We start from the raw sequence: 109,616 nt of genomic DNA, 5'->3' as shown, positions 1-109,616 counted from the left end.
GGTGGAGTCCCGGAGACCCAGGCGCCAATAGGAGCACAGTCTGACAGAGGGCACCCGAGCAAGAGCAGGCCGAAGCCTGAATAAACCATGTCCAGGACAAAGGCTGAAGAGGTACCTTTAAGCAAGCTGGGATCAGGGCTGGAGGCAATCTGGGAGCAGTGGCAAGCAAGGCTGAGGTCTAGCAAGGAGAGAGTCAAAGGATGGTCAGATAAAACAGAAGTCAAGGGCTGGAGAGAAGCAACGGCATAGTCAAGCAATGCAGAAGCCCGGGGCTGGAGAGAGGCAACGGAGTAGTCAGGCAATGCAGAGGTCTGGGGCTGGAGAGAGGCAACGGAGTAGTCAGGCAATGCAGAGGTCCGGGGCTGGAGAAAGGCAATGGAGTAGTCAGGCAATGCAGAGGTCTGGGGCTGGATAGAGGCAACAGAGTAGACAGGCAATGCAGAGGTCCGGGGCTGGAGAAAGGCAATGGAGTAGTCAGGCGATGCAGAGGTCTGGGGCTGGAGAGAGGCAAAGGAGTATTCAGGTGAAGCAGAGATCAAACAAGGTCAGCAATCCAAAGGAGAGATGAAGGAACAGCAACACAGGAACAAGGAAACAGGAATGACGGCAATCAGGATCGGGAACAAGGAACTGAAGAGGCAACGAGTACTCGCCTAGTGAGGGGATCCACCTGTTGCAAAGGCAATTTGAGACAACGGAGCACGGGCTTATATACTGGAGGTCCACCGACGTCATCATCCGGGGCCACGGCCAGGTTCCATCCCCTTTATCATTTTGGTTGCCCTTCTCTTTACCTTCTCCATCACAACTATATCTTTTTTGAGATGCGGCGACCAGAATTGTACACAGTATTCAAGGTGTGGTCTAACCATGGAGCGATATAGGGGCATTATGACATTTTCTGTTTTATTAACATGTCATAGTAGATTTCTTTAGGGTCCTCCCTCCAGTTATTAAATCATCTGTTCAGTGTGCTGCAGCAGTCAAAAAAGCAAACAGAATGTTAGGAATTATTAGGAAGGGAATGGTTTTAAATGCTTTTTTAACAACCCGCTGAGGGTATCCTCTGTCTAAAAATCTCTGAGACATAATCTGTGATTGGTGTATAAAATCAACGCGGGATGAACATAGACGGCGCAGTCTGAGAAACTGGCCCGTTGAAATATTATCCCTCAGGGGTTTAGGATGACAACTAGAATAAGATAGTAACGTGTTCCGGTCAGTAGGTTTTCGAAATAATGTGGTAACAAATTGATTGTTCTCAACACTGATTAACTAAATTGGACGTTATCAAAAATTCTTCACCTGTGGATACTTTCCAACAGCACCTTGAAGAATTTCAAGATAACTTGACTCGGTTTCACAACGATTTAAAAGCTGTCAAATACAGTAAATTCCAGCGCGACGAAACTGATTACAGCTCTGGATACGTTTATAAATGGATGATAAAGAAACCCCAGAAGAAGGTGTCCTTTGCTCAAGGATCTTCCACTTCTTCTTCAGAGGATTCCTCAGGCGAGGATCTCCCACGTGGCCGTGGACAAGGACGTCGGACACGCGGAGGTCCCTCATCTACTCAAGGACCATCATTACCGGTTGTACCCCCTTCATCGGGCCCTGCATCATTGCGCTACTCATCTATAGCAGCCTCTTTTTTAGACTCGGGTCATGTACCCCAGGCACCACGGGAAACACGCAGCACGCGATCCCGTTTAGCCACAGTGACTCAACCGGTGTACAAATCCTCTCAAGCAACACGAGCACCTCCCGATCCCTGGCAGTAGCAGAGGATACTATTTTCAATTTATCTTCACGGACTTTGACTGACATTGAAAGGAGAGTTCTCCAGAAGGGCTTATCATTTGTGCCTACCTTGAAATGTGATATGTTTAATTTGCAGGTACATCTACACCGATTTTTTCGGTTGTTAAAATTGAAATTATTTTTCATTGACTCTCCACCCTCAATAGATATTTCAGTCATTTCGAAGAAGTCTCGGTGGACCCCTCCTGGCCCGGTTAATCCTCTGCTGGGAGCCTTTGAGCGTTTAGTGTGTGAGGAGGCCCATACGATTGTATCCCGTAAACAGTTTGTACAATATAATCTTACAAATCAGGAGGTAGCTGCAGTGAGAGCTTTATCACGTGATGATACTATAGTAATTAAACCTGCTGATAAGGGAGGGGGCATTGTGGTACTTGAAAAATCTGATTATGAGGCAGAAGTCCTATGACAGTTAGGTGATACCTCCTTTTATACCCCCCTTTCCGGGGACCCCTCTGATTCGTTGCTTAAGACAATTAAATCATTGGTACAGTCGGCTCTTGACAGTCACATGATCACGAACCGGGAGGCTAAATTTTTGATCAATACGGCCCCAGTTACACCATTGTTCTATATCCTTCCTAAGATACACAAGACGTTGATACACCCCCCTGGGCGTCCCATAGTATCTGGTATTAACTCTCTGCTTGAACCCTTGTCTAAGTTTGTGGATATATTTCTTAAGCCTTTTGTATCACAGATTCAATCGTATGTCAGGGACTCGTCCCATCTTATTTCCATTTTACAGAATTTTCCAGTTCCTCCAGGTGATTTCTCTTTTGTGACTCTTGATGTGATTTCTCTTTATTCTAATATTCCGCAATCTGAGGCTTTACAAGTAATTGAGGATATTTTGGAAACTAGACCCGCTCCGCACCGAGTTTCCACCTCATTCCTGACTAAACTTTCTGAATTAGCCTTGACAAAAAATTTCTTTGTATTTGATCAGACCTTTTATCAACAAATTAAAGGTACTGCCATGGGGGCCACTATGGCCCCCAGTCTGGCGTGTCTTTATATGGACCGATTTGAGACCTCCTTTATATACTCTTCAGAATGGTTTTCAAGGGTATCACTATGGCTACGGTATATAGATGATATTCTGATTATCTGGACAGGATCTGATATACATTTCTTTTTATTTTTTGATTGGCTTAATTCTTTAAATCCCCATATCCAGTTTAATTTTTGCATTCACTCACTGCAAATTTCTTTTCTCGATATTTTAATCAGTGTTGAGAACAATCAATTTGTTACCACATTATTTCGAAAACATACTGACCGGAACACGTTACTATCTTATTCTAGTTGTCATCCTAAACCCCTGAGGGATAATATTCCAACGGGCCAGTTTCTCAGACTGCGCCGTCTATGTTCATCCCGCGTTGATTTTATACACCAATCACAGATTATGTCTCAGAGATTTTTAGACAGAGGATACCCTCAGCGGGTTGTTAAAAAAGCATTTAAAAGGGCACTGTATATTAACCGGGAGTGGCTTTTCCTTCCTTCTTCTGAAGATGATGATATATCTTTTAATTGTGTATTGCCCTTCTCAGTTATAAGCAAGCCTATATCTTCAATGATCCGCAGACACTGGCATAATCTAGCCTTATCTTCTTTGCTTCAGGGTTCTTTACGTTTTTCTTTCCGACGTGGCAGTAACCTCCACGATCAACTAGTACATACGATGTTTAGCAGGAATGTGGTGGTCACTCGGGGGACGGGGTGTCACAGCCCCTGTGGTCGCTGCACAATGTGCAGCCACACTTCTGTTATTTCTGCCTTTAAACATCCTGACTCTGGACAGATTTTTCAACTTCGTGGGGTGTCTGATTGTACAACAAAAGGGGTTGTCTATGTGATACAGTGCCCGTGTCCTCGTTTGTACGTGGGCAAAACTAAGAGAATGGTGAAAACTCGTATCATTGAACACTGTTCTAACATTAGACTTCTTAGAATCGATGAACCCCTCGTGTCTCATTGGATCCATTCGAGCCATTCTATCTCTGATCTGTCATTTTTAGTTTTGGAGATTGTTCCCCCCTCTGTGAGGGGTGGAGATTATGCTGAGATGTTAGGGAAGAGAGAACAAGGATGGATTTTTACTCTTAACACCATTCACCCTCATGGGCTTAACAAAGATATTGAGTGGCACTTATTCGGTTAAATAAGGGGGCGGGACTATTTTTTATGTTCTCGCAATGGCATCTGTTTTGGCGCCAAGGCTTCTTCTTTAAATGAGTTGACAGGGTGAGGGCGCTCGCGCTCCATGGTCCAATTTAAAGGTATGAATTCACATTCCAACTTTGATGTTATAGTAGCCTCTTATGTTCTGTTCCATTTTGATTTTATATGTTTGTATTACAGATTTGATAATCACTGTGGTCCCTTCCGATGCAGCCACCAGCGAAACACGGGACCATGTCGGAGGACTGATACTAGCTTGTTTATTTATACAAAAGTGGAGTTGCCTTCTTCTACTGACTGTAAGAATAAAATTGCATTACTATACTTTATACATTAGTGGAACTGTAAATCTTTTCCTTGCACGTTGTGTTGTGGGGTAATTGAAATCTCCCATTATTATTGCACTGCCAAATTGGTTTGCTTCCCTGATTTCTCTTAGCATTTCATCATCTGTCTGACCATTTTGTCCAGGTGGATGGTAGTATACTCCTATCACTATACTCTTACCCAACACACATGGGATTTCTACCCATATAGATTCTACTGAGCATCTAGTCGCTTGTATGATCTTTATCCTGTTGGACTCTATACCCTCCCGGACATAAAGTGCCACACCCCCACCAAGTTGATCGTCCCTATCATTGCGATATAATTTGTACCCTGATATAGCACTGTCCCATTGGTTATCCTCCTTCCACCAAGTCTCTGTGATGCCAATTATGTCAATCTCATCATTTGCTGCTATACACTCTAACTCTCCCATCTTACTACTTAGACTTCTGGCATTGGCATACAGACATTTCAAAGTGTGGTTTTGCTTGTTTTAACAACCTGCTTTTCAGTTGTTTGGGATAATTCGGTAATCATTAGCTTTGGTGATTTTTTACATATAGGCATATGAACTATGTTTGCTTTTGATGGAACCTCTCTGTTGGGATGCCCTAACTCTCCTGTTTCATTAGTATCCTTCAAGGATACATTTCTCCGAACCATGCACTGCTGAGTGACTGTCGGCTTTCCCCCTTGTTCTAGTTTAAAAGCTGCTCTATCTCCTTTTTGAAAGTTAGTGCCAGCAGCTTGGTTCCACTCTGGTTAAGGTGGAGCCCGTCCTTTCGGAAAAGTCTCCCCTTTCCCCAAAAGTTTCCCCAGTTCCTTACAAAGCTGAATCCCTCTTCCCTGCACCATCGTCTCATCCACGCATTGAAACTCTGGAGCTCTGCCTGCCTTTGGGGACCTGCACGTGGAACAGGAAGCATTTCAGAGAATGCCACCCTGGAGGTTCTGGATTTCAGCTTCCTACCTAAAATCCTAAATTTGGCTTCCAGAACCTTTCTCCCACATTTTCCTATGTCTTTCTATATGCTCTATGATTTTGATCTTGAGAATAGTTTCCACCATTTTTCCCAGCACTGAAGTCAAGCTCACTGGTCTATAGTTACCCGGATTGCCCCTGGAGTCTTTTTTAAATATTGGGGTTACATTGGCCACCCTCCAGTCTTCAGGTACAATGGATGATTTTAATGATAGGTTACACATTTTAACTAATAGATCCGAAATTTCATTTTTGAGTTCCTTCAGTACCCTAGGATGCATACCATCTGGTCCAGGTGATTTGTTACTCTTTAGTTTGTCAATCTGGCCTACTACGTCTTCCAGGTTCACAGTGATTTCTTTCAGTTCGTCTGACTCATTACCCTTGAAAACCATCTTCAGAACTGTTATCTCCCAAACATCCTCTTTAGTAAACACGGAAGCAAATAATTCATTTAGTCTTTCTGCAATGGCCTTATCTTCCCTTAGAGCCCCTTTAACCCTTCGGTCATCTAATGGTCCAATCGACTCCCTCAAAGGTTTCTTGCTTCGGATATATTTTTAAAAAGTTTTTATTATGAGTTTTTTCCTCTATGGCCAACTTCATTTCAAATTCTCTCTTAGCTTGGCCTATCAATGTTTTACACTTAACTTGACAATGGTTGTTTTATCCTATTTTCTTCTGAAGGATCCTTCTTCCAATTTTTGAAGGCTGTTTTTTTGGCTAAAATAGCCTCTTTCATCTCACCTTTTAACCATGACGGTAATCATTTTGCCTTCCTTCCACCTTTCTTAATGTATGGAATACATATAGACTACGACTCTAGGATTGTATTTTTAAACAATGTCCATGCCTGTTGAACACTTTTAACCTTTGCAGCTGCATCTTTCAGTTTTTTATAACTATTTTCCTCATTTTATCAAAGTTTCCCTTTTGAAAGTTTAGTGTTAGAGATGCAGATTTACTTATTGTCCCCCTTCCAGTTATTAGTTTAAATTTGATCATGTTATGATCACTGTTGCCAAGTGGCCCCACAACCGTTACCTCTCCCACCAAATTCTGTGTTCCACTAAGAATTAAATCTAAAATAGCTCTCTCTCTTGTTGGTTCCTGAACCAATTGCTCCAGCAAGTCTCTAGCAAGTCCTGTTGTTACATTTACCCAGTCATTATTGGGGTAATTGAAATCTCCCATTATTATTGCACTGCCAAATTGGTTAGCTTCCCTGATTTCTCTTAGCATTTCATCATCTGTCTGGCCATTTTGTCCAGGTGGACGGTAGTATACTCCTATCACTATACTCTTACCCAACACACATGGGATTTCTACCCATATAGATTCTACTGAGCATCTAGTCGCTTGTATGATCTTTATCCTGTTAGACTCTATACCCTCCCGGACATAAAGTGCCCCCCCCCCCACCCAGTTGATCGTCCCTATCATTGCAATATAATTTGTACCCTGATATAGCACTGTCCCATTGGTTATCCTCCTTCCACCAAGTCTCTGTGATGCCAATTATGTCAATCTCATCATTTGCTGCTATACACGCTAACTCTCCTATCTTACTTCTTAGACTTCTGGCATTGGCATACAGACATTTCAAAGTGTGTTTTTTGTTTGTATTAACAACCTGCTTTTCAGTTATTAGGGATAATTCGGAAACCATTAGCTTCAGTGATTTTTTACATATAGGCACATGGAGTATTGGGCCAATTCAGTACAGTGCGCTCCGAGGGAGCGCACTGTTAACCCTCCATTGGACGCGTGTTTTTGATGCGCTAGCATTACCCCTTATTCAGTAAGGGGCCGAAAACGCGTCCAACCCCCCGAACCTAATAGTGCCCGCAACATGCAAATTCATATTGATGGCCTTATTAGGTATTCCCGTGTGATTCAGAAAACAAAATGTGCATCTAAGCCGCACATTTTGCTTTCAGAAATTAGCGCCTACCCAAAGGTAGGCGCTAATTTCTTCGGGCACCGGGAAAGTGCACAGAAAAGCAGTAAAAACTGCTTTTCTGGCACCTTCCAACTTAATATCATGGCGATATTAAGTTGGAGGGTGCCAACTTAATATCGCCATCTGTTTATGGGAAACATTATGTTTCCCATAAACAGAGCATTCAAGGGCAACATAGCTGCCCTCAGAATCTACTAATATGGACCTCACGTCTAAAGGAAATGCCTTGTGTACCAAAATACAGACTCCACTGCTCTTTGAGTTGTAGGATGAATACAAGACCCACCCACCCACGCTGTAACTTGTATGTTCAGCATTAGAAAGGAGTGTTTTCTGTTGTAATGCTACCATGTTCTCTGTAGATTTTTAAAAAATTAACTATTATTTTTCTTTTGGCCGGTGACTCAATCCTTCTTACACTGAGAGACAAAATTAGCAAAGAAACCAGCGGCACTCATATATACATCCTGTGTATGCTGCCATCCCACTGTGCTACGCAGCCTTCATTTTAAATGCCTAACCCCCTCATCAAAAATCTCATCCTCTCTAACTGCAACCAACACAACACATCTACAGTCACACAGTGAAGATGGGCTTTACCGTCTTCCAACCATTCACTATCCCCTCACCACCTAGAACGCTGAAACAAAACACTACTTCTTCCCCTTCCGGCACAGGATATCCAGGCAAAGGAAACTCTGAGGCCCAGAAGTCCATGTGACAATCACAACCTCCAACCAACCCAGGCTCCAATAATCATCCCTCTCCCCTCCCCTTGTCCTCCATTAAATCCCTCACTCCTCTCCATCTCTCCCTCCATACCAACCAGTCACTACTACGATATCTCCAGCCCACTGCCTCCCTCATCATCATCAATGCAGCTCTGCTTCCTGCGATTCAGGAGAGGGGAAAAAGCACACATTCCTGCCAATTTGAAAGTCATATGCAGTAAGCCGACTATCATTGTGGAAGTTCCTACCATTTTGCACCTTGCAGCAGACTGCTTGATCACATCTTTGGACAGTATCAGGCCAGAACACAAAGGTGACAAGGAAAAAAACAACAAAGAAGAAATCCCCAGGGACCCACCCCAACCCCCACCCCCTGTATCACTAGTAGTTAACTCCCTCCAATGAATTCCCAGTCCTCCCACTCCCTAAACAAATCACCGTGCACCATTTCACTCACCCCCCTCTTGTGTACTGCAGTACTCATAAAAATCATAATGAGAAACAAAGGATGTATACAGTAAATTGGAGCCAGAGGAAAACTCATCAGCAGTCCGCAACTTCTGGACAAATGCACCGGCTTCCTTAGCAGCATCAAAAAACAGTAGCTTGCCTACTTGGCACAGTCTAAGCCATGCGGGGTACATCAAAAAATACTCTAACTCCTACTGCTGGAGTACTTTTTTAATATCTACAAACCCCTGGTGCTTTTTCTGTAATTCAGAAAAAGTTGATTATCTTACCTGATAGCAGATTTATTTCAGGTTCCTGCCTCCATAACAGTGTAACTTAAAATCATTGCTCAGGGGCCACCGTTATCTGTGGGAGCCGGAGCCAGCACCCAATGTGTTCAATCAAGTCGGAGCAGGCCATTTTTACACTCAAGCTCTAAAACCTCTGGAATCCAGTTTGGCAAGAATCCCACCATATCCCATCCCTCTGCCTTCCCGGGGGAGCCTGTAATGTGCAAATTGCTTTGTCTGCATCTATTCTCTAGTTCATCCTGTTTCTTTGCTGCCTGCTTCTTCGAATGTTCTAGCACATGTAACCACTGTCTCAGGGCTGTTGATGACATATCCATTTCTTGTATTCCCTTGGTAATATCCAGATTTGCATTTGCTTCACCAATGCAGAAGATTAGCTGAACTGCATGGTCCACCATGTTTTTCAGCTTCGCATCGAAACTGGTATGAATTCTGTTCCCAAGCTGCCTCATGACGGACTTTATGGCCTCCACCTTGTCCTCTGGCAGCATAGTATCTATGAAGGTCTTATCTTTTGATGCCATTTCTTCTGAGCCATGTTTTTCTTATTGTGCATTCTTCTGCTAGATCTTTTTGGCCAGATCGATTGCTCACCCCACATCATTGGAAAAGACTTCTTGACTTCCTTATCAGTCATCTCCTGACCAGAGGAGATAAGTAAAATCTTTTTTTAATCTCCAGGAAGTGGGAGCAAGCCAAAAGTACAGCTGCCTGTTACAAGCACATCAAGTAACCCCCCCCAATATGTCGGGTCTGCAGTGTATTTTCATAACAGCGAAACTACAAGATTTATGAAGTTTCTGGTTCATATGAAAAACTGTATTATATTCTCTCTTATCTAAAAACTGGTTTTGGATCCAGCCCTTAAAACACAACTATAGTATTTCAGTAGATCACCCTGGTCCAGACAAATGCAAGCTGCTACTGCCCTATGATTGTCCAAAATTGCATTATTTATAGTGCTGTTGCCCTGACACATTGACCTAAAAATCTTTAGAATCACATTGCTAATTTGCATAGTTTTATTGTGCGCGCAGTGGGAAAGTGATAAGGAAAATTTCATCTTCAAATTTGCCCTTGCCGAGGCTGAGAAATCTAAATTAATTTAGAGTGTTAAGACCAAAAAATAACAAAAAAAAGATTAAATATATTCCTACAAGGAGGTGACTTTACTGCGATTCCTTGGTATGAAATCAAGAAACTGACATTATTATTAACTGGGGTAACTATGATTCACCTAGGCCCTCCCATACAATTTAGACATTTGATAAATAAGCCTAATATTATAACAGCAGATTTCAGCCTTAATTTTCAAAGTGAAAGTATGAGCATAAATCCTATCTATAATATATACATCATACATAGGCATAGATGTATAACCTTCCTCATGGTTTAAGAGTCCTTAATACAGGGGTCACAGCAAGTCCCATGCCCACACTCACTATCCCGGACCTCTCACTCTTCTCACTAATCAGGCTTCTGACCCCGAGTACAGGGGTTCCATCGGTAGGGAGACCAAGCCTCCAGGCCCTGGATGGTATGGGTAATCTTTTTCCATAGTCTCTTAAACTCCCCACTCCTCACTTTCACAGACCCAGCTGGTACTCACTTAGGTCGCTTTCTTCAAACAGTTTCAAAAAGAGGTAACAAAACCATGTAATACAGAGAGGGAGTGGAGTTCAAACAAAAAATGTTTACTGCAACTTAAAAAAAAATAAAATTCATGCAAAAATCATCATCATGAATAAAAAGAATGATAACTCCCAATCTCTTTATCCATCTCCAGACTTGAATCACTGATCTTTTCTAGTAATGGGGAAAAAGAAGACTAGTGTTTTCCAAGATAGGGTAGGAAGGTGAAGGCCAAAACAATTCCTCCTCTCACACAATCAATTATCTTCTGCCTAATAAATCTTCTGAGCACTGCAAGCCCACTTCTCTTGTAGACAAAAATGCTGCTTCTTCTTGAAAGGGAGGGCTTCCCTTCCAGGCTGACCAGGATACAAAATAATAGGCCCCAGCCCGTAACAGGAATAAAATATCCTAACTTGTAGGCCATGGGGCCCACTGGGATCACAAGCAAAAACTCCAGTCCTCTCACAATCAAAACTATAGCCTTGAGCATGCTCTACCCACATTATAAAGGGGAGCTCAGCCAATCACTGCACAAGGATAGAGACAAACTCTTAGAGATGGTCTAAAAAGAGCAGACGTGCTCCTTACAGATGAAAGCGTGCATAGAGCAGAATCTCCATTCCTGGAGCTATACATACACAATAAAGAACAGAGCTTGATGAACAGCTAGTAGATTTGACATGAAATAAGGATGATATGAACTCTTCAATATCTGTCCTTTATTTCTGCCTGGTATTCAAAAAACCTAACATCAAGAGTTTTTTTTTCCATCTTTCCTTTTACCTTGCTTTAAAATCATTTCAGATTCTTGGCATGGATAATGGATATAAAATGTTTCTGAATTCAAAATAGACTTCTGCCTTTCCCTTGACTAGAAGGGATTAGCTTAATAAATATTTAATATATTCTGAAAGGTAATTAGCATCAATTTTTCCCTAATGATCCACAATGCAGTTTGCCATCTTTACTTTTGTCTGATTGTTGAGAGCTGTTGATACAAAGTTTGCTGAAGAGATTAACCAATGTAACACAGAAGCAACTGCGGAAACTGGATCAAGCAAAGGTTATTTCTGTTCTTGTGACACCACTTACGTAGTTTGCAAACTATTACAAGCTGTACATTCCAACAGACAATTTGTGGAAAAGTTCAAGGTGCTTACAACAACTCAGGTCAATGCCTTTCTTTTACATGCAGCTGCCAAATAGGTGCACATAGAGTACCCTTGCCATAGAAATTGCAAGTTGTCAGAAGAATATGCCATATTAGAGTTGCCACCTGGCTTCATGTCATAAAGAACAGATCAACCTAGTCCTGGTTTTACTCTACTACATGCAGGAACTTGTTCTTCTGATTGTCCCATTGATTTAACTGGGACAATCAGAAGCACAAGTCCCTGCATGCAACAGGGAAAACCAGCACTGGGTTATTCCAATTAGTTAGATCACAAGTGGATAATGATAAATTTTAGGAGGACCTTGCGAGCCTGGAAGATTGGGTGTTTAAATGGCAGTTGAAATTTAATGTGGACAAGTGCAAGGTGATGCATATTGGAAAAAAAAAAGCCATGCTGTACTTACATGAAGTTAGATTTCATGTTAAGAGTTACTAACCAGGAAAAAAGATCTAGGCATCATAGTGGATAATACATTGAAATCGTCAGCTCAGTGTACTGTGGCAGTCAAAAAAGCAAACAGAATGTTAGGAATTATTAGAAAGGGAATGGTAAATAAAATGGAAAATGTATTAATGCCTCCATGGTGGGACCACACCTTGAATACTGTGTACAATTTGGATCGCTGCATCTCAAAAAAGATATAGTTGCGATGGAGAAGGTACAGAGAAGGGCGACTAAATGATAAAAGGGATGGAGCAGCTCCCCTATGTGGATAGACTAAAGAGTTAGGACTGTTCAGCTTGGAGAAGAGAAGGTTGAGGGAGATATGATGAAGGTCTACAAAAAAATGAGAAATCTAGAATGGGTAAATGTGAATCGGTTGTTTACTCTTTCAGATAACAGAAGGACTAAGGGGCACTCCATGAAGTTAGCAAGTAGCACATTTAAAATAAACAGAAGACAATTTTTTTTCACTCAATGCAAAATTAAGCTCTGGAATTCATTGCCAGAGGACATGGTTAAGGCCGTTAGCTTAGCTGGGTTTAAAAAAGGTTTCAATAAGTCCCTGGAAAAGTCCATACATTGCTGTTAGTTAAGTTGACAGGGATGGTAACCGTCAAAGCTGGGCGTGGGCGCACATGTGCATGCAATTCTCAGCCTGCACCCAGGGACAGGTCTATTTTATAACATACGTACATCTATGCGTATATATTATACAATAACCTGGCCGCGCACCCGTATGCCTAATTGTATGTGGACACATGCCTATGTCCTCAAAAGCTGCATGTAATGCGTAAGTGGGAAAATTTTAAAAGGGATGCACGCTGATACAATTGCCTGTTTTACCAGTTCCTCCCCAGTTTGCTCAGTTAACAGACAGGTCCTTCAAACCCCCCCCCCCGGTTTGATAGCCTGTACAACCCCCAGTTACCACAGACTGGGGGTTTCTTTTTAAACTTAAATGCCATCCATATCAGAAATAAGGTTATGTGGCAGAGGACCTTGACACGTCTTGGATTGCATAAATATTTATGGGCAAATTTCTGGTTCAAGTATCAAAGCGTCCATGTATTGTCCATGCCCTGCCAAGACCACACTCATGCCCTGCCTCTTTTTCAGATGTTCCGAGATGTGCACACAGCGACATCTAGGTGCGTAACCGAGCAGCTTTTAAAATACACTTAGCATGTACTAGCCCAACATATGCGTGCATCCCCTAATTAATGTGTGCGTTAGGCTTTTAAAATGTACCTTTTAGGGAATAGCCACTGCTTACCAGCATTAGTTACATGGGATCTACTTAATGTTTGAGTACTTTTCAGGTACTTGTATCTTGGATTGGCCACAGTTGAAAACAGGATTCTGGGTTTGATGGACTCTGTCTGACCCTGTATGGCAATTTCTTATGTTCTTAGCCTATTTTATATAACATGGAACAAGATGTCAACCTTAAATCATACTTGTATGCTTTATATGTTTTTCTTCTTCGTGACATTCTTGGTCTTTTGCCTCATTGGATGCAATGTGGGGTAAATTTTAAGTAGTGCACAAAAGTTTCAAAAGCACTTGTACCCACAATCCTGTTGTTTGAAATACAAGGCATCTCCATAATTTTTGATATTGGGTTCTTATGTGACTAAATATATATATATATATATATATATATATATTTATATATATATATATATATACTTCAATGTAAAAACTTGTTTACTTAGTTTTTGTTCAATGTAAAACTTCTTTTATTCTGTTCTATGTAAACCGCTATTTGTAGCGATAGTTACTGTTCTTTGTGAACCGGGGTGATATGTATATTATACAGGAACCTCCGGTATATAAATTATTTTAAATAAATATATATATATATATATATATATATATATATATATATATATATATATATGGGTGGGCTAACCCATTCAAAATGCAGGGGTAACACTCTGAGTCTTATCAGCATGCTGGTTACATGTAGCTTTCTAAACAATCAAAGTTAACATAACATAATGTAAGATTACCATACAGGATCAGACCAAAGGTCCATCAAATCCAGTATCCTGTTTCCAAGTATCTGGCAGGATCCCAACGGGTAGATAGATTCCATGCTGTTTATCCCACAGATAAGCAGTGGATTTCTGCAACTATACTTTAATAATGTTTTTTGGACTTTTCCTCCAGGAACTTGTCCAAACCTTTTTTAACACAGCTACACTAAAAGCTTTCACTACATCCTCTGGCAACGAACTCCAGAGCTTAATTATGTGTTCAGTAAAAAAATATTTTCTCTTATTATCTTTAAATGTATAACAATGAAGTTATGTGTCTCCTATTCTTTTTATTTTTGAAAGAGTCAACAATTGATTCATGTTTACTTGTTCCTCTCCACTCATTTTATTTTATATCATATCACCCCTCAGCCATCTCTTCTCCAAGCTGAAGAGCCCTAACCTCTTTAGTCTTTCCTCATAGGGGAATTCCATCCCCCTTTAGCATTTTGGTCACTTTTTTCCGTTCATTTTCTAATTCTGCTCTACACTTTTAGAGATACGATGACCAGAACTGCACACAGTACTGAAGATGAGGTCACACCGTGGGGCAATACAGAGGCATTATGATATTCTCTATTTTATTCTCCATTCCTTTCCTAATAATTCCTAGCATTCTATTTGCTTTCTTGGCTGCTGCTGCACATTGAGCAGAAGATTTCAATGTATTTTCAATGATGATGCCTAGATCCTTTTCCTGAGTGGTGACTCCTAATGTGGACCCTTGCATTTTGTACCTATAATTTGGGTTACTCTTTCCTAAGTGCATTACTTTGCACCTGTCCACATTAAAATTTCATTTGCAATTTGCATGCCCAGTCTCCCAGTTTTGCAAGGTCCCTTGCAATTTCTCATAATCCTTTTATGATTTAACAACTATGATTAATTTTGTCATTGGCAAATTTGATCATCTCACTTGATGTTCCCATTTCCAGGTCATTTATAATATTAAAAAGCAGTGGTCCTAGAACAGATCCCTGGGACACTCCACTATTCACTTTTCTCCATTGAGAAAATTTACAATTTAGACATACTTTCTGTTTTCTATCTTTTAACCAGTTTCCATTTCACAATAGGAAACTGCCCCCTATCCCATGACTTTTTAATTTCCTAAGAACTCTTTCATGCGGAAATTTGTCAAATCCTTTCTGCAAATCCAGATACAATATATCAACATGTTCACCTTTATCCACATGTTTATTTATGCTTCAAAAAATTGTAGCAGATTGATGAAGCAAGACTTCCCTTAGCTAAATCCATGTTGGCTTTGTACATTAAACTATGCCTATCTATAATTCAGTAATTTTGTTCTTTATGATAGTTTTGCCTAGCGTAGACATCAGAATCACTGGTCTGTAGTTTCCTGGATCAACCCCATATCCCTTTTTAAAAATTGGTGTTGCATTAGCAACTAGGGATGTGAATCGTTTTTTGACGATTTAAAATATCGTCCGATATATTTTAAATCGTCAAAAATCGTTAGAGCCGCGATACAATAACAATTCCCCCGATTTATCGTCAAAAAATCGTATATCGGGGGAAGGGGGAGGGGAAGGGGGAGGGCGGGAAAACCGGCATAAAAAAACAACCCTAAAACACATCCCGACCCTTTAAAATAAATCCCTCACCCTCCCTCACCCCCCCAAAATGCCTTAAATTACCTGGGGTCCAGAGGAAAGGTCCCGGTGTGATCTTTTACTCTCGGACCTCCGGTGCGTTGTAGAAATGGCGCCGGCGCTACCTTTGCCTTGTCATATGACAGGTCAAAGGTAGCGCCGGCGCCATTTTGTTTTTTATTCCCGACGTCAGGAGCGTAGGAGATCACTCCCGGACCCCCGCTGGACCCCCAGGGACTTTTGGCCAGCTTGGGGGGCCTCCTGACCCCCACAAGACTTGCCAAAAGTCCAGCGGAGGTCCGGGAACGACTTCCTGCACGCGAATCGTTTTTCCGTACGGAAAAACGATTTGCGGTAGGAGATCGCTCCCGGACCCCCGCTGGACCCCCAGGGACTTTTGACCAGCTTGGGGGGGCCTCCTGACCCCCGCAAGACTTGCCAAAAGTCCAGCGGGGGTCCGGGAACGACTTCCTACACGCGAATCATTTTTCCGTACGGAAAAACGATTTGCGGCAGGAGATCGATCCCGGACCCCCGCTGGACCCCCAGGGACTTTTGGCCAGCTTGGGGGGGGCCTCCTGACCCCCACAAGACTTGCCAAAAGTCCAGCGGGGGTCCAGAACGACCTCCTGCAGTCGAATCGTGTTGCCGTACGGCCGGCGCCATTTTCGGCGCCATTTTGTGCAAAATGGCGCCGGCTGTACGGCAACACGATTCGACTGCAGGAGGTCGTTCTGGACCCCCGCTGGACTTTTGGCAAGTCTTGTGGGGGTCAGGAGGCCCCCCAAGCTAGCCAAAAGTACCTGGGGGTCCAGCGGATGTCCGGGAGCGATCTACGCTCCTGCCGTCGGGGGACAAAAAAACAAAATGGCGCCGGCGCTACCTTTGCCCTGTCATATGACAGGTCAAAGGTAGCGCCGGCGCCATTTCTACAACGCATCGGAGGTCCGAGAGTAAAAGATCACACCGGGACCCTTCCTCTGGACCCCAGGTAATTTAAGGCATTTTGGGGGGGTTCGGGAGGGTGGGGGATTTATTTTAAAGGGTCGGGGTGGGTTTTAGGGTTGTTTTAGTGTGCCGGTTTTCCCGCCCTCCCCCCCCCTGGACCCCAGGTAATTTAAGGCATTTTGAGGGGGTTCGGGAGGGTGGGGGATTTATTTTAAAGGGTCGGGGTGGGTTTTAGGGATGTTTTAGTGTGCCGGTTTTCGATTTACACGATATTTAAAAAACCCAAACTGCGACGATCCAATTCCCTCCCCCTCCCAGCCGAAATCGATCGTTAAGACGATCGATCACACGATTCATATCTCTATTAGCAACCCTCCAATCTTCAGGTACCATAGATGATTTTAATGACAGTTTAGAAATCACAAAAAGCAAATCTGCAATTTCATTTTTCAGTTCTTCTTTCATCACTTTGTGAATTTTACCATTTGGTCCAGGTGATCTGCTACTCTTTAGTTTGTCAATTTGTTCTATTATATCTTCCAGGTACACTGAGATTTGCTTTAGTTCCTCTAAATCATCGCCTTTGAATATCACTTCTGGCATGGGTATCGGCCTTTCATCTCTCTCAGTGAAGACTGAAGCAAAGAATTCATTTTTGTCTCTCTGTGCTCTGGCTTTGACATCCCTAAGTGCCCCCTTTATGCCTTGATCATCTCATGGCACATTTTTATTATGAGTTTTTGATTTCACATCGGATTTATTTTCACATTTTCTCTTTGCCTTCCCTTATCAATGCTTTGCATCTAACTTGCCAGTGCTTAAGCTGTTTCCTGTTTTCTTCATTTTGTTCCCTTTTCCATTTAATGAAAACTGTTCTTTAGCCTCTCACTTCTCATGTTTTATCCATGCCGGTAGTTCTTTAGCCTTCCTTCCGCATTTTCTAATGCATGGAATACATCTGATCCGGTCTTGCAAGATGGTATTTTTAAACAAGGGCTATGCCTGATGTAAACTTTTAAACTTTGCAGCTGCTCCTTTCAGTTACCCTTTTGAAAGCTAAATGATGTCATAGTAGATTTCTTTAGGGTCCTCCCTCCAATTATTAAATCAAATTTGATCATGTTGTGATCACTATTGCCAAGTGACTCCAACACTCTCACACCAAATCCGGTGTTCCACTAGTATGGACTATGTCTAAAATAGCTTCCCTTCTTGTTAGTTCTTGTACCAGTTGCTCCATGAAGCCGTTATTTATTTCATCTAGAAACGTTTAGGGATGTGCAGCAGGGACGGATTCGTCCCATTTGGGATTCGGATTCATAGGGGCCCAAATCCATTGCATCCATTCTCGGGGGCCCCTGATCCATTCATATGTCAAAAATACATTTGTTCCCCCCAAAAAAAACCCATCCCAACCCTTTAAAGTTATTTATCTACAACCCCCCACCCTCCTGACCCCCCCCCAAGACTTGCCAAAAGTACCTGGTGGTCCAGCGGGGTTCCTGGAGTGATCTCCTGCACTGGGGCTGTCGGCTGCCGGTATTCAAAATGGTGCCGATAGCCTTTGCCCTTACTATGTCACAGGGGCTATCGGCGCCATTTTGAATACCGGCAGCCGACAGCCTGAGTGCAGGAGATCGCTCCAGGAACCCCGCTGGACCACCAGGGACTTTTGGCAAGTCTTGGGGGGGTCAGGAGGGTGGAGGGCCTATTCGTTGATGATCCGTTGTATTTGTGGGGGTTCGCCATACGTTTCGGAACCCCCACAAATACAACAAATATGGCATATACGTTGCAGATTCACAATACGTCGAAAATGAATGCACACCCCTAGAAACTTTACCTCTCTAACATGTCCTGATGTGACATTCACCCAGTCAATACTGGGGTAATTGAAATCACCAGTTATGACTATGTTGCTGATTTTCTTAGCTTCCTTATTTCTGTTAGCATTTCATTGTCTGTTTGTTCATTCTGGCCCATTGCTATTTTATTCCCCTTTTTACCTAGAATTTCTGACCATAAAGATTCTACATTTCATTTTGTTTTCTGCAGACCATTTATCCTGTTTGACTGAGAACCCTCTTTGATATATAATGCCACCCCTCCATCAATTTGATCCACCCTATCATTTTGATATAATTTGTACCTTGGTATCACAGTGTCCCATTGGTTATTCTCCTTCCACTAGGTCTCTGAGATGCCAATTATGTCTAACTCTTCATTCAGTGCTATACACACTAACTCTCCTATCTTACTTTTTATATTTCTAACATTTATATACAGACATTTCAAAGTATGTTTTTTGTTTGTATTAACAACCTGCTTATCAGTTGACAGATAATTTGAAATTTTTCTGCTCTGTCTGCTCTTTATTTAAAAGCACCTGGTCAACTTTAGCATTTACTGCAACCTCTCTACTGGGATGCCCTAATTTCCCTGTTCTGTTAGTATCCTTCAAAGATCATTACAAACCATGTACTCCTGAGCAACTGTTGGCTTACCCCTATCATCTAGTTTAAAAGCTGCACTATCTTCTTTTTAAAGGTTAGTGCCAGCAGCCTGGTTTCACTCTGGTTACGGTAGAGCTCATCCTTTCATAAAAGGCTCCCCTTCCCAAAAATGCCCATTTCTTAATAAACCTAAAATCCTCTTCTCTGGTCCATTGTCTCATCCGTGCATTGAGACTCTGGAGATTTGCCTGCCTTGGGGTCTGCACATCAAATGGGGAGTATTTCTGAGAATCTAAAAAATCATAAAAAAATCTAAAAAATCATAAATTTGGCTTCCACAACCTCTTTCATGCACTTTCCTATGTCATTGGTATCCACATGTACCATGACAGCCAGCTCCTCCCCAGCTTTATTTAAAATCATATATATGTGATACATAAGGTCCACCACCTTCGAGCCAGGCAGGCAAGTTACCAAGCGATCCTCACGTCCTCTTGCACCCAGCTATCTCTAATCTGAAAAATCTAATCACCAACTACACTGACCATTCTAGCCCTTCCTCCTTGAGACATATCCTTAGTGGAAGAGGATATTGCATCACCTTGAGAGCAGGTCCATGGTGATGCTCTCCTTCCAGGTGACCTTTCTCCTCCAAGGAAGCACAGAGGCTGCCAGATTGGAAGTGGTACTGCTTTACTAAATCCCTGAAGGTTTCAGCTGTATATATCTCTCTGTCTCCCTTAGCTCCTCCACGTCTGCCACTCTAGCCTCAGAGATCATAGAAGAGTGGCCAGTTAGAAGAACTTTGGATTTAGATACTATACATTCATTCAGCCAATTTTTTACATCCTCTAGGCAACTAGATAACCTCAACAATGAGGACCAGGGGCAAAGGGTGACTGTTGAAGTTGGTGGTGCACCAGAAAATTTGCTTTAGCCATGTGACTAAATAAAAAACTATACACACACACAATTACAATAGCTATTTAGCACATTAAACCCAACATTAAAAAAAAAATCAAATTCTGGTGTCACCTCAATAAAAATACTCCCTCCACTGCTAAACATTTTGTGAAGTAATACAAACCCCTGCAAAAAAAAAAAGAAAAAGAAAAATATGCCTAGAACCTTGCCATACCATACAAGCACAGCACTGACTTTCAAGACTCAAATAACAGCAACATCTTGAAAAAGCAGCAATTCAAACACCACAGAATATTAATGCACCACCTACTGGGGTAAGAGCACATGCTGTACTTCTACAGAGAAACTACACGCTAGCAGAAATACTGCATTTCAGTCACACACAGACAGAACAAAGAGTGACCCTTACTTAATACAGAAATAAGGGACTACAAATTAGAAATAGAAACTTGCAAACAAAACCAAAATAGCCTGAGAAATCAGTCTCTGAACAATGGGACTTTAAAGAGCAAAATACAAAAATATAAGGAATGCAATTATCCAAAGATAGCATATTCCAGTTGCTAAAAATTCAAAATAAATATATTTTTTTTACCTTTGTTGTCTGATCTTTTTATTTTTCTAATCAGTTTGTCCTGGTCTCTTTTTTCCACTTTCCCCTTGTCAGTCCTTTCCTAGTGTTGCGTCGGAGGTCGACCCTTGGGCCAAGGTGGGGTTGATGCAACCCATAGGTGAGGACTTACACGTTCCCACTGGCAGGTGGAGTGGGTTGAAGATAGAGGCCACTGGAGCTTCACCTATACTAGCCCTTGTTCCCTGCGGATTGAGCCTTTGGGTGCCGGGGCCAGCAGGACTTAGGTGGGCATCGAGGTTGGTTTGTGAGAGAAGTTGGTTCAGCCCAGAGACAGCAGTCGATAGATGGCATAGCCCTACCCTGGACTGGGTACGGTACTGGAACTCAGGCACCAATAGAATGGAGAGTAGCTGGAGGCGATCGAGCAAAGATAGGCTGAAGCCTAATAAGTCCACGTCCAGGGAATAGGCTAGGAGAGGCGTCAACGACAGGCTTGGATCAATGCCGGCGGCAAGCAGAGGTCGTGGCAAGCAATGTAGAATTCTGAACACGGAAAAGTCTATAGCATAGTCAATCAAGACAATAGTCTGATCACTGAGAAGTCCGGCGTAGTCAGGTGTAGCAGAGGTCTTGGTCTGGAGATAGGCAGTAGAGTAGTCAGGTGTAGAGAAGGTCTGGGTCTGGAGATAGGCAGTAGAGTAGTCAGGCGTAGTGAAGGTCTGAGTCTCGAGCTAAGCTGAAGAGTAGTTAGGCATTGCAGAGGCCTGGGTCTGGAGATAAGCTGTAGCATAGTCAATCAAGGCAAAATCGATATCCATAGAGTCAGTTGAAAACATAGACAAGACAGGAACGATGAAGACAGGAACAACGAAGGTCAGGAACAAGGAATAGAGAGAATTCTCTAGCAACAACGAGTATGAGGCATATGAGGAGACCTGTTGCAAAGGCAACACTATGGAGCGAGGCCTGAGTTTAAATGCACTGAAGAGTATGACATCATCATCCAGGCCACAGAAAGGTTCCCGCCATGGGCCCTTTAAAAGGATTAGCAATGCGCGCATGCCTAGGGAGGGGCGTGGCGCAGGTGGTAGCTCCTCTCCGCGGACCAGGTGGAGAGGCCCGTTGAGCAATGGCATCCTGACTGGCAACACTGGGAACCATGGCAGAGCCGGAGGCATTAGGGGAGGTCCAAGGTCAAAGTCGGTGGCCCACTGCCGCTAGCGAGCAGGAACCAGGAGCTGGAGTCCATGTAAGAAGGTGAGAGGGCATGCCACAGGTCTGCCACGGGCGGCACACGCAACACCTAGTTCCTTTTCCAGGTCACTCTTCTCTTTCTGTTTCTTCTCTCTCCTTCTCTGTTTCTCTTCCTCCCTCACACACACATACAGGGCTCATGCTTTGTCTCACAGTTCCTCTTATGCGCAAAGCTCTCCCTGTCACATACACACACAAGTTCTCTCTCTCACATGCTCTACCACACACACAAGCTCATTTTCTCACTCACACACCCAGGCTTCCACTCTCATAAACACCCACACTCAAGCTCCAATTCTCACAAATCCCCCCTGCCCCACAGGCTTCCATTCTCATACACTAAAGCTGCCATTCTTACACACAGACACACACGCACAAAACACCCAGACTCCCATTCTCACACCCATACTCAAGCTCCCATTCTCACACACAAACACACACAAACTCAGTCTCCCATTCTTACACACAAACAACCAAACTCAGGCACCCATTCTCATTCATGCACACACCCAAACGCAGGCTCCCACTCTCACATACACACATGCATTGGACTTCAGCCCCAGACTCCTTTGCCACCACAGGGATGGGCTCCCATGGCAGTCTTGCACTGTGGCCTTCTTTGCTGCCACAGGGATGGGCTCCCATGGTGGCTTTGCATTGTGGGCCTTCTTCGCCACCACAGTGTTGGTGTTTCTAGTTTGTGGTGCATGATATACTCCTTTTGTAAAGTTTGTGGTACCTGTGCACCATTGTGTACTATGGATGCTATGCCCATGACAAGGATAAATCATTTTTTCCTATTGGACAAAGGATCTGAATATCATCAACATATAATTTAAATTCAACTTTCCACTTAAAAGAGACATCACACAGGGGTTGCACATAACTATTAAATAATGTAGGAGAAGGGGGATCATGTGATGTGGTGAGCTTGAGAGGTCAGGGATCTCAGTGTTCCGGGTACTTCACTCCTCAATCTGCCTCAATTGGATCCCTGAAAGGAGGCCATGACCAGTAAAAAACATATGAATAACGTGCATTAATGTAATTTGACTGTTTTAATCACAAATCACCCCATAAGCATGCCCATTAAGGGGTCAAAAAAGTAAAAGAAAAATCAGAGCAGGGGAAGATATGATGGCCACTGCACAGACAAGCTCTTCCGGGCCCATCCTTTTGAGAGAAATGATCACTCAGTTAACTCAGTGATCTCTTGTCTGTGCAGTGAAAGGGCGGATAGGGAAAACATTTATTGAGAAGCTTAAATCTAAGCAGAGCTCAGTAGTTATTAAGCAGGATGAAATTTGTGAGGTTCTAAAACAGTTCTATGAGATGCTTTATTCTGAAGACAGAAAAGGTGGGCAAACGGAGCAGGACAAATTTTTTAAATGCCTTCCCATTCCAAAAATCATGGAGCACAATTAAACTTTCTAAATAGATCAATTCAGTCCTATGTACTAAATGCAAGTAAAGCAGGGAAAGCTCCAGGTCCAGATGGGTTCTCTTACGACTATTATAAATTGTTACAGACACAGGTAGTTGGGCCTCTGAGTATTTTATGGAAATGCATTGGTTCATGGAGACTTCCTGAAAGATTTTAACAAGGCCTACATTACTGTTTTAGCCAATCCAGGGAAAGACCCAGTTCTCCCTTCCAGGAGATATGCACATATCTCAGCAGCTTTTAAAATCTGCTCAGCACGTGCGAGCCCAACATATTCACACATCCCCTAATTAATGCGCATATCAGACTTTTAAAATTCATCTTTATGGGTTTTTAAAAGAATGACATCTGCTCAGTTTTGGTGGAAGCAACATAATCAAACACTCCATGGCTTACATTGCTCATTCTCGACTACCAATGTTTTGTATCTTTATTACTTTTATTTTTAAAATTGTAAATTTTATGAATGTACCATTATGTAATCCGCACTAAGGGGTAGATTTTCAAAAACGGCGCGTTGGCGTACTTTTGTTGGCGCTCCAGGCGCCAACAAAAGTACGCGGGATTTTAGTAGATACGCGCGTAGCCGCTAAAATCCTGGATCAGCGCGCGCAAGGCTACCGATTCCATGTAGCTGGTGCGTGCCGAGCCGCGCAGCCTACCTCCGTTCCCTCCGAGGCCACTCCGAAATCGGAGCGGCCTCGGAGGGAATTCGCTAATGCCCTCCCCTCACCTTCCCCTCCCTTCCTCTACCTAACCCACCCCCCCGGCCCTGTCTAAACCCCCCCTACCTTTGTTGGGGGATTTACGCCTCCCAGAGGGAGAAGTAAATCCCCGCGCGCCAGCGGGCCGCTGGTGTGCCTAGACACATCCCGGGGGCGGTTCCGGAGGGCGCGGCCACGCCCCCGAAACGCCCCCGAAACGCCGCGTCCCGCCCCGAAAATGGCACGCCGCTCGGCCCCGCCCCCGACACGCCCCCCTCGGAAAACCCCAGGACTTACGCGAGTCCCGGGGCTCTGCGCACGCCGGTAGGCCTATTGAACATAGGCGCACCGGCGTGCAGGGCTCTTAAAATCCGCCCCTAAATGTATTGTTTGAAGTTGTGGATAATAAGTCTGTTTAAATAAAATAATTAAAAAAACAACAACTCCACAACTAAATCTAGGTTACATAGGCCTAAGGCAACCTGTAAATCTTTCACTTTATTTTCAGAATCATCAGCAAAAAAATCACTGTTTAAAGATTCTTTCTCAGTGGAACAGTCTGTTGCCATTACCATCTTATTGTTGGGCTGATTCAGTATGGTGTGCTCGGCCGAGCACACCTTTAGCCCCCATTTGGCCGCGCGTTTTCGACACGCTATTTTTACCCCTTATACAGTAAGTGGTAATAGCACGTGGAAAACGTACGGCCAACACCCCCCCCCCCCCCCCCCCCCGGTGCAGCCAACCCCCCGAAACAATGCATATTGATGAGCCTATTAGTTAGTCCCGCGCGATACAGAAAGTAAAATGTGCAGCAAAGCCGCACATTTTACTTTCAGAAATTAACACCTGTCCAAAGGCACAGGAAAAGTGTACAGAAAAGCAGAAAAAACTGCTTTTCTGTAAACCCTCCGATTTAATATCATAGCGATATTAAGTCGGAGATTTAATATCTTTTTTAAAAGATTAAAAATCTTTTAAAAGTCGGAGATTTAATATCTTTTTTAAAAGATTAAAAAAAAAAAAAAATCTGCCCACGGCCCGCAGGTTGCAAGACGGACGCTCAATTTTGCCGGTGTCTGTTTTCTGAACCCGTGGCTGTCAGCGGGTTCAACAACCGACGCCAGTAACATTAAGTGTCGGACCTCAAACACGCTGACAGCCACCGCTTCTGTCAAAAAGGAAGCGCTAGGGACGCACTAGAGTCCCTAGTGCCTCCTATTTACTGCGGGTCCTAATTTGCATACCTTGGCTTCCTGAATTGCGCGCCCAGGAGAGTGGCCTGGTGCGCGTCGGGAGAACGGGTGCTCGCCGGTTCTCCCACGAGGTTTTCTGTATCGGCCCGTATGTTAGACCATTAGGCGGGACAAGTAAGCTTAGAAACTATGGCAAAAAGTTCTAGTGGTCGTTTTAAGGAGCCCTGCAACTGGAAATCCCATACGTAACCAATTAACCTTGATTCTTTTTATGCAATTGTAACATAGTTCTCTGCTTCAACAGTGGGGTGGGGGGAGGGGTGGAGAAGGAAAAAAAGGAAAAAGGGGAATTGGGTTCAGACGATAGCCAATGCTGGGTCCTGACTTTTCTCGGTCCGGGGTATTGATAAGCAAATATTAGGGAAAAAGCGCAGGACTGCTTCTATGGCCAAGCAGCAGCATTGTATGAATTATCAAGAAGGCTACTCATCCCATAAAAATGTTGCTGGCAATAATTTTGTTATGTGTTTGGCAGTCCTTGGTTTTTATTGTGTATAAATATTATTAACCTTAACATGAAGCATTGGGTAACCTGCACAGAGCATCAGTTACTATCTTTAACAGACACATGGGGGTAACCTGCATGGAGTGGCAGTTACTACCATAAGAAGCTTGCTGGGCAGACTAGATGGACCATTTAGTCTTTTTCTTCCGTCATTACTATGTTACTCTGGTAGACCTTTGGGTGGGGTAAGTAAGCTTAGAAACTGTCGCAAAAAGTTCTAGTGGTTGAATTAAGGAGCCCTGCAACTGGGCGAAATAATTAGCCTTATGGGCAGCTTCAAAACTTTTATACACACTTATCGCAATATTTAATCAATCTTTTGAGATGTTAGTTTTCAACTTTCGCCAGTGCCTTTCAGCCCAATGTAACTTTCTCTTGTCATCAAGCAATTCTAAAGAAAACCAGGAGACACTTTTTAACTTACCCAGTTAAGAGCTTTAAGCCTGTTAATGCCCCAGACATCAGATATGTAAAGCTTTTCATTGATGATAATGTCTTTGACTATGACAGTCCTGTAAGATTATCCATTAGGGCCATTGCTATTATTGCCTTTCTCTCTGTTGTGAATATTATGTTCATCAGAAATTCCAGGGAATGCTGTCTGACATCATCCTGCAGCTAAAGTATCAGCCCGAAAATACACTGAAGTGATGCAGGTTAGCATGGCCCAATTAATTTGGTAGCATGTTTCCTAATGGAAGAGAGTAAAAGAAGAAACAGAGAAAAGACAAGAAGATGGAAGCAAAGAGTAAAAAGATGGAAGAAAGAGAAAAACATGATGAAGGAGAAGAGAATTTGAAGACATTAAGGAACTGGGGTAGATTATCCATTTCTTATCAAGGGGCTCTCACCAACTCTGCTGCACACCATGAAACACTCTTTGGTGTCACAAAATAATTTCACAAGGAGCTCCCAAGAGCCCCATCCAGCATATCATCCATCATCCCCCTCTAGCATGTGGGGGGGATAATGGATGATGGAAAGCAGAAAGGAACTTACTGGAGGAGGACAATAAGGAAGGGAGTGGTTTCAAAGGTCCATTGAGCTCAGCGTCCTGTCTCCAACAGTGGTCATTCTGGGTCAGTTGGACGTACCTGGCAGATCATGAAGGACAGATTAATTCCCTGTTTCTAGAAGTAAAGGGTGGTGATCTTCAAGTCTACTGGGCTAATAATTGATAATGGCTCTGCCTTCTAGAAACTTGTCCAAAGCTTTTTTGAATACATGTATACTGCTATAAAGTTGACTCTTCTCTAAGCTATTTTGCCATTCTTCACAAGGGAGCTGTCACATACATTTTATCATTTTTGCTGGCCTTCTCTAGTTCTCCAGTTATCTTTCTAGAGATTGGGGGGGGTGCAATATTCAAGTTGTTGTCTCACCTTGGATGTGTATGAAAAAAGGTGGAGAAAGAAAAAAGCAAGGAGGGGAGATGTCATCAATAGGCAAGGCAAATGAAAGAGATTATCTGAGAGCTATGAGAGGAGCAATCTAAAGATTTCCACCAGAAAATGAGTGACTTAGCTGCTTACTGCAGTCACAAGCTTACTAGGAACTTAATTCTGAAAGTACACGGCACTTTTCCCTGCAGACTTAGCACCAGCTTTCAAAGGGAAAGTATGCATGTACTTTCCCCTTTGAAAACTTCCTAGGGAAAAACTACTCCCAGAGATTGCATCTCCTTTTTCTGCGGAAACTTTTTAACTGAAAAGCAATGCACCTAGGGGCCGATGTAATAAGATCTGAAGTGAAATCAGCACTAGTTGTCTGCGGGTATTTTCTTTTTTAGCACGCATAGCTAAAGCCTCGTCGGGATGCAACAAAGGACAGGTATGCAAATGAGATGCACGCAGAAAATGTGCGCAAAAGTAAAACACACACGAAAACGCACGCAAATGCGCGGGGGTCAAGGCCCTATGTAACAAACCCTGCAGAAACCCACGCTGAAACCCACATTAATGTGGTGACCCGCGAGTGATTCTCGGGGCGAAAGCCTTTCCCATTTAGAAAAAGTAAAGAAGTTAGTGGTCTGGGAGTGGGACTCAAGGTGGGTAGATGTTTAACCTCTTCATGTTCCCTCTCTGATCACGTGGCAGCTGTACTGGCGCGGATGCTGGTAATTGTGGGAAATGTAACAGAGATTTCTTCAGCCCACCCACAAAATGTGCCCTAGAATCCAAAAAAAGTGAAGTTAATCTATGATTACTCCAGAGCTGCACGAACACACCACCACACTAATGCCAGCAATGGAGTAAACCGGCCTCCAGACACCTGCTTTAACTTAACTCCTGCCCTGACCCAGGTGCTAAAAAACCTGTGTATAAAAATCCGCACTAACTGATGCGTGGCTCCCTGCATAGCCTGTGAATAGTTAATTGCCTCCTTTGCATGCCATTTGCATGTTTCGCGCAAAACCAGCTGCAGGTTTTTAGGTGGATTTATGCATGTGTTTTTCCCGCGCTGATCACGTTATTACACACATGCATAAGACTAGCACACAAAAACACATGCAAGCATGCACAAAAACACTCGCAGCGGCTTTAGTGCAGCTTATTATTACATCGGCCCCATAGTTTGGAAAATCCCAAACTATGCATGTTGCTGCCCCCCTCTGATCTAAACCTCCCCCACTATCTCACCTACTTTTTCCCTGCATATTATTGATCCCCCACAAATATGTTTACCTGCCTACAGGACAGGCACCTTACAGACAATTCTTTTACCCATGTAAATAGCTTTGTAAAATTGTCCTCCCCCTGTTTGCAACTTAAATCGGGCTCAGCCACTTAATAACAAGAACAGCGCAGAGATGCAGAAACAGACGGGATTAATATTGTCAAAAAATGCACAAAAAAGATGTGTTTTCTGTAGGCTTTAATCCAAGGTGTAGTAGTCTGACAAGCAATATTTTGCCATCACAATTTAGTAAACAAAACATCAAAGGATACATTTCATTTTAGATAAAAATGCAACCAGACTTTCAAATTCTTTTTCTCTTTTTCTAAATAGCTACTAAATTCTGCCTTCTTTATCACAAATTGTATAATAAACTAAAGCCTAATTGAAGATGTTTTCCATTTTTAAAACAATGTGTTTTCAATTATGTGTTCTATGATTGTTGCATGTTCAGATAAGGAGAATGAAACAAAAAACACGATGAAACACCTTGTATTCTAGTTTGTTATATTTAAAAATACTAAGACCCTACCGTTCTGGTTTAAAAGAAGGTGCTGCCTGGCCTTAAAGCTGGTGACATTGGGGAAGATTTTAAAAGGCCTGTGCATGTAAATCCAGCTGGATTTACGCGCGCAGGGGGGTTAAGCGCGCCGAGCCTATTTTGCATAGGCTCGGCGACGTGCGCAAGCCCTGGGACGCGCGTATGTCCCGGGGCTTTGAAAAAGGAGAAGGGGGCGGGGGCGGGGCGCCGGTCCGGGGGCGGGACCCGAGGCAGGCGTAAATAAGAAAACAAAGGTAGGTGGGGGGATTTAGGTAGGGCTGGGGGGGCGGGTTAGACGGGGAAGGGAGGGGAAGGTGGAGGGAGAGGAAGGAAAGTTCCCTCTGAGGCTGCACCGATTTCGGAGCGGCCTCGGAGGGAACGGGGAAAGCCATCAGGGCTCCCCTACGGCTCGGCGCGTGCAAGGTGCACAAGTGTGCACCCCCTTGCGCGAGCCGACCCCAGATATAATATGCGCTCGGCTGCGCGCGCAAGTTATAAAATCGGGCGCAGATACTAAAATCTGGCCCATTTTGCTGTATGGCCATACAGCATACAACAATAACACAAAATGGCACCTGCCCTTAAAATACTACTCGCCAGACCACTACACCTTGGATAAAATCCTAAAGAAAACAGATTTTTGAACCAGAGCCAATGGAGCAGGATTGACTGGGGATCGGACCTTCCTTCTTCTTCTTCTTCAGAGACGCCAGAGGAAGGGCTAAGTGTTTTTCCAGGAAGCTGGGGGAATTTTTTTTCTTTTGGGGGATGTTGAAATGTAATGTTTATTTTGGTTCAGTGAATGAAGCAAACCTAAATAAACATTAAATAATCAAAACTGAAATATCAACTCCCTGCCCCCTGAAACAAAATGAAAACTGATTCCCTGTACATCCATCATTCAGGTTTCCAGGAGGGCTATTTCCATTTACCATGAAAGAACCCCCTGAATTCCTGTTATAAGAGAAGGTGGAGCTGACCCAGTGATTCCAAAGCATATGCTTCACACTGCCATGTGGAGGACTGAGTTTGATTCCCAGGCCAGCCAGAGCTGGAAACGCTGCAGAGAGAGCATTCACAACTCCTCGGGGGAATGACACCCTGTTTGTCACTCCCCCGCAATGCCTTGGGAGAGGACTCCGAGTGCACGTGATCCAGGCTCTGAAATGATTTGCTCTTTGCGGCCCTATCCAGGGCCTGCTCTAGGATGGCAGGACATAGTTGGAAGAGGAATATAAAAATAAGGGGGAAAAGCTCCGGGTAGTCAAAAATGAAGGCCCATGGCTCTGCAGCCCAATAGAGGAGAGTTTAAATTGAGATGGAAAGCCCAAAAGGAGAAGATGGAAGCTATCAGAGCAAAAAGATGGAAAGTTGCACACAGCTTAACACTACATCCAGCAGGCGAGGTATTCGGAGAATGCTGGCCTTGTTCCGACTGTGATGATCCACAGTGACCTTGACTGCTCCCTCTCTCCCTGACAAAACAGAAAGCACAGTGCCTTTGGCATACATTTGAACAATATCCATAGTACCCTAGTAGAGGCTGGCAGGAAAATGACCTTTGTCTCACTCAGTATGACCAGTTGGCCCTGTCCCTCTACCTGAATCTCGGATGATTTCCTTTTTATGTCCTTATCACCACCTCTTTGCATATTTTCCTAAGAATACTTAAATTATGTCACTGTTTTTATCACTCTCTCCACTGCTGGTAGCAATGTTGAATTTAAAAATGTTATCCCAGAGACAAAGGGAATGGACAAATAGAATAGTTGGAGGAATGAAAATTTGATTATCAATGAAAATTTGATTATCAAACTATTAATCCATTGAAAATAATATTAAATAGTAGATACAGTATCTTTTTTGAAGAAAGGGGCACATATTTAGAGGTAAGAGGCAGTGAGGCAGGATATCCTTTGGAATATGCTAGAATTCAACACTGTCTAGTAGCTTATTGAAGGCATCTATCACTCTTTCGGTAAAGAAGTATTTCCTCTGAGCCTTCCTCCCTCCAGCCTCAGATAATGCACTCTACTTGCAAATTCAAGCTACTACACATAGCTGAATGATAATTTAACTGCTGGTTTAATTGAATTCTTTTCTAGTTTTGTCAAATACCTATTAACATTCTTCCAATGCTTAACCAATTTTCTTTTGGGTTTCCAGGGGCTGCTTATGGCATGACTTTTGCAAAGGAATATCCACAGCTAAGCATCTGAAAGTTACTAGCATTGCATAAGTAAAACAATAGTAGCAGCATGGGGTCTAATTAAAGTTTGGGTATTTGCCAGGTCCTTGTGTCTTGGATTGGCCACTGTTGGAAACAGGATACTGGGCTTAATGGACCCTTGGTCTGAACCAGTATGGCATATCTTACGTTCTTATGTTTTTATAACGCACGGTGTCTGCAATATATACTTTTATTGAGCCAGGGGTTGCATGGTTTTATGTGAAAGAGTCCTTCTTTCCTCACCACATTCAATTTCTCATAATTATGTTGTTGTAAACATAAGAACTAGAATTTTGCAGGCGTAATATTGCTATTGCTCAATTAAGTGTTGGCTTTGACTGCAGCTGAGTGCCTATTGTGCTGTCTTTTGTTGTTGGCGAGTGTCTCCTTACCTATGTTGCTTTGAAAAAAAAAAAAAAAGCTTTTGCTGTTGAGCAGAGATTGTTAAGCACAGCAAACTGGGCAGCCCGAGGTTTCTTGCATTGCCAAGCCTCCTTTGGGGTAGTTAGCATTGTTTTTATGGCATGTCCCATTGGTCAAATCACTCAGCTGGGGCTCGTCGTGCCCCAGCACTATGTGCGACTGGATGATCAGTGGACCCGATCCCAGCTGAGCTGGCTGGTAGAGGGCAGGACTGTCCTTGACCCTGTGGCTCACTTGCAAGCTGGCACTGCGGACCCACGGATTGCCAGAAGCCAGTGCAGTCAAGGTGGGGCCTCTGTGCAGCCACCAGAGCCCGGTGCGACCCACAGTACAGCAAGGAATGATCAGTCCATGGCAGAAGAGACAATGATGATACCAGCTCCTGTGACAGATGCCCAAATATCCCAGGGTAGTGGGAGAAAAGGACAGGGAGAATGCTGGGCACCTGGGACTGTGGAAAGGGGCTCACTGCCAACGTGGCTGTAGTGCATCCTGCTGCTTCCCATGAGGTGCCTTAACATACTAGCAGTAGGGCTTCAGTGAAATATGATCCATTAGAAGCCCTGATTTACTGTTTTCCCCCATAGTCACAGAACGAGAGAAATGCTTCAGCAAGTCAAGCACATGGTGATGTATATAAAACCTGACACAGACTTAATTCAGCAATAGCAATATTATGCCTGCAAGATTCTAGCTTCTTATGTTTAGAGCAAAATAATTATGGGAAATCTGATTCGGTGGGGAGGGAAGAACTTATTCACGTAAAACCATATAACCCTTCCTTTGCTGTTACAGATAGTTATTTATTTCAAATAGACTGTAAGAACATGTATTAACTTGTTTATGCAAAATTATAATAGGGCTTCGCTAGTTGTTGCTCCCTTTAATGTGTTTTCTTGGATGCCTTTCATTTAGTTAGAACTATTTTAGGTCATATTGGGTTCGGCAAAGTTAACGAGTCATGGTTACACAGAGCTAAATGTTTATCGTAGCTGGAGATGTACGTTTTCCGAATAGACTATGAGTCATCCATACTTTAGCCTTTTCATCTTGCTCAGTGCCATCTTATCCAGTCACATTCGTGGTCTACGGCCCCACTGGGTTCCCTACAGTAAGGTGTATGGCCCAGTGGTTTAGGTCAGGGCAGTGTAGAGCAGAAGACTATTATCTTTGCCACAGCGCCCATGCTAGAGTTTGTAATGGAAAGGCCCAAAAACTTGGCTGAGGAGTCTAAGAGTCAAGAGACTAATTCCCAACTCATGGCGATGCCTCTCTGGTGGTTTTACACCCTTCCTACCCAGAAAGAGGAGCAAGAAAAATAAGTTTCTTTTGTCATCTTAGTGTCCCTTAGCCCGAGATATCCCTTCCCAATCCCGCACATTGGAGAAGAAAGAACGGATATTCATTTGATATCATCACCAGGAGGAGAGAGGGAAATAAATGAAAGCATAAAGGAGTCACCCTAAGGGAGAGATTACAAGACCACAGATTCTCAGATTTCCTATTTTCAATTGCTGTATGGTTATTATCTAAGAGAGACTTGTATCAAATGCCATATTTTCATGTTTGAACTATTTCGTCAGTAAAGTTTATGCTGGAACAATCTCTCAGTGATCAGCTTCTTTATTGGCACTCTGATGCAGTTAACATCAAAGGCTAGGAGGTTTATCCTTCCCCCTACAGAGATCTGTTTAACCAGTGAAAAAAAGAAAAAGGAGAAAGACACAATATTATCATCGACTTAGCCCCAGTACTGAGTGTGCCCCATGACTTCCTGAAGATTACCCAAGACAGTAGGACAATTTACAAAAGCTACAGCCATTGCAGCAAGGTAAAAATCCCATCTTGATTCCTGCTGCCAACGCATGCCTGCACTTTCTCCTGCTTTTTGCTATGCCAGGTGGTGTTGGGGACCCTTATTGCCACCCCTTCCTGCTGATGCCATCACAGGTCAGCTTTAAATACAAGCCTGGAGCCGAGAGGGGAGAAAAGAACCTGAAGCAAGCCGCCACTATTGCTCTGTAAGGAGCATTCCTTCTTGCTGTTCCCGTGAATTTTGCTATGCCAGGTGACGTTAGGGACACCTGACTCTGTTGTGTCCATGGACCCTTGGGCTGGGGCGCGTTTGGTTCCACTACCAGCAGGCAGACCCAGACGAAGCAGAGACCAGTCTAGCATTCATCTGTACCAGCCCTCTTTCTTCTCAGGTTGAGCCTTTGGGTGCTGGGGCCAGCAGGTCTCTGGAAATGGCTACGGTCATGGTCCAAGGACAGGCTATCATCAGAGGCAGACAGGCATGGTGAGAGTCCAGGCAAGGGTTGAAACCAGGGGAGGAAGAGGGATGGATAAGGCTGAGGCAGGCTGGGCAGATGAAGGTAGGAAGCAACATGCATCACAGGATGTAGCTAGACCTATTGCTGAGGCATAGTGCATGGGGGGGGGCCTATCCTTCTGTAGGGCAAAGACGGTGATGCCATCAGTAGGGGCCAGGAGGACTTTCCCACTATGGGCCTTTTAATAGGTTTGATGTCAGGCATGCCTAAGAGAATCAGTAATGAGCAGGAACTGGCCGCACAGTGCCCAGCAGTCTCCCTCCGGGAGGAGAGTCAGCAGCATCCTGCCACACCGGAGAGAGCAGCAGCTGGTCACAGAGGTGAGACAGTGGTTTGTTGGGGCAGCTGAATCCAACAGTCTTGATCTTCTCCTACTGATATCATTACAGGCCAGCTTCAAATGCTACCCTGCAACAGGGGCAAACCCAAAGGGAGTCACCTCTTGAGAACATTCTTAGGGAGTGGTTTGGGAGAACTGGGTCTTTGTAATGTGGCACTGTGAAGATTATGTGCCCTTTTTTTTTTTTTGCTAAGGATTTATATGACAGAAGGAGAGATAACATTGGGTGATCTCTAGGGAATATTTAAGATGGTGAGCTTTTAGTTTTTTGTAATCATTTCTGTTATGTTATGAGAGTTAGGTATTAGGGTTTCTTTATTTTTATCAATGAATTTTTTGATATGATTTTTAATGAGAGAGAGAGAGAGAGAGAGAGAGAGAGAGAGAGAGAGAGAGAGAGAGAGAGAGAGAGAGAGACTAGCCATGATGCCCTCATACTAGGTAGGTATTTATACCTCTATATGAGGCCCACCTACTCACTCGAGGTGAGGTTTAGGAAGGAGTGTAGGGGTTAGGGGCCACTTTGACTTTCAAAGTGAGACGTAAGAACAGAACAGTGCTGTCTTGTGAAGATTTGATGACCCTCGGAGTGAGGAAACTCACCTAAAGATGAGATTTGTGCAATGTTCTCTCAACCTAGCTTGATGTTACCCAGGTAGAGAGTCCATATGCAGATATCGTAAAGGAACTGGTGGAAGAGGTGAAATTGTTGTTTCTAGTACTAGGCTAGGCACATTTTATAACTTTTTGGTGAGTACACTAGGACATTATTGGTGTTTCTGGTAATTACAGACATTATACAACCATTTTTTATTATAGAAATGGTTAGGTAAGGGGTGCTTTTGGGAGGTTTGGAATGCATTATGGGTATTTCCATTATTTCCTATGGAAAAAATAGTCTTGACTTACAACCAACTTGAGTTACAACCAGCCCTCTGGAACCAATTGAGTTCGTAAGTCAAGGGACCACTGTATATTTATGAGCTGCATTGTAATATGCTTGTATTTTTGAAATTGTGTATTTTTGTTTGTTGTAAGCCACTCCATGTGGTCTTTTGGGACTATATCATATATAGTCCTAAAAGACCACATATTTATCATGAACTAGATTAGAAATTTAGAATACAAGGAATTTTCAACATGTATGCTATGAAATCCCTAAACTCACTTTTAGTAAGAAAATAATATGTTCAGAGTTATTTGATAAATGGCTTATAAAAAAACAGTCTGAGGAGGTGAAGGTGATTCTGTAGATTCAAAAGTGTAGAATTTTTTTTCTCACACTGCTATTGCACCATCTTGTGGAGAAATATTTCAACTAGTGTTTTGAAGACTTTTGTCTGAATTTTCATAAAAGCCAAATTGAACTTAAAAATATATATATCAGAATTATCCTATTAAACTAATCTCCCTGCCCAGGTATATTTATAACTGAAGAAACTCAAAGTATGAAATACGAAACAAGTTAATTCTGGGTTATTTTTCTTTGGTGCACACTTTAATTTTTGAAAATATCTGTAATATCGGGACTTAGTTGTTTGATCTTTGTGCCAATTAGCCTCTGGTGCAAAAACTGCACCAATTTTTCTGTGAAAAAAAACAAAACATGGTTTTCTCTTATTTCAATGGGGGAAAACTCTGGTGCAAAACTGATCACAAGCAGGAAGGATGCCGCCCCTTCTGTGTGCTTGAAATCTCTTTGGCAGTCAAAAAAAAAATTCTGTCAATTAGAAATGCAATCTACTAGCTAGATGTAAAACCTTTTCAGAGCTGTAGAGAGAATAGCACACAGAAAATGATGAGACAATCCCTTTTGTGAGATACAATCAATGAATTCTTAATTGTTACATGATAGGACACTAATAAAAATGCATGGTACATATGTCTTGAGAGAATTACTAAGTCCTCAGCAGTAGCACTCATTAAACCACGGTGGTGTATGATTCTTAGTATGTGTAGCCTACAATAGCTTTTTTTATCAAGCTCATTTCTGGAATGTAATTTTTTTTTATGATGGGTAAATTTTGTACACTGAAAGGGAGAAATGAAAGCTAAGGCCAGCTCTTTCATTTGCACATCACAAGCGTCTGCCAGAAAAGTGCTCTTGGAAAAATTGGAAACTTCTAAAGTTACGTCTTACCCACTTCCCTGGAAACACGGGGCAGAGTGATGCACTTATTGACTGACATCATTATTCCTCCGGAATGGATGAGGAAGAAGAGGGGTGGGGGGAGTTTACCGAGAGATAAATGCTATACTCTTGTGACATCATCTAAGGGCTTATATAGTTAGGGAATGGTGCCGAGCTTCCTTTATGGTTCAGGCAGGCAGAACGAGTAGGAGAGAGGTGGGAAGGAAAAGCTGCAGCTCACACACACATCTCTTCCTTCTTTTCATGGACTTTACTTTCTAGAAGACGGGAGACAGCAAAGATGAGGATCCAGCTGGTATGTGTGATGCTGCTGGCTTTCGCCTCCTGTGGTCTGTGTTCAGGTAGGTCCTATTCCTAAGGGGTGCTCTTCCGTGAGACTATGTGTGTAGAGTATGACAATAGAAGAGAAATGGACTGGGTTATGTTTAACACTCTTCTGAGTTTAGAAAGGGACAGCATGAGTGCATGCATATAGAAATATAGTGGTTTTTACATGTGTATTGGGTTGAATTTCTTGGCACTTATTCTGAACTTTCCACATGTATGTTAAATATTCGGCAGATCACACATACTAAACTCATGTATGTATCTATTGGAATACCTTTCTACTAAATATTTTCCTGCAGTATATCAAGAGTAGCCTGTTCTCACTTTTCAATAGCAAAAGGACTGTGAGCTACTAATTCAGGTGTTCATTTTAGCAGTTTGTAATACGTAACAAGAATATTTGTAGATGTTAGATAATATGAATATACGTGTATCATAGAAAATATTATAAGCAGCTGCTTCAAATGATAGGAAAACAATTTCCATTGTGACAAGAATCTCCTTTTAAATCATATTTGTACTGTTTAAAGAACTGGGAAGTCAACACATCCTATAGAGATTCTGAGGGTATGTAAAAAAGGTGCAAAAACACAGGTAGGTTAATACAGGAACTTTGCAATTGAATAATTATAAATAATTGTCCCCCAAAAATACATAATTTGTATGCATTCAATTTGTCTGCATTTCAGAGTGCTGAAATTAGAAAGTCATTAGCATGCAAAGCTCACAATGTAAGAAAAAAATGAATACATGGGCAAAACATTTCATTAAATATTATATTATGCTAAAATAGTCCTCAAAGTCTCTAGTTTTGAGGAAAATGATTCTGACAAGCTACAAATTGATCTTATTGTAAAAACTGCATTAACAAAAAGTCACAATGACGGTGCAGTCATCTCCAAAGTCACTGCCGTTCCCTGGCAGAGACAGGTATTTTCACACAAGCTTCACTTTTTAAAGGTGCAAAACAAGAAGTTCCACTCAGAACAAATCTAGCCTCCCTTACAGGGTGCACATCCTTGTCTGCAACCCATGCATTTGTGCAGATCTGGGGGGAAAAAAAATCCACCCCAGTCATTCTTGTGTCCCCCCCTGTCATGTCCTCCAAATTTCATGTCAATTGGATACCAAACAGACAGATATTAGGGACACACATACACATATGCACACACGGCATCTCATAAGCCTTCTTTCCCTTCACAAATGGCCTGGTTTAACCAATTATCTAGCATTACAAGACTTTATGGAAGAAGGAATGGGTGAAATTGTTTACTGAGGCAGCAAATTGAGACATATTTTATTTGGGTGGCTTCGATGAAGTTTTTGAGGATTTTTTCTGCATTTTTTGGGGTGGGCTGGGAAGGGAGTAAACTAAAATCCAACACAGTTACCAGTCAAATCAAAATGGTTGCTGAGACATGGACAGATATTGGTGGCAACAATGGATGGCAATTTTTGCTGGCTAGGAAGTTCTTCAGTTGCATAGATTTTGCAGGAATATTTTACAAGTCTCTTTTCAGACAGAACTAAGAATAATGTAACAGTTTTGCACAAACTTATTGTTTGGATTCCAAAACAACCATAACACAGGCACTTGTGCCCTCCCTCTCAGCTCACCCACCCCCAACAATCACCTGACTATAGGCAAAATAGGTCTGCAGCTTTATGAATGAAATACTGTATTACTTCGAGTTAAGGATTAATACAAACTACATACATAGAAGAAACATCTCAGAAGATTCCTCTCCAACTCCCCAGAACAGCCCAAATATCTTAGGATGCTTTAATACATTGAAGGCTACTAGCCAAACTATAACCTTCCATCTACTAGCCCAAATTTAGGGTCTGCTGCTAAACTCAGCCACCCAACCAGTTGGTACCAACCTGGTCCTAATGAGGTCAAGGTTCTCTGTGGATCCCTTCCAGCTGTGCCCACAACCTTTGGGCTGTAAGGTGCCCAAGCCCCTGATGAGCAATGCCAAGCTCTAGAAGTCCCAAAACTCCACAACGGTATTGCTGATAAAGCCCTGATTCCTCCAGAATCCCTCTCTGGAACAATGAGGGACTTGCCTTTAGGCCAATACCTGGAAGGCAGTGGAGTCATAAATCCTGCTAACCAATGCTGCAAGAAGCAAAACCTAACTCTTTCCTCTTAATAACCCTCAGCAGAGAATTTAACCCAAAATCCCCTTAAAAAGGGGTGGAAGTTGGGACTGCCAAAAACAACCAATTTTGAGCAGGCTCTGCAGACAACTGACATCAGCGAAGCCCACCAATGCAAAGGAATCCACTTGGAAGCCTGCCGCTGATCAACGGCTGCCTCCCGCCGGCACAAGACTTACTCATCAAGCAGGAAAAGAGCCCTTAGCAGTCAGAGGGGCAGGGGCTCAGCCATGTTATCCCGCCCCTGTCTGTCACAGGGCCTCCTGAATCAAGAACACAGAAGACAGGCACTTACTAAAAGTGAACAATTTGCAGAACAATTTCTCGCATCCAGCTTTTGGTATTTTTGTAAACAGAAATAGTACAATCATACAAACTGTATTAAAGGAGACTACTTACAAATAAATATAGCCTACTCGTATCCATCATCAATCTATTTATACCACTGTGGTATGCTGATCTATAAAAGTATTTAGTTGGTCATTGCAGATTAGGAATTAATGTGCTCTTATGATTGGATTTGCCATGGTGCCTTTTGAGATGATATACTAGAACTAGCCTAAAAAAAAAATAACTGATATTTGCTGCATGTTTTCCTTAAAAGGTACCATGGTATCTCTCATTGACTTCTAGAGAAAATCGTAGCCAGAGAAGAAATTAAATGCACATTTTCCTGAACAAATTTACACTCGTGATCATGATTTACAGTTTTCTTTACTAGTAAACAAAAACATTTGGGGCCAACCTGATGACTCAGTGGTTGCATTGCTAAAGACCTAGGATCAGTACCCATCGAGTCAACATGTACTGGGAAGGCTGTGAAAAAATAATGTAACAACCTCCATCTCGCTCTACCTCTTCCCCCACCCTCTTCCAATTGAGAGGAAGGAATTGCAGCTATGACTGAATGGTGAGGCCTACAGTTGGGATTTAGGATTCTGAAGGGAGTTGTGATCTGTCGCTGGAATGGTTGAGTTATAGAGGGAGGAGGAGGAGGACGCATTCTCAGATAAAGCAGCCATAAATGAAGACCCCTGGCTCCTCAGACGTCACCCATCCTGTCAGAAATAGCACCGAGCGAGACTGAAGCGTGTACCAACCTGTGCAGGCGGCTGAGGTTGGGAGGCTCAAACAAGCCAAATGAAGTAGTAATGATTTTCAACCATTGTTAGGTTATGAATTCAGGCATTATCCGCTGTGAGCTTTATAAAGGTGGAGTCATTCTGCGGTCAGTTTTCAAAGCTATTTACATGGGCATATAGTGATTTATCCATGGAAATTAAAATCGCGTTCCTCCAGTTCTCCTAACAGCATGCATGGTGTTCAACAATGAGTGTTCTTTTAGCTGAATTTGGGAGAGATATTCCCCAGGGAAAGTTTCTTGACAGGATTTGGAACAAAACGCATGTAGGATGAGAGGGCCATTTTCAGCCACTGTCTGGGCAGCAAAGTTAGCCAGTTAAACTTACATGGCTAACTTTGTCAGGATATTCAGTGGCACTGGGCAATGCTGGATATACCTGACTGTCTAAAAGATAGCCTGAATACTTATTTGGCTAACTTAACTCTGGCCGGAATGCCCCTGAAATGCCTCCGAGTTATCCGGCTAAGTTTTATCAGCTGGCTACTTAGCCCAGAGAGCTCTGAGGTAGTCAGCCAGAAGGGATTTTTCAAACCCCCGCCATTTGTCTGGCTAAGTCCAAACATAGGCAGGCACATGGCACAGAATATTGACCTCTGTATTTTCAAATCTATATGCATTATGTTCTATGAAAAATCTACCCAGACGCAAAAGTCTGTGGGTACTTTGTATTCACTGCAGTTTTCAAAGGGAAGAGATGGGCTTACTATCCCTCTGAAAGACAATGGATAAAAAATAACTGTGGACTTTGCAGTAAAGCAGCTAATTTGAAAGTTGCCCCCGAAGTTCGGAGAAATCACTTACTGCCATCACACCGCATTTGGAGCCACTGGCATATCCAATCATGACTGAGGAAGTGAATAAAAGCAGTGTCTTTAACATGGTAAAAATAGTCTGGGAAAAGGATATAGGCTTAGGCAGAGAAATCCTACATACACTGAACTATTGTGCAGAAGTAAGAAAGTTATTACTAGGGATGTGCAGCAGGGACAGATTTGTCCCATTTGGTATTCGTATTTGTCAGGACCCAAATCCGTTGCACCCGTTCTTGGGGGACCCCGATCCGTTCATTAGTTACCTATGTATTCATTTCCCAAAATAAAAACCATCCCAACCCTTTAAATTTAATTAACTACAACCCCCCACCCTCCTGACCCCCCCCCCCAAGACTTGCCAAAAGTCCCTGGTGGTCCAGCGGGGTCCTGGAGCGATCTCCTGCACTTTGGCCGTCGGCTGCCGGTATTCAAAATGGCGCCAATAGCCTTTGCCTTACTATGTCACAGGGGCTACCGGTGCCTTTGGTCGGCCCCTGTCACATGGTAGGAGCACAAGATGGTGCCGGCCATCCATTGCTCCTACCATGTGACAGGGGCCGACCAATGGCACCAGTAGCCCCTGTGACATAGTAAGGGCAAAGGCTATCGGAGCCATTTTGAATACCGGCAGCCGACGGTCCGAGTGCAGGAGATTGCTCCAGGACCACCGCTGGACCACCAGGGACTTTTGGCAAGTCTTGGGGGGGTCAGGAGGGTGGGGGTTTATTCATTAGTGATATGTTGTATTCGTGGGAGTTTGCCATACGTTTCGTGACCCCCACGAATACAACGAATATGGCATGTACGTTGCGGATTGCCAATACGTTGCAAATGAATGCACACCCCCTAGTTATTACAAATCATGCTCATGAGTGAGCCTTAGCTCAAGTTTCAGCACCTTTTCTACAGGGTTGAAAAGGGTTTTGGAATGCCACAGATGGAAGACACCCAAGCCTGGGAAGGGAGGGAAGCAGTTGCCACTCTGTCAGTGACCCCTGTTGGCCAAAAGAGTAGCACTAAAGGTGAGTCTCAGGCAGAGTTGCCAAATGGCTCTGTTTCTGCAGGTCAGGTGGATCCACTCTTATTTTTTTCCCCATTGCATGCATTTGTTTAATAATTGAATTTAATAAAATTAAGGAATCGCGTTACAGATTCACTTAAAAATGGTCCAAAGTGATGCCTTACAGTTCTCATTTTATTAAGAGGAGCAGGACTACAGGTCTATGCATGCAATAGGATAAAACCCGGACCAGATCAGGCTGTTGAGCAGAAATGGAGCCAGTTGGCAACCCTCATCTCGGAAGAGACTTCCCTTTAGTGCTCTTGGCCAGAGAGGGCAGAGGTTGCCTGGACATGCTGTCTTGGGTCAGGGAGGAACACGAGAAACCTGGAAAAATGAGGTTCTGATATTTACTATTATCAGCTTCAATTCTGCAAAATTACTGAACTACGTAAATGAACAAACACCTGGAGAGAATTCCCACTGGTATAACTGCAATGAGCAAATATTTACTACGCTTTTCTGCTTCATTTCTGTACCTATCAGCTGCTGATTTTCTTCCAGCACATAATGTACATTCTGTATTTTGGTATACTGAACAGCATCTTCATTTATAAATAAAAAGTACTGACTGTATCTAGTCCAAGATTTCCCAAACAGTTCCTGGTGACCTCATCCCCCAAGTCTCTTGCTCTGTATATTTGTCTTATTAGATTGTAAGCTCTATTGAGCAGGGACTTTCTGTATGTTTGTACAGGGCTGTGTATGTCATGTAGAAGCTATAGAAATGTTAAGTAGTAGTAGTAGATATCCACAATGAAAATGCATGAAATCTGTCTTCAATGTATGCAAATTCATCTCATGCGTATTCATTGGGGATATCCTTTAAATCTGACTGGAAATAGGATCACCAGGAACATAAGAACATAAGAAATTGCCATGCTGGGTCAGACCAACGGTCCATCAAGCCCAGCATCCTGTTTCCAACAGAGGCCAAACCAGGCCACAAGAACCTGGCAATTACTCAAACACTAAGAAGATCCCATGCTACTGATGCAATTAATAGCAGTGGCTATTCCCTAAGTAAATTTGATTAATAGCCGTTAATGGACTTCTCCTCCAAGAACTTATCCAAACCTTTTTTGAAATGGGAAGCCCTAATCTAGACTGCTTTCTTTACTGCCAATTTTCAAGAAAATACCTTTCATATTGACATACAGTTATCATTCATACTTGACCGATGATTATTTGTAAGGCTATGAAGGCAGAATATTGCCGGTAAAGCCTAGTATGAGGTCTCTGGTTTCACTGTCTGCTTAGTGGAGATACCATGGGGTGTTTAAAAATTAAAAAATGTAAATATTATAATTGTGATCTATAAGGTTAATTTACTGAGGATTCATCTGCTCATCCTCTTCTCATTAAAAGGTCTCTATGGATGGTCACTAATAACAGCAGCTGAATAAAATCTGTAAAAGAGTCTTCGCTGCCCTTCTGTTATTTTCCAGGCACACATATCATGTGTAACCAGAGTCTCCAACACACAGCCAGAGTCACACAGAAAGCAAATGCCACACATATCCAAAGCTACTTAGGCATACTTGCAGTCACTGCACACACATCCAGAGCCCACACCCATTTAAACAAAGTCCTCCTAGGCACACAGCAGCCCCCCCCCCCCCAACACACACACACATATACAGAACCCAAGAACACAAGCCAGAGCCGTGCTACACACAGACTTCTACACACACAGACAATGTTCCCACACCTCGCCAGGGTCCCATGCACGCATACAACCAGAACTTCCCCCAAATACACAAAAAGCACCATCAACACACAGTCGTATCCCAAACAAAAGCCAGATGCCCTCAACAATGACACGCCTCACATCCAAGGATGCAACATACACACACACAGTGCAGTGCACAACTACAGAACCAGAGCGTTACCTAAATGCACACAGAGCCGGAAATCCTCCATCATATGCATAACGACAGAAAAGGATCAATGGTCCATCCAGTCTGCTCAGCAAGCTTCCCATGGTAGTATCTGCCGAGCAGGTTACCCCAATGTATCACTCAGTGCTGCTTGATGTGCTTTGCTTATGGACTTGGCCGTAGAAGCAGCCTTGTGGTGTTTTCCCTTAATCTCTGTGCATCAGTACTCCAGACTGTAAAAAAAGTCATGGCTCGTGTTGGTTGTTCCTGAATCCAAATTTCTCTTTCCCTCCACCCCCCACCCCCGTCCTTTAAAACAGACAGCGATGTTGCAGTTGCATCAAAAGCATCAAGGCTTATTTATTAAGGGTAGTAATCCATGTCTTCTGTTAAGGGTAGCAACTGCTGTTCTGTTCAGGTTACTCCCATGCTTATCAGTTTCCCACACTATAAAAGTTGAGCCTTTGGTTGCTGTCTAAATCCAATTCCCCTTTTTCCCTGCTGTTGAAGCAGAGAACAAATGTTGAAGTTGCATCAAAAGTATCAAGGCTTATTGGTTAAGGGTAGTAACCGTGGCACCAACAAGTTACCCCATGCAAGCTTTCTTCGTTTCCTTTAGGACTTGGCCATACAAACAGTCCTGTGCTTTTTCCCTTATGTCTGCAATTCAGCATCCCAGACCATGGAAGTCAGGGCCCTCAGTTGTCTTCTGAATCTAATTCCTCTTTTCCCCCTCCAACTAAGTGGGAAGCAATGTTGCAGTTGCATTACAAGCATCAAAGCATTATGGTTAAGGATAATAATCTCCATGCCTTCTGCTAAGGGTAGTAACCGCCGTACCAGCAAGTTACCCCCCTGCACATTTTTCTCACTTTTGCCCTCTAGCCTTTAGAGAGCCACAGTGTTTATCCCATGCCTCTTTGAATTCTTTGACTGTTCTCTTCTTCACCACCTCCTCCAGAAGGGCATTTCAGGCTCCACCACCCTCTCTCTGAAGAAATATTTCCTGATGTTGGTTCTGAGTCATCCCTCCCTAGAATTTTATTTTGTGCCCTTAGTTCTATTGTTTTCTTTCCAACGGAAAAGGTTCGAAGTCCATACATCATTGAAACCTTTTAGGTATCTGAAGGTCTGTATCATACCTCGTCTGCACCTCCTCTCTTCCAGGGTCTACATATTCAGATCCTTCAGCCTCTCCTCATAAGTCTTCCAATACAGACCCCACATACATTTTGTCGCCCTTCTCTGGACCGCCTCCATCCTGCATCTATCCTTTTTGAGATACGAGCTCCAGAACTGAACACAGGTGAGGCCTCACCAAGGACTTGTCCAAGGGCATTATCACCTCCTTTTTCTAACTGGCTATTCCTCTCTCTACGCAGCCCAGCATTCTTCTGGCTTCAACTATCGCCTTGTCGCATTGCTTCACCATCTTCAGATCCCCAGACACTATCACTCCACGATCCCCCCAACTATCACCTGCAACATGGAAGCTAGATCCAGACTCCTCACAAATGTACAGACATATCCACCTCCCTCACATCCTGAGTTATCCCACTCAGTCACTCACAGCCTTCCACTCACGCAGCCACAGTCTAGCCACAAACTGTTAAGAGACTTCCTTCCCCAATACAACTCCCAGCATTTTACCCGAAACACATCCAGGACCATAAATCTCCCTCAGCTGCCCACATATACCCACAGAGCCAGAACCAGTCATGCAGATGAACATACATAGTCAGAGCGCCTTCCCCCCGACCCCCACAGAAAGCAAAATATTCCTACTGGGGCCTCAGCACACAGATATACCTGATTCCAAAGTTTCAAACACTACATTCAGATAAAAGGAAATTCAAGTAGCTGATTTACTTCAACTCAATCAATTTTTCAAATGAATCATATTATCGCCTTCTCTGTCTATGACTAGTCTTCTGCCTCTAATCACTTGGATTTGCAGGGGGTTGCTTCTAGTAAGATTTATTTCAAGGACTTCTTAAAGCTAAGCAAATGACAGTTACTGGCATCATGTACAGAATCTAAAACAGCACAATGCACTCATACAACGCATGCCCTTATTAGACTGGCAGCTTTATAGCATGTTACACAATAAAGAATGGACCTAAATTAGCTTATTTAACAATACCATAAGAACATGGTGTATATAAGACTTATCACTATCAATCAGTTTAGGAAGGGAGCAACTTCTACATTTAGAACAAAATAATTATGGGAAATCTGAATCAGCGTGAACGAAAGGAGTCTTTCACCACCCTGGTACAAAAAAACCCCCAAACAAACCAATAACCTTTGCTTGCTGTAAAAAAACAAATAACCTATGCTTGCTGCTTCAGTCTGTGCTTTCCCTTTAACATGCTTTTCACCTAGGTCAAACTATTTCAGCTACAATGAAACTAATCAAAATTAAATGTCATAGTAACACTTTAAATCTTCTTCATCATCGTTTATTTATTCCACACTTTCCATTAAGGCAGCTCCAAGCGAGTTACAACAAGTCAGAGTATATAACAAGTAAAGCAACAAGTCAGAGTATATAACAAGTAAAAGTAAAGGCAGGTATACACTGCAGGGATAATTTTGTAACCTCTTGCATTAAAGCAAACTCAATTATCCATGGACTTTGCACTAATTTTGCAAAGGACGGTACATGAAAAATTTCCCTTTAAAAATTATCCCAGAAAAACTTATCCATGCACATTTACACCAGCTAAGGTTGTAGTGGTAGAGTTTCTGAAAAAATACATACACACATTTGAAAATTCAGGTGCCAACCATCCCTAATCTCCTACCTTGGAACAACTCTTTTTGCTGTGGGTAAAAGCACATGCAGACAGGCCCTTTCTTGTATGTTGTTGGATTCGTGGACCCTTGGGCCGATCGGAGCCTTAGGAAGAGCTGCTGTAGGTGGTAGAAGCAGCGACCCCGACTGGGAGGCGGCAGGGACAGACTGATGGCCGGTCGTAGACGGGACTCTGGAGGCCCTATGCGACCAAGGGCTCCGGCGAGGATGGAGGTGATGGTGGCGCTGGCTCGGTGAGGAGGAAACCTTCGCCCTGGAAGCCGATCCTCCCCCGAGAGGAGCTCGTAGGAGTTCAGCCGCTGGGACTTAGGAGATTCACCCTGGAAGCCGGAGTCCCCCCAGGAGGAGCCCGTAGGAACCCGGCCGCTGGGACTTAGGAGGGCCCGCAGGGGCCTGGTCAGCTGTAATCCAAGGTCGAGAGCCGAAGGGTCGTTGCTCGCCGAACCAGAGTCAGGAACCAATGGATCGCCGTCAGCCAGTCCGAGGTCAGAAGCCAGAGGGTCAACGTAAGCCAGTCCGAGGTCAGAAGCCAGAAGGTCAACGTAAGCCGGTCCGAGGTCAGAAGCCAGAAGGTCAACGTAAGCCGGTCCAAGGTCAGAAGCCAGAGGGTCAACGTAAGCCGGTCCGAGGTCAGAAGCCAGAAGATACCAATGCCAGTCCGGGGTCCGAAACCAAGGAGAGACGTCAGCCGATCCGAGTCAGGAGCCAAGGAAGAACACCAAGCAGAACGCAGCAACTGAAGACAGGAACAACCCTGGGAACCTCGTTGCAAGGCGACGTTTGGGATCTGGCTGCAGGGCTAAATACCCTGGGGGCGTCTGACGTCATCCAGGGGCGTCCCCAAGGTTTCCCGCGCTGGCCCCTTTAAAAAACAGAGAAAGACGCGCGCGCGCGTCTAGGGGGCGGGGCTTAGTGCCGCGAGGCGCCGGCTGCACCGACGAGGCAGGGAAGCGGCAGTAGAAGCAGTTGCAGGCCTGGGCGAGCTGGAGAAACGCCGGGCCTGCAGTCTCCGGTGTCCCCGGAGCCCTGGGGAGCGCGGAGCCCGCGCCAGCCCGCGAGCCGGTGAGTGACGATTCTGGGGGCGGCCCGGAATCGCAACAGTACCCCCCCTCCTACGCCCCCTCCCGGGGGGCCGTGGTTTATCCGGATGGGCCAAATGAAACTGATGAAGGAGGTCTTTGTCGAGTATGTGGGCGGAGGGCTCCCACGAGTTCTCTTCAGGACCATAACCCTCCCAAGACAGTAGGTACTCCCAACGGTGGCGACGGCACCGGACATCCAAGACCTCCCTTACCGTGTAGGTGACGTCCGGATCCGAGGAAACATTGGAGGGCACAGGTGGAGCTGCCCGAAAATGAGAGAGCACCAGCGGCTTGAGGAGGGACACGTGGAAGACATCATGGATTTTGAGCGAGGAGGGCAGCCGCAATCTGTAAGAAACCGCCCCTACGCGTTCTGCCACCGGGAAAGGTCCAATGTAACGGGGTGCTAACCTCATGGAGGGAGTCCGCAATCGAATGTGCTTCGTGCTTAGCCATACCCTCGTCCCGGGTAAGAATACTGGGGCGGGTCGCCGAGACCGGTCCGCATACGCCTTGAAGCGGGCTGCTGTTTTGCGAAGCTTCTCCTGCGTGGCAATCCAAAGGTGATGGAGCTGGTTAGCTGTTAGTTGTGCTGCGGGGGAAGAGACCTGTACCGGTAACGGCAGTGGAGGTCTGGGGATCCTCCCATAAACTAGCCGGAAGGGAGACTGGCTTGTAGCGGAGTGCTTGTGGCGGTTGTATGAAAACTCCGCCCAGGGAAGGAGAGAGACCCAGTTGTCTTGGAGCTCATCTACAAAAGCTCGGAGGAAGGTTTTCAGTGTCCGGTTGGTCCGCTCCACTTGGCCGTTGCCCTGGGGATGAAAAGCCGTGGTAAGATCCAACTGTATGCCAAACTTCTTGCATAATGCCCGCCAGTACTTGGCCGTAAACTGAGGGCCGCGATCCGACGCGATATGCGAGGGCAGTCCATGTAACCGGAAAATATGCTGGACGAATAGGTCAGCCAGCTCAGGAGCCGTGGGCAGCTTGGGCAGCGGGATGAAATGTGCCATCTTAGAAAAGCGGTCGATAGTGACCCAAATTACGGTTTTCCCCTCAGAGCGAGGCAAGTCCACCACAAAGTCTGTGGAGAGGTGGGACCATGGTTCTGCGGGAATAGGGAGCGGGTGGAGTAGGCCCCACGGACATCCCGGTGGGGGTTTTTGCTGAGCGCATGTGGGACAGGAGTTAACATAGTGCCGGACATCCTCCCTCACACGTGGCCACCAGTAAAACTCAGTGAGCAATTCAAGGGTTCGAGAAATTCCAGGATGGCCTGCCGTCAGGGAGTCGTGGGCCCATGCCAGAACCTTCCTCCGCGAACGGACTGGGACCACCGTCCTACCTTCGGACCCTAAAGTTGTGGCTGCCAGTAGGACTTTGGCTGGGTCCAAAATATACTGAGGGGTCTCCGTGGTATCATCAACCTCGGTGGTGCGGGATAGAGCATCTGCCCGTACATTCTTGGCTGCGGGTCGGTAGCGAAGCGAGAAGTCGAACCGACTAAAAAAGAGGGACCAGCGGGCCTGTCTGGGATTGAGCCTCTGAGCATGAGACAAGTACTGCAGGTTCTTGTGGTCGGTATATACTATGATCGGATGTTGGGCTCCCTCCAACCACTGACGCCACTCCTCGAACGCCAATTTTATGGCCAACAGCTCCTTGTCGCCAATCCCGTAATTCCTTTCGGCCGGTGAAAACTTGCGGGAGAAGTATGAGCACGGCCAGGTTTTGCCAGTGGGAGAGGTTTGGAGTAGCACTGCCCCTACCGCGATAGCAGAAGCATCTACCTCTATTATAAACTGGCGTTGAGGGTTAGGGTGCCGAAGACAAGTGTCTTGAAGAAACGCCTCCTTGAGATCCTGGAAAGCCTGCGTTGCAGCAGGGGACCAGTTTCGTGCATCCGCACCCTTCCGCGTGAGGGCCGTCAGGGGAGCTACCAGGCTGGAGTAATGCGGGATGAAGTGGCGGTAAAAATTGGCGAATCCTAAGAACCGCTGAAGCGCTTTTATTCCTGATGGTTGTGGCCACCCCTTGATGGCGCTCACCTTGTCCGGATCCATTCGGAAGCCCGTCGAGGAGACAATATATCCCAGGAAGGGTAAGGACTCCTGTTCGAACTGGCATTTCTCCAGTTTAGCGTACAAGTGGTTCTCCCTTAGCTTCAGCAGGACTTGCCGCACGTGTTGTTGATGTGTCTCGAGATCCTGGGAATATATTAATACGTCGTCCAGATATACGATCACTGAAGTGTATAAGAAGTCACGGAGGACCTCGTTCATAAGGTTTTGGAACACCGCTGGGGCGTTACAGAGCCCAAATGGCATAACAAGGTACTCGTAATGGCCGTCTCTGGTGTTAAAAGCGGTCTTCCACTCATCCCCAGGGCGTATACGAACGAGATTGTAAGCACCTCGGAGGTCCAATTTGGTGAAGACACGGGCCCCTTGGAGGCGATCCAGGAGCTCTGGAATCAGAGGCAACGGGTAACGGTCTCGGCGAGTAATTTGATTCAAGCCCCGATAATCAATACAGGGGCGGAGAGACCCGTCTTTCTTTCCTACAAAGAAGAACCCGGCCCCGGCCGGGGATTTGGATGGTCTGATGAAACCCCGGTCCAGGTTTTCCTTAATATAGGCTGACATAGCTTGGGTCTCAGGCAGAGACAGAGGGTAGACTCTCCCACGGGGCGGAGTGGTTCCTGGTAGCAAGTTGATTGCGCAATCAAAGGGTCGGTGCTCCGGGAGAAGCTCTGCTTTTTCTTTCGAGAAGACATCCTGAAAGGCATGGTATTGTGGAGGTACCATTAACGGAGCTGTGCAGAGTGCGATAGGTCGCAGTGGACGTGCAGGAAGGCAATGCCGACGGCACGCAGGACTCCAGGAGGTAATCTGGAGGGTACCCCAATCAATTACCGGAGAGTGTTGCCGAAGCCAGGGTAGACCCAGGATGACCGGGTGGATGGATTTTTCTAAAATAAGAAACGAGATTTCCTCCTGGTGGAGGGCTCCAACCTGGAGCTTCAGAGAACTGGTGCGAGTGGATATTAAACCAGGAAGTGGGCTCCCTTGAATGGAGGAAACCCGCACAGGCGGGTCTTGCGAGCAGACCTCGAGCTGTAGCTGTTCAACTAGCTCCCGGAGGACGAAGTTCCCCCCGGACCCAGAGTCGATTAAGGCAAGGGTATCAAAGCCTCCCTCCGGAAGGCAGAGTCGTACCGGAACGGTACATGGGGAGCTAGGTGAAATGTTGCCTAGAGTCAACTCCCCGCTGAGCTCTAGGTTCGGGCGTTTCCCGGACGCTCGGTACAGCGGGCCAAAAAGTGCCCCTGACCCCCACAGTATAGACACAGTCCCTGGGCACATCGGCGTTGACGTTCCTCGGAGGAAAGGGGACCACGGCCCAACTGCATGGGTTCGTCTGTAGCTGGAGCTGTGGCTGCAGGAGGAGAGGACCGGGCTTGCGGCGGAGTGGATCGCCGGACGGAGGATCCCTGAGCGGGCCTTCGCTCTCGGAAGCGGCGCTGGATACGCCGGTCCACACGTCCAGCGAGTTCGATGAGTTCCTGCAAGTCGTCTGGGAGATCTCGTGCCGCAAGCTCATCCTGGAGCCGAGAGGACAAACCCTCCAGAAAGATCCCATGCAAACTGTCCTCGCCCCAGGCCAGCTCTGTAGCCAGGGTCTGGAATTCCATCGCAAATTCCTCAAGGGGACGGTTACCCTGCTTCAGCTGGAGGAGCTCTGAGGCAGCTGTGGAGGCCCGGGACGGTTCGTCAAAGATCCTCCGGAATGCTTGGACAAATTGAACTAAGTTATTTAAGCGGGAATCTTGGCGCTCCCACAGGGAGGAAGCCCAAGTCAACGGTTTCCCGTCCAGAAGCGAAATAATGTAAGTCGTTTTTGCCCGGTCTGAGGTGAATTGCGCAGGCAGGAGGTCGAACCGGATGTAACAATGGTTGAGGAACCCTCAACATGTCTTCGGATTCCCCGAGTACCTCGGGGGCGCTGGCATCTGCACCGGGACAGAAGAAGTCGGGTTGACCATAGATGTGGATGCTGCGGAGTGGGCTGCGGAGGCCCCATCTACGCGATCCGCCAGGCGTTGGACGGCCGACATCAGCGTATCCAGGCAGGACTGCTGTTGCTGCAGCTTCTGGGCAATGCCGGGAATGGCCTTTAGACCGGCAAGATCCGCCGGGTCCATGGCCTTGCAATCTGTTGGATTTGTGGACCCTTGGGCCGATCGGAGCCTTAGGAAGAGCTGCTGTAGGTGGTAGAAGCAGCGACCCCGACCGGGAGGCGGCAGGGACAGACTGATGGCCAGTCGTAGACGGGACTCTGGAGGCCCTATGCGACCAAGGGCTCCGGCGAGGATGGAGGTGATGGTGGCGCTGGCTCGGTGAGGAGGAAACCTTCGCCCTGGAAGCCGATCCTCCCCCGAGAGGAGCTCGTAGGAGTTCAGCCGCTGGGACTTAGGAGATTCACCCTGGAAGCCGGAGTCCCCCCAGGAGGAGCCCGTAGGAACCCGGCCGCTGGGACTTAGGAGGGCCCGCAGGGGCCTGGTCAGCTGTAATCCAAGGTCGAGAGCCGAAGGGTCGTTGCTCGCCGAACCAGAGTCAGGAACCAATGGATCGCCGTCAGCCAGTCCGAGGTCAGAAGCCAGAGGGTCAACGTAAGCCGGTCCGAGGTCAGAAGCCAGAAGGTCAACGTAAGCCGGTCCAAGGTCAGAAGCCAGAGGGTCAACGTAAGCCGGTCCGAGGTCAGAAGCCAGAAGATACCAATGCCAGTCCGGGGTCCGAAACCAAGGAGAGACGTCAGCCGATCCGAGTCAGGAGCCAAGGAAGAACACCAAGCAGAACGCAGCAACTGAAGACAGGAACAACCCTGGGAACCTCGTTGCAAGGCGACGTTTGGGATCTGGCTGCAGGGCTAAATACCCTGGGGGCGTCTGACGTCATCCAGGGGCGTCCCCAAGGTTTCCCGCGCTGGCCCCTTTAAAAAACAGAGAAAGACGCGCGCGCGCGCGTCTAGGGGGCGGGGCTTAGCGCCGCGAGGCGCCGGCTGCACCGACGAGGCAGGGAAGCGGCAGTAGAAGCAGTTGCAGGCCCGGGCGAGCTGGAGAAACGCCGGGCCTGCAGTCTCCGGTGTCCCCGGAGCCCTGGGGAGCGCGGAGCCCGCGCCAGCCCGCGAGCCGTGAGTGACGATTCCGGGGGCGGCCCGGAATCGCAACATATGTGGGATGAGCAATTTTCTAAATGATGATTTCTGCTGGTAAACCACTGTTTTACTCATGGAAATGATGGTGAAAATCACCTTGCCTTAGTATGCTTAGGATGTAATACACCTTAATAGACTCTCCATGCTGTAAAGCTGATGCAATACTGACGCGCTAAAAATATGCGTCAAAACTGGACGCAGTTTTTTTTAACACGTGCGCAATCACCTGTCCTGGGTGCTCGATGCACTAGGCAAATGAGCCGCCATGCTACAAAGGACATGCTATGGATAAATTGTGCATCCCTAGCGTGTCCAAGGCACCGGGCGCCCAGGAGAAGAGGCTGTGCGCGAGTTACGAAAATGGACGCACATTTTTACAAGCATCCGTTTTCCTAACCTGTGCACAGCCAAGGGTTAGGAAAACGGACGCTCATTAATTGAGCGTCTGTTTTCCTAACCTGACCACAGGCAAGACATTTTTTTTTATTTTATTTTTTATGATACACCTTTTCTTGGTTCCTCCGACTTAGTATCGCCACGATATTAAGTAGGAGGAACTACAGAAAAGCAGTATTTTCTGCTTGTTTGTAAACTTTTGGGGCTCCTTAAGACTTAACGCCATCTGGCGTTAATAATTGACGGTAAAAATGTACACATCAGGCGCACATTTATTTGTTACATAAGGGGGTAATAGCTAATAACCTCATCAACATGTCATTTCCATGTGATGAGTGCTATGAGCTACGCGCTGGTTTGGACGTGCGCTTTGGATGCGTTAATCCCTTTTTTGCATAAGGGATTATGGACACGTGTCTAAAACACATGTCCAACCGCGGGTTAACCTGTGCGCTATCCTGAGCGCACAGTATTGCATCGGCCTGATAAAGTATTAGTATAAGTATTACAAGATGCAATTTATAGTTTCCTCACTAAGTAGTTACTTTTAAAAAGAATTTACACACATTAAGACTAGGGGATTTACGATGTAGCATTAACTACTTCCCTCATCCCTACCCCTCTCTTGCACAGGTTCTCAATCTGAACTCAATAGCCCAGAAAGGTGCTGTTTTCAGCTCATAGCTCAGACCTTTTTCTGGATCATAGACAAAAGGCAAAGAAATTGACAAGACTCCAGTGAAGCCTTTAAACAAAATCTCTTCACTTCAGCAGTCTAAGACGCCTACTGAATTCTATTAAACAAACCTTCATTTTGCAATTCTCTTTTCAGAAGAAGAGTTGTTGCCTCTTCCAGGTCAACCCCAACAAACTGCTCCAGTTCTGGTTTTGACCTGTTGCATCTATGGGATTGCAGTTCCAATTCTTTTCCTTTTTTTTAGAAAAGGTAGGGGCTACAAATCCATAGATGCAATGGTACAAACAAGTGAACTGGGTCAGCCTGCTAAGATCACGATGGGACAGGTGATAAATCTATTGGAAACAGGAACATAAACTGCCAATAATCTGACCATCAGGGCAACTGAATTCTTATTTGGTTTTTCTCTTGTAGCTCACAGTAGACATTTTTTAAAGGGATTCTAGCTCTGAGACAAAGGAGCTGCCTGGTTCATGTCTCTATGACCTCTGCAGTGAAAACTGGCAAATGCAACCCAAATATGTGGAAATATCCAAAGCCATTTCTGCCCATAGATCAGCGTTTTGCAAGCAGAAAGGACATGTTATAAAATTGCCCTCCAAAAATGTGGGTAGAATTATGTGCATAAGCCACATCTGCATTCAGCAGAGGCATTCTGGGTGGCGAGGGGCCAAGAGGTTGGGTAATTTTTGCTCACGCACATAGGGGCGGATTTTCAAAGTGTTACGCACGTAACCCCGAGAAGTTATGCGCGTAACCCCGAGAATCCGCTCCTGCGCACGCAGAGTCTATTTTGCATAGCCCCGGCTTGAAAAAGGGCGGGGCGTGGGCGGGGAGGTTCGGGGGCAGGGCAGGGGAGGGTCTGGAGCCTCCAGGCACAGCAGCCATTTGCTGCTGTGCCCGGGATCGCGGGCCGGCCATTGGCCGGCGCACGCAACCTACAGAGGCAGGTGCAACTTCTAAGTTAAAGGTAAGTGGGGGAGTTTAGGTATGGCTGGGAGGCGGGTTAGGTAGGGGAAGGGAGGGGAAGGAAGGGGGGGGGGCCGGAAGGAAAGTTCCCTCCGAGGCCACTCCGATTACGGAGGAAGGATGCGTGGCTCGGCGCACGCAAGTTGCAGAATTCTGCACCCCCTTGCGCGCGCTGACCCTGGATTTTATAACATGCACGGGCCTATGCAAAATAGGCTCGGCGTACATAACCCACCCCCCCCCCCCGCATGCATAAATCCAGCTTCAGCACGTAGGGCTTTTAAAATCTGCCCCAGAGCTTTCACCACATCCTCTGGCAATGAATTCCAGAGCTTAATTATGCAATGAATAAAAAAGTTATTTTCTCTTATTAGTTTTAAATATATTACCCAATAACTTCATTGTGTGTCCCCTGGTCTTTGTACTTTTCGAAAGAGTAAACAACTGATTAACATTTACTGGTTCCGTTCCACTCATTCTTTTATAGACCTCTATCATATCTCCCTCAGTCATCTCTTTTCCAAGCTGAAGAGATCTAACCTCTTTCGCCTTTCTTCATAGGGGAATTGTTTCATCCCTTTATCATCTTGACTACCCCAATCCACTGGCCGCAGAAATAGCGGGGATAGCTTGTGAGCATGTACTTTTACTGGATTTTTAAAGAGAAATTACCTGGGTAGTTTCACTTAGAAAAATCATTGCAAGGTTCACACATACAAAAGTATCCACATAGGTGGCTTTAGTGTAAATTGCCCCTCTAACACTTCAACCCAAGTCTTTCACTTTTTGGTGCATTTTTTTTTTCTGTATGGGAAGACTGAAAATTTAATAAGATAAATATTCAAACCAAAACTTGAGTAGAGAGAAAAACATGCAATAAAGTCTGAAGAATCTATATAGGAATATGCAAGCAGTGTTGTTAAGTTGGTATAGTAGGGGGGAAATGGTAAAATATGCACAGTTGTCAATGTCATTTAATCCACAGGCGTCTGCAGTGGCTAGTGAATTAGTAAATAATATCTTGTAGCCATGTTATGTGATTTGTAAAATTTCTCAAGTGTGTTGTGTGTGGTGTGGGGGGATGGAGAAAGAGAGAGAGAATGGGGCTTCAAATTATTCTTTATGTACTTGAGAATATTATTAGTTTTCCAAATTACTTTATCACCCTGACTGGCTACCATGACATCATCAGAGCTGATGACCCCTAGGTCTCTCACTTGGTTGGTAATTACTAGTATTTTGCCTCTAAAAAGGTATGAGACCCTTGGATTTCTGCATCTCAAAAGCATGGTTTTTTCATATGTTTGCTTAAAATATAATTGTCATACCTCTGACCATTTTTCCAGTTGTTTTTCTTTCATCTCATTATCCCCTTCTGGCATATCTAAATTGATGCAAATTTTTATGTCATCTATAAACAGACACACTTTCTCTTCATGCCTTTCCACACTATCACTTATAAAGCCATTGAAGAGTATGTGGGCTTAACACTGATCCTTGTGGCACTCCACTGGTCACCTTCCCTATACAAACAGTGAATAGTCCAAAAGTAGAGATCAATGAATTAGAAGCGTAAAAGGGCCTATGTCTGAAATGTCTCAGAGAAAATAAGTATTCTTAGTTTAAAATAATTATCCCCTGTCAAATTGTTCACTATAGAATAATGAATAAATATATACATATAGGGGCAGATTTTAAAAGGTACGTGTGCAATGTACATTTGCGCGCACTACCCGGCGCGTACAAATATACGCCCGATTTTATTAACATGCGCGCGCAGCCACGCACATGTTATAAAATCAGGGCGCGGCGCGTGCAAGGGGGTGCACACTAGTGCACCTTGCGCGCGCCGAGCCCTCGGGAGACCAGCTGACTTTCCTCAGAGGAACTTTCCTTTCCCCCCCATCTTCCCCTCCCTTCCCCTACCTGCCCTTACCCCCAGCCCGAAAAAAACCCCCCATACTTTTATCTCACAAGTTACGCCTGCCACGCCTCCCACCCTGCCCCGGACCGCCATTTCCCGCCTCCGGACCACCTTCCCCACCCCTATCCCGCACCCCTGCCCGCCCATTCAGAAAAGCCCCGGGACTTACACGCTTCCTGGGGCTTTACGTGCATTGCAGGGCCTTTTAAAAATAGGCCCGGTGCGCGTAACCCCCCCACGCGCATAGATTCACCGGGATTTACACACCTAGGGCTTTTAAAATCTGCCCCACAATTTACTATTACTATTTATCCTTTCTAAAACACTACTAGGCGTACATATCAACATACTAGATCCAGTCCCTACCCCACGGAGCTTGCACTCTAGTCAAGGCAAACATATATAACAAAAAAGAGTCTATGGGAATTGTATTTATTGTAAAGAAGTGCTTAGGATTTGAATATGACCAAAGAGGAAGCATGACACACCAACTCAAGAAGTCTATTCTGGACAGATGGTGCAGCAAGGTGGAAAACACAGTCCGGAGTTAGCAGTGGCCAAGAATGACCTGATACATAATTAAACCAATTAAGCAATTAACCCTAAATAAGAGAAGCATCTATTCAGATAAAAGTAAAAAGAAACTAATAGGACCTTGAGACAGAGGCAACAGAGTTAAGATATTCAACTAGAGATTAAAATGGGGAATCGACAAAAATCCATTTAAACTGCTAAAAAGACTGCAACAAAAAGCCATGCTTTACAGTGTTTCCAGAACTTCATAAAATCCTTCATCGAATATAATTCCTTTGGTTGGGAGTTCCAAAGGTTCAGTCCCATACATGAGTAAGCTTTTTGGCTTGTCTCAACTAACTTAACAGCTGGGGCTACTGGAAGATTAAGTAGTAACTTTTAAACAGCCACGCAGCGTATGTGTACGCACATATGGCGGCTTGCGCAATAGAAAGAGCCATTTTATAACATATGCGCAAATACGCATGTATGATATAAAATTGGCTATACACGTGTACATGTGCACACAGTTTTGTATGGACGTGGGCTTATGCATGCAAATGCCGACTCTGCAACGTAATTGAGGGAATTTTTTAAATATGTGTGCCAATGAAATTACCAGTTTCCTCAGTCCATTCTCAGTTCACACAGGTAAAGGCTCTGAACTTCCTCACCCCCCCCCCCCCCCCAATTAGCCTTCCTCCCTTTTACCCTATTAACCCTGACCTTTCAAACCCTGCTGATTAGCCCAGATTTTTTTTATTTTAAAACTTACACGACACCCATAGCAGAAGTAAAGTTACAAGTGACCTTCCTGGAATGCCCATGCCCCGCCCCTTTTTTTTGCACATTTTGATTTGTGCGCATACCAGGATATATGCGCGTGCTCAGGCGCTTCTTAAAATCTGTGTGGTGCGCGCCGGCCCAAGACAAACCAGCGTGTCTCCCGGCTTTGTCACGCGTAGGGCTTTTAAAATTCACCTTTTAAAGAGTACTTCCTATATGAAGTGAAGAGTTCTTCTTAAAGGTGTAGGTCTCTAAATGGTCTCTAAGATATTCTGTGTCAGAGTCATTTAACACTCTGAAAACCAAAGTTAAAACCAAGACTGAAACACTCTGAAAACCAAGAGTCTTGAAAATGATCCTACCTAATGGCAATTGGAAGGCGATGGACAACATGCAATACAGGAGTAATGTATTCCCGTAGTTTAAGTTCTATTAGCAATGGCATTGACTGTTTGGAAGTTAGAGGATGAAATGATGTCAGGATTAGCATATGAAACTCATAAACAGAGCAAGAGTTGGAATGTCTTGGATCTTAGTCCTCTCCTTCCCCCCTTAAGGCACATTGGGGACAATTTTCAAAACAGCACAAGCAAGTACAAAGTCTGAAGGTGCTTTTACTTGTTGATTTTGCACCAGTTTTCAAAAGGGAAGTGCATGCGCACTTTGAAAATTGCCCATGCAAAAAAGTACCCCGAGATTTGCACTTGCTTTCTCTGCAGATTCTTTTCCCGACCTAAACAAAGCGCATAGTTTGGAAAACGCAAAACTATACATGTTGTGGCCTCCCCCGGCCTAACCTCACCCTGGGAACACCTCCACGTAAACACAGGTAAAGGTATGCAAACCACGTACTTTAACTCAGAGACAGGGTGGACAATTATCAAAAAGCTCTTTTACCCAGATAAATAGTCATTTACGCATATAAGCGACTTCTGAAAATTGCCCGGTATATCTCACTCTTTCTCGGTAAGTAAACTGTAATTGGGTAGTAAAGAAAAATAGTAATACTACTGATTGCTTTAACATATGGCTCCAGGCCTCCATAATAATTACTTGCCATTTGTGTCTCTGAGAAAATTGCTTAATGCATGAGATCGCTGGTTAATGATTATAAAATGGCATATGGCATGAAGAAGATAGTTACACATTTCTAAAATCTATCAACTATAGTATCTATAGTGCATTATGTAGAGTAAATGTTGGACAAGTCAAAACTTTAGTAGAATTTCCAAAGAAATTAATTGCACAGACTCAGATCCTTTGACAATGGCTTAAAGGTGAAACTTAAAAGTCTGACATTAGCCGAAACTAAGAGATACGTGCACACGTAAGACATGTGCACTCCCAGTGGATTTGAAGAGGTGCCCACATAGGCGCACATCTCCCAGTGCCTGAATATCTTGCTACAAATCAAAAAGGGGTGTGGCATGGCCGTGGTGTGGGTGTTCCAGGGTGGGACCAGGAGATGTGCACTCAAATACTTATGCACCCGGGGCACTTGTACTGGTCCAGTGCTGCAAACATGTATTATATCTGCTATTGAGGAGGTGTAAGTATTAATAAAACTATTTCCAGCCATCGCTATGGAGTTTGAGGTGTCTGGGTTAACTGGAGGGCAGGCTATTAAACGAAGGGAGTTTGGAGGACATAGATGTACACTGAACGAACTGGTGAAACTGATCATGGTATGGATGCACGCCAGTTTTAAAATTCCCTCGCTTATGCGGCGGAAGCCCAACTTACGCTGCTGGGCGTGCCCAAGCTTAAAATGAGACACACATTTGCATGCGCCTGGGTTATGTGTATGTATGTGCACACAAGTTATAAAATGGCCTTGTCCCTGGGCGTGGGCTGACATCCACCCATGCGTCCGTTTGAAAGTTACCAATCCCTGTGAGACAGTACCACTGAATAAAGAACTTCATGTGCATATGTAATTATTTATCATCCTTGCCCTCCTCCCTTTTTCACTCCAACCCCTGCCTTGATCTCCCTAGCTCTAGCAATCCTCCCCTACGGTGGTCACCGCATATGTACATCATTACTTTAACCATTATCATTTCTTGATTCTTTCTGCCCCTACCTAGTCCTATCTTCCTAGCTCCAGCAACCCATTCCCCTGTTAATCTCCTCCCTGCTTAAATATTCAAGTTAATGTTATTACCCCCCCACCCCCCCGGTAATACACCCCTGTTCAATGTAATACACCCCTGCTCGATGTAATTCACACTTGTTCGATGTAAACTGATATGATATGACTTTGCCATGAATGTCGGTATAGAAAAGAATTACATAAATAAATAAATAAATAAATAAATAAATATGGAATGTGCCGTTTTTGGGGTAAAGAGCAAGGGGAGGGTGGGATGGATTTGGAATACCCAGCCCAGCACACGGCATGCCCAGCACACAGCACAAGCACACAGCCCAGCACAGTACACAGCACACGGCATGCCCAGGTTAAGGAAGCCCAGCCTTGATAGGTGGGTATGGGTCACATAGAGTGAGTTGCCATCCAGGGGCATAAGTGAGAGGAGGGGTGGGGGTGGGTGGATAGTTTTTAGCAATAGGCAGGTAAAAGTACAGGAAAGCAAGAGAGGACCAATCCTGAAGGGAGCAGCAGGGGAGGTTCCAGTGAGGGGCATAGAACTAGGGCAGAAAAAGGAGAAAGGGCTACCATTTGGGCACTGATCAGGCTAGCAGAAGCCCCTCTCACCATGCCCATAAATAAACACTGATGATGAGTTGTAAAAACAACTCCTTTTTACAGATGGTGTCTTTTATTTTTCAAGGATTCAATATGCTTGTAATTTATTTGACTGTTTTCACAGAAAGCATTCATCCTGAAATGTTCTAGTTGTCACATCTAGCTTCTTTACTAAGAGCATTGGACAGCTATTTTAAACTTTCATATTTTGTGTGTCCCAGAAGACACTATGATGCCACTTAATTCTACTTTCTGAAACCTGATTGGAGATGTTATTCTAAATATCTTTTTATCATTAACTCACAGATTCAGAAGAGGAAATAAAAGCACTAGAAGCAGATTTATTGACCAATATGTACACATCAAAGGTAAGTAGTTTTGCTCAGTTTAACTGATGGACAAAGCTAAAACTTCATTGTAGCCATGACAGCATTTGACTATTCAAAGTATACAACTCTGGATGTAAAAAAAAAACTTATAGATGCATTTGCTTGTAGATCAAATGAAAACATAACAATGTTGATATGATAGGCGAATCAAGGCATGCCTCCTTGTCATTACTCATTTCATGTTCCTAAACAAAGCTCTTTGATTTTATTATAGGTGTACAGTATATTTATTTGTGGGAGAACTGATGGGATAATGATTGGTTTGAGGTTAAACAATCTTCACTTATGGAAATGAATGACTAGTTTAATTCCATTCTGAGGAAAGCAAAAGGGAACAGGAGATACCATCATAAAGAAATTATATATGATCCATACGCATATTCTAATAAGTAGTATTCCTTCTTTAATGACCCACAATTTAATATTTTATATAGGGGTGTGCCAGTAAAACGTTTTGGTTCAGTTTTCTGTGTCACTTGATTCATTTAGTTTGAATCAGAAGCTCATTCATTTCACTTGAATCATTTGTTTCATTCATTTCCATTAAAGTCAACTGGGAAAGCGATTCAACCTTATTTTTCACTCTAACTTAAGAAACTGGCTGGCAGGCAAAAGAAGGAGAGGCAATACCATCCCAAGACAGCAAGAGTGACATGAAAACCACAAAACAACGAAAGAGGGGCAAAGGACATCATGAGTGGCATGAACAGCCCATGCACTGTGAGGAACCAAAATAGTATAAATAGGGGTATGAATAGCCCAAAGCATCAAAAGGGGGCAAAACAGCACAAACAGTAGAATGAAACTCCACCAGCCACCACCAAGGCACTAAAAGAGGAGCACGGGCACCAACAATGGCATGAAGACTCCAAAATGTAGAGTTAAGAGTGTGGCAGGAAGCATAGTGTTATCAACACCCCCAAAACACAGGGTGATAGGTATGGTAGGAAACACAGTAGCATGCTTGCTGGCTGTGTATAAGCACATAAGAAGATAAGACTTGCCAATGTGGGCCAGATCAAACGTCCATCAAGCCTAGTATCCTGTTTCCAACAGTGGCCAATCTAGGTCACAAGGACCTGTCAAGATCCCAAAGGGTAGATATATTCCAAGCTGCTTATCCCAAGAATAAGCAGGGTATTTCTGCAACTCTATCAGAATAATACTTAATGGACTTTTCCTCCAAGAACTTGTCCAAACCTTTCTTGAACGCAGCTACACTAATACCTTTCACCACATCCTCTGGAAATGAATTCCAGAGCTTAATTATGTGTTGAGCAAAAAAATATTTTCTCTTATTACTTTTAAATGGATTACCTAGTAATTTCATTGTGTCACCTAGTCTTTGTACTTTTTGAAAGAGTAAACAACGGATTAATGTTTACTTGTTTCATTCCACTTATTATTGTATAGACCTCTATCATATCTCCCCTCTTCTCCAAGCTAATAACTCAGTGCAAGAGTCACACACACAGTGGAATCTGTATAGTGTCACAGTAAAATCAAGTCGCCCCCTATCAGTCAATCACTGGCCACTCTGTTCATGGTGCAAATCAAAGTCAATCTCTCTTTTTCTCTCCCTCTTTGTATATTGATTTATTTATTTAAATGTATTGTATTTCATTGAATATAAAATACATAGTTCTAAACAGTTCACAAATAAACCATAAAACTTTGAGATAAACATAGCATAAAATTTAAAATCATTCAATAACAGAAAAACAAAAGCTATACAAACTAAAAATAGTCTATTACATATCAGGTCCAAGTTTCTTACAGACACTGATTGCTGTTGAAGAGCACTGCAGTTTTACACTAATAATACAGTTAAACTGTAAGCTTCTGACACAGAGATTAGAGTTTAGGACACCGTGACTGTAAAAGCACACCTGACTTTCTCCACTAAATCTAATTTTTTTTTCTAATCTTTTCTTTAACACTGGAACTTTGAAGCAAGGAGTTTCAAAATCTCTCTCTGAGAACCAATGAATGAATAACTAAGAACAAATGGTGAATGGCTGCTTAAAATGTTTTTAGTTTAATTTTCACCTAAAAAAAGATAAAGCTAATCCATGCACTGCCAAGTGGGATAGGTTGGTTGAAAAAAAAAATGATGAAACATGATTGTTGTTCCTTACTTGTTCCATCCCCAAATGACTTTGCTCTGTCTAGCTTTGCTTCTACAATATATTTTTATGAGACAAAACTGAATGAACTGAATAAGATTTTAATTTTTTAGGGATACTGTGTCCATTCAGTTAGGATGACCTGAATCAAACAGAAAATCAAATCATTCAGATGAATGATAAAATTTGGATCATCTGAATACACATCCTTAACTTTAAAGATTGTGTAAAGCCTAAGAACTGCCATCAACTGCAAAATAATTCCCCAATGAGAATTATGTTTAAAAAGTAAATTCCATATTTGACTCTGTCTTAACTTTGAAACTCTCTCCCATCCTGGATTACAAAGGCTTGACTGAACACGAAGAATATGAAACTTTTAAAATGTGTGCTTTGCTGTAACCCAGGTCCTTGTAGCTCATCAGAAACTTGCCTCTGCTCAATTTATCTTGGAGTTTAATGATGTTTCCAAATGAGATATCAAAATATGATCTCATATCTCATCAGTTAGTGAAGATCTGGTGATTAAGTACAAACTTAGCCTATGTACTGTTCTGTTAAACATCTCAGAAGATGAGGATCTGAATCTCAGTTGGGTCATGACTATCTCGTTAAAATGTAGAACAGAGGAAGATAGCAACTCAATTGGATGTTATAGCAAAGAATAATACATAGAACTACAGAAGGGTCAAAAACATTTTCTAGATACAGATAAAAATAAAAGCCTCATGCTCACTACACTGTCACCCATTGAATATCCAGTGGAAACTCCTCTTCCCCAGTTGAACCCAGTATGCCTATCCTTTGATATCTTGCCCTTTCCATCCCAGTCTGGCCTGGCCTACCAGATAATGCTAAACCCTCTATCCTGTCCAGAGCACGCTCAGCTCTCCCCTAGCTTGACCCAAGTACCCTTCTCCATTTCCTCCTCCATCCCATCAATTTAGGGCATGCTTTTTTTTTCCAGCCTGAGGTTCAATGGTTTATTGAAAAGCCTGAACTACCCTCTGTCTCCTCCTTGTCTTGTGGTCTCTCTGCTTTACAAAGTAGATGTGTTTGATGGGAATCAGTTTCCCTCATGTTTGAGGCCTCATCACCATCATATAAATATTCTCTGGCAGACAACACAAGAGGTGAAAGCGCATTTTGGGCCGGATATTCAGAATTACGCGAGCGCGATTTGTGCTGTTATAAAATCAGGGGTTGGTGTGCGCAAGGGGGTGCACGTGACGAGCCCTAGGGGAGCCCCGATGTCTTTCCCCGTTCCCTCCGAGGCCGCTCCGAAATCGGAGCGGCCTCGGAGGGATCTTTCCTTCTGTTCCCCCCCACCTTCCCCTCCCTTCCCCTATGTAACCCACCCCACAGCCCTACCTTAATCCCCCCTCCGGAAGCCTTGGTCCCGCCCCGGACTGCCCCCGGATCAGCGCCCCGCCCACACCCTGGCCCCCTTCCCGCCCCTTTTTCAAAGCCCTGGGATATATGCGTGACCCGGGGCTTGCGCGCATCGCCAAGCCTATGCAAAATAGGCTCAGTGCGTGCAGGAGGGGTTTTAAAGGGTTACACGTGTAACCCTTTGAAAATCCGCCCCTATTTGTACTATATATAGATATAAAAAATAAATCAAGCAGCATAATAGTTCAAGTGTGAAATAACTTCTTCCTTCAATCCTCTGATTCATTTCTAGTTTTCCTACATCCTAAAATAATGGCATGTTTTATATGTTATTGAAACTTCTCATGCATTAATTGGAAAATAATGTAATTAAAATGCATTAAATAGACTCCCCTAGGGAGATGAATGTGTGCAGCATGAATAAACTTCCAATATAAATAAGGTAATAAGGAAGAAGTAACCTATTCAGTGTTTTTTACAATTTAATTACACCATTCATTGATACAACAAGGATAGGAAAATAAGTCCTGTGGATATTGAAGGTTGTTTATCCAAAATGTTAAAGGCTAATCTCACATCAAATTTTGTGTCTAAGATGATAGATAGTGGTTAAAGCAGCGAGCTATGAGCCAGGCAAGCTAGAGTTCAAATCCTCCTGATGCTCCTTGTGACCTTGGGCAAGTCACTTTACCCTCCACTACCTGAGATGCACACTTAGAAGTAAACTTTAAGACCCGTGTGCGTGCGCACATGTGTGCGCACTTGCCGCCTCGCTCACAAGGACATGCCGGTTTTATAACATGCTCGCGCATAAGAACATAAGAACATGCCATGCTGGGTCAGACCAAGGGTCCATCAAGCCCAGCATCCTGTTTCTAACAGTGGCCAATCCAGGCCATAAGAACATGGCAAGTACCCAAAAATTAATTCTATTCCATGTTACCGTTGCTAGTAAGAACAGTGGCTATTTTCTAAGTCAACTCAATTAATAGCTGTTAATGGACTTCTCCTCCAAGAACTTATCCAATCCTTTTTTAAGCACAGCTATACTAACTGCACTAACCACATCCTCTGGCAACAAATTCCAGAGCTTAATTGTGCGTTGAGTGAAAAAGAACTTTCTCCGATTAGTTTTAAATGTGCTACATGCTAACTTCATGGCGTGCCCCCTAGTCTTTCTATTACTGGAGCAGACTGGGAGGGAACTGGGGAAAGGTCTAGTAGCATAGGCACGCGTTTCTTAAAAAATTTCCCCCCCTTGCGTGCCCATGGGTGGGTATTGGATTTTATAACATGCGTGCGGTGAGGCGCGCATGTTATAAAATTAGCATGTCCACATGCATGCTAGGAACCGTGCGCACATGAATGCCCACGCACCCCTTTTAAAATTTACATTTAGTAAATATCCCTCTTAGATATTGAACCCTCTGAGGACAGGAATACAGAAACAGAGAAATTTCTACTGTACCTGCAGTGTAACTTGTTTGGAACTTCCATGAGTTAAATCTAAAATAATATTCTTTCTTCAGTAGAGACAAATAGGGATGTGCATTCATTTGAAATGAATGGGAATCTGAACCGAAAAAAAGCCTATTTTTGGTTTGGTTCATTTCAGATGAAATGAATGCTGGCTGGTGCCTATGAAAATCTTTAAAATGTTCACATTTTTTCATGTTGGCAAATAGTGTGTGCTATAAGCAAATAGTGTGTACTATTCACCAAGAAATGTAAAACAAAGAAAAAACACATACACTCTCTTACCCCTTCCACGGGCTATCTTAGGGTGAAAGGTCCGGGACACACTCCACACCCACTAAAACCACCCCACCTCTGAGACCACAAAAGCTCTAAAGGTTGAGATTAACTTCATCTAGGTATGCTCAACCACAGATGACGTTAATCTCAACCTTTAGAGCGTTTGTGGTCTCAGAGGTGGGGTGGTTTTAGTGGGTGGGGATTGTGTGTGCTTGAATGTTTGTGTATGTGTGGAATGGGTTATTTTTAAGATATTGGTGCTAGGGTGGGTTGGGGTGTATATCAGGTTGCACATGTTTTTTGCACTATTGATGTAGAACTGATTGCTAAAGGATATACCTAGGAAGATGCTGTGTACGTATCTGTATTAATATATGTTGAAAAATTATTGACAAATTGTTAATTGATCATGTGATGTATTAACGTTTACATATTTATGTAATTGGGCTCCCTATTTATGTGTGCATTGTCTATAGAGTAGGGGGTCTGTACTCTCTCCTTTGTGACTACCATGTAAAGCACCATGGCCATCATTGCTTTCTGGCTGTAAAGCGTCATGCTACCGGCTGGCCCTGAGACGGTGCCATTTTTTAACCAGTTAATGAGGCAAGAGCACTGGGAATCTCGCCTTCTCCTTTCTTCCTTGCAGAGCATACAGAAGTAGTAAACAGGCAGCATTGCGGGGAAAGGGTTTCCTTTTGTTTTTGTTTCTTTTGTTTTGGGGGGGGGGGGGGTTCATGTATTTTTCCATTTCTATTTCATGTATTTCACCAAATGTATTTTTCCATTTGGTAAATGAAGAAAACAGAAATGAACATTAAAGAAACTGAATCCCGAAATGCCCCTTTCCCTCCAAAGTTATCACTTTATGGCAGTATTGGTTTATGACCCTAAAACAACACGGTGCCAGCCAACCCTTAGGCTGGCACCAGTTTACAGTGGAACTGGTGAGGCAGAAGCAACTTGGCTTTTTACACTTGGATCAGTGCCATGGCAGGAGTAAGGGAACAGGGGAGGCCATGGGGGATTTGAGGAGGGTTGGCCATTTATTTATTTATATATTTCTATTTGATTTATTATTTGTTTTAGTTCGGCAAACAAACCAAACCAAAATAAACAATAAACTTAATTCCCCCCCCCAAAAAAAACAAAAACACCCACAATAAAATGAAAATTTGGGGAGTCACGTGATGTGGTGAGCTCAGCAGCAGCAAAACTCTGAGCTCCGACCGCCACCCCTGATCCATCCCCAGACATCCTCCTCTAATTTCCTCCGGGTTACCTTTGGGAGTCACCGATCGATTGCGGATACCCCCGAGATTGCGTGAGTCTTGCCATCTTTCTTCTTATGGCGACAAGAACGGCGCGGAAAGAAAAAGAAAAATCGAGGCCCCCAGACACAAAGATGGCCGCCGCAAACCAAGAGGAAGAAGGCCTACTACCAGCTGACTCATTGGAAGAAAAAATCTCACAGGCAGTGGTAGCGGCACTCGATGTAAGGCTCCACCAGCTTTCGGAGCAGATTGCTGAGGTGCGAGCTTCTTTAACTGACTTTGATTCGCGGATTGAACATACGGAGGGTCGGGTTAGCCTCGTGGAAGACGATGTGGGCGCGCTTGAGAGGAAAGTGGCGGAATTGGAAAAGTCAGCACTGGCAACCTCAGAAAAATTAGACGATTTGGAGAATCGTTCACGCCGTAATAACTTGAGGTTCGTGGGGTTCCCCGAATCTCTGGCGGAAACAGAACTCCCCCACCTTTTAGAAGCGTGGCTTCTGGGCCTTGTTCCATCCTTAGCCTCCCCCTCCGGAGGGTTGCTCGAGCGTGCTCACAGAATTGGAAAGAGACCGGATGGAGGGCAAAACAGCCGTCCCAGGGTGATTATTACCCGCTTTCTTCACTTTGCCCATAAATCTTTGGTGTTGCAGCACTACCGCAAGCAAAGGGAATTTTTTTATGAATCTTTTAAAATTTTAGTTTTTCAAGATTTTTCGCCGGCGGTCACCCAGAAACGCAAGGCGTTTCACGAAGTCTGCTCAACACTCATTGCCAAAAAAATCCGCTTTTCTTTATTGTACCCAGCTCAACTCCGCATTTCTTATCAAGGATCTTTGAAATCTTTTTCATCTGCGGTGGAAGCGAAGGCATATGTTACAAATCTGCAAGAGCTACCGGGAGAGGAGGCTTCCTGAAAACGGTGCATGGAATTTAGAGGGAAATGATCTTACTTACCTTAGCCTAAGCTCATCAGATGAACGCTGTTTTTTCTTTTCATCACAATTCGGACTGGTCTCATTGAAGTGTATTTAAATAGGCTCCTGGCCTGTTGAGGCTTTGACTGTACAAGTCTGGCTCTGTGGATATTCACCATGGGCTCATGGCGTTTACCCGAGCAATGTTTTACACTATGGCTGAGCCTGAGATCTTAAATGTTTTGGCTGGACCTTATTGCTTTAGATGAGTTTGGGTATACTGTTCTGGGGATGTGAGGGGGTGGTGGTTGAGCACACTGATGGTAGTGTGACTCCTGGTTTGATGTGCATGTGTTTGGGAGGTATACTTAAAAACTCCGGGTCTTGGTTTGGGCTGCAATTTTTGCTCATGTTATGTGTTGTTTTGTGCCAGACAAGACCTGATGTGGGAGGGGGGGGGGGGGGGGGGGGGGGGGGGTGTGGGAGAGGAGGGGGGGGTTGTTTTTCTATTACCATACTGGATGACACTTTGATTTATATAATGTTACTGGATTTTGGGGCTGAGTGGCCGGGGAAACTGAGGTTTATTATACAGTGTGAGAATCTATTTGAGATGCAACTTTATCTTGTGCTATGGGGATAGAGTTTATATCTTGGAACGTGGCAGGTCTAGGCACCCCGGTCAAAAGAGAGAAGGTGCTTGCCCATCTTCAGAAATTACATGCTAGTGTTGCATTTTTGCAAGAGACTCACCTATCCTCTGCTGAAGTGGTCAAATTAAAGAAAAAGTGGGTGGGTCAACTATTTTATGCCACCGGGAACACTAAGAGTAGGGGAGTAGCTATTCTAGTTAATAAAAATACGGCTTTCAGGGCTCAGGAAACAGTGGCTGATCCTAATGGGAGGTATATTATAGTAAAAGGTGAATTGATGGGAGCGTCTGTTATTTTGGCTTCGGTGTATGCCCCAAACTCTTATGACCATGGGTTTTTTAGCACTCTTCTGTCCCAATTTTCTAAAATTGGCCCTACTCCCATTGTTTTGGGTGGTGATTTGAAAATAGTCATAGATCCTCAATTGGATAGATCTCCCTCTTTGGGTGGACATCCACTAAGTGAGAGGAAGGGTCCAGTTTTTCTGTGTAAGCACCTGCAGCTCTTAGATCTTTGGCGGGTTTTACACCCGGGAGAATGCGACTTTACGCATCTGGCGAGAGCCCATTCCACTCGTTCTCGCATCGACTATATCTTGATCTCAGAAAGTTTGTTTCCTAAATTTGCTCAAGCTTCCATTGGATCATTGGTCATTTCAGATCATTGCCCTGTCGTGGCTGCAATGTGCATGCAGGACTCCGCCATTCCTACTCAATGGAGACTCCCGTCTCATTTGAATATGGACCCAGAGTTCCCACAGTTTTTGCGAAATAAATGGCAGGATTTTCTGTCCTTTAATGCTCAACATACCAATGACCCGGTCTTACTATGGGAAACTGGTAAAACTGTATTGAGGGGGGAGATTATTAGTTATGCCAGTCACAAAAAGCGTAAAGCGGCAGCGGCTATCATTTCTTTAGAGAAACAGCTTCAAGCTCTTAAGCGACAGCTGAACAAGGGGGGAGGTGAACAGTTGATTTCCAAGTATAAAGTAGTCCAAGTGGCGCTGAATAATCTATTGCATGAAAGGGCGGAGAAGTCTATGCGCTTTAGGCAATACACCTTCTTTCATTATGGGAACAAAGCGGAAGGTCTGTTGGCCCGTATTTTGCGGGCTCAGGAATCTTCTAAATTCATAGCCAATTTGAAGGCTCCGAATGGGGAAATTAAATCTAAATCCCTTGACATTGCCCAATTGTTTTCAGAGTACTATCAGACTCTGTACACGGCGGAACAGGTAGATGAAACAGCTATTACAGAGTTTCTTAGTCGCCTTCCACTACCTGTTTTGACTGAGGACCAGCGTAGTGTTCTCAATAGGCCCATTACGACTCCGGAAGTACTGCTAGCTATAAAGGCTTTGAAAGATAACAAGGCTCCCGGCCCTGATGGAATGACGGCAAGGTTTTATAAGGCATTATCACAGGATATTGCCCCTATTTTGCAATCTTTATTTGAACAGATGGCGACTCAGGGCTCTATGCCAGCTTCCATTCGGTCGGCTACTATTGTAGTGCTGCCAAAACCAGGCCGGGATCCTTTACTAGCATCTTCCTACAGACCAATCTCCCTCCTGAACTTAGATATCAAATTATATGCTAAAATAATAGCCACTAGGCTGCAGCCTTTTATGCCCCAGCTTATTTCTCCAGGGCAGGTTGGGTTTGTGGCTGGTAGGAGATCAGCGGTAAACATTCATAAGGTACAGGCTGCCTTGGAAAGCTGCCACAATTTTCCTCTCCAGGATCCACTTCTCGTTACGTGTGACGCGGAGAAGGCTTTTGACAGGGTGGCCTGGCCCTTTCTGCGGCAGGTTCTTTCTAAGATGGGTTTCATCGGCAGGATTTTTGACTATATTACTCTTTTATATTCCAACCCTACAGCGAGGGTGCTAGTTAATGGACTGTTGTCTGCAGAATTTCATTTGGGTAGAGGCACTCGGCAGGGATGTCCACTCTCTCCACTGTTGTTTATTTTAACAGTGGAGCCCCTGGTTTGTCAATTACATCATACTACTGAGGTTGAGGGGATCCCTGTTGGGGCACAAATTTATAAAACCCTACTTTTTGCAGACGATATTTTACTTCTCCTTACGCGTGCTAGAACTGCCCTCCCCGCAGCTTTACAGATATTTGCACACTACCAATCCATATCCGGCTTTAAGCTCAATTTAGATAAAACCGAGGCTCTTGATATACGGGGAACGCTGGCCCAGGAGTGGCTGGATTTACCAGTGAAATGGGCAGGGTCAAAAATAAAATATCTGGGGATACAGTTACACTCACACCCTGCTACTTGGTATGCAATAAATATCCCACCAGCTATTGTTAAAAGCGTGTCCACCTTGCAGAGTTGGCAAAATCTACCTTTATCGTTACAGGGCAGAATTGCCCTGATTAAAATGGTACTTGCTCCTCGCCTAATTTATTTACTATCTATGATTCCATGTATGCTGGCAGACAAGGACAATCGTACATTACAGACGGCGATTCGATCGTTTGTATGGCGGGGGAAGAGGGCTAGACTGGCTTACAAAACGCTGACTGCCCCTAAGGTACAGGGGGGCCTGGGTCTCCCCGATTTCCTGTGTTACTCCAGAGCGGCTAATCTCAGGTTTTTGGGAGATTGGATTCTGGGGTCTTCCCAATATACAGACACTCCTCTTATCCAGGCCATGTGCACTCCGTTTGACCCCCGATATGTTCTTCATACGAAGGATAGTGGGCGAATAGAACATCCGCTTAAGTTTGGCCTGGTAAGAACTATGAGGAGGGTGTGGGTGCACATTCGCTCCAGTTTGGGGTTGTCGGTCCATGTCTCTTCTTACTTCCCGTTAGCCAGCCTAATTGACATTTCCCCCCTTCCTCCTAAAGCGTTTAAGCTTTCTATTTCTACTGGATGGCTTTTGGGGGAATTTTTGTCGCTTCAAACGGGGCACTTCCGGTCCTTTCAGCAATGTCAGGAACACTTGGGTATGAGACCACAACATTTTCTACTGTATGGGAATCTTAGAGCAGCTTATGGTACAGTGTTAAAGGGGCATACGGGCTGTATTGATTCTCCTCAATTTTCAGATTTGGTTAATTGTTATCGTACTAAGTCTGCATCACTATCTTGTTTATACGCTTATTTATGTGCTCACCATGACTATGGCATATACTCCTCTTTGCTTTCTAAATGGTCGAGTGACAGTGGGGAGGCCTTGACTGCTACGATGCTCAAGGATGCCTATGCTTCTATTCCTACAATAATCACCAATGTGACACTTAGGGAATTACAGCAACGGGTTTTTCACAGGACCATTATTTCAGCGGCGAGAGCCAAGATTCTGGGGATTGTAGAATCTGATGTTTGTCTTAAATGTCAGCAACCAGGAGCCACTTTGATTCATTGTCTATGGACCTGTCATATTATACAAGCTTTCTGGGAAAGACTGCGCAGTTCTCTCTCTACAACTCTGGGATCTGCCCTCACTTGGTCGTGCTCGTTTTGTCTTCTCAATGTTGAGGTCGGGGACTTAAGTGTTTCTGTGGACAATGTTCTTTTTGTTTCCAAGGCTTGTCTTATTGCCAAGAAGTGCATTCTACTCAAATGGATTGAAGCCTCGGCGCCTACCAGCCTTCAGTGGTCTCGTCTTATGATGGAATTATTTCAATTGGAATATGGATCTCTTTATAAAAAATACTCACCTAGCAAAAAGAGACACTTTCGGGATATATGGCAAGCATACTATGTCCTACTTCCTGCGGATCTTCAGCGCTCGTATCCACTTGATATTGACCTACCAGACACCAAGAGGCTGAGTGTCTGAATGTGGATGATATGTTCCTTGGCATTTCTTTCTTGGAGACGAGGGCTTTGCAGCTCCTTTGATCTGCCTCTTTGCATAAGCTATTTACCCCGGGCACTGAATAGCAGCTCTTCAGTCTCCACATCGGACAATGCTATGATAAATGTGTTTTATCGGCAGTTTGTACAGTGTTTATCTAGTCTTTAAACATTCCATGTTGTATTGGGGAAAAGGGAGGGGGGAAGGGAGGGTGGGTAACTGGGGTGAGTGGTTTTTGGGTGAAAATTGAAAATCGAAATGTTGAGAGATGCTTGTCTTCTTTGTATTTCGCTTGTTGTTTTGTGGTTTTCTCTCAATAAAACTACTTTCAAAAAAAAAAAAAATGAAAATTTGATCCCTGCACATCTATATCACCTTCTGCATGGGGAGTCTAACTTTCAAACCTATTCTTGTTACTGCTGCACAAATTATAAAATACCGTGAACTTATGCTCTGAAAGTACACACTCGGGTAGATTTTCATAGGTGCGCGCGCTTCCTGGCACCCGCGCATGGACGCACCGATTTTATAACATGCGTGTGCCGGCGCGCGCATGTTATAAAATCGTTGGGCTGCGCACACATGCACACTGGATTTTGTAATCCATGTGTGCATTTTCACATGGCGCTTGCAAGGGGGGAGGGTAAAATTCTGCAAATTCGCGAGGTGACGCATCGCAGCCTTCCCCTACCCGAACCTCCCGTCCCCTTCCCCTCTCCTCCCCGCCCCCCTAATCCTCCCCTACCTTACCTTTTTTATTTTGTTTTTCAAGTTGCTGCTCCTCCGGAGCAATAGTAACTTGCGCGCGCGCCAGCAGCCTGCTGGCACGTGCTTCCCCGGCACAGCGACAAATGGCTGCTGTACCGGTACCTCCTGCCCCGCCCCTCCCCACCCTCCGGACCGCCCCTTTAACTGGGCCTGACACTTTGGCATGTAACGGGGGTTACGTGTGTGGCCGGGCCTTCCGTGCACCACACGCATCTTCAAAGGGGCCCGGCCACGCGCATAATCCCCGTTTTTCACATGCGCAACGTTTTGAAAATCTACCTGTCATGTTTCAGAACACATATATTTCCAATGTAATCAAAGCACTTTCTTGTCATACCTTTTTTATAAACATACATGTTTATATTTAGGTGCCTAAAAATATGAGATACCAAATTTAAGCTTTCATGTAACAATTAATATTTCTTGTCAAAGGACAACGTAGGCACGGTGTTGTAGGACCATCATAACACCTGCAATGGAGGAGCTAGTCAGCTCACTCACACAATCCATTCAGGTCATGGATTCATCTTTGGCCCACAGTTCATGTTTAAATATTTTTTATGCAACTAAAAGCAGGCACTTCCCTTATTGTTTAACTCTGGAGAAAACCAGACATAAAGCTATGTTTCGAGACAGGATGGTTCCGCGTCAAGGTTATCAATACTGCCACGATATCTCACATTAAAATGGTGATGGGAAGACCAAAATTGGAAGTAAAATGAAGCACACAGATTGCAGGGAACAAAATATAATGCATCTTATTTGTATAACTTACAAGCATCAAAAACTTTCATTAGATATGTACGGCACAAAGTCAAATGGAGCATGGTGCTGTTGCACAGAGCGTTTTTAAATGTATGTGTATGTATACTGCATGTGACTACGCTGACATGAACAGGTTGCCCCACAAGGGCATTGTAATAAATATACAATCAAACTTAGCTTGCATGTTGTCACCTGGTGAGTCAAAGCCACCCTCCCATCAGGGGAGGAAATGTGGCTGGTTCATTGCATAGTGCAGATGGCACAGTTTGTGCACACTTCCAAGTTTCTATTCGGGGATGGAGGCTCTTCCATTGGCAAACTAGATAGCGCAATCCAATCTCTAATGTTTCGACCTCCTGCAAAGGCAAACCTCATCAGGGACCTTGTCCTGGAGAAGGCGTTGGGTATAGGCCAATGATAGTAAATAATTTGGTTTAATTGTAATAGTTAATTTGCAGGTATAAAATTGCACAAATAAATTAGATAATTTATGCGCAATGGGCCGGATTTTATTTATTTTATTTATTTATTTTTAATTTTTATATACCGATGTTCCTGTAAAGAATACATATCGCACCGGTTTACAAGGAACTGAACAGTCGCCTCCAGGGCGGAAATACATTAAAACAGTCGCCTCAAGGCAGAATACATTAACACAAGTATACAGGAAAACTATTAAAAGAGAACTTTCATAAACTCAATTAAATGTAACTGTGAACCATAAATTTTAAAAAGCCCTATGCACACCAGGCCTATTTTAAAAAGGTCCGGCGACACACGTAAAGCCCCGGGACGCGTGTTAAGTCCCGGGGCTAGCAAAAAGGGGTGGTCTGGGGGGGCAAGATGGGGAGGTCTGGGGCGGAGTGCGGGTGGGGACAGAGGCCTCCGACATAGCGGTCATTGCCGCTGTGTCAGAGGATCACGTGCCAGCCGGCTGCCGGTCAGGGGGGGGTTAGAGTAGGGCTAGGGGGGGAAAGGTTAGGGGAAGGAGTGGGGTTAGGCTAGGGGGAATGGGGGAAGGCAGCGCGGCTCAGCACACACAAGGTGCACAATTGTGCACCCCCTTGCACGCGCCGACCCCCGATTTTATAAAATCGGGCATACATGTGTGCGCGCCAGTAGCGCACGCACCCTTTTAAAATCTACCTCAATACCTCCTATAAAATATCAACTTTCATACGTACCTCTTGACTCCTCCCCTGGAACACCCCAGACCACCCCTTTTTGTGCTGGTAAATAGGCTTGTAAAACTAAAAGTATGGACAAACTTTAGATATTTATAAAATAGCATGTACAGGCTACTTATGCGCATATATGCCAATTTTCTATGTGTTACCCCTTTGAAAAGTTATTCAATAGGCTAAGCGAGTAGTTTGAAATGTGCCCGTTTGTGAAAGGAAAAGTGCTGCCATTAATTTATCTGACAGGAAGTTTATTTCTTGGGATGAATGATGAGCTGTCATTTACTGACTTTAAATTCTGATTTGTATGCTGTTATTGGAGAGACAGCCAAAACAATTTCAAGCATTTGCTGTCACTCAAGCCTAACAACTTGGAGGAATGACAGCAACAAAGAAAACAAACCAAAAGCTTTTTTAAAACTCAGTAAACAAGATAATTACCCGATCTAAAAATAATTTACAGAAAATAAGTGACTTCAAGTGACTTACTGGCACCTGGTTTTTACTTGGGAAAACAAATTATTATTATTGACTGCGCCCTTTAACCCTTCCTTTGCAGAATAAAATAACAGAAAAACTCTCAAGGTTGCCAAGTATAATGATCTGTTGTTATTAATTTGGGTTCTTACCTGCAATATTCAAATAGTTGTGCTATTGTATTTCAGAAAAACAGTATAGCTCAGCGCTCTTTAGAAGCAGAAAATGAGAAGACAGAAATGCTCCAAAGGATTGAAACTAAAATAATATGAGAATCCAAGACAAGAAACGGTTGACTGAGAACATATTATGTGAATTTCATACTGAGTCGACAACCTCTTTTTAGCTCTGGTTATGGCTGGAATAAAGAGCTGTTCTTAAAAATTATTGTAGGAGAGTTAGATATCAAACCTTTCCGTAAGCACTTTCACTCGAAAAAGCTTAAAGAAGGGCAAAATATTGAACCTGAGACTGATCTAGCATTTTCTACCTTCCCTTAAATGAACAAGTCAACAGTAACTTTAACAATGCTTTTTTTTTTCCTCACAGACATAGAATGGGAAAAATAAGTCTTAGTAAATAAGGTCTTAGGTTCTTTCATTTCACTGCAACTCAAGATATTCATCTGTTAGACAACAACCTCCCAAGAGATAAATTATTTGCACAGGACAAGACTATTTTGTACATAGTTTCTAATAACATTAAGGACATAGAGCCGGTAGCTTTTAAACAGGCGTGCGAGCGCACATGTGCACGCGTTCGTCGGCCCGCACCCATTTTATAACATTTGTGCGAATATGCGCTCGTGTTATAAAAAGGCTGAACACGCGCACATGTGCGCACAATTTTAAGTGGGCGTGCACCTATACGCACAAATGCCGCTTCTACCGCTAAAGTGGGGGGAATTTTAAAAGCCACGCCCACCGATGCCATTGGTCATTTTCCCAGTTCGTTCCCAGTTTGCCCAGGCAAGGGATAGGACATCCAAACCCTCCTAATTTAATAGCCTCCCTTTTCTCCTATTAGTCCTGACCTTTAAAACCTCGGTGATCTTTTTTTTTTTTTTTTGTTTATTTTATGATCTACATGCCATTCATAGCAGAAGTAAAGTTACGTGGCAGGGGACAAGCATTTACCCTGGTTACAACGTGAAATCCAGGAATACCCATGCCTCATCCAGACCATGCCTATGACCCACCCCTTTTTTGAGAAAATATTTTTGTGTGCGTAGCGGTAAATACATGCGGACATGGTCACCTTTTAAAATCCTCTCAGCGCATTCCGGCCCGGTTTATGCGTCTATCTCCCAGTTTTGGGCCATGCCGGGCTTTTAAAATTCACCTTTAAGATGGCTCATGTTTATGGGATTTTTAAAATAAACTAATACTTTGCTATTTTAACAATAATATGAATGCCTTTAGATGAAAAAATGCACAGTTAAAAAATTGTGCTATCTTTCTTGTCCATACGAGAATGAATTGTATGCTTCAGGTTCCTCATTTACACTTTTTACTTATGCCTTCTGTAAGGGATGGCTTCATGCAACACGCCAGCAGCACATGTCGGCTGCAGTCAGCGGGATTTTATCAGCTGGAATCTGCTCAGAAGTCAGGACAAACCTCTTAATGATTGGCATCATCTCAGTTTTGCAGGAAGACACAGCGAGCGATCATGTAGTGGATCTTTTTAACATTACGAAGTAAAGCACACAATGGAAAGCAAACTGTAACTCATTTCTCCTGATGAACAAGCCACAAAATGCAGCCATGCGGCCTGCGAAAATAAAGCTGCTTCCTGAACTTTCTCATCTAGCCAGATGCAAACACAAGTCAGACAGGCAGGTTGGAGGAAAACTCCATTTTTAGTGTTTTAATGCTAGAAAGTAAAAGCCATTAATCGGCACAAACTTAATGACCTCTGACCCAGGCAACCTGAAGATGGGAGCGAGACAGAGGAGGGAAGCATGAGGGGAAGGGGAATTATTCATGCTCACGATTGAGTTAAAACATTGAAATAACCGGGTGCTTCTTTGAAATGATCAAACAGGAAATATGCAGTCCCAACAGGCTCACTCCCCAGCAGGTTGCACATGGGAAGAATCCAGCACGGCTCAGCAGTGCACCCAAAGAAAAGGCACTTTAGTGAGAAATAAGAACACTTCCAGCAGAATACTGTCAATGGCAGAAATATTTCTCATATTATTATGTCTGCTACGCACCTTTAACCAAGAAAGAAATTACACTCTAGAGAACACTTCACTGCCCTAAAGAATATACAGGTCACCCTGTCTGATGCCCAATTTATCAGCCAAACACACAGGCCGATACAGTACAATATCGGTGGAGCGCACTGTTAACCCGCATTTGAATGCGTGTTTTCGACGCGCTAGCTTTACCCCTTATTCAGTAAACACTGTGGATCCATAAAGTCTAGAGGACGTGAAAGAAGAGTGGGTGGCTCGCGGGAATGACGGCTACTACCTGGAGATAATACCCTTTTTCAATAAACATACACACGGTTAATGCGACTCCAATATTGCTCTAAGACTCCAACATTGCTCTAAGCTTCAACGGCAAGGGGAAATGTGGAAAAAAGGATTTGCATTCACAAAAAAGCAGGGAGTAGCTTGCTTGTTACTGTGGTTACTACCCCAAACCAAATAAGCCTGATACTTCACTTTCAATGCATATCCAGCAGAGCTCTCTGCTTCAACGGCAGGGGAGAAAGACTGATACTTCACACATATCCAGCATAGCTCTCTGCTTCAACAGCAGGGGAGAATGTCTGATACTTCATTTTCAATGCATATCCAGTATAACTCTCTGCTTCAACGGCACAGGGAATGAAGAAAAGTGGGTCTATATACAGACAACAACCAACAAGGACTGAATTACATATTCTGGGTAAACAAATAAGCACGGGTGTAGCTTGCTTATTGTGGCGGTTATTACCCCTAACTAATTAAGCTAGATATTTCACTTAGATGCAGTTCCAACACTGCTCTCTACATTAATGGTGGGGGGTGGAAGGGAAATAGAACCAAAAGGTTACTAAGAGCCAAGAATAACAGATAAGTATGAGAAAAAAAAAAGTGTGAAACTTACTGGGCAGACTGGATGGGCTGTTTGGTCTTCTTCTGCCGTCATTTCTATGTTTCTAAGTAAGGGGTAATAGCGCATCGAAAATGCGCGTCCGACCCCCCCGAAACTAATAGCACCCGCAACATGCAAATGCATGTTGATGGCCCTATTAGTTATTCCTGTGCGATCCAGAAAGTAAAATGTGCAGCCAAGCAGCACATTTTACTTTCAGAAATTAACGCCTGCCCAAAGGCTGGCATTAATTTCTGCCAGCGCCGGGGAAGTGCACAGAAAAGCAGTAAAAACTGCTTTTCTGTGCACCCTCCGACTAAATATCATGGTGATATTAAGTCGGAGGCCCCAAAAGTAAAAAAAAAATTTAATTAAAAAAAAAATTTTAAATCGGCTTGCGGCCCGCGGGTTGGAAGACGGACGCTCAATTATGCCGGCGTCCGTTTTCCGAACCCGTGGCCGTCAGTGGGTTTGAGAACCGACACCAGCAAAATTGATTGTCGGCTGTCAAACCCGCTGACAGCAGCCGCTCCTATCAAAAAGGAGGCACTAGGGACGCGCTAATGTCCCTAGCGCCTCCTTTTACCGTGGGCCCTAATTTGCATAGACCACCCTCCTGAATTGTGTGCCCAGGAGAGTGACATGTGCGCGCGCCGGGAAAATGGGCGCTCGCCAGCTCTCCCGCGCGTTTTTCTGAATCGGCCTGACAGAAAGGAAACAAGTCTTCACAATAAGATAGGGTTTTCTCTTTGGGGAAGGATTTATTCCAATCATTAACAAAAAAAGCCTACCTGAGTACAGATAACAGTCTAGATAAATGATATAGTTAAGTGATTTTAAATCTGAGCTTCATGTAGCAAATCACATGCCTCTCGATTTGTTCCTCTAATTCTTTTGTTAATTCATAGATTAAAAGCTTTGCTTTTGGTTTCATCAGTAAACTGCTGACGTTTTGGGGTTGCTGACATCTGTTGACCAGAAGTGATGTGCAGTCCCCTTTTAATTTTCAGCGGGGACACCCTCCACCCACCCCGAACTCAACCTCTGGTCTGCAAAAGTTCTGAATCTGCTCGCTAGAAGTTCAGAAGGGAATCTCACCCCTGGTTAGCCATGCCCTGAATGAAACAAAAGGACATGGGAAGAAATAACTTATGTGTTCATCAGAACGAGGTTTCCGGTGTACACTTGCAATAAATGTCTAGATGCCATACTGCTCTGGCTCTTATTGGCATATCTGACTCAGGAGCTAAAAGCATGCCATAGCAACTTACACTGGTTCCTCAGCATAGCAGTAATATGGCTGAAAGGTACTTGAATTAACGATTTCATTTCTAAATGTTCCCATTAAATTCTATTTATTTATTTTCAAAACATGAATATGCCACTCAGTCCTAAGTTCTAGGCAGCTTACATTAAAACACGCATGTTTGTCTGCCAGTGCCATTTGCAATAGCTGTAGGGCAGGAGCAACCGGGGATTGCTCCGACCCCAGCAAGAAATTTTCGGCAAAGGGAAAGAGGGTCCAGGGAAAGGACTGAGAAGGAACAGGGGAGGGCCTGGGAGTAGAAATTGTTTTTGGTGTCAGTGATGGCCTTATTATTTTTTTACAAAATGAAACAGAAACAAAGACAATTTTGTTCATTTTCATTTTTTTTTTGTTTTAAAAACAAAATGGAATATGTTGTTAACATATCCCATTTCATTTCAACAAATGCCCATCCCTACTTAATTGTGCCATCTCTTCAGAAGAGAAAATCCACATAAATATGTTATTACTAATGTCAGTGATTTACATTTTTCTGCATTAATGATTTTCCTTTTCTCCATACCAATCACTTCCCATACACAATTATTCATGGTTTGGAAGGGCTGCCATCTGTATTTTGTCTGCAGCAATTTTATTTGCAAGGAACGATCTATATAACAATATTGAAAAGATTTCCTGAATTAGAAATGTACGTATTTTTAATAGGGATGTGCATTCATCTAAAATTAATGGATAAAATGCACTGAATGAGACCAATTTGGTTTCCTTTGCGGACTCCCAAAATGAATAGAGGGTGCTCACCAATGTACATGAAAATGTTCTTTTCATTCATTTATGTTTCCCATTCAAACCTATGGTCCATTGAAAAATAAGACTAAGGGGTAGATTTTCAAAAACTCGTGTGTGCGTCATGGCATTTTGCCTTGCTGCCACATCCCTGATGTATCATCATGGGGCCTTGCTGCCACTCAACCTTGCTTCCATAACCTAGATGCTACTCCTTGGGGGTCTTGCTGCCTTTTAGCCTTGTTGCCAAACCCTAGACTCTACAGTGTGTGGGTCTTACTGCCATTTTGCCGTGCTGCCACATCCCCGATGTATCATCATGGGGCCTTGCTGCCACTCAACCTTGCTTCCATAACCTAGATGCTATACCTGGGGCCTTGCTGCCACTCTGCTTTGCTCCTGTTCCCCAGACTTTGCACCTTGGGGTGTTCTTGCCACTGGGAGTGGCTGCTTTGCACCTCTATGGTTCCTTGGAGTGTTGATGCCACTCTTTGTGGTACTTTGTCCCTCTATCGGTGCCTTGGGATTTGTCCTGTCAGCTTTGCTGCTTTGCTCCCCTTTCATGATTCCTTAGAATACCACTTTGCCCTTGTTGGGCTGCCTTCGGGGGCCATGCCACTGTTGTTGGTGCTCTCTTTTGAAGCCCTGGTTGTTCTTGCCACTGTTGCTGCTGCTTTGCTCCTCTCACAGTGCCTTAGAGAAGAGCTCCTGCCACTGACCTTTCCCCATTTACGGTGCCCTCTACTATTCATGCCACCTTTCGGGCCACTTGGAGTTCTCTTCCCCTTTCTGATGATACCTATCCACAAGTTGCATTAGAATTGATTAGAAAACCCCCAAGTTTGAAGGTCAAATTCATGCTTCTCTATTGACTTTAATGGAAAACAAAAAATGAATGGAACAATTAATTATTTTTTCATTTGAACCAAACCAAATGAATGGAGGTGGCCTATTAAATGAATAAATGAAGCAAAACAAAAATTTTGGCTCTGCATGTCCCTAATTTTTAATAAATTGTCATTGAAAAATAAAAGTTACTCAAGGGGTTGCTTGTTTTTTTTTTAAGTTGCTTGTATGAACATATTATTCTCTACTTCCCTTAATTTCTAAAGGAGCTTCAAGTGATAATTAATTATTGAAAATGTACAGAAATAACAATGACAGCTATTTTAATAAAAGGATGAATCAATTTGTAGCCTGGCTGCTGCTGCATTTCATCATTTCATTGCCAGAAAAATAAAAGAACGCAACTTGAAAACACAGAGGAGAAACAAACAAACAAACAAAAAAAAAAGCCAAGAATAAATTGGATCAATTTAAAACTCTCTAAACATGATAAGATTTCTCCCCTAGTAGCCAAATATGAAAGAGGTACATCTGTAAAAATTAGTATATACGCATATAAGTAACCTGTATTAGCATAATAGCTATTTTATAAAATTGAAATGCATATGTACTTTATTTTTTGAATGCGCATACAAGCATGTTTTAATAAAGAGACAGTCTAGAGGCGTTCTGGGGCAGGGCCAATGGTTTACGCGTATAAGTTGCTATTGTAAAAGAGACTTCCGCATGTACGTTTGGCAAATTGCACACGTAATTTTACACTTTCCGTAATTGACACCAAATTGGCCGGATTTTAAGAGGTACGCATGGGCGTAGATTTGTGCACGCAACCCGGTGCGCACAAATCTATGCCCGATTTTATAACATGCGCGTGCAGCCATGCGCAAGTTATAAACTCCGGGATCGGCATGCGCAAGGGGGTGCACACTTGTGCGCCTTGCGCACACCGAGCCCTAGGGAAGCCCCAATGGCTTTCCCCGTTCCCTCTGAGGCCGCTCCGAAATCGAAGTGGCCTTAGAGGGAACTTTCCTTCCGTGCCCCCCACCTTCCCCTCCCTTCCCCTATCTAACCCGACCCCCAGCCCTACCTAAATCTTCCCCCACCTTTATTTTTTTATTTACGCCTGCCTTCGGACAGGCATAGGTTGCGCACGCCGGCCGAGTGCTGGCACGCGATCCCTGGGACCAGCGGGAGTGGAGAGGCCTCTGGCCACGCACATGCCACGCCCCTGGATCGCCCCTTCCCGCCCACGCCCCGCCCACGCCCCGCCCATTTTTTCAAGCCCCGGGACTTACACGTGTCCCGGGGCTTGCTCACGTCGTGGGCCTATGCAAATACACGCGTAAATCCACCTGGATTTACACGCATAGGCTTTGAAAATCTGCCCCAATGTGTTTACTATGTTGTATTAGCTGGGTGGGAAGTCTGGGTGAACTGGGAGGAGTTCAGGCTCAAGAACCAGGAGGGTCTCCATGACCTGGAGAAGGACTGGGTGAACTGGTAGAGAAACTGGAAATTCTGTACGCATGTTTCAAAATTTTGGGCCGGATTTTAAGAGGTACACGCGGGCTTACATTTGTGTGCGCAACCCGATTCCAGGGTCGGCACGCGCAAGGGGGTGCACAATTGTGCAACTTGCGCGCACCGAGCCATGCAGCCTTCCTCCGTTCCCTCCGAGGCCGCTCCGAAATCAGAGTGGCCTTGGAGGGAACTTTCCTTCCGCCCCTCCCCCACTTCTCCCTCCCTTCCCCTACCTAATCTGCTCCCCAGCACTACCTAAAACCCCCCTTACATTTATCTTATAAGTTGCGCCTGCCTCCGGGCAGGCGTAGGTTGCGCGCGCCGGCCGACGGCCAGCCTGCGATCCCGAGCACAGCAGCAAATGACCGCTGTGCCTGGAGGCTCCGCCCCCGCCCCACCCCCATACCGCCCCACCCACTCCCCGCCCCTTATTCAAGCCCCGGGACATATGCGCAACACATAGCTTGCGCGCATCGCCGGGCCTATGCAAAATAAGCTTGGCACGTGTAAGCTTTGAAAATCTGCCCCATAGCGTCTTACGTGTGCAAATAGGAATTTACGTGAGCAAGTCCTACATTATTTTCATGTATAAAATATACATACATACAGGTAGATTTTCCACCCGCTGTACGTGTAAATTCGGGACTTTACATGCATGGCCAGGCCTTGCGCGCCGAGCCAATTTTCCACAAGGCCCGGCTACGCGCGTAAAGGCTGGTTTGCATACAAATGCCGGTCTTTCTGCAAGGGATGGGCCGGAGGGCATGTTCTTGGGGGGGGAGGGGGGCAGGCTGGGGCAACGCCATTGTTCGTTGACCTGGAGCCTTGCGCGCCAGCCAGCTGCCGGCACGCGGTACTTACTTCAGATCGAGAGCTGAAGTAAATTGCAAAAAAAGAAGGAAAAAATAAAAAAGGGTAACGTTTAGGGGTGGGAAGGAGGGGAAGAGGAAGAGAGGTTAGGTAGGGGGGTAGGGAAGTTCCCTCCCAGTCCGCTCTAATTAAGGAGCGGGAATTGGAGAAGGCTGGGATGTGTCGCCGCATGAAAATTGCCGAAATCTCCCCCCCTTGTGCCATCTGCCCACACATATGCGTGCAGATTACAAAATCCGGCGAGCATGTGCACGCGGCCCACGGATTATCACGAGCATGGTAAAAAATCGACGTGTCTATATTCAAAATCTACCCCATATAGCTTTAAAATAAGAAAAGTCACACATTTAATGCATTGAAATACTCACTTTCAATGCGTTGCGTGTATTCACACATAAGCGTACATATGCATGTATGTTGCAGGATAAACATACACATATTTTGTAGTACATGTGTATGTGATATACATGGGTTATAAAATAATATTGTACATCTCAACACAGTCATATACACACATATATGAAGACTTGCAGTTTTTTGAAAGTTACTCTCATACAGGCTCATTTTAAACGAGCGCAATGTGCACACATGAACGGAGATACTCTTGAATTTGCGCATGTGATTTAAAATACGCTTACCACGTGTAAGTATGCTCCTAATTTCAAGAGGTTACTCAAGCAGACCAACTTTGTGTATCTTCCATAGGACTTTGCCAGCTTTAATGTGCAAATGTATGCGAATTTTAAAACACTGTTGCATAAGGGACATTCCCAGTTTTCCCAATTATTCCACCAGTTTGCCCAGTCAATCATGAGGTCATCCATTCCCCTCTGGATCTTCATCCTGCATGCCCCCCAGTTGACCGGGACTCCTCATCCAGTTATTTAAGCCCAAAAACGTGAGATCCGCAGACTTGCTTCTCTTATCAGGAGCAGCAGTAAAGTTACACGGTTAACAAGACTCAACATGCTGTGGTCTCTGGATTTAAAATATGGTGTTACACACGTAACAGCTGGCCCCAGCCTGGGACATCCATGCCCCGCCCCTTTTACACCCCATAACTTTTATCTCGCGCATGTGCATATACGCACAGAAATCGTGGCTTTTAACATCCCTGTTGCACACATGCAGCCCATATACGTGTGTTTATGTGCATTTTAGCACAAGCAATGCTTTGAAAATCAACTCCTTTGGGACAGATTTTTAAAAAGTACGCCCACGTAGCCGCGTGTATCTTTTAAAATCCGGGGTCGGCGCGCACAAGCCTGCGCAAAATCGGCAGCCTGCACGTGCCGAGCCGCGCAGCTTGCCTCCATTCCCTCCACCCCCCGCAGCTTCCCCTCCCTTCCTCTACCTAACCCACCCCCCAGCGCTATCTAAACCCCCCTACCTTTGTTTGAAAAGTTACGCCTACCGGCCGCCGGTGCGCGATTCCCCGGCCCGGGAGCAGTTTCGGAGGCCTCGGCCATGCCCCCGAAATGCCCCCAGGCCGGAGCCCCGCCCGTGGCCCCGCCCCGGATGACGCGTCGCTGCGACACGCCCCCCAGGAAAGCCCCGGGACTTACGCTCATCCCGGGGCTTGCGCGCGCCACCGAGCCAATTCAACATAGGCTCAGCGCGCGTAGGGGGAGGTTGGGGCTGGTTTTCGGGGGGTACGCACGTATCTTACACAAGTACCCATTTGAGAATATGCCCCTTTGTGTTTTAGAGCAAATAAATTAAAAAATAAGTAAGATGTTTTTACTGCACGATCACGCAATATGTAAAATGTACAAAAATGTTAAAAAACAGAATTATTAGTGCAAAATTTCACGTTAATATATGAACAGCAGAAATCCAATTTCATCGCATGGGAGAGTGAAATGACACCAACCTTTTTTTTCTCCATTTCAGTTTTCCATATAAATGAGCTTTTGGCTTCACTTAATTAGATTTTTTTTTCTTTGTTTGATATTGCAATAGAGCTTAGTTTTTCAATCTTATGCATCTTCCACAGCAACTGGGCAACCAGAACGCATCCAACTGAGCATTAGGAATTAGGTGCCTAGATTGGAATCTTTGGAAAATGACTAGGGTTAATTTCATTGACACAAAATTATTCAGAGTAGTTAAATCACAAGTGGATTGTGATAAATTACAGGAGGAGCTTTCAAGACAGGAAGATTGGCATTCATATGGCAGATGAAATATAAAGTGGACAACTGCAAGATGATGCATATGGGGAAAATAACCCATGCAGAAGTTACACAATGTTAGGTTCTGTATTAGGAGCTACCACCCAGGAAAAAGATCTAGGCATCATAGTGGATAATTCATTGAAATTGCCAGCTCAGTGTACTGCAGCTGTCAAAAAAGCAAACAGAATGTTAGGAATTATTAGAAAGGGAATGGTGAATAAAACAGAAAATGTCATAATGCCTCTGTATCTCTCCATGGTGAGACCACACCTTGAGTACTATGTACAGTTCTGGTCACCGCAATTCAAAAAAATATAGTTGCACTGGAGAAGGTACAGAGAAGGGAAACCAAAATGATAAAGGGGATGGAACAGCTCCCGTATGAGGAAAGACTAAAGAGGTTAGGACTTTTCAGCTTGGAGAAGAGATGGTTGAGGGGGGATATGATAGAATCATGAGAGGTCTAGAACGTGTAAATGTGAATTGGTTATTTACTCTTTCGGATAATAGATGGACTAGGGGGAACTCCATGAAGTTAGCAAGTAGCACATTTAAAACTAATCAAAGAAAATTATTTTTCACTCAATGCACAATTAAGCTCTGGAATTTGTTGCCAGAGGATATGGTTAGTACAGTTAGTGTAGCTGGGTTTAAAAAAGGTTTGGATAAATTCTTGGAGGAGAAGTCAATTAACTGTTGTTAATCAACTTGACTTAGGGAATGGCCTCTGCTACTACTGACATCAGTAGCATGGGATCTTCTTAGTGTTTGGGTAATTGCCAGGTTCTTGTGGCCTGGTTTGGTCTCTGTTGGAAACAGGATGCTGGGCTTGATGGACCCTTGATCTGACCCAGCATCGCAATTTCTTATGTTCTTAAGCCTAGGCTCACTGCTTTCATTTCAAATGGATGCAACGAAAAAAACTTTGTTTCATTTGGGTGGCCCCCGATTTGTTTCGGGGCCCTCCAAATGAAACAAATTGTTCTTATTCATCATGTTTATGATATTCATTTGAAACGAACACACATCCCTAATGAAGATACTAAGTTGTACATTTAAAACTAATAAGAGAAAATATTTTTTATTCAATGCATAATTAAGCTCTGGAATTTGTTTCTGGAGGATATGGGTTTAAAAGAGTTTTGGACAAATTCCTAGAGGAAAAGTCCATAAACCATTATTAAGGTGGACCTGGGGATATCCACTGCTTATCCCTGGGATATGTAGCATGAAATCTCTGAACCTTTTAACATCCTGCCAAGTACTTGTGACCTGGATTGGCCACTGTTGGAAACAGGATTATGGGCTTGATGGACTTTTGGTTCTGGCCCCTTATGGCAAATCTTATGTTCTTAAGTTTCAGATATGATTCTATATTTGTAACTCAACATTGCGATGAAATGCATACTGATATAATAGTGAAGTTTCTAGGAAGTTATGCGCATAAAATTAGCATATAAGCTTGCAAGTAACTTGTTCTCGTTTACATGTTAATTTATAAACATAAAAAATATGCCCATATTTTCACTTTCATGCATATATTTAAACACTCAAAAAAAGAGGAGGTCTGGGGCATTCCAGGGCGGGGCTAAGAGTTGTACCTATAAGTTGCTATAGGTAAATTGAAAACTTATTTACACAAGTTTATACCTGCTAAGTAAAGGTGCCAGGCCCAGTGTACAGATGCCACTATTAAGATGGCGCCGCGATTGGAGCCTGAAGAGAGGCGCGATGGCACTCACCGGGGGGTCTCAGGTGGATTGCAAGGCATGCCATGGTGCTTCCTCACGGTGCCAAAGGTTTCCTCAGTACCGGCGTCCAGCTGATGACCTCGCCGTGACACCGTCTCTGTGAGATGATGCCCTCACCACGACGGCAACTATGAGGGCCTCATGGCGGTGGTAGGCAAGAGGTGGCTGTGGCGCTCCCTGGGAAAGAGAAGGTGCTCAGCTGAGAGGCTGGGCGATGGGAGGCGCCGGGCATGGATGAGGGCGGGACGGGACGCGATCGGCAGGCTCAATTGGGCAGTTTGAAGTGGGGGGACATCCGGGGGCAGGGCCTGCAGCACGGGCGTAGGATGAATTGGGAATGTGGCCCATGAGTCATCCCTTTCACTCCTGCTCCCTCTGCTGCCGCCACTGCTGCCTACTGGGGAGCTCTCCTCCCCCCCCCCCCCATCGTGGCTGCCCCAGAATCTCAACTCAGACTAGTTTGGCTTTATTTGGCTTAAATCGGCATTCAAAAAAAAAAAAAAGGAAGGAAGGAAGAAATGGGCTATTGAGTCCATGCCCTTAATTTCAATTTTTTTTTTTTTAATTGGTAAGCAGGGTAGTGGCTTATTTGTTCATCTGCCCAGGGCAGCCACTCCGCCATTGCAGGGTTGTGAGACAGGACAGCCATGCCATGTGGCTGCAAGGTGATGGCCCTGGTCTGCCACTCTTCCTAGAGGAGAAAGTCCGCTATTGCAGCACTGTTCACTAAGGCGTCAGGGAGTGTGCTGCCTACTGCTTTTTCCCATGGAGCCATCAGCCCTGGTGGGATCAGGGGCTGCCAAGGAGGTCGTTGGGAGGGGTCCTGTGCCCGGCTGCAGGGATTTGTTATTTATTTATGTACAGTATTTATCAATCGCTATCACAATAAATTTAAATTACTAAAAAAAAATGTATATAAAATCCTATATATTACAATCCTTCGGAGGAAGAGCACCAGGATGCGTTCTGTGCAATGGGGGAGTGGGACTGTGCCTACAGGGAGGTGAATCCCGCATGTGGTCACTGCACCCCATTGGTTCCTGCAGCCAGCCCTCCAGCCTATCGCATGGTCGCCATCTCCAGGTGAGTGTGCCTCGACCCATTCTGCCTGGAGGCAGGTGGTACCCGGCTGGTTGGGCCCAGCCGAGTAGATACCCAGTCCCCCGTTACCCAATGCCACCCAGCCAGGTCTGAGTTTGGAGACCAACTGAGGCTGTACCCTCCAGTTGGCCAGCCTGGGCATACACTAGCCCCCCTTGTCTCTAGCCTAGCTTTCCCGCACAGGGCTGATATTAAGGGGCTCCTTCAGCATCGAGAGCATGGTCTGCCACACAGGCCCCGTTGCCACAGCTCCAGGGTGAGGGACCCCATGGAGCTGGGCCAACAGTTTCTCCTGGTCCCTGTCACTCCTGCACCACGTGGTGAGGCATTCTTGGACCCAGCATCAGCCCGGCGGCAGCAGTCCTGGGGACACCCTTGTCCTGGGACTCAGTTCAGGTTCCACCTGCTGAACCATCAGTGCCGTCTTAGGCAACAGAGGGTGAGTCTCATGCTGATAATGCTATTATTGAAAGTGTCAAGGGTGATGACGACAGGGTTAAGGGTGTGGATGATAGTGCCGAGGATGTGGTGCACAGGCACACGCACAGATGCAAGAGTTACTCTCGCTACGCTAAATCTTCTGCCAGTCGGACTTCCTCCTTGGCCTCCTCATCAGCTTCTCTGGGTTCTTCGGCGGTGGGGGTCACAGGGAGCACTGTGACCACAAATATGGGACTACTCACTTTAAGCACTATCATGCAGCTGTGGCAGGGTGTTCCCCATTCTCTATGGCATCCCATTAGATGCCATCAGTATGTCGACATATTTAGCTTATTGGAAAGACACAGGAAAGGGGAGAATTTGCAGAAAAGTTGCAGGCAGCACAAGCCATTGGCCATTGCTAAAAGAGCAGCAAGAAATATAAACAACTGGGTGCATTCTTTTGATCGACTGCCACCTATAGTGGGCAGGGTCACTCCCTTTCAGCACTTGGCGATGTGATCTTACCTGGACAGGATCATCATCGCACACTGAGCATATGAGGGATTTGCCTGGCTCAAACTACGTTGAGCAGTTCAGGGAAAGAGTGGCTGACACTACGAGCATGTCCTGGGGCTCCCCCAACATGGAGTTATGGCTTGCTCATATGACAACGAGGAATCCAGATGTACCATCAAGCAGTCAGTCCTTTCAAGGTCAGGGCAACTCCTAGGGTCAGGAACGTCCGGGGGAAAGCCACCACAGAGGCGTGTTGGCATTTTAACAGGGGGAGGTATTCAGCTCAGGACTGCAAATATAAACACATCTGCACCACCTGTGCTGCCAATCACCCTGCCACCAAATTCCCCAGGAAGGGGGAAATACCGATTTTGTGACAGCCTCAATCCTGGTCCGGTGGAGAAGGCCCTAAGGGATTACCCGGATCAGCAGGCTGCTGCTACCTTGTGGGAGGGCTTCAGGGACGGATTTAAGATAACTTATGGAGGACCCTTGGCCATTACCCAGTGCAAGTTCATTACAGTGATGTGAGAAATGTTGGCAGCCAAGAGAAGCCAGGGTAGGATAGCAGGACCATTCCAGGACCATGCTTTCCTGAGATGGTGGTGTCACCCTTTGCCATAGTTCCTAAAGAACAGCTGGGTAAGTATAGGTTAATAGATAAACCTTTCTTACCTGGCTAGCAGGGCCGTCAAAGACTTCATCCCTCAGGATTCATGCTCGACACAGGACGCATCATTTGATAGCACACTGGACCTCCTTGGTGACTGTGGTGAAGTGGCCCTCATAGAGTCAGTGGCCCTCTATAGAGTCAGCTTTCCGACTCCTCCCCGTGCACCCAGACAGCTTCCCCATTACTGGTGCTTATTATCTTGATAAGTGTATGCCCATGGCTTGCTCCATTTCCTGCACCTACTTTGAGGCAGGGGCCTCAGCAAATTAGTGGGAGAACATCCCGGGAAAGTTATTTGGGCTACTTGGGCTCTATAGCGAGGGTACCTGAGCCGGGAGGAGTGTTTCTAATTGGAGGCAGTGCTACCTATGACTGTTATGCTGTCATTTATCCCGCTTGGGACTGTCAGCCAGCAGCAATGCTCAATCTGCCCCTAAAAGGTTTTGGTGCAGTAACTGATATAGAAAAATGGAAATTGATGACCTCAGGTGCCCAGCAAAATATGGAAATTGTTTGCAAAGTAAAAGTGGGCAGAGTTTGTATAATTAGATTGTCAATGAATTTAGGAGGGGAGGAGGGGCAAGGGAGAGAGGCTGGGTTATTGTGCTGCAACTCTTTAAGTCAGATGCAGAACACATGTGTAGAAAGCAGCCGCGTGACCTCCACTGCATCCGTGGCTCAGAGTACCCATTCTGCAGCTGCTTGCAATCACATTATATTGCTATGCAGTCAGCGGCTTAAAAAAGCAAAACCCCCTCCAATTTCAGCAGCATGAGGTTTCAGGCCTATGGAAATTAATTATAGGTCAGGATCACTGTGTTTAATATTACTGTTTCTTACAGAAAAATCATTACCTATCACTAGGAAAGGAGATGCTGTTCCATTCTAAATTGGTTTTATTGCTCTTTTAGACCTTTCATTCCTAAACGCAGTACAGTAGCACAAAATAATAAGTCTACTAGAAACCATGTTATGAACAAATGCAATATAATCTGTTATTGGGGTCTCTCCTTTACCAAGTAAAACTGACACCAGGAAATTCAGGGCTTAAGGGGTGTCACTGCTGTGGGATGGGATGGGCTCCGCTCGCGGCCTTTCGGGTGTCACCGCTGCGGGATGGGCTTCGCTCGCTGCCTTAGGGGTGTCACCGCTGCGGGATGGGCTCCGCTCGCTGCCTTACGGGTGTCTCCGCTGCGGGATGGGCTCCGCTCGCGGCCTTTCGGGTGTCACCGCTGCGGGATGGGCTTCGCTCGCTGCCTTAGGGGTGTCACCGCTGCGGGATGGGCTCTGCTTGCGGCCTACTGGATGCTCTTGCTTATCGGCCGCAAGCAGGGTGGGATCCACTTACTAGGGGTGTGCATTCATTTTGAACTTAAATGGAAAACGCAACTTATTTTTTTTTTTTAACTTAAAAAAGTGATGAGGCGTAAACGATCGGATTTCCAACTTATTCAACATAGCTATGTTGAATACGTTGGAAATCGCGATTGTTGATCTAAATAAAAATTTAAACCCCTCACCCTCCTTAATCCCCCCCCCCCAAGACTTACCAAAACTCCCCAAGCTGGCCAAAAGTTCCGTGAGGGACCGGGAGCGGACGCATGGGGAAGCACGTGACGTCGGCGTCACTCCGACGTGACGCCGACGTCACGTGGTCCATCGCGGTTCCGCTCCCGGACCCCTCGTTGGGCCCAAAAGGCACTTTTGGCCAGCTTGGGGGGGTCAGGAGGCCCCCCAAGCTGGCCAAAAGTGCCTTTTGGGCCCAACGAGGGTTCCGGGAGCGGACCCGAGGGGAGTCACGTGACGCCGCGTCACTCCGACGTGACGCCGACCTCACGTGCTCCTTGCAAAGGAGTTCAGAAATGGCGTCCTGACCCCGCTGGACCACCAGGGAGTTTTGGTAAGTCTTGGGGGGGGGGATTAAGGCAGGTGAGGGGTTTAAATTTTTATTTGCACATATGGACATAGACTCAACTTATGGAATTCTCCATATGTCCATATTGACCGCAAATGACCCCCCCTTTCGACTTATGGACTTATGAACTTAAACTTTTGGTCTGCACATCCCTACCACTTACGGCTCGCCACATGTTCCTCCTATTTCTTCTCCGTCTGATCAGGGGTTGAGTGTTCATTACTTTTCGGTCGCTGCATGTTGGGCTTCTCGATAGCACCTCCCTCCTGGCTGTCATCCGGGGCACACTGCCCCCTCACCCACCCCCCTTAGTGTGCCACTGGCCCTTATATTATGCTTAGTACAATAACATGTACCCTAGTCTTGCAATTGGTGTTTTAAAGGTGACGTAAGGGCCTATGGGAATTAAACTGCTATAGTCTGACAGTGCTGGTAATCTGCAAGGGGAAGGCAGAGGTCCTTTTTAAACTTCCTAATATTAGGGGACGGGGGAGGGGGGCAGAGCCAACTCTTTACTGCAGTGATGAGAAACAGGCAGCTGATGGAAGCCTTCTTTTATATTTTTGTTTTTAATTAAAATATTGCCATAAGGTGCACTGCTTGGATTTTCAGCGCAGTTGGAGAGATGCAAGTCCAAGAGGTGCTACAGAATAGGGATGTGAATCGTTTTCCATATCGTCTTAACGATAGAAATCGTGTGGCAGGGCAAGAAAATCGTCTTAGGCACGATTTTTTAGGTAAAAAATCGTTAAAAATCGTTTTTTCCGATTAGTGCGCACTAACTCGAGTTAGTGCGCACTAACGGGAGTTAGTGCGCACTAACTGGGAGTTAGTGCGCACTAACTGAAAATGATACAATTTGACACTTTTCAGGTCAGTTAAGGTCAGTTTAGGAATGAATATGTATTCCTATTGGCTGCCCTCTTATTTATTCATGTTACCAAGTTTCCTACTGACAGTATATGGGGGATGGGAAATGGAAACAGTTGGTAGCTTGACAAAACAAGTAATGTGATCAGTCAATGTGACTAGAACTTGTGCCCTAACCCTGATACCAGGGGTATTGTGATCTTCCTGCACACAGTGCCCTATCCCTATTAATACCAGGAGTGTTGTGATCTTCCTGCACACAGTGCCCTATCCCTAATACCAGGGGTGTTGTGATCTTCCTGCACACAGTGCCCTATTCCTGATACTGGGGGTGTTGTGATCTTCCTGCACACAGTGCCCTATTCCTGATACCGGGGGTGTTGTGATCTTCTTGCACACATCCCGGTATCAGGGATAGGGCACTGCATGCAGGAAGATCACAACACTCCAGGTATTAATAGGGATAGGGCACTGCATGCAGGAAGATCACAACACTCCTGGTATTAATAGGGATAGGGCACTGCATGCAGGAAGATCACAACACCCCTGGTATCAGGGATAGGGCACTGTGTGCAGGAAGATCACAATACCCCGGAGGAGTGAGGGTCAGGCAGCTCCCCCCTGTCTGCGAAGCCAGCCTCTCACTAGTAATGCAGGGAGGGAGCTGTCTCAGACTTCACCATCCTCCCCCCCCCCCCTCACCCACACACCATTCACTAGCTGGGACATGGGGGAAGTCAGGAGTGAGGGTCAGGCAGCTCCCCCCTGTCTGTGAAGCCAGCCTCTCACTAGTAATGCAGGGAGGGAGCTGTCTCAGACTTCACCATCCTCCCCCCCCCCCTCACCCACACACCATTCACTAGCTGGGACATGGGGGAAGTCAGGAGTGAGGGTCAGGCAGCTCCCCCCTGTCTGTGAAGCCAGCCTCTCACTAGTAATGCAGGGAGGGAGCTGTCTCAGACTTCACCATCCTCCCCCCCCCCCCCCCTCACCCACACACCATTCACTAGCTGGGACATGGGGGAAGTCAGGAGTGAGGGTCAGGCAGCTCCCCCCTGTCTGTGAAGCCAGCCTCTCACTAGTAATGCAGGGAGGGAGCTGTCTCAGACTTCACCATCCTCCCCCCCCCCCCTCACCCACACACCATTCACTAGCTGGGACATGGGGGAAGTCAGGAGTGAGGGTCAGGCAGCTCCCCCCTGTCTGTGAAGCCAGCCTCTCACTAGTAATGCAGGGAGGGAGCTGTCTCAGACTTCACCATCCTCCCCCCCCCCCCCCCTCACCCACACACCATTCACTAGCTGGGACATGGGGGAAGTCAGGAGTGAGGGTCAGGCAGCTCCCCCCTGTCTGTGAAGCCATCCTCTCACTAGTAATGCAGGGAGGGAGCTGTCTCAGACTTCACCATCCTCCCCCCCCCCTCACCCACACACCATTCACTAGCTGGAACATGGGGGGAAGTCAGGAGTGAGGGTCAGGCAGCTCCCCCCTGTCTGTGAAGCCAGCCTCTCACTAGTAATGCAGGGAGGGAGCTGTCTCAGACTGGTATCAGGGTTAGGGCACTGTGTGCAGGAAGATCACAACACTCCTGGTATTAATAGGGATAGGGCACTGTAAGAGATGACTGTAGTAGATTGAATAAAGATCTGATGTTTCTGCTCTCCTCACACCAAACAAAAACAACACACAAGCAGAGAAGCCCTTCTTACAAAGCTGAGCTAGTGAGTTAAGTAGGAGGAAAAGTAAACATACTGGTGCCAGTGTGGCTACTTAAAAAATACACTTACCAACAATCAATTACATATATTTGAACTGTGTACAGTTCCAGCCAGGACCACCTTTCTAAAATGCACAGTGATTGGCAAATTCAACATGCACTAGCATTTCAGGTGCCTGCTAACAAAAATAATAAACAAACAAGTTCTAGTCAGGTGAGTGCTGATCATTACATTACTTTTTTTGTCAAGCTTCCAACTGTTTCCATTTCACATCCCCCCAACCATATTGGTAACATCAATAGATAAGAGCACAGCCAGCCAATAGGAATACATACATACATATTCATTCCTAAGTGACCTTTACTGACCTGGGAAGTGTGAACACTTTGTTTCATTTTCTGTTGGTGTTCGTTAGTTTCCAGTTCCATTTCCCATCCCCCCAACCATCACCTCAGTGGTAACATCAATAGATAAGAGGGCAGCCAGCCAATAGGAACACATATTCATTCCTAACTGACCTTCAGTGACCTGGAAAGTGTTTATTTGTATCATTTTCAGTTAGTGCGCACTAAATCGAGTTAGTGCGCACTAACGGGGAGTTAGTGCGCACTAACACGATTTAACGATTTTTAACGATAAATCGTTAGAATTTCTATTGTATCGTGTTCTATAACGATTTAAGACGATATAAACATTATCGGACGATAATTTTAATCGTTGAAAAACGATTCACATCCCTACTACAGAATATTCCTTCTGCCATGGAATAATTCCCTTCCCCTTGCGGATGGTTTTCAACTCATATCTTTCTCTCCCCCCCCCCCCCTTCCCTCGTCACCTCTTTCTACTTTGCAGTCATGTTTCACTCTCAGAGCCAGGATACTGAGAGAGAGAGAAACTGCAATTATTCATAAATCTGCTTGCATCCAGACTACTTAGGGGCATTTAGAAGCTCTCGTAAGGACTCAAATATTTGCCAGCTCCTGGGCAGAAATGGTATCCTAACCGGAGGAGAAGTTCTCTCTTTCTGTAGCGGGTTTTCCGAGAGGTATGAAATAGAAACATGGCTCCTCAGGCTTTTATTTTTTTACTAAAGTCTTCCGCAGAAAATTAGCCAGGCAGAGCAGTGACCAGATTTATCTGCTGAAAAGCCGCAGACACCCGCATCACTTTGGGCCTCATTTTCCAAGCCGCTCGCACGCGATGAGGGACCTTTCTCACGTGAAAAGTCCCTTATCGCGTGCGATACCAGGATGGGGGCGGAGTCGGGGGCGGAGTCGGCCCCGGAAGAGGAGGAGTCGGGGCGTCACCGGGGCCGACTCTGCGCCGACGCTGCGGACAGCGAAAAGGTAGGTGCTTTTTCGCTGCCTATTTCGCTCCCAATAGCTACACCTCCTATGGTGGCGCTATTGGGTGTGAAACCGGCAGCGCAGGCCCGCCCCCCGTTTCGGCCCCCCACCCCTCATCTTCTAAAGTATCACAGGCCTGCGATACTTTAGAAAATGAGGCCCTTTGTGACTTCTCGTGTCATTTCAACAGAACTGCCCCCTAAATTTGCCAACAGATTGAAAAAGGTCTCAATTTACCGAAACAAGAGCTGGGCGGGAAGTCATTTGACTCTGTGCATCCTCAAGAAGTCAGCAAGGGGAAATGATGTGGCACGCATGTCGCTTTCTTCGTTGCAGGTAAATAAAGCAAGACTTCCTTTTTGGAAAATGACCCTGGTAAACGTCTGCAACCTCGTCAATAACATAAACAGCCCAACAGAGGAGGCAGGGGAAGCAGGCGAAGAGGAGCACGCGATGAGGAAAGCGTTTCCAGCGGCGGCCGACGGCTTTGACTTGGAAGCCATGCTGACCACCTATCAGCTCCAGAAAGTCTGCCACAGCAGAGCTTTCCAGCATTGGGAGGTAACATTAGAACTCGCATCCCACAAGTCCTTTCTTTCCCACCCGGACCCCCCTCACAAAAAGAAAATCTTTACTGCTCCCTCCCCCCCCCCTTCCATTAACTTTTTTTTTTAAACCCTCTTGCCCTGAAAACTCTTACATGCATTTTGCTATTAATAAGTTGTACGCTATGCAATATTCTTTTCCAGGGATTTCTTTTATGCTCTGACTCTTCTGGACGTGACCGAACATTAAAAAAAAAAAAAACACCAACCCTCCAGACGGGAATGTCTGCATAATGCTTTGTTTGATTGCCTCAAGCAGAATATGCAGTCTTGGACTGTACTTGATCCCTGACTCTTGATTAAATAGCATGTCAGTCTTGCGAAGGTAGTGGGAGGTTTTGTCTCGGAAACTTGCTATAAAATACCTCCATTACTGGCACGAACTAACACAGCGGGCAGTAATCATACCAGAAAGCTTGTGCACTGGAGCGGTCATGGGTTCAGCCTCTACAGCCCTCAACGATAACGTCTGTGGGAACCATTCTTGAAAGAAAGAGAGTGTCTGGTAACGCAGAAAAATGTTTCATTCCCATGCTTTAGAGCACCTATAAGTATTTTATAATTGCTTTATTACTTTAAGTGGTTCCTATAATTTTCCATTTTCCTTGAATAGGTGTCAATCCATTCTGATAGAGAAGATAATTTTTACCAAATTGCCTAGCATATTGTTGTACTAATGGCACTGTTTAAAGGTGAGCATGATCCAGCCATAGAGCAGTTGTATTTCTGTTTTTTTGTTTTCCAGTTTAACCCCCAGAAAACAGCCCTGCAACAATGTTGGAACGGCTCCAGGGCTGTACAATTAAAAGAAATAATAATAATAATAATAATTGTTGGGGCTGGCTTCCCGATTCACATGGCAGGGCTCTGAGATTTTCCCATCCCTCGGGGCCCAGTCAGGCGAGGGTGTGCGGCTGGCTGGCTGCTGAGGCCTGCAATGGGAGGCAGGATGACTGCCACTGCAAAGGAAAACCCCTACTGGGCAACCAGTGTCACAGAGAGTGTGCCTCGGAGGAGGCATAACCTCCAGCCCTGGGGCCCTCCTGGCTTGAGAATTACTGTCCATGTAGGGGCAGGGGTGGTAGAAACTACTTCAGATTTCCGGGAAGCAAAAATAAACTACAATGTAAAAAAAAAAATCAAAACCTGTGAATCCGAAAACATACAAGCCAAGGAGCCCCTTTTTCCTTTTGAATCCTCTTTATCGCAAAACAACATGAACAGAGAATTATTTACAATACAAATGCACTGGTCTCGTAAACTGAACAAAGCAATGTAACGTTTTCAAGGCCTGACCGTATAAGGAACCATGGTCTATGTTCAAAATCGTGGTGCTATGCCATTTCCCCCCACCCCCAAACCCTCCTGAACCCCCTCCCATGTTCTTCCAAAAGCCTAGCGAATCCTGAATCCATCTATGCCTAGACCATGAACATGCATTCATTCAACTTCCATATCTACCTCATCCCCCCCCGTCCGCCACTCAAGAACTCCCACAGCATTACCAAGTTGTAGAATATCCCATTCCTGTCAATATTTCTGTCTTGTCAGCTGGTAGGGATTCAAAGAATAATTGCCATGCATGCACATAAACTTTGGGTGCCTTATGCACTGCCAATTTTACAACTATCCTTTCCAATTGCATTTATCATTTTCTCTCGCCATAAATTAGCATGGAGGAGGAATATTTTCCATCCAATTGTGAGAAATACAGCTGCAAGACCCCAGTAAAGCTAATCCTATAAAATGCGTATTTCCCTTAGCCAATAAAGTAGCAATTTGCCAAAAGTAGGGAACTATCCAGAAAAGGAATATTGATTCCTACTCTTTGTTAATTGTCAAAATATTATAACATGGGTAGCCGAGATGCTTAGCCCATCCACATGCTTCACTTCCCTTTCAATATCATAATAAAACCAAGACAGTACATTTGGATAAATAAGACCGCAGCTTTATTGTGTAACGCATGACCTGAGCAATAACAAAGAACCCTAGATCCCCTGTACCTAGAAGCCGAGGTGTCCCCCCATCGCCATCCCCCAGCAGGGACCACCTACGACCCACCTGGGCCTCCAACTTCTGACCCTCCATAACCACGACCCAACAAGGAAAGGGTGGAGAGGCCCCCTATGGGAATTAGCTGCCCATGACCATCTCTGGCTGTATAACCAACATGCAGCCCCCTAGCCAGAGCCGGAGGAACCACTAGGCGAGCTAGGCCTGTGCCTAGGGCTCCACGATTTAGGGGATGCCACGGCAGGCGGCAGAATTTTGAAAGGGCAAAAAGTGCCCTTTCAAAATTCTGCCAGCCCCCGCCTCACTGTGCCACCCTCCCGATGCCCCCCTTATGGTCCAGCGGAGGGCCCGGGAGCGATCTGCCGCTCCCGGGGCCTCGGCTGCCACTAAGCAAAATGGCGCCAGTGGCCTTTAGCCCCTATCATGTGACAGAGGCCAACCAAAGGCTCCGGTAGCCCCTGTCACATGGTAGGGGCTAAAGGCCACCGGCGCCATTTTAGTTAGTGGCAGCCGAGGCCCCGGGAGCGGCAGATCGCTCCCGGGCCCCCACCTGGACCATCAGGTATTTTGTAAGTTTTCTTTTGGGGGGGAGGAGTCGGAGCAGGAACCGGGGGCGGGGCTGGGGGCGGCACGACAGGGGGGGCAGCACAAGGCTGAAGGTGTCTAGGATGCCCAATCCCCTTGCACCAGTCCTGCCCCTAGCATACCGGCAGTAACCCCCAGATCCAACACTAGAAGATTAACTTCCACTTAGGCAAGGCCCACAGCACCAACCAACAAATTGTCTTGGGTCACTCGCCCCCATGCTGCAACTAAGCAGAAGAGCAAATATACAGCAAACAAAGCATCAGGACATAGAAAAAAAGGGGAAGGGTCTGGTGCCTGCTGAGCCAGGCAAAAGGAGGTCCCTAAAACTAACCCACTCATATAGCAAGAAAATTCAAACCTCAAGCCACGCCTCCCCAGAGCTTTCTGCCAATCAACAGCAACCACCCCACCAGGCCACAAGCCCTCCACAATGAGGCACGTCCATCTCTTACTCATTCCCATCCCCAGTCTGCTTTCCTTAGGGGTACGGGCTGGGCTAGGCAGTTATGGCAGTTATGGCAGTTATGGCAGTCAAGACTGGGGCTCGGCAGTCTCTCAAATTCTCAGAGAAAGCAAACATCTTCTGATGTTATTAAAAGGTTATGGACCAACGCACCCCTGATGTCTGTCCTACACTTATTATAGGTACTATCCTCTTCAACCAAACCCATTTTATCTCTCGTACTGCAACTACAGGCAGATCGTGGGCTTCTCTAAACATTTTCTGTATATCCTCTGTTGTCACTTCCTCCCCAGCTCTCTTTTCCAAAAGGCTTCCAAATCTGTAAGACTTTCACGCGCTATCTTCTATTTGCAAGTCGCATACCACAAAGATATAGAGTTTTTAACCACCAGCAGCTTGCTCCATTAATCCCTTATCTTGCCATTGTCTGAACATCAGGTTCTCTCTCTCATCCCAGCAGAAAATCAACATTACCTTGATTTGGCAAAAATCTGGATTTCTCTGGTGTTAATCCTCACTTTTTATGAAAATGTTGTTACGCCATCATACTTAATCGAAAAAAGAAAAAAATGTTTTGACTGAGATGGGCGCATATTGAAATAAGGAAGACATAGTAACCCCAAAGGAGAGAAAAGCTACTGCATTTATTCCATTAGTTTTAAACTTTCATATTTACATTTTACAGGGTGGCCCATGGAAAAGTAGCCCACCTCCAATACCAGTGCATTGGAGGCAGGCTACTTTTCCATGGGCCACCCTGTACATTTGATTTCCACATAAAACACAACTGTCATGCAGTGTTCTATAGTCTGAGATTTGGGAATTCCAAACCATCTAAATCATTGCTCCATGTTAACTTGTCAAGGCTTCCCTGAGTCTCTTACTTTTACAAAGAAATTATAATAGCATTGCCTTCAAAGACTGAAGATCCTTCTGGGTGAGCCAATGTGGTTAACTTTAGCATCCTATATAACAGCTTAGGTGATCCCACTATTTTAAATTATAAGAACATAAGAACATGCCATACTGGGTCAGACCAAGGTTCCATAAAGCCCAGCATCCTGTTTCCAACAGTGGCCAATCCAGGCCATAAGAACCTGGCAAGTACCCAAACACTAACTCTATCCCATGCTACTGATGCTAGTAATAGCAGTGGCTATTTTCTAAGCCAACTTGATTTAAAGCAGATAATTTATCCAAACCTTTTTAAACCCAGCTACACTAACTGCACTCACCACATACCCTGGCAATAAATTCCAGAGTCTAATTGTGCATTGAGTGAAAAAGAACTTTCTCCGATTAGTTTTAAATGTGCCACATGCTAACTTCATGGAGTGCCCCCTAGTCCTTCTATTATCCGAAAGAGTAAATACCCAATTCATATTTACCCGTTCTAGACCTCTCATTATTTTAAACACCTCTATCATATCCCCCCTCAGCCGTCTCTTCTCCAAGCTGAAAAGTCCTAACCTCTTTAGTCTTTCCTCATAGGGGAGTTGTTCCATCCCTTTTATCATTTTGGTCGCCCTTCTCTGTACCTTCTCCATCGCAATTATATCTTTTTTGAGATGCGGCGACCAAAATAGTACACTATTGTATTCAAGTTGTGGTCTCACCATGGAGCGATACAGAGGCATTATGACATTTTCTGTTTTATTCACCATTCCCTTCCTAATAATTCTTAACATTCTGCTTGCTTTTTTGACTGCTCAAGCACACTGAATCGACGATTTCAATGTGCTAACCACTATGATGCCTAGATCTCTTTCTTGGGTGGTAGCTCCTAATAATGGAACCTAACATTGTATAATTATAGCATGGGTTATTTTTCCCTATATGCATCACCTTGCACTTATCCATATTAAATTTCATCTGCCATTTGGATCCCCAATTTTCCAATTTCACAAGGTCTTCCTGCAATTTATCACAATCTGCATGTGATTTAACTACTCTGAATAATTTTGTATCATCTGCAAATTTAATTACCTCACTCGTCGTATTTCTTTCCAGATCATTTATAAATATATTGAAAAGTACGGATCCCAATACAGATCCCTGAGGCACTCCACTGCCCACTCTCTCCCACTGAGAAAATTGTCCATTTAATCCTACTCTGTTTCCTGTCTTTTAGCCAGTTGGTAATCCACAAAAGGACATCACCACCTATCCCATGACTTTTTACTTTTCCTAGAAGCCTCTCATGAGGGACTTTGTCAAAAGCCTTCTGAAAATCCAAATACACTACATCTACCGGTTCACCTTTATCCACATGTTTATTAACTTCTTCAAAAAAGTGAAGCAGATTTGCAAAATGGCCATACTGCCGGCGCCATTTTGCAATACGGCAATACGATTCGAGTGCAGGAGGTCGCTCCCGGACCCCCGCTGGACTTTTGGCAAGTCTTGTGGGGGTCAGGAGGCCCCCCCAAGCTGGCCAAAAGTCCCTGGGGGTCCAGCGGGGGTCCGGGAGCGATCTCCTGCACTCGTGACGTCGGGGGACAGGAACCAAAATGGCGCCGGCGCTACCTTTGCCCATATGACAGGGCAAAGGTAGCGCCAGCGCCATTTCTAATAACGCACCCGTGGCCCGAGAGTGGAAGATCACACTGGGACCCCCCACTGGACCCCAGGTAATTTAAGACATTTTGGGGGGGTTCGGGAGGGTGGGGGATTTATTTTAAAGGGTCGGGGTGGGTTTTAGGGTTGTTTTAGTGTGCCGGTTTTCCCGCCCTCCCCCGATTTACGATTTACACGATTTTAAAAAAAACAAAACCGCAATGATCCGATTCCCTCCCCCCCCCAGCCAAAATCGATCATTAAGACGATCGATCACACGATTCACATCTCTAGCCGGTGATAAGTAGGGAGCCTGATGGAAATTTAGAAGAGGGCAGTCGTTGCAGGTGGTGGCCCAAATTTGTTTTGTTTTTTTTTGGAGGGGGCATGGCCGCTGTGGCCCCCGCTTTTTGATGCCTATGCCACATTATGTGAGTGGATGGCATTTAAGCCACAGCAGGGTCTATGGACCAGGACACAGCAAGACAAACATTATAGGCCAAATTCTGTGGGCGGATAACATTTAAGGCTGCAATACAACTTTTTGTTGCGCTCTGATGAATACTATAGCTAAACATAATGGGGTAGATTTTAAAAGCCCTGCGCGCGTAAATCCTGCCTGGATTTACGCGTGCAGGGCACTTACGTGCCGGCGCGCGCAAATCCCCGGGATGCGCGTAAGTCCCGGGGCTTTGCTTGGGGGGGCGTGTCGGGGGCGTTTTGTGGTGGCGTGCCGTGGGCGGTGCGGCGTTCGGGGTGTGTCCGGGGGCCTGTCCAGTGGTGTGACAGCGGTCCGGGGGCAGGGCCGAGTGCTCCGGCACAGCGGCCTGTGCCGGGGCGCGTATCTTTTAAAATCTGGCGTACTTTAGTTTGCGCCGGTTGCGCGAACAAAAGTACGAGCGTGCGCACTTTTTTAAAATCGGCCCCAATTTATTGTTGACTACTGCAGAGCCAGTTTAGCACAGCTGTCAGCCTGTGTTATTTCTTTATTACTGTTTGACTCTGCTGTAGGTTAGTGGTGTGCACAGAAAACATTTTAAGGTGAATTTGCAAAAGATTGATCTCGGGGAAAAATTAGCATGTCTATGCATGTAAATAGCATGTATCTACATTTATGCTATTTTTTTAAAATTCAAATGTACATGTGTAAATGTACCCGTGCAAAAAAGGGCCGGTCTAGGAGCATTCTGAGCAGGGCCAACAGTGATGCATGCAAGTTGCTATTTTATAAGAAACTTTTGTGTGTAGATTTGGCTGCTTATATTTACAGCTGCTCATTATCTTCTATAAGTGATGGTAAACGTCTTTATTGTGAAGTACTGGGTGGATAGGGGATCTGGGAGAATTGGGGATTTTAGGCCAAAGAACCAGGAGGATCTTGTTGGTCTGCACATCGACTAGGCAAATTGGTGGAGTAGTTGATAAAACTGGTCACTTCCTTCATGCGCGCATTACAAAATTTACGGACTTATAGGCGTAAAAACTGACTTTTTTTGGGGGGATGTGCTATTTAAAATATGCATGTAAAATCTCCAAGTGTACATTTTTTAAACTGATAGTAAAAATAAGCATGTACAGCAGTTCAATACCACTTAGGGCCTCATTTTCTAAACTATCGCAGGCCTGCGATACTTTAGGGAATGAGGGGCAGGAGGCCAAAACGGGGGGGGGGGGGGGGGCGGGCCTGTGCTAGCCAGCAGCGATCGCACCGTCGTGGTGCGATCGCTGCCGGTTTTGCACCCAATAGCGCCACCATAGAAGGTGTAGCTATTGGGCGCGAACTCGGACGCGAAAAGGGCCTTACCTTTTCATCATCCGCGGCGTCTTCGCGGAGTCGGCCCCGGTAACATCCCGACTCCTCCTCTTCCGGGGGCCGACTCCGCCCCCATTTTGGTATCGCGTGCGATCCATTTAGAAAATAAGGGGCGGATTTTCAAAGGCCCGCGCGTGTAAATCCGGAAGGATTTACGCGCACAGGGCGCCGGTGCGCCTATTTTGCATAGGCCGCCGGCGCGCGTAAGTCCCGGGGCTTCCTGTCGGGGGCGTGTCGAGATGACGCGCCGTTTAGGGGGCGGGGCGTGGTGTTTTGTGGGCGGCGACGTGGGCGTGGTTTCGGCCCGGGGGCGTTCCGGGGGCGTGGCTGCGGCCTCCGGAACAGCCCCCGGGACCGGACCACGGAGCGGGGCACCCGGCCGACGCGCGCATAGTTACGCCTGCTTTCAGCAGGCGTAACTTTGCCGACAAAGGTAAGGGGGGGTTTAGATAGGGCCGGGGGGGTGGGTAAGGTGCGGGGAGGGCGAAGGAAAGTTCCCTCTGAGGCCGCTCCGAAATCGGAGCGGCCTCGGAGGGAACGGAGGCAGGCTGCGTGGCTCGGCGCGCGCAGGCTGCCGATTTTGCGCAGCCTTGCGCGCCGACCCCAGATTTTATAAGATACGCACGGCTACGCGCGTATCTTATAAAATCAGGCGTACTTTTGTTCGCGCCTGCTGCGCGAACAAAAGTACGCGCTCGCGCAACTTTTTAAAATCTGCCCCTAAGGCCCTTAGTTGGTTATCTTCTGACTTAAGTGGCCGCTTTTCTGCTACATAGCCAGATAAGTCTTAAAAGTGCAACTTATCTAACAGGGTCATTTATCAAAATGTATTATTGCAGGCGTTAGGGCCCTAACACATGCATTATTTATCACATTGTGAGGGGTATCTAATATTGTATGAGAGAAGAAGAGAGAGAAATAAACTCTTTGAAGACTTGTTTATAAGTCAACTATTTATACCACTATAGGAGGGTCAACTAGTAACTTGAGGTGAGGTTTTGGTCTAGGGTTTTGGGGCCAGTTTTACATGCAAAATCAGAGGTACAAACAGCACAGTACATAATCAGTAAAGATTTGATGTGATTTGGAATGAGGAAAGATACACAAAGAAGAGATTTCTACAATGTACTCTCACCCTAGATTGATAGCACTAAATTAACTTAAAAAAAAAAAAGTTAAAAAAAAAGAAAAATGCTGGCAGTCAGGTGCAGGAAACGGACACTTAACTAACAAGGGTCTGTTTCCTGAACCCCCTGGCTGTGCAGCTGTGTGGCGTTTAGGAAAACCGACGCCGAAAAACTCGGCGTCGGTTTTCCTAACCAGCGGATGGCCAACTCCATTTTATAACATGCGCGCGCTGCCGCACGCATGTTATAAAATCCAGGGTCAGCTCGTGCAAGGGGGTGCACACTTGTGTATCTTGCGCGCACCAAGCCCAAGGGGAGGCCCGATGGCTTTCCCCGTTCCCTCTAAGGCAGTTCCGAAATCAGAGTGGCCTTGGAGGGAACTTTTTTTTGGATCCCCCCACCTTTCCCTCCCTTCCCCTATCTAACCCACCCCCCGGACCTACCTAAATCCCCCCCCCCCCACCTTATTTGATGGAGTTACGCCTGCGGAACTTGCGCGTGCCGTCCACTTGCCCCGGTCCCGCTACCGGACCACTGCTGTGCCCCCGGCCCCTGCCCCTGGACTGCCACCATGCCCCAGCCCGCCCATTTTTGAAAGCCCCGGGACATATGCATGTCCCGGGGCTTGCGCGCGCCACCGAGCCTATGTAAAATAGGCTCGGTGTGCGCAGGGGTAGGTTTTCAGGGGTTACATGAATATCTTACACGCGTAACCCTTTGAAAATCTACCCCAATTATTGCATCGGCCCCTAAGTATGATAAGTCTTAGACTTATCCGGCTATCTTAAGTTCTGACTTCTTCAGCTAAGTATCTACTTAACTTGAATATCTATTTGTGCATATTTTTTACACGTGCCCAGATGTTGCAGGCTGGATATACACATGTTTTATAACCCACGTGTATATAATACACACGGATTATGAAATACTGGAGTAAATCTGCACGCAGGTTCTTGTGGCCTGGTTTGGCCTCTGTTGGAAGCAGGATGCTGGGCTTGATGGACCCTCGGTTTGAGCCAGCATGGCAATTTCTTATGTTCTTATGGACAGATGCTCAGGTGTTTTAAAGTTATCCTCCCCGTGTAGTTTCTTTTCGGATATGATGCTGTGGATATCTCATCTTTATCCTTTGATTCATTTATTTTCTTTTCATTTTTAGCATGTGCTTTGTTTTCCCAATGCATGTATGTATTTGCATCGTGCATGCTTTTTTACAGCATATGGACTTGGGTGACTGTGTGGACATAGTGGACGCTAAAACTGTTAGCTCATGGTAAAATGATATAAATGGCAAAAATGATATTTTTGGAGTCGTTTCAGACTGGGAAATAATACAAAACAAAACATGAAGCATCACTGGTGGTTTCATGTCATTTTAACATGACAGGACATCCCACCTAGATCTGGGGTGTATGGAAGTTGGCAAAGACAGCTTGGGTCTGTGCTGGAAAATGAGAAAACATGCCATTAAATCGTGAAAAAAAAAAATCATTAAAATGATATAGGGTATAATTTTTACACCAATGTATTTTTCTGACTAGACACTGTGTGAAATGTACTGTATTTGAGTGGGAATTCCAGTGGGTTTGTTGGCAGAAAACATTCATAATTAAAGTCATAAGTTGGTCTTGTGAGTCCACTTTAGTTCATTTTGTACAGCCCTGACGTGGGGGGTATAACTCAAAAGCTGTCACAAATCTTTTTTTATGTATTTATTTATTTAGAATTTTTTATATACCGACAGCCGTTTGCACAGCGTATCGGTTTACAGATAACTTAAAAATTTTGGCAGTGCCATTACATAGAACAATAACTAGTCAACAATAGTTGACTTTTAAAGTTAGGTCAGAAACAAATGGTGTCACCTACAGCTTGTTGGCTTGGTCTTTATTTCTGCATATTAATTGACCCCTCCCTCTCTAGATTTTGATTATTTATTTATTTGTAACCCGCCAATGTTGAAGCATTACGTGGCAAACCAAGAAACCTACCTAATCAATAAAGAGAATACAAAGACCAAATGCTTCCCCTGTTGCTGATAGTCTCTCCTCCTCTCTTGCAGTTACCTCAGCAAGACGTTCTTGAGCCCGGAACCACGAATCGCGAGAAAGATGAAGTAATAAAGAGAAAAATCCCTTACATTCTGAAAAGACAAGCGCATGTCAGTAAAGTCAGAAGACCTTACATCCTCAAAAGAAATTCTTATTACTGACATAGTATAAAAAGGAGAGAGAAAAATATATATTTAATTTATAAGTAACTGTGCCTCCCAGTTATTTTTGTTAAAATAGAAAATCATATTTATGTGGAAAATATATTATGAAAAAAATTATCAACTTGGTAACATAATTGTGTCTTTTTTTTTTTTTTTGCTAGTGTTGTTTTCTTATGTGATTTTCATTCTCAAAGTAAAACATAATTGGACCAATACATTTTCAAATAAATCTAGTTTCTAAGCATGATTTATTGTATACAACTGAGATTTCAGAATGTTAGTTACATTATATGTTGAGTGTTTTAGAAATCGTTACCTGACATCCACTGGAAGCGTGATGTTTACATTAAGAAACATGAAACTGAAGATTGTTGCCATGAAACAAAAGATTTATAACCTTTTATTAAAAGATGAGTAATATGTTATATTTTCCAATTCCCTTTTGGCTCCTAATATTTCTTCAGACAAGACACTACTACCATGAAACACAACCAATCACCAGGTTATATATTACATAAAGACAATAGAAAGTTTAGTTGTGCATATTAAAAAAAAATTAGTAGTTATGTAAATGATTTTTAACAAAGTTGCATGTCAAGAAGAGAAAACCCAATCATAGCTTGGTTGCTACATTGCAAACTACTTTCCTTTCTACCTAGGCGGGATTTGATTTGTCAAAACTCACAGGCATCCAGATCTTCAAACAGGCCTTTAGTTAGCAGGTACATTATCAATGGATGTGTAAAACAACCGATTCAAGGATCACATTTCCAGAGTAAGCATGCCTTCCAATCATCCTGGAAAACATCTAAATGGAAGACAGGAAAAGCTGAAGCAATTTGAGGTCCCCAAGTTCAGCAGTCAAGTGCAGAAGTCATTTTGTCGATCTT

The 109,616-nt window shown here is 44.9% G+C and overlaps 1 protein-coding gene across 1 annotated transcript; it reads left to right on the top strand.

Annotated features, from left to right (window-relative positions):
- The first annotated feature begins 36,596 nt into the window (after nt 1-36,596).
- On the top strand, nt 36,597-109,135 carry NTS (neurotensin). The gene is made up of 4 exons (XM_029597075.1): nt 36,597-36,788; nt 61,249-61,310; nt 97,680-97,904; nt 108,574-109,135. The coding sequence occupies exons 1-4, from the start codon at nt 36,728-36,730 to the stop codon at nt 108,721-108,723; spliced, it is 498 nt and encodes a 165-aa protein (XP_029452935.1). The 5' UTR covers nt 36,597-36,727; the 3' UTR covers nt 108,724-109,135.
- Nucleotides 109,136-109,616: the final 481 nt, after the last annotated feature.

This window comes from Rhinatrema bivittatum, chromosome 4 (genome assembly GCF_901001135.1).
Source record: "Rhinatrema bivittatum chromosome 4, aRhiBiv1.1, whole genome shotgun sequence".
Lineage (NCBI taxonomy): Eukaryota > Metazoa > Chordata > Amphibia > Gymnophiona > Rhinatrematidae > Rhinatrema > Rhinatrema bivittatum.
This window is presented reverse-complemented; position numbering and strand designations above follow the sequence as displayed.

Coding starts and splice junctions, on each gene's coding strand:
- NTS (XM_029597075.1), top strand. CDS start 36,728: ATGAGGATCCAGCTGGTATGTGTGATGCTGCTGGCTTTCGCCTCCTGT. Junction 36,789..61,248: donor CTCCTGTGGTCTGTGTTCAG/GTAGGTCCTATT, acceptor ATTAACTCACAG/ATTCAGAAGAGGAAATAAAA. Junction 97,905..108,573: donor GAGCTTTCCAGCATTGGGAG/GTAACATTAGAA, acceptor CCTCTCTTGCAG/TTACCTCAGCAAGACGTTCT.